The sequence below is a fragment of the Anser cygnoides genome, chromosome 16, assembly GCF_040182565.1.
Source record: "Anser cygnoides isolate HZ-2024a breed goose chromosome 16, Taihu_goose_T2T_genome, whole genome shotgun sequence".
NCBI classification, from domain to species: Eukaryota; Metazoa; Chordata; class Aves; order Anseriformes; family Anatidae; genus Anser; species Anser cygnoides.
Window position 1 is genome coordinate 3809094 of NC_089888.1, and position 103739 is coordinate 3912832.

At 43.5% G+C, this 103739-nt stretch overlaps 5 protein-coding genes and 1 long non-coding RNA gene across 19 annotated transcripts; 3 read left to right on the forward strand and 3 right to left on the reverse strand.

Annotated features, from left to right (window-relative positions):
• Window positions 1-699: 699 nt before the first annotated feature.
• On the reverse strand, window positions 700-6598 carry MTG2 (mitochondrial ribosome associated GTPase 2). Its single transcript, XM_013188917.3, has 6 exons — window positions 6379-6598; window positions 5073-5220; window positions 4344-4459; window positions 3515-3733; window positions 1903-2041; window positions 700-1512 (listed from the first exon to the last, which is right to left on the reverse strand). The coding sequence occupies exons 1-6, from the start codon at window positions 6550-6552 to the stop codon at window positions 1118-1120; spliced, it is 1191 nt and encodes a 396-aa protein (XP_013044371.2). The 5' UTR covers window positions 6553-6598; the 3' UTR covers window positions 700-1117.
• Window positions 6599-6943: 345 nt separating this feature from the next.
• Window positions 6944-23628, reverse strand: SS18L1 (SS18L1 subunit of BAF chromatin remodeling complex). Of its 4 annotated transcripts, none has more exons than XM_048074572.2 (11): window positions 23310-23623; window positions 19801-19877; window positions 18230-18314; window positions 17260-17404; window positions 14635-14832; window positions 13506-13670; window positions 12497-12598; window positions 12053-12145; window positions 10628-10747; window positions 9423-9550; window positions 6944-9217 (listed from the first exon to the last, which is right to left on the reverse strand). In XM_048074572.2, exons 1-11 carry the CDS (start codon window positions 23376-23378, stop codon window positions 9191-9193), a joined length of 1209 nt encoding a protein of 402 aa, XP_047930529.1. In that variant the 5' UTR covers window positions 23379-23623; the 3' UTR covers window positions 6944-9190. The 4 variants fall into 4 exon arrangements, with proteins under 4 accessions (XP_047930529.1, XP_047930533.1, XP_047930531.1 ...); XM_048074576.2 differs by lacking the exon at window positions 23310-23623 and adding an exon at window positions 23024-23041; XM_048074574.2 differs by lacking the exon at window positions 23310-23623 and adding an exon at window positions 22579-22995.
• A 293-nt stretch (window positions 23629-23921) lies between these two features.
• Window positions 23922-30349, forward strand: PSMA7 (proteasome 20S subunit alpha 7). Its single transcript, XM_013189006.3, has 7 exons — window positions 23922-24146; window positions 26152-26278; window positions 27246-27370; window positions 28581-28703; window positions 29109-29228; window positions 29789-29851; window positions 30118-30349. Exons 1-7 carry the CDS (start codon window positions 24051-24053, stop codon window positions 30208-30210), a joined length of 747 nt encoding a protein of 248 aa, XP_013044460.1. The 5' UTR covers window positions 23922-24050; the 3' UTR covers window positions 30211-30349.
• A 2893-nt stretch (window positions 30350-33242) lies between these two features.
• On the reverse strand, window positions 33243-44824 carry LSM14B (LSM family member 14B). 6 transcript variants are annotated; one of them, XM_048074567.2, is made up of 10 exons: window positions 44620-44824; window positions 40055-40218; window positions 39580-39715; window positions 39014-39130; window positions 37001-37171; window positions 36798-36875; window positions 35621-35782; window positions 35288-35441; window positions 34928-35107; window positions 33243-34587 (listed from the first exon to the last, which is right to left on the reverse strand). In XM_048074567.2, the coding sequence occupies exons 1-9, from the start codon at window positions 44738-44740 to the stop codon at window positions 34936-34938; spliced, it is 1275 nt and encodes a 424-aa protein (XP_047930524.1). In that variant the 5' UTR covers window positions 44741-44824; the 3' UTR covers window positions 33243-34587; window positions 34928-34935. The 6 variants fall into 6 exon arrangements, with proteins under 6 accessions (XP_047930524.1, XP_047930523.1, XP_047930526.1 ...); XM_048074566.2 differs by having other exon boundaries at window positions 36798-36878; XM_048074569.2 differs by lacking the exon at window positions 39014-39130.
• A 38-nt stretch (window positions 44825-44862) lies between these two features.
• LOC106040847 (uncharacterized) lies at window positions 44863-56028 on the forward strand. 5 transcript variants are annotated; one of them, XR_007167343.2, is made up of 5 exons: window positions 44863-44980; window positions 46676-46785; window positions 53626-53720; window positions 54167-54260; window positions 55893-56028. It is a non-coding gene; the product is annotated as an uncharacterized lncRNA (long non-coding RNA). The 5 variants fall into 5 exon arrangements; XR_007167342.2 differs by lacking the exon at window positions 44863-44980 and adding an exon at window positions 45015-45787; XR_007167338.2 differs by lacking the exon at window positions 44863-44980 and adding an exon at window positions 45017-45762.
• A 2868-nt stretch (window positions 56029-58896) lies between these two features.
• TAF4 (TATA-box binding protein associated factor 4) lies at window positions 58897-97474 on the forward strand. Of its 2 annotated transcripts, XM_066978286.1 has the most exons (16): window positions 58898-59242; window positions 61204-62292; window positions 80400-80566; window positions 80920-81039; window positions 82816-82935; window positions 83272-83394; window positions 84296-84385; window positions 85482-85724; window positions 86723-86870; window positions 87215-87329; window positions 87955-88124; window positions 88729-88859; window positions 90185-90310; window positions 90978-91034; window positions 91116-91235; window positions 95073-97474. In XM_066978286.1, the coding sequence occupies exons 1-16, from the start codon at window positions 58939-58941 to the stop codon at window positions 95238-95240; spliced, it is 3291 nt and encodes a 1096-aa protein (XP_066834387.1). In that variant the 5' UTR covers window positions 58898-58938; the 3' UTR covers window positions 95241-97474. The 2 variants fall into 2 exon arrangements, 1 of the variants encoding a protein (XP_066834387.1); XR_010825297.1 differs by lacking the exons at window positions 90978-91034; window positions 91116-91235; window positions 95073-97474 and having other exon boundaries at window positions 58897-59242; window positions 87955-88127; window positions 88731-88859.
• The last annotated feature ends 6265 nt before the right edge of the window (window positions 97475-103739 follow it).

The window sequence follows — 103739 nt, forward strand, 5'->3', positions numbered from 1 at the left end:
CTAACTCAGTCGTAATCACAGATCTGATCCCAACGGCAGGAGGATGAGTTGAGTTTTAATACTGAAACTGAACAAGACTGCTCCCTTCCAGTCATAGTCAGAGAGTTATGGGGAAAAAAAAAGACATCATCCATGAAAGCCAAGAAAGCCAGCGTTTTAAGGATGCACCATTCAGATGCATTAATAAAGCATACGAGATGAAATTAAATAAATGTGCAAAGTGACAGAAACAGAATTATCACCTTTTCTGTAGTACACATAAGAAAGAAGTTAGAGGAGCACTGCAGCTTTGTTTTCTTTAAACACAGTAATTCCCACTAGCGGTGATACAGTACTAAATATGACGGTCAAAAAAAAGAAAAGAGAGCCCACATCAAATCCTTAAAGTACTGCATTGTTCTTGTGTTTGGAATATCTAAGTCTAAGACTTCTCAGAACATTACTTAAGATTCCTCAAGGAAAGTAGAGAGCTCAGAACTGAGTCTCAGATGAGCGTCCTGTGGCTAGTTTATACAGCTATTTAGCTGCTGCCAACATTTAAAGATAGATATTTATGCTAATGAGGAAATAATGTCAATCATTAATTGCAGCTGTTTCACCACATTCATCCTCCAAGACACTAAGCACCTGTACCTCCTCCTCCGAGGGGGAAAAAAAAGGAAAAGTTTGAGACAACTTAAAGTCGTTATGGTACAGAAATAGACAGGAAGGACCACCTTATTTTTATTTTAGAATCTTTGACAAACAAAAATTGAGACTTCACATCATTCCAATTCAGAAAGACAGCCAACATACCCTGCAGACTGTGAATTTCAGTAATTTCCACCAGATATTCTTTTATTTCCACAATTAACTACCTAATGCCAAACAAAATCCCAGTTTCCAAATGAACATCCATCACGGTTAAAACTTTCAAATTTTGTTGGAAAACATTTGAGACACCTCAGAGGTGCAAAAAACGTTCCAACGAAGCACTCCAAAACACATCCACGAGCTGTGTCCAATGCATTAAAAACAAACAAAATACAATCAGGAAGAAAAAAAACTACACACAGATGTTGCCTAACCAAATGATGACTTTTTTTCCTTCCCGTAGAGTTCATAGTAGTTCTGTGTCCTACCACTTGACTGGCCTTTGCCCTCGTGATTGTTCTGTCTTCACATAAATGTCATACAGTTCTCTCAAATGCAACAACAGTTCCTCTAGGTTGTCTCCTGTCAGCGCAGACAATGCAATGACCCGGTCACCTATCTGCTCTTTAAGGAGTGGGAGATTAATCCTGGACTGAGCAAGGTCAATTTTATTCCCAACGACAACACAAGGCCTCTCCGACAATCCATTTTTATATTGTTCCAGTTCATATTTTAAGTCTTGCAGCTGAATCCACGGCCGAGGCACAGAGAGATCCACCACATACAAGAGAAAGCGGCATCGTTCGATGTGCCTTAGGAAGGCCACCCCGAGGCCCCTGTTTTGATGAGCACCCCGTATTAGGCCAGGAATGTCAGCGACTACAGTGAGAGAAATTTCACAGTGAATTGAACACATTCAACAACAACAAAGCCTTTCACTGTCCAGTGCAAGTACTTTTAGAATGACATCCCATCAATGAATCAATACCAGAGCATGCCTCCTGTTAAGTCTGGCTATCATGTTTTACAACCCCCAGATTTAGATTATTCCAGTGAAAACAGCATTCGGATTGCTAGCTTGATATTAGCGGCACGTAGAACTGAATGACAAATGGGCTTCCAGTTGTTTTCAGCTACATTAAGCTTGAGTTCTTGCTATTTCTATTGGACTTGAACAGAATTGCTAAACTTCCTCCTACAGCATTTCAAAGATAAAGCCACCTGACACAAACTGCTATCAAGGTACAGACTGTGCCCTGTGATTTTTACCTGCCACTTGTTCGTAGTCTTCATAGCGGACAATGCCAACGTGGGGGTTTAGGGTTGTGAATGGGTAGGCAGCCACTGCTGGCTTTGCGTTGGACAAGGCTCGCAACAGCGACGATTTCCCAGCATTGGGAAAGCCCACCTGGAATACAAGCATTTATTAAAGCCATGGTTCTAGGCTAATACAAAGGAAAAAAAAAAAAAAACCAAACGAAAACTAAGCTTTTGCTAGATGTGGAAAGATTCTTCTAGCAAGAATATAACATTAATTTTGCATGCTCAGTTCTGAAAAGCAACTTGGTTTCCTTTTTTATTTTTCCTAACTCCTCTTATTTATTCCCATAAATATTAAAAAGGTCAAAACACAGAAGGATCACCTTATTTTTTTGTGTGCACGCAATACTTAAGTATTTATTTTGTTCTGAGTCAAAAAGGTATAGCATAAAATCTTTTACCCTGAAAAAAAATTATGGCTTTGTCTTGCAGTTCACATTTTACCTATTTTCTAATTGTGTGATTTATTATTTTCCAAAATAATTCAAAGTTAGTTTTGACCCTAACCAATTCAGTAACGTAGCTTGCCCTGTAACTAACCAGAATGCTTACAAGTCTGCAATCTTACAGCTCTCAGTCTTGATATCCAAGAACTTGGCCTTCCAAGGAGAAGGCAAGAATTTAAGCAAACCAACCCTGCAAAGGAAGCTCCTCTGGGATATCCTACAGTTGACATACCACAAATACACACATGGCCAATAATCTGTAGATGAAAGTAGATCAAATCCTAGGTTCTCCCATCTACTGATGTCAAGCACACTGAATATTTGCCAGAGGAAATAAAGTACAGAATTTTATCAGATTTCCAAATTTGGTCCACTTCTCACGTTTTTGGCACTGGGTGTCCAGCTGGACATAGAATTAAATGTTTTGATCCACCAACACTAACTCTTACTCTAAATAAATTTGTGAAATTATGCTAGACAGTTATTTTGCCTGAACAACAGCAATAACAGTTGGCAGAACTGCGTGATTGTAACAGTTTTACCAAACAGGGTCAAAAACGTTATCATACTTAAATATAAAATCAGGTTAAGCCCTAAATTGACTTAGCACTCTTGTCTAAATGGTATTTTTGTTTCAGAGGATGCTAAACCCAGAACTAACAAAGTCAGATGTTTAATATCTGAAAAAAAGTGAAAAAAAAGAGAAATATGAGTATTAACTATAATTATAACTTTTTTTTTAAAGAAAAAAATATGAGAAAAAATCTAATTTAGAAGAGTTCTCCACAGTGTATTGTCCATCTGCAGATTCTGCAGACAAAGCCTGCCGTACATCATCAGTGAATCTGTTAATCACTGGTGAATCTTGAGCATTGCTTTTCTATATATACTGTTGATTTTAGCAGAAGTAGGATGACATTACGTAGCAAGACAGTGACAGCTCTGCAAATCACTTTGGACACCCTTCTACCAAACAACAGCAAGAAAGCATCAAGTTGCATCTCTAAACAAGCACGCCAAAAGGCTAACAAAAATGTTACCAAATGTTATTTCTTCAGTCAGTCAAATGTCATTGTACAAGGCTAAGGAAGTTGAAGAACCACTGCTACACTCACCAGTCCTGCATGAGCTGTTGTCTTGAGTTCCAAATGGAGCACCCTTTCCTGACCTGGCTCTCCTGGAGTGAATAACATCGGAGCTCGGTTTTCATTGGAAAGAAAAAAGCGATTCCCTTTCCCTCCAGCTCCTCCGTAAGCTGCAACATACTCTTCACCATGTTGCGTGAGGTCAGCCACAACTACCCCGTCCTCCTTAACTGATGTACCCACAGGGACCTTAAAATGAAGGGACGTGTCATTCAGAGTAATGCCTGCAAAGCCTGCAGCAGAGCTGCCTTCAGCAGGCCCAGCTAATTTCAGATTTGTCGAACATTATTCCTCTGCTGGGCACCTGGCAGAACCCAGCAAGAAGCGTACTGCAAGAGGTTCACTTCCTGGACCAAAACAGCGCTGTCAGAATGCAATTCATTAAAATGTCAATGGTACCATAAACCACTTGCTCTCCTTTCAAGCACAGAAGCTTAACAATAATGAGCTTACAAACATATTGTAGGTGTGCACCAAAATGGGCATACTGAAGAAAAAAAATATATGAAAGAAAGTAAGTCTGCTCCTACTTAACAAATTCTGCGTTCTGCTTTCTCTAGGCATGTTACCCCAGAAGAGAAAACAAGTCAGGACAGCATTTTAGTCAGATGTACCTTCCACAGAAGTCTAATTTTGATGAACAATTTACAGCAGTTTGATCTGCCTGTGTGTCAACCAGCCCTGTTCCTGCGGGGACAGCATACAAGGCTCCTTGTAAAAATGTACAGGAGAATTTTCTCCCATCCACCATGAAAATCAACAATGTAAATATAAAGCTAACATAGCAGCCAGAACTTACCTTAACATACACACTTGCACCATTGGCTCCGTAACAGTTTTTGCTTCCTCCTCTTCCTCCACGAACACCCTGATAGAAAGGGAGGACTGAAGAAAGTGATTTCATTTGCTGATCGGCTGTAAAGCAAAACACATGGATCTTAAAAGGTGTTGTTTTAGTAGAACAGGCCAAGTAGAACAACCTCGTTGCTGTTCTTTCCTTTCTGAATAATGCATTAATACATATCCTATTCACTGTGTCAACATAGCATATCAGGGAATACTGATATTAATTTGAGTTGTGATGAAGTTCAACTGCCTTTACTTATCTCTTTAGGTTTGTTAACGATGCATTTCATTAAGTGGCCATTCCAAAATGGACAGAACCTTTACAAAATACTCTGGAAAATGCATTTGCCGGATTAGCAGATTTTGCAGGAGGGTGATAGCAGAAGCAGCTTTATCTAGCTTAAGAGTAAAACTTGTTGGGTTACCATTACAGTCAGGCACCAGCCACTAAAACTTCTGCAAAATACCGTGTTTTTTAAAATGCTTTCTAGGAACTCTCCTAAGGCCTTTGGTGTCATTTATGTCCTTTTTACCATGGCTCAGGACAAAGCATAAAAAACAAAGGCAGCTTAGAGAGAAATTACCTTTTTTTTTTCCTTTTTCCTTTTTTTTTTTTAAACTAGGGGAGTAAGATGTTAAAAGATAAGACAACAGGAGACAAAACAGATTTGTTGACTTTTACCTTTCAAAACAACATGACCTCCATCACCCCCATTTCCGCCATCAGGACCTCCAAATATTTTTCGAGGTTCGCTATAAAAGGAATGACCTCCGTCTCCTCCTTGTCCTCCAACCACACGCACTCTCCGGTGATCCACAAAATAGCGCGTCTGCAAAGAGGATGAGGTTTGTACCTTGGAAGTGCAGTTTATCAGAGTCACCTTCCAGCAAGCTGACCGTTCTACAGAATTTAATAATATGCAGACCTGCTGTTTTCTGTCATGACAAGTTCCGCTGAACAGGTGAAAAAGATTTCTGCTGTCATTCACATGTCACTTAAATACAGCTTACTAAGTATAACACTGAAGAAAATTAGGTCTTATTTTTCAAATATTTTTAAGAACCACGTTAAAACATTGCAAGTACATGCCAGAGGTTATATTGATATAACCTAATAAAGCAGCTCAGATACCAGAAGTGCAGAATTCATGTTAGAAGAATAATAACAGGGAAAGTATTGTTTTAATACAGTTACATACTGCTAACACTGGTAGCTTAAGAGCACTACCACACTACAAACCGGAATCATCCAGTAGTTGTGTTCCTACACATGAAAATAAAATTGAAAAGAAATCTTTTTAAATGGAACTAAAATTTACAAAGAGGACATAGTGCCTGTGGGGGAGAGATGTTCTCATAGTGATTCACTGCCTTCTATATCAGGTGATGAAAGTAATGCAAACTTCAATCTTTTAACAATTAAGAAAACTATTATAAAGAAAAAGAATAATCTTATTTGAAAACTGAATAAGTAGAATTAACTTTAATGTAAGTCATAGCCAGTTACTTAGGGGGTAAAGAAGATACAGCATGGAGAGGATTCCAGGTTTTGGCCTTATTTCTGACACGAACTTCGTATCTGACTTCTGGCAAACCAACTGTTCTGCACTGCGCTTCAGCTTTCCTGTCAGCAAAGAAGGGTTTTGCTAATTAAATAGCCCAAGGAGTATACGTGGGATAAAGCAGCATTGTGATATCAAGCTAAGCAACTGCAAAAGTACAGAACTCTCGCATAACTCAAGTCACGCCATGCCCTGTGATTTCTTAAAAATCCTCTCTTAGAGAAGTGTATGGCACCACCATACGGCAAGACGGGAAACTAACGCTGCGAACTGAAAGTGACGTATCGATCACTCAGAAATAACAAATTCTATCTAAGCCTAAACAGAAGAACACGAGGGAGGAGCTCTTCGCACATCTCGTACACAAAGCGCAGCCAGCCCGGCAGCTGATGCCACCCAGGACACGCCGTTTACCTCAGGACTTACCAATTTCCTTTCCGAAATGGCTCTTTTTTGCCTCAGCCGCCTGTTCTTCCCGCACGCGACGCGAGTTGTGGAGAAGGCCGGCCTCCCCAGCAGCAGCAGCCCCAGCAGGGGAGCGGCCCGGCCGCCCAGCACGGCCCCGCTCCGGGGCAGCGCCACTGCCCCACACAGCGCCATGGCTCCGCCACGGCCGGGACGCGCAGCCGCGGCCCGCCCCTGCCCCAGCCCCGGCCGTTGGGGAAGGGCGGGAAGGCGCCGCCCGCCGCCTCCCCTCAGCCCCGCCTCGGAGGCCGCTGCCCTCACAGCGAGCCCGCGACACCGACGTAACGCCCGTGAGGGTGCCGCCGGGCGTCGCTGTCTGCCTCGGGGGTCCCCTTGAGCCTGTCAGCCCTCTCGCCTCGCCTCACGCATCGTTAATCGGGCGTTAATTAGGCACCCACCCATCGCCCTCAGCGTTGGAGTCGGGACAACCTCTGGGCGCACCGAGTGGGTGCGACCCCAAGGCATCTCCCCTTGCCCTTTGTTGTTTCCACTCAAAAAGTCTGTGTCGTAAGAAAAGCACCACCAATTTCATTTCCAGATAATTTTTAACCTAAACAATTGTCAAGCATTCTGTATTACAAAACAGAAAATGATACAGTTAATGGGAGAATTCAAAATGCTGGCATCACTTTGTTTCCACATTGACACATAAAAATGAACAACACATTAAATAAACGTTTTGTTATTAACAATTAGAAATATTAACACCAAAATCATGTATAAATTAGGAAATAAATGTACAAACTATTTCCAAAGTGCTCTTTCAAATACATTATATACACAACATTCAAGAAGTTCTTAATGTAAGACATTTCAGATTGATGTAATGTTGCTGTTTCATTTTAAGTGTTGATCGTATTCTCTCAAAAGTATTTCAGCACTTTCAAAAACCACATAAAAAGGCATATTTCCAAGCTGGCAAAGAGCAATATTGCATTCTTCTGGCTACCTGTAATATCAACATATTGTAAAGAAAACAACCTTATTTCCTTTCTGTTCCTTGATATTTGAGAGTACTTATTTGTATGAAAACACCAGCAGGAAGGATGAGAGAAATGACGACTGACCAGAAATATCTTCTGTTTTATCAGTTATTAAAAATATTAATGTTGCAAGGGCAGTGCTTGGACATTTGACAGCTGTCACATTTGATAGCAACACTGATCTTTAGCTGTCCAGTTAAAAGATTTTCCTCTACAGGAAAAAAAGTAATGAAGTGAGAGTTTTTTTTTAATTTTACTTGTGGTCTTGGTTTTTCAAAATACGAAGTACCAAAACTCAAAATCCCATAAATACACCAGTTTAGACACATGAAAGGAGAACATCCTACAACATAGGGTAAATTTACTCTATATTGTAAATTTTCAGTTAGTCTCCTATTCAAAATTGCTCATGGACTATAATCATCCTAGCCTTTTGCCACAGAGAGGTTTGGACATGTTACTTCATTCAGCAGTTATATAAGCACTTTATAAGTGCTTTATTCAACACTTTATAAGGACATATAAAAACAGAAGTGACTTCAATTGTTCATACTGGCTTTTACATACCACTAGCTCATATTTCTAAAATCTCCCTCTATAGGTATTTTCTCACTGGTTGACTCCATTAACAATTCCCCTCTCTGTATGTATATTGTTTCACAATTAAAGCTGAAATTAGTTGCTTTTCTGGGGAAAAAAATAAAAAGGATTTTTCTTTTTTCTTATGAACTATTTCTGTCACGGTACAAGAGAAAAATGAATGTGATGGTAAGCTGTAAGAACAGTCAACCATAAAATTGACAATATTTATGGTTATAATGCTTGCTGGAAAATCTGAGCAAGGGCTATGGGAGAATCAGAAATAAAGGAGGATGCCAGCCACCTGCCTGTGAAATTTGGCATGAAAATGTATATAAGCACGTTATAAAAATTGGAGTAGCATATTTAAAACCGGAATTTTGCCAGATGTTTTTCTCAGCTAAGCACAATAAGAAGCAATATTGACATCTAGTAGGCTGACACTGCAGATCTCAGAGCTCCCTTCTATTTTTCTTTCCATAATAGAAACATCTTAGTTTATACATATGCATATATAAAATGTGGCCCTAGTGATTAACGTATCTTTGAATATAGGTTTTGATCATCTTTCTGTACCGTTTACAATAAAAACATGGATTTATGAAATTACTGAATTATAAGACTTGGGTAGTTCGCTCTCGTAGGTATTGCAGACATTGCAATTAGTCTTACTTTTATCATATAGCATGAAACTGTCTTCACATAAGGAATGTAACCTCCCCATTATTCTTAAGAAGTAAAGTTAAGAGCCATGGATTTCAGCAGCTGGCAGGTAATCCGTAATGCATTTAGTTAAAAAAACGATCAATGACCTACTGTAGGATACTTCCCCGGGCTGAGATATGACTGAATGGCTTTGTATTTAGCCAGAATGCCGAACAGCCTGGCTGTCTTCCAGAACGGGGCACAACTGTGATCAAATGATCCTAAAGCTATTTAGAAACATCAAGAATGGGGGGGAAATTAAAAACTTCTGCATTGTATCAACATACAGTACTATACACAGCACCAAATATCAAACCATTAAAGCATTGTCTTGTTACCAGTAGTGCACTGCTTCATATCCAGCATGAAATGAACACTGTTCACATACAGACGCTGCTTTGTGCTAAGGGGTAACCAACATATTACAATTAATCAAAACTGTCGGTACATCCAGTTCAAAAGATGGATATACTATTGAAATGAATCTGACACAGGATCATATTCTTTTATTGCTGATAATTTCCGTATTGTCCCTATAAAAAAAAAGAGAGAAATAAAAATGTTGGAGAATAACATATCAGAGGTTTACAAACAGTGAGTTAATTTTCTGTTGGTTTACTGATGTTGAAAGACCCACCCAAGTATCATCAATATGCCTGCACCAAGTTATCAGATAGATTGATGTGAGGAGCTAGTAGATAAATCTGCTTTCTTATAGCAGAGATTTAGATGATTTACCTGCTCGTAGCCATAAGGCCTCTGTTGCTGAGCGGATGGTCCTGTCTGAGAAGCTCTGTAACTTCCATATTGCTGCCCCTGTCCCTGTTGGTAGCTGGAATACTGTGAAGATGCTCCTTGTGCAGGACCTGAGAAGACAACGAAATCTATTAATAAGGCTTGATTTGCTAGGGGGAGTTCTTATGGTTAACAAAATGTAAAATGTGATGGTAATAAAGTAAGCTTTGCAAGTATGAACTGTGAGTAGATTTTGCCTAGACTTCCCCAAGCTGGTTCTACATCCCTCTGGGAAATCCTGTATTTCTCTGGTCTTCCAAAACGTTACCCTGAATCTACGGTTTTGAGAAGCATCAATAAGCTCCCAGCCACAACTTCCCCCTGCAAAAACAGAACAGGAGCAGAGTACTGCAGCTGTCCAGAGTGTCAAACTTAAGGAACCTGAGAAACATTAGCAAATTCTGCATCTTTAGAAAGAGGAATCCAAATGTTAACATTAAAAACTGAATTTTGGGTTTAATAGAAATCCTTTGCCTTGAAGCTAGTATTCAGAATATTCCCAATATCTCCAGCCCGTTTTTGTGCTGAATAACCTGAAATGGTTACTCACTTTCAGAGACTCGGATGCATGCAGCTGTCCAGAGAACTCAAAGGCAGCCATCAGACTTAATTTGATGACGATGGGGAGCACTGCTCCTGGTGACCAGAATGGTTCCAAAGCCCTGTGCCAGCGTTAGCTGCATGTTCAAATCACTTCCACGTTTTTCTTTTCACCTCAGTTCCAAGTCTACCAAGGATTAATATGACATTGCAAGAAACCTAATTGAGGGAGTAGTGATTCTCTGGATTGTTTATGTTATTTTTTATGCCAGCTGCAGAACCATTTGATGTGTAGGAGGCCTGAGAATGCATACAGTGACCTCCTACCAGTGCTTGTCAGGAAGTCAACATGAGGCGTGTGTACTGGGTAATTTTCTCAATTTATCACAAGAGAGGACTCAGAATGCTAACAACAGTATGAAATGCAGTGCTCTACTAATGATGTTACTGCCCAGAATACCTTTTCATGCTATGCTATTTGGCTATTTATAGTATGTGGATGTCCAAGGTTAATCAATAAAATAGTTTACACCATATTTTAGATTAGGAATGGAGACATCGGGTTGAAGTATTGCAAACACTTGACTGGTCAGTGACAGTTTCCTTACCATATCCTTGCTGTTGTCCTGGGTAACTTTGTTGATTCGGGTATTGCTGCTGGGAATATGTTTGCTGTTGTGCAGCTCCCTGTTGGTATCCTGCCTGCTGCTGGCTGTACTGAGAATTTCCTAAAGAGGGAAAAAGTGGAATAGTTTGGTTACGGATGAAGCAGGTATTTCAACGTACATGCTAATCATAAAGAAAATAAAGGAGTGAGGAGCCCTGGTGTGGAACTCATAGACAAGTACTCTTTTTGGAAACAGATGTTTGCATTTTGCCAATCACGATGAGTTTATTTCTCTAGTGACTTTTAGGATATTTGAATGGGAGAGAGTTGTTTATACACATCATTAAACAAGCAACCTGTTCTACCAGGATTTGTTTTACTCCAGGAGAGTTTCAGAGAAGAAAGAGTCAGAGCTACAAAGATAAGGGTGCCAGGGTAAATAGCTGTTTTTTCAGGAAGCCCTCCCACTGTATTCTGTTCCAGATAATGATGTTTATTCATACAACCCAGAAAGACAACACATTTAGTCGTTACTGATGTTTTTAAAAACGTCTACAATGGAAATTCCATTTGCGGTATCCTGAAATAACAAAATGAATGGAGACTATATGGAGGACATTGCTTTTCCAAATTGCCACCCCGCTGTATCATAATAAAGTTAATATTTTTACAGTTAATTTACAGGTCAGATGCCTTAATAGCATCACTGAATGTACTGATGTACTGCTGTACAGAGTTTTGTAGTGGTAGAACTACAGACTCAAAATATTGGTGATTTTCAAGGATTAGTTTCATTTAGCACGTTGTTTTTCACAATTTGTAAGGTGAATTAAATAAGACCAAAAAAGTTGGTCCTGGAATAAACCAGTAGGCTTTCTCACTCCAGGTAAATTTTCATTTACAGCTGCCATTTTTTTCTAGCTCTGAACCCCATTTCTAACTGCAGCACATTAGTTTACCTTAGTAAGCATAACTCTTACTTTAATATAGGCACTTTTATTTGCATTCTATAAAATGTTCATTAAACAGTTTTATAAGAGTGGAGCACATCTAGGAAGTTTACTCGCTCACTGAAAAAAAGGTTCACTATCCATAGCAATAATTCCACCAGGCTCAGCTATGCCTGAGGATCATTTTTCTAATGAATATCAGGCTATGCACAAGTTATTAGTGATCCCACAAGGCTGCACAGCATAACTACCTCACCATACCATTACTGACATGATACTGTGGATACAGTCTGATATGGTATTGGTACAAAAATGCTATACATGGCTGAATTCTATTTTCTGGACACTAAATAGCAGCTTTGTAATGCAGACACTGCAAGTCACGTTTTATATTTTGATAAGGATGTTGTATCCTCGGTCAGTATTTTAGGGGAACAGAGCTTTGGTTTATGAAAATTACCAATGTATTTTCCTACCTCCTTCATAATAGTGCTGTGTAGAGTCATCAAATGACCTGTCATAGCTCTGCTCTGTATAGGATGACTGCTGATAGGCATAATCACCATGTCCTATAAGAAATTGCAAAGATGTATCACATACATTATTAATATAGCTTCCTATACATTGTTGACTCCATATATTATGAAGTTGCTTATGCACAAAGATGAGGCTAAGAGAAAGTCTGAATATGTGGCAAGGAAAGTCACACCCTCAGGGAAATCACTAGGATATACGAGTCCCAACTTGGCTTCATGCTCTTTCTGAAGTGTGGGTATGCAGGCTCCCATGCAGCGGGATTAAAATTTTCTAGCACTTAAACTGGAAACAAATCTTAATGTGTTTGCCACGTCCTTGGATGTGGCAGTCATGCCAGTCTATGCTTTACCAGTATTACAGTGACCAGAGCTTAGAGGAATTACCATCTGGATAATATTGCTGATTCATAGGTTCTGATGAGCCTTGTCCATGACTGTACTGTTCGCTGTAATATTCTTCCTGACCCATGTACTGCTGTGAGGAACCTGCAAGGCAAAGGCAAGAGAGAGCACACTGAGCCCGTGGACTCTTAGGGGATGTTTTTTATTATCTTATTTCTTTTTTAAGAAAACAATGTTTTCATCTGGAAAAGTAAGCAGGCTATGTACGTTCAGAGCAGCTTCAAAGATGCTTTGCTCACTGGAAAAAAGGAAATAACTTTGCATTTTCAGAAAAAAAGCTAGTTGAAACTGAAATTATGCAAGTGTCAGCAACATGTCCTAAAACCACTCACTTGGGTGTCAATACCGAAAGAAAAGGCTACAATTCATCTACTAATCTGAGTTATTAGAAAGCACAGGAATGTATGCCATGCTCAAGAACACAGTTAGAATCAAATATATTACAATTAATGTATTCATTTATTTCTTAGCAAAATTCATTTTATATTAGAATCAGTCTAGCATTTTTATTACCTCTCTGAAGTTTTTCCAGAGGTGTTAGAACATGGTGGCTATCCTCTGGAATTTTCCTTGCTTTGGCCTAATTTTTCTTATTAATTGCTGGCAAACTATATCTTGTTTGCAGAAATGTGTTCCTTGTTAACTCTGCCATTTTACGGCTGATCCAATACCATTTGAAAGAAACAAAAAGGTTTCCAATGACTTCAGTGAGCTGTATATCAAACTTTTCTTCTTTTCTTTAGAGATATATGATCTCTTCTAGACAGAATTATTTCTAAACACCTGAAATAATTAAAAAAATACACTTGAAAAGAGATTAAAGTTCTGGCTGTCACGGTACTTCCAGCATTTCAGATTTCCTGCCTTCCCAGATGGGTTCTCTATTCATAAAAGTGGCTTGGAAATCTTGGTGACTTACCTGCCCTACACAATGGGCGGAACATCATCAACCTACTGGTAATTGTATCAATAAGCTACTGGTAGGCTTTACCTTGCTGTGAAGCTCTGTAGGGGCCCATCGGTCGCTGCCCCATCATACTGTTGCCCTGGTTGCTCTGGCTCATCATGGCAATGGAGGACTGGCCCTGGTAGTGTTGGCTCCCTCCTTGCGCCGAGTTGTAATGCGACGTTGCTGCTTGCTGGTGCATCATGGAGACTACAACGTGCATGGAAAATACCATTTTATAAAAGGATACGACCGTTCTCTCCCTAATTTCTTTGGAATCAAGTTAAAACCTTCAACTAACTCACAACCTGATCATTCTGTGATTTTTCCATAGGGGGAGATGTTTTCCTACTACATGCATTTAACTCTTCTGCACTGTAGTCAGAAAAGGATGTTCTTTACGTGGTTAGTTCTTGCCATTTGTTTCAGTCACACATTTAAAAATACATCTAACCTTGATAATTATTACCTTAATTAAAAGAATGGAATCATTATTACAGTAGGATTGAAGAAAGAACTGATATTTGTTCCTCACTCCTGACTCATTCATTCATTGCTGCATTAGTTTTCTAGTCAATTCTTTCTTCTACTTTGATCTTATTACATACCTGATGATCATACAGATTAAATAAACTGACATTCCAGGATTTACTTGCTCCCTACATTTCATATTGTCTGAAAGAACAAGCATTGGACATCCCATTCAATACTCAGTAGCAATCATTTTTACAAGTCAAGAGATAACTTCTGAGTTGTCTGCTAGCCTCTCTATGCATAAAAAATGTGGTAGTAACATAAAAATGGTAAATGTGCAATACTCTCTGGCTGGCAGGCCCTTTCAGCTAGGCCAAAGGTGCTTTTCCGAGCCCTCCCACAGGTGTGAGATTTGCCGCCAGGGCCTACTGGATAGCGCCGCTGCACCTTTAGCTAACTAATCCTCTTTTCCACAACTCATTGTTAACCACGGCAAGTCAATGGAAGTTGAAGCAAGTCTGAAACTGTTCTCACTTCCTCTGGTGCCCGACACCTTAAAATTCAGAGACATCTTAAAGCTTTTCCTCTTGCATGTTTGCCCCTGTCTACAGAAAATATTTACAGAACACATTCGCGTGTGGTAAACCTCTGAGGTCACTGAAAAGTCAAGTTGGCCCAGAAGGAGGAAGAGGGAGTTTACCTGGATTAGACTGCATGTTGATGTTTGTTCGAGAGACATAATTGCCTATTGACCCCTGGCCTTGCATTGGCACATTCTGAGATGCAGGCACTGTATGGCTATAACCAGGCCCAGTTCCATGACTGCTGACAGTCATACTCAGAGAGGTTGTGGGCATAGTGTTCTGGCCTGACTGCTGCATAGACACGTGATTAGGACCTAGAAAAATTAAAGAGAGCAACAAGAAAATCTGTGCTATTATTGGCAATGTACAGTGAGCATTACAGCCCTCGCAGCCTTTCTAAAATATGATAAGGCAAAACAAAATGAAAAAATCCTCATTATTAAAATTCCCTGGTATCTACAGACAAATTAAAATTGCCTCGTGCAAAATTAGTGTGATCTTCCTCTTCCTGGCTGCCAAATCTAGGTATACAGAATTGCAGACAAGAAGAAAAACATCAGCAGCACCAGCCTACAGCCAGTTCTTCACGGGCTGCCGCAGATCTTGCAGGCAGCAGAATGAACAAATGCCAGTAATTTCAAATTCTTCAGAAAACACACGCACTCTGGTAACATCCCAGCCTCCTGAAATTTGTTCTTTCCTTCCTCCTGTCCTGCTGCCAACTCATCTTCCCCATTCACACAAATGGTGACGACGGGGGGCACAGCAGCGGCTCCTTGCACATTGCTGCATTCAGGCAGTTCCCCTATAACCAGTTAACCTCGGCCGAGGCTTAGGAAGCACTGAGGGACCCTTCCCTCCGAATGCCAAGAGGACAGACCTGCCTCTCCCCTTTCCTGAAGTTTGCCTGGAAGAACCTCAGACTTTCAGAAGATAAATCTTCCAAGTCCATAATCATCATCACTATTGTTGCAACACTCCCTGTCCGATATCCCATCAGGCTGCTCCAATTGTATCCTGATATTGTGAGTATCATCCTCCTTACCTGGCAGTAGGCTTATTTTTTAAAAAATTCTGTTGCTGTTGGATAACTAACACTGGGGAAAACTGGTCCTGGTTTTTGCTGTTAGTTGCTGTAAATACTTTTATGAACGAGTTTTGGAAAGTTGTTTTCACTGGGTATTCTTACTACATAAACTGCGATAGCATGTATTGTCTATCTAAACTCAACTGCGTATTGCTGTCTATGTAAATTAATTTAGATAGGATGGAAGACATGCAGAATCCCTAGAAGAGACAGAATTGTGTTGTAATGTTTAAATAACGATATTTCAATTCAGTTATTAAGCGTATCTCCAGCCTCTGAAAAATGTATCTAATTCTCTTAGTGCAAACCTGATTAATTGCTCTTAATAATATTTATAGACATCAAAATGAGAAAAATTGCTGTTGATTTTTATGTTTTCCTCTGATGGAGAGAAGCAAGCAGCATTTTTAACAGGAGATGAACAGATCTAGGCCTACTGAAATCAGCAGAACCAGAGATACACATACTGCTACATGTTCTACCTGTTCATTACACACTTTCATCTCCACTAGATGGAAAATTTTTACAAGTCCTAGAGCCCACGTATCCATAACTGTTTGTGCATACTTACTCCTAACTTGCAAAAAACGTTGTCCACTAACTGTTGACAAACGTTAAATAATTTCTCAGTCTATCTATACATGGAGTGATATGTCACACAGCAAAAAAACAAAATGATGTTTTGACTGATTTATTCTAATACTCATACTAGTTAATAAATCCTTCAGAAAGAAGGCTCAGATAAAGTTAATAAGCCCCTTTTACAGCTGGAACTGTTTAAAGTAGATACCTCATCCATTAGTTTAAAAGGTACCATCAGCTTGACCACAAACAGATTTTTTAAAAGTCCAAAGTAATTTCATGGTTTGCATCTGCTCTTGAGTCCCCCTGCCAAGGTCTGTGATTTTACAGTCACATATTTCTATTTATAGAAACTGTTTTTCTCTCTCTGTCACTTTGGGAAAGACCAACATAAACAAGAGCTAACTAAATAATCATTAAATACAAAATAAATAAACAGATTATTCATACTATAAAATGCACAAAGTAAAAAAAAAATCTTTCAGTGAGTTTCTTTTCAGTTGTGAGAACAAAAGAAACAAATAGATAAAGTTGTATATTTATCTTATCCATATAAAATGTCTGTGCAAACTCTTTGGCTACGTAGTTCAATCCCTGCAAGATTCTGCAGAGGACAAAGACTGACATAACACCATTTTATTTTTAAAAAGGCATTTCTCCTAGAAAGCCTTTGCAATCTAAAGGCTTGGTTGTGCAGTCAGTTACACGAGCAATCTCGTTTTACCCTGGCCAGCCCCCACCGCCTTCAAGAGAAAAATACTGCAATATATAATTTTTCTAACTAAAAACTTGGAGGCATCTTTACTTGGTGATTTTCATTACACATTTTTTTAATACAAACATTTTTTTTTTAATTTCCCCTACAGAAATACTGAGCAGCCTGGAGTCCTTGCAGAACCCAACATCATTACCGACTGTAGCCATTTTGTGATGATTTCAGCATGTGCCTGAAATCTCCATATGCCTGAAAGGTGAGTTAGGAGAGGTCTTTTACAGCTCTCTAAGTATATTCTGCATTAATGATTTTGTTGCCAAGCAACAGCAAAGCAGCACAAAGGGGACCAAGGCTCACCATTGCTAATCTGACTCTGCATGAGGGAGGAAGGAGGAAGGCCCGTCCCAATTGCATCACTGAGATTGCTCTGTGAATGGAGAGATTGGTTGGATGCACTCTGAGTCATTCCTCCTGGGCCCAAGTTTATGTTTTGCGTTGGAGGCTGCAAATAACAAGGAGGAGAAGCAAATTTTTGGTTAGGTTTTATTTAGAAAAATAATAACCCCCCAAATTAGCCTGACTATGACTAAAAGCTGCCTCAACTAAATGCGTGCTTTCCTCACTTTTTAGGCTTGCTTGAGTAAACCTTTTTTCTTTTGACTAGGGTGTGCAAATGACATTCAGCATGACACAGGGAAGCCAGCAGGCAGCACAGCGAAGATCTCAAAATTGGGCTTATAATAGAGCCTGGCTTCTGTGCCTATTCTTCTGCACTAACGTGAATTTCATTTTGTGCTGGTCTGAAAGTAACTGCTGAGGGTATATGCGTTAGCAGAGACTATACAGAAGAGCGTTGACAAATTGACCCTTGTCAAGCATAAAGCTATTTTGTGTTTTGTGTTAGGTGGGATGCTTCCAAAATCAATCACTTTAGCAAGAATAACACAACGTTTAAAAACAAACCAATGCCCAAATGCTGAATGCGATTTTTGATATAAAACAGTGGCTTTTTTTTTTCCTGCGTAAAGAATACAATAAGAATAATTAAAGAATAAGAAATCTGGAACAAATGGATTCTGTTCAGATCTGTGACGCTGCAGCATTTATAGGATATAGAACTTAGGCCACAGAGCCAGATATTAACACTAACATCCCGAAGAATGCGATTCAAATACAGTAACTTTTGTTTAGTGGTCTCTATGACCACTTCAAAACTTTTTGCTGGAAAAATACTAAAAAATGGTTTCCTGACAGTGATCAGTAACAGTATGAATGAACATTTCCCTCTGGCACTGTAAACGTTTCTGATGGTAGCACTGGTACTTACAGCAGGAAGCAAGGACTGCATATTCTGGTTAGAATCTGCTATTGTTGCCAAGTAAACGAGGTTTCTGTGCAAGATTTGTTGGTATCTACAGAATAAGGAGTAAAGCTTATTTGGAAAGGGTTAACAATACAGAAAATTACAACCTTTTTTTTCTTTTTTCTTTTCTCTTTACAAATGGCTAGTGAAGTTACATTAGCCCACTTTACATCAGTCTTAATAAATAGCAATAGTACTGACCTATTTCTGTGCTGCCATGCTTTTCAGCAGTGGGTTTGACACCCAACTTACAAATGGGTGAACCTGGGGAAAGGGGAAAGCAAAGTACGCAGATTTTTGAAAGCACTTTGAGTGAACTGTAAAGCTGGAATCTCAGGATTTCTTTGAGTACTGACACTGGGTCAGCTGCTCTAACAGTTAGCCACAGCTTCTTCCTCTCTTTAACCAGCGTCCTAGTAGTAATGAAACTCCAAAAACCAAAACCTGTTTGCCTTTCCAGCAAGATAAGAAAAAGATTTTTTTAAGAGTGCTTTAACTGGAGTGTTTACTCAAGTAAGCACCACCAGAACCATGTATGCTTCTTCACAGTTCTCGATGAACTGGAAAAGCTCGTAAGGAAGAACAGGAGAGCATCCAAAAGCAAACTACAGCTGCACCACTGAGCAAAGTGAAGAGCCAGACATGGAGGGTTCTATAACAAGGCAAGAGAAAATACTTTTTTAGCATGACTTTTCTTCTGATAAGGGGAAAATGTATGGAAAGCAGTAAAAGTGGCAAAAATAAAACCAGGATGGTGATATGAATACAAAGAGCATGGAACTTGGCAGCCTCCTCCCAAACGCGCACATACTCCCGTAGTACTGCCTTCTTTGCAGAAGCATTCAGTGCTGACCTTCACTGCTCAAAATCTTCAATGGATTAATTTCCAAGCAGGCAGTGCATGCATTATTAAAATAATTCAAACCTTGTATGTTGAATTCATCAAGAACTGAATCATAAACTCATTTAGACAATTTTTTGGAAAGTACAGCTCTTTTGGGTTTGGCCCCGTAACTTGACCTTTCATGGGGCAGATTGGCTATTCTTCCTGACTGAGACTTAACCCATAAAGTTTATAAAAGCATTTTACTTTCAAGATTAGGAATAGTAAGTAAAACAAACTGGTATGTCTATATGCATATTGTTTTAGCCATAGATAACCACTAGTGATCCTTAACATTTTATTACTTTCTGATGAATCTATGTTATACCCGATTCTACTCATATTTAATGAGTCTGCATAAAGCAAGTGGTCCTGTATCACCAGGTTTGTAATCCTCTATAATTATTTTAATAAATGATCTGTTAAAAATATTCAAAATAATAAATTCTTGAATATTTTGGAGGAAAAAAAAAACAAAAACACCAAAACCTCTGTCTCAAGAACAATCTACGTTTCTTAATACAAGTGAACCTAAATAGGAAGTAGTCCAGGTATTTTCTCAGTGGCCAGTAAGCAGAGCTGTTCACAGTACTGTTCTTGAGAAAAAGTACACCCAAACTCTCTGACATACCCCAAAACTTGTAATACTCACTGAGTACATTCTGCAGTTTTCCCCTTGCTCTGGTAATCCATAATACATTGTATTAGGTGGTGGTTTTCATCTAGCATCTGCATAAAAGAAACACGATCAAAACACGTTACTACGAGAATCAGATTGAAGTCCCGTGGTTTTGACATTCCACATTCACCCTCCTTCACCATGGATTGTGTTTTGTGCACTACTACTTCTACTTTGGGATATTACAAAGCGCTTTTCAAATCGTTCCTTTATGAAGTTATCTTCAAATGAGTTAGCTGAAATACCCAACAGAGAAGAATTAATGGACTTACCTTTTTTGCTCCTTAAATGCCAGATAGATTTTATGCTGAAGAAGGAAATCACTTTCCCTATGAAACGCATCTCCCTCATTCTGAAGTATCACCCAGCCCTTTGAAAAACTCCAGACTCTTATTTTCAAATAGGAGACATACTTTCAAACAATTTAAACCTACTTGTTTTCCTGCATAGAACTTGTGCCTGCAGACTTTTGAACTTTGACAAAACATAAAATTTGCAAGGCTGGATCCACTGAAACCACATTTAGGAAAATTGCATCCCAGTATGTCCTTTGCGGTAGTTCCGTTGAAATACAGAGAGGACTTCGAATGAAAATACAGAGTAACTATATTCCAGTTAATTTGCGTGTATCAGTGGCTGCTAACTTAGCTTCATTCAGTAAAATCTACTCACTGAATTATTTCAAAAAAATCAGGGCTGCTGGACAAAATGCCACCTGTCATTTAATTAATGAACTTACTACGCAGTAAAAAAATTAAAATATCCTTTTGCTTGTTTCAGAATTTCAAAGATAATAGTTTGCCTCTTCCCCATCGCTTTCTTGGGAATGGAGCAAGCGTTCTACAGGTGAATGAATGGAAAAATAACAACAGCATTTATGAATTTATAATCGCCTCTGTGAAAAAACTCACTACATAATGCAATTTGTGGGTTCCACTGCTATTAAGTGCTTGCAAGGTTGGGCCTTTGAACTTGGGCATCAGGACGTAAGAACTCATCAGAAAAGTATAACATCTTTAATACTAACTAAATATGAATTAATCTGTGTGGGTGTATGCTCTGATCAGAACAAGTTCCTGACCCATTTAGATGCAGAAGGCTAGATTATAGGAAAATGAGCAGGAGAGTCTTTTCTTTGCGCTTGGTCTGGCCAGTCACCCCCTTGCAGAGCTCGGCTTGTCCTGCTCCTTGCTTGGGACCTACAAGTTGGCCAGAACTTCTCTAGACGCCCCTATCCACCACTGGTTGGATGGCACCTGCAGCGACCTTGTCACCCAAGCCGGTGAGGGGCTGAGGACCAGCAGGATGGCTGGGTGGTGTCCTCAGCCCTGGCGGGGAACGTCGGAATTGTGTCAGACGAAGCCCTGCTCCTCCAGCACACATGCAGCCTGGGAGCAGCAGGTAACCTTAAGAGAAAATACTCCTGCCTGACTCAGAGCACAGCTCCTTGTTTCACTGTCTGTATTCATTGTACAGAATTTTCACTGGTGCCAATGGAAATGCTGAATGCAGAATTAGCGAAGTCTTTAACACTGTCCTTATCAACTTTCACTGGCAAAAACATTTTCACGTTCAGTGAAGGTATGTATTCCACACCAAGAGTCCAAGCAATACCACAGATACCTTTGTCAGAAAAGGGTTATTATTCTTCCACAATTAGCTGAAGAACATTTTGCTTACTGAGAAAAGGAAACAGGAATAATCCTTTTCCTAACTTCCTAGGAAAAAAGAACTGAGTTCTGATCTCTGCTGCACACAAGAAATTATAGTTCACTGCCCTAAAAATGCTATTTGGTGAATCATTTTAAAGCATCATCATCACTGCTGTGTTGACAAAAGCTCTAACTTCCTCCGCATGATTTATTTTAGGATGATAGCGTGTACTTGAATAATAAAAGCTTTAACGGACTATTAAAATTGAGTTAACAAATAAAAATAAGCAGCTTATATATTACAAATGCAAATAAGAATAACGTTGTTTCTCAACAAAATTGGTATGTTCTAAAAAAACCCACTTTAATAGGAATTTTAATGAGTTTGTAGCCCAGCATCTGTTCCCTCTCGGACTGCCCCACTTCTTGTACTTGACTGCAAAGCCCATTTGGTGACTGTGCCTGCAAGCCTCTCGCTCAGCACCACTGCTTCGCAAAAGGAAAATCACTGAAAACCGCCCGACAACACCGGTGAGCAGCCCTGAAGGAACGTGCCAACAAACCTACCTGTGACGGGAAACGGTTTTGGATGTTATTTGTAAAGAAATAACACTTTGGAGCCTCCATGAAGTTTATGGATATGAAAAGAAGGAAAGTGCTTGAAAATTGAAATGAGGACAGTTCGGCTGCCCTTTGCTTATGGATATGGTGGTGTTTTTAAGTAAAAACCATCTGTATTATGAAATTCTGCCCTAACCTCATCCAATTTGGAGTTTTAGAGAAAAGCTTAGCCACGGGGATATTTTATTATTTAAAATTAATCGGCCCACAATACTACGCGTGCTGCAAGAGCTGCGCAACGTGGGATTCGTTCCCGAACAGCGTCCTGAGGCTTCCGTCACACTTCCACCTCTTACAGCAGCTGTTCTGCCTCTACATCTGTTCTGTCACAGTCCTCCAACGACGGTTTTTCCCTCGAGGTCCCCAAGCGGCACCAGGCAATGGCCCAAACCCCCCCGCCGCCGAGTTCCCTCAGTGACGCTTCCCCGCCGGCCACAACCCGCCAGCCCCCAGCCCCCAGCCCGACCCCCGGCGGCACCTCACGGCGGGCAGCGCTCGCAGCGAGCCCGGGAGCCAAGCAGCGGTCGGAGCAGAGCGTGCCCGGGCTTTATCGGCATTTCCAGCCCCCTCGTCACGCAGTTTTGCCTCCTGCGGAGGAACGGAGGGGCCGGGCGGGTGCGCGCATCCCCTGTGACAGGGGGGAACAATACCTCCCAGCCCTCTGCTTCGGCTTCTGCACCAGACCCGCGTGGGGACCTCATTCCCTGAGGGAATCTTTAAGACCTTTGTCACCGAACCCCGATGCCCACAGCACAAATAACAGCAGGTGGAACCGCCAGCGCCCGCTGCTCCCTCTGCCTCCTCCGCGACCAAAATCCCGCAGCCAGATACAAAGGAACCCCCTCGCAAATTCCCTATTTTCACTCATTTTCCCTTTTTCCCCCCGTCTTTGGCCGGCAGACCCCCAGAACCCCGTCACGCACAGCGGATGCCCGGCAGCACCTCACGGCCGCCTGCCCCCCCTCTCCCGGCAGCGGGCGAGGCGCCTCCCGCCCCTGCCCCGCGCCCCCCCGCAGCCATCCCCGCACCTCGGCTTTGTTCCTCCTCCTCCTCCTCCTCCTCCTGCCCACCTCAGCAGCACCTCCATGAAGGAGCCTTCCCCGGGATCCTGCAGAAAACTGCCTGTACCACAAGCATGCTTATTTTTTTTTTTAATTTTATTATTTTTTTAAATTTTATTTTTGATTTTTAATTTTTTTTTTTTTTTACCTTCTGGATAGTTTGCTGGGTGACCTCCCCTTTGCCCCTCGGGCGAGCAGAAGCAAAGGCGACCGACATGGTGGGGTGCACTAAGTGCCTATCGCATGCCGGGCGGGCTGCGATAATGTTGTTATTACCCGGCGAGGGGAGCCGCAGTGCGCGGCGGGGGGAGACAAAGCCGATGGTACGCTCCGCAACGGGAAAACACCGCCGGGCTCCTCTCCCCCGGCCGCTCCGCCCCGCCCCGAGCCCACAGCCGGTACCGGAGGCTCTCGGCGAGGACGCGGCGATGGGGATTTGGGGAGGCCGCCGAAACGGGCCCGAGCGGCGGCCGCCGGCTCCCCCCCGCCAGCCGCTCCCTCATGGTGCGGCCCAGCCGCCGGGCTCCCTGCCGCAGCCGGGCGGCTGCTGCCGGCCTCCTGCTGCCGCGCTGCGTCAACTGCGTAGAGCGGCCGGCGGCTACGCCAAGTGCGGGAGAGCGGGGGAAACGGGGGCGGGCGCTGCGCCTACGCCGAGTGCGCAGCGCCAGGTTGGGGCCGCCTACGCTGAGTGCGCAGCGCCGCCCGCCTACGCCGGCTGATTACGCTGGGTGCGCAGCGCTGCATGCTTACGCTAAATGCGCAGCCGCGGCCGCGCTGCCTCCCCCCGCCGCCGAGGCTGCAGCGTACGCAGTTGGCGCAGGGGGCGCCGTTGGCGTATCCCGGAAGCGGGCGGGGGGATGAGTGTGCTGTTCTGAGGGAGGCGGCGGCCATGAGCTACGACCGGGCCATCACCGTCTTCTCCCCGGACGGGCACCTCTTCCAGGTGGAGTACGCCCAGGAGGCGGTGAAGAAGGGCTCCACGGCGGTGAGTGAGGGCCGAGAGGCGGCAGGGCGGCTCCCGAAGCCCGGCTGGCTGAGGGGAGGCCGGGCCTGGGCCTGAGGGAGAGGCCGGGAGCGTGGGGAGGGGGCGGCCGGGGAAGGGGCTTGAAAAGGGGCTCCCGGGGGCACGGAGCGGCTGGGGAAGGGGCCTGAAAAGCTATTCAGCCCCTGTCACAGGTACGGACGGCACCCGCTAGGACGGGTTGCTCAGGGCCTCGTCCGGCCTGGCCGTGAGCGCCGCCGGGTTTGGGGCACCCGCAGCCAGGGGTCGGCCTCTTCTCACAGGGAGCTGGTGCTAGGGCCAGAGGGGATGGCCTCAAGTTGCTTCAGGAGAGGCTCAGGATGGAAATTAGGAGATATTTCTTTTCAGAAAGAGCAGTCAGGCGTTGGGACGGGTTGCCCAGGGAGGTGGTGGAGTCACCGTCCCTGGGGGTGTTCAAGGAAAGGCTGGGCCTGGTGCTTAGGAACAGGGTTTAGGGGGTGACACTGGTGGTAGGGGGCTTCACAGCTCAACAGTGGCTTTGGAGCTGCCTAAAAGTGCTGCTTCTTTCTTCCAGAGTGGGCGCTGCTTTTTCTGCAAGGCGCTGCCTCAGTTCCCCACCTGTTGGAGGGGGCGCGTTGGGGTTTTTGTTTGCTGAGGCAGGGGCGCGAGGTGGGTGTCCTGGGGTGGTGGGAGTGATGCGGCAGCTGTGGATGGACCGCTCCTCGGCGTGCTGTGCTGCCTCGGGGAGGCTGAGTTAGCAGAGCAACCCTGTTCCAGCCACAGGGAGCAAGACCCTCGTACCTGTAAGATTGTGGTAGAGCTATGGGAGATAATGATCTTCGACTTTGTAATTCTGCACGTGGTCAAAATGGTAATCTTTTATCCTAGTGTAAGATGCAGATTCCCAGTGGATTGGGAAACATATCAGTAAAGGCATGTAGACACGACTTTCTGCCAGTTTCAGTCTTCCAGTCTCCCCAGACTTTTGCTCAATTAAGAGTTTTATCACCGGGGGAAAAACAAAACAAAACTGTTAATTCCCAAATAACAAAACGCCAAGAAGAAACCTTACTGCTTATGGGATGGGTGTAAATCACAGTGTGACTGGAAGGTCTCCGAGGACTGCACAGTTTCTGGGCAGCCTGTGCAGGTCTGTGCTCCCTCACCCCACAGCACAGACGTGCTTCCTGGTGTTTTGAAATAACTTGCTGCGCCCCAGTTTGTGCCCGTGGCCTCTTGTCCTGGCACTGGGCACCAATTTTTTTCCCCCCGGAAATTGGGGAATTTCCCCCGAAATTTTTTCCCCAGAAAAACCTTGTAAAAGTGGAGTTAACACCTAATGTAATCTGCCTCTGTCTTGTCTCTTGTCGGGTAGCTGGTTGAGTTTAATGTTTTAGAAACATCTGTAACATAACAGAAGGGGCACTCACAAGTAATGACTGATTCCTGTCACCCTGTGAGAAGCAGTGGAAAGAAAAGTATGAAAGGTGGACTTTTTTTTTCCCCTTCCATAATGCTGGAAAACACACACTTGAAGTATGCATTTGTACAGTAAAGAAGCAGCCTACTGACCGGCTGCTTGTACGTTTTGTTTGGTCTTAAATGGTTTTAGTTGTGACTCGAGCAGTATCAGCGGAGCAGTCACAGTGGCAGTTTTATTGTTGATCCTGCCTCTGGCTGCAGAAATACTAACGGTGGTGTTGGGGAAAACGGTCGGTGGGAGGAGAGGGAATATCTCTCTCTGGAGCTGCACAGATTTAAATTGGTGAAAGCTGGTTGTGAAACTGCACTCGGGAACCTAATGTGATTTTGGTTACATCAGTTCTTTTCCAGGTTGTAGCAGTAGGAAACAAAGTACTGACTTGAAGTTGAAACCATGCTTATAATCTGTTTTTGTGTGACTTTTCCCCCCTCTCTCCTAATACTCATTTCACTAAAGTCTGCAGCTATGAGGTTCTTCAGGCCTAGCTTAACTTTATTTTTTTTCCCCTTTTTTACTGCATTGAAGGTTGGAGTCAGAGGGAAGGATATTGTTGTTCTTGGGGTGGAAAAGAAGTCTGTGGCAAAACTTCAGGATGAAAGAACTGTGCGGAAGATCTGTGCTCTCGATGACAATGTCTGCATGGCTTTTGCAGGTATGTGAACTCTCCAGGATTTGGGGTTAGGCGCGGCAGCAGTTACGGGAGCACCTTTGGTAGGTTTATGGATTCTGAGGACGTAACGTACTTGGTTTAACTGGGTAGCTGTATTACAGGAGAGGTGAGAGCCATTCATCAGTTACAGGGACTTTTTTCCACAAACATCAAGCCGAAAAAGCTAAATCGCATAAAACAAAGAATAATCTTTCATCTTCAAGTTCAGAAGATTCCTTCTGAATGAACAGTTACGTGTTTGAAGCACAAATAGTTTAGTTCCACGATCTTCCTGGTCCAAGTGACTCAATTTCCATTGATCAGAGCTTAAACAGGAGGCATGAAAGTTGAAAAGCAACGTAATTGGAGAGAAAATTTATTTCCCATCCTCAATTAATTTAGGGTCTTTCAATCAGTATTAATAATGCTTTAAGAGGAGATTTAGCTGGCAAAAATAGCATTTTTTTAGATGTAGCATGCAGGAGTGATAGGCTTGGCCAACTTCTGCTGCCTCCGCTTCCTCAGCTAAGGATCCTCAGGCGTGCAGGTGGGGTCACAAGCTTGAGTTCTGTAGCAGAAACAAGTCACAAAACTGAGAGTGGCAGATTGCATAAGAAATAGAACCAAAGCATGTGAGAATTGAAATTGCTTTGCTAATTTGCTGTTCGATGGAGTGCTTTCAGCCTGTCAGTAGTGGTCCGATTGCCTGCCTCAAAATTGCATGTTATTTAACTCACAAACGTGAAAGCTGTAAACAAAAATGGTGCCATTTTGCTGCGTTACGTTCCTACTATTGTCTTTTAAATACTGTCCTTGCTCAGCAAACCTAAGAAATGATGATCTCTCGTTTGCTTTTTTCCACTACTGTTGACACTGTCCTCGTCAGCCTTTTAGGGCGAGCGTAGTTGTTTTGTTTGTGCGTGTGGTACGAAGCCTGTGTCTGAGCATAGCGAGTGCGCTGTCGTTTCAGGGCTCACAGCTGATGCCAGAATAGTTATAAATAGAGCTCGCGTGGAGTGTCAGAGCCACCGGCTGACCGTGGAGGATCCTGTCACCGTGGAGTACATCACACGCTACATCGCCAGCCTGAAGCAGGTATGTTGTACGGCGCGGAGACGTTTCAAATATGTCCTGGTGAACGGTGCCTGACTGCGCGAGTGAAAGGTCTCTCCTGGCCGCGTTCTGCTTAGCTGGTAAAAAGCAGTGTAACACAGCACGTGGTGGTGGTTTTCTGGGAACAGAAATGTCGTAATGGGATTGATCACTAGTGTTCTTCCAAAGATGAAATGAATTGGTACTTGTAATGGCTGCGTGAGCACATTTGCGATGTTATCAGGAACACTTTGCTAATCTGCAGCTTTAGTGCACTCAGGATGCCAGCGCTGTGTTACCGTCAAAACATCCTTGTGGCTCCTGCTGTAGTTTTCGTTCCTCTGGGACGTTGCAGGGAGTGATAAGAGGGGAGCAGAGCAGTGCAGCACTTAATATATTATGTTTTATATTTATGAATTTTAAACAAACGAGTGTCACAATATGCCCAACCCCATTCTATGATTAAAATTATTCATTTTCTAGTGTGTTAAAATAATTTTCAGCAACTAGTTGGGACTAGTAATAGTCTAATTTACACAGACATGTTAGTATAGTGATGGTGTAATTCTTGTAATAATTGCCTGCCTGCCAGAGCAAAATACTGCTTTCCAAAATGTCAGTGTTCCTTCACAGTAAACCCACACTTGTCTTTCGTTCTGGCATGCTGTCGCTGCTGCCATAATGCTGCCAGCGTGGGGCCTCCTTGCCTGGGGACAATTCTGGTGCCGGATGTGGCAACTACTTTGCAACACCAGTAAAAGGGCTTTAACACTGGTTTTCCTGCAGGCACCTATCACCACAGATGATATCGTACTTTGTAACTCATGGAATTGTTGCAAATTGTTGGTGAAAACTGGCTTTGTGTTTGTCACCCTCCTTTTTGGCTTCCTGAGCATGTTGTCAAAGCACAGTGTTGCTAGATCTGTCTGTCTCGCAGCAGCTGCCAGGAGAGATTCTTCCTGATAGCTGTAATCATGCAGAAAACCTGAACAGATGTTAGGAGAAGGGATTGAGCAGTTTCTTGCTCACTTTACTTGCTTTGCTTATGGCATTGTGTAGGATATGGAATCCTGACTTTAATAGGTAGATTAGTAAGAAAGCCTCCTAAAATACTTCTGATTCCTTTTCTGGTTGTAACATCTACAGTCTCTGCTTTTTATTCTAAAAATGTTTAGAACTACTCATGAAATAAACATCTCTTCTTTCTGGTCAGAGGTATACTCAGAGCAACGGTCGCAGACCTTTTGGTATCTCTGCTCTGATTGTGGGATTTGACTTTGATGGCACCCCCCGTCTGTACCAGACCGATCCCTCTGGCACATACCATGCTTGGAAGGTGAGTTGATTCCATCTCCTACGGAGAAATAATTAAATATTCAAGAGTTAATGCCTCCTTTAAAGAGGGACTGAAGTAGAAAGGAGATCTAACTGACCAGATGGCGCTGGCTCACAGCAGCAAAGATCCATAATGATCACATTGACTGGGAACGGCAGTCTGCAGCTCAGCTCTACTTGGGACATCTGTGCTTTTTGTTTACCAAATCCATACCTGTACCTGACTACTGTCTTTTTGAGTGATGTGGGGGAAGGAAGGTGTTCAGTCTTACAAAAAATACATGGTGACCACAAAAGGGTTTCAGACCATGTAATTGCACAACTCCCATTTCTTGCTTACTGTGTAAATTAGGTCTTTTTTCCCTAAACTTCTGTGCTACTTTTTTCTTCCCCTCACCATTTCCAGGCTAATGCCATTGGCAGAGGAGCTAAATCTGTACGTGAATTCCTGGAGAAAAACTATACTGATGAAGCCATTGAAACAGATGATCTAACTATTAAGCTCGTTATCAAGGCTCTTCTTGAGGTGAGTCAGCTTCAGAACGCTTGCGTGACTGCTCACTGTATGTTTGGATTAACTCCTTAAATGTGAGAACACCAAAATCTTCATACAGTAGTATGAAAGTATCTATGAAAACTGTACTAATCGTAGGCTATAAATATACACTGCGGGGTTAAATTCAAGGTTCAGGGTGCTTCAGGTAAGAATTCCTGCAGCTTACATGGAAGAAGTTGCTTGCAGTTGTCTAGGCAAGAAAACAGCTTTGAGTTCTCGCAACTAAAATAAATGAACTAAAGGTACTGCATGTGAGGTTTAGGGCATGTTTTGCTTTTGTGTTAAAATTTAAGATGTAGAAAACTGAAGCCCAAAGTCCGATTGTGGAATTGTGGTTTTCTTCAGCACCCCCTCAGTGCCCTGAGGCCAGAAGGAGGGCCCCTTTTCTGGGAGGTGGGTGGGGGTTGTTACACTACTACTGGGCTAGAGAGCTTAGAGCTAAAGAGTGAGGTACTTTTCCCCCTTTGAAAGGGGGTTGTTAGATTAATTAACAGGCCTGCTCCTAATACCTGCCCCTAACTGTTGTTAAGGTTGTGCAGTCCGGTGGGAAGAACATCGAGCTGGCTGTGATGAGACGAGATCAGCCGCTGAAGGTAAAAGCCATGTTTTGCTTTTCTCCCCCGTAGCCTGTTTCTCTGATAGCGTTGTTGTAGAGCCGCCCTAACTTCCAGTCCATAATCTCACATTCTGCACTGGCAAATATTTCTATTTCATATTAGTGGCCAAGGAATGTTGTTGTGTCTGCGCAATGTACCTGTCTCTATAAACAGCAGTTAACTTTCCATGTCACAGTTAGAATCACTTAAATAAAAGCCTCTGAGATGTATTAGTATCTTAAGGGTCACTTTTTTCTTTTAAGATTCTAAGCCCTGAAGAAATTGAGAAGTATGTTGCTGAAATTGAAAAAGAAAAGGAAGAAAACGAAAAGAAAAAACAGAAGAAAACATCATGATGAACAAAATTCAACTGCTTAGCTGCTTTTTAATTCAAGCAATGGGTTACTCTGTATAGACACCATGTAGGCATTCCATTATTGATACTGTGCCCCTCTTGAGACCTACAATAAACCTACTGATTTTTTTAAGCTCTTATTTAAAAAAAATCCGTCTGTTCCTTATATTAATTACCAAGGATCGATTGGCTACAAAACAGCAGTAGCCACCCATTAAAGGAGGAAGATTTTGATTGCAGTTGTTTTCTAACACCTCACTTAACGTGAGAATCATTGAACAGGGTCAGTTCTTTTTTTGTCTCAAGTGTGCACTGGCCTTAAGAGAACACACCTAGTACAGAACTGTGCTTCCCCCCAGCATTTCCACATTTAGAGGATTAGAGCCCAGACATGAAGCTTCTGAACAACTTGCGCTAGGTGCTTGACTTACACTACAACTTCAAGGCGCAGTGTTTTGAGGAAACCAGCATGAGCACTGACTTTTCTGAAAGCATGTCATAACAGAGGAGTGCATGACTTGCTACTTGCATAGACTTTGCATGATTCATCGGGTTTAGAATAAAGTGTTGGTGTTGTGATTGCCCACTAGGGGATTTGTAGACCAGTAGTTTCCTAATGCTAAAAATAACTCCTGAAATGTTACATGCAACAGTTGAACGATAAAGCTCTACTCCAGTTCATCCTTTTGTATTTACCCTCCTCCTGCCTCCACCACACTCCTTGCGCCCAGGACAGTGGTTGCTGTTTCTGGTCCAGCCTCCTCACAATTAAAGCAGCTTTCTCCGCCACTTCTCTTCCTTTCAGCAGAGGTAGATTGATCACTCTCCTCCTGTAAGCGGTAACACAGGCCTACCTCTGCACCGCTGTGTGCCAAAATCACATTGCACTTGAGACAGTATCTGCTCTGTGCAGTCTGTTCTATTCACAGACTAATAAACAGTGTGTATAACAAAAGTGTGTATAACAATACACTTAAAACAAGCAGGTAACAAAAAAATAGCCTGAAGGGGAGATGAGTGAATACCCAACTAGGGAAGTTTAGTTGGGATAGCTATCTGCATTGTAGCACCTCCAATATCCTCAGTTCTGGCCTTCCAAAAGCCCTTTCCAGCTGACTCACCTGCTTTCACCCTCCCTGCTCTGTAAGGAAGCTGATCCCAACTGGTCTTGAGCTCAGCCCTGTTGAGCAGTCTAAGGCTTTCTGCAACACAGAAAACAAAAAGGGGCAGGGGGTGGAGCTGGAGTCTTGCTTTAGCCCAGGCAAGGCTTTTCCCGGTGGCCTGGAGGGGGTCTGTGGTGCTTAGACCAGGTGGGGTTCTGGGGCTGGGCTGCTCTGAGCCAGGAGGTGGCTGTACAGAGGGGGTCTCCCATCCTTTAGGCTGGGCAGGGGGTGTCAAGACTGACCCTGGCTCCTTTTTCCTGTCTCCACATTAAAAATGGTCTTTTTTTTCTGCTGCAGCACTGTTTGTCTTTTCCTACAGCTCCGAAGTTGTGCACAATAAAAGGCTTTGCCCACTGCATCTGTACGCCTGAGGGAAGCTGTTTACTCCTAGCACTGAGGGGAAGCTGGCAGGAAGGGAGCCGGTCGCGGCTTGGTGCTTAGCACCGCTTCCCACTGCACAGAAGCCTCCCCTCGAGCTCTCACCTACAGGGCTCGCTACCTGCTGCAGCAGTGAGGTGCTGCTGTTACAAAAGTTTCCCTATTTGTATCTGCTGAGGGGTTGGAACAAGAATTAGAAGAGCCTTAGAAAGCAGCTCTCCTGTTACTGGCAAAGAGTTTTACAGGTATAAAACAAGAACTTGCACCAAAAGCATCGTGTGAGCACCCTGCGACATGGAGCTCAGCTCCCCGAGCCAGGCAGCAGGACCTGCAGCACTCCCTGCAAGGGAGGCGAGGAAGGCTCCTGTCTGACCATTCCACTCGCAGTAACTCACACGCTTTCCCTGGCGCACCACACCACAACTAAGCTGTTTACAGCTAACTCCTGCAAAGCGAAGTGTGGGCTGAGTGCGATACAGGAATCAAGGACAGGGAAGCTGCAGTGCTGTCCCCTGCTCAGGAAAGCATTAGACCACAAGCTAGAAAGACAGAGTTACCGGAGTATCGTGCTGGTTCATTTATCAGTCCTCAGACGGGAATTTTGAGAAGAATGGTTTGTTTTTCCACGCTGTCTTTCCCTCGTGTCAGGAATCTTCCCCATGAAAGCTGATAGGGCTGCAAGGCAGCCCTGTGGGCAGCTGCCTGCCTCAGACCGCACTGGAATGAACGCTCCTGGCGGACGAGGACGAGCAGGGAACAAGTCCCAGCGTTCAGCAGCCACCAGTTGTCCCCACCGTGCTCAGCTCAGAGGGGCCAAGATATGCCCACAAGACAGCAACTCCAGGAGCGTCAGCAGCACCGGTTGTGTCAGTGTATCACAGTGAGGTCAAGTGCAGAACAAAGGGAGCTACTGCCTTAAAAATGAATTATAGAGACGTTGCTGTTTTCTCATTTCACCACAGCCAGACAGGACAAGCTCTGAAGCGCTCACCGCTCAGTTGACTTTGGCAACGCGATTCCATCTTACACTGCAGCGTCCCAGTGGCTGTTTTGCCTCCAGAGAAATTAGAGGCTTGCAGTAGCTCCCAAATAAGCTATTTCAGCACACACCCTGTGTGCTGCTTTGAGCCCAGATAAAGGCACTTGTGGCTACCGAACCAGAAGCATCACCACCCACAACAAGCTCTCGTTAAGCTCCACCAGCACAGACTCAGGCTGGGTGCTGAGGACAGCCTGGGTCACAGCCCCATTCCTTTGGGCCTCAACACCATTCCTTCGGGCAACTCCTCAGCAGCCAGACCTCCCACAGGGCACAGAACACAGGATACCAGGAACAGTGGCGTTCAGCAGCTGTACCAGAGGTTTTAGGCACCCTTTCCGAACACCGCACGACCCTTCCTGTCAGTTTCCTCTGACCAATTTGAGCCCTGCTGACGGGCATCTGACAAGTTGTACGGGCTGATGATGGACAGAACAAAGTAGGAGGAAAACATTAAACATTTACATGTTTATTATAATTACAATTTACATTACTCCAAAGAGCAGCCCCACTGCTATGTTCTAATTCTTAGCAAGAAAGTCCTACAAAAATAAATCCAAGCTTTTACAGTAACCTAAGTCAATGCATAACTAAAAAATTCTAGCTATGTAAGGGGTTCAGTCATCAAGGTGCTTTTTCAACAAAATTCCCTACCAACCAAAAAAGGGACACATGCCTATAGCAATTTAACCCACTTATTCATGCAAACAAATGTAAGCCCTTCCCTCCCAGCCCCTCTCCCCACATACAGATTTTAAAAACAAAAGAAAAACAACTAAACTATTTACAGTATGGGGGTATAGAGGAAACAACTTAAACATGCCCATCTGTTAAGCTTCATTATACGGACTCCCCATTCCTAGTTTAATGAAAACATTCCATAGTGTTCCACCACAGTCTACTAGTGTACAGAGAACTGTTTGCGTTTAGTACTGGATGAGCGAGGTACGCGCCGAGGCAAGAAGCCGGAGCTCCCGCCCCCCCGGCAGCCAGCTGCTGCCACAGACCCTCCGCTCGGTGCACACCCACTCGGTGCACACAGCAGCGGTGTCCCCGCTGCCCCGTCCCGCTGAGGACGCAGCACGCTGCCCTCCCGCCCTGCCCCGCCCTGGTGAGAGGCTCGAAGCCTCTGAGGAGTGCCCAGCACCCTTAAACTCGAGGGAGAGTCACGGTTCTGCGCGAACCTGCTGTACCTCCACATCAGTACCAGGTGGCAAACAGTTGTACAGTCATTTACACTACTACATGATCAACAATCCAGTATTCCCAAGTGACAATATACATAACTCCCCAGCACCAGGAATCCACTTTTTCAGATGCCAAGTGCTACTTCACACATGCTGCCAAGAACAGTAAGACCAGCAGCACCAAAGAATTCATTTGGTTACTCAGAACAAACAAGTTAGCTGGTTTATTTCAAGTGAGCTTTGGTTCCATGTTAAAATACCATGATTATCTTCTTCAGGGTTCAGAAAAGGAGTCTGACTTTGAGCTTAGACCATAGCAGCCTTTGAGAGACCCAGAAAGAAGAACCATGTAAGTTAGTCTGCACTTAAAAAGAAAAAAAAAAGAAAAGACACCCTGAAGAAGGTACCCCTGAACACATTCCCTCTTCCAAAGAATACTCCAGCTGACAGTTGCTGGTCCAAAATAAGTCCAGAATATAAGCAGTAGTACATGAAGTTCTGTCACTTGAGCTGAGACAGTAAACAATATGAACCATTTTCCCACATTAGTGCAGCAGTTGGTTGTTTTCTTTCTATGTACAGTTTCATCCTCTCGGGAGAGAAGTTAGAACCTATGCAGGAAAAAGGCAGAATTAGGGAAGGTCCCCTGGATATCAAGCCTAAGAAAAAGCAACTAAAGTTCACATTAGTTTATCAACTAAAATGCTTGGCTGGAAAGTCTCGCTGAAACAAACAGCTCTCACTTTCTGCAACAGGTAGGTTAACCCCAGAAAAATTAAAACCACTGGTATTTCTCTTACATGGCTTATAAAGACAGATCAGACACAGTAAGGAACGATTATTGATCCATCAGAGACTGGAGAGCAAGATGAGGTTGCAAAGACAGTTCAGGTGAAGAACAAGAGACAAGCCTAGCTCAGGGACAGCATTTATTCCTGCTAAAAAACTTGCCTCTGCAGTTACACTCTGCCAGTACCAGCTCTGTGAGTGGGTTGGTTTCGCCTTGCTGCTCCAGTACCCCTTCCGCCTCGAAATCCACCACGAAAGCTGCGGCCACGAAGGAACCGGCCAGAAACTCCAAACGTCTCAGTATTGAGTTTCCTTTCTTCAGCCCATGTGGTACGCCTAGAACTGAACAAGACAACGTTCAGATTTGTGTGGCCATACTCCCTTCTGAAGACTTTGTTGATTTTCCTATTTTTTTCTTCTTGCATTTTGAGACTTTTAGAAGAGTTACACGTCACACCATGTCACATGTCTAGCTTTTCATGCAATTTTAGTTATAATTCAAGTTTTAATAGACACACTCACCTAGATTTCAGTTCTGATGAGATGTTGTCAAAGAAAGACTTGGATTTATCATAATAGCAGTTGGGTCCCAGAAGGTCCTCCTCTGCATTACCATCATTGTTTTGAGTTGCCACTCCAGGGTCCCCTTTCTCTTCCCCCGTCTCTGCTTTGTCATCTGAAGATAATAAAATGCATTACACCTCCTTGAGGCATACCGAAGAGCCATCTGTTCTCTTGCTCCCTCAAACAAGATTTGAGATGCTGCCACATGCAATCACGCGATTTCTCAGCATGAGTTTTTCTATGCAGTGTTTACTACTAGCTCAGCAATTCATATTTAATGAAGCCACAAACCTTTAAAGTTTAGTTTCTTCTTGAATTCTTTATCAAGTTCCTCTCTGTTGAATTGTGCATTTGCACTTTCAAAGTCAAAGTCACCTTCAAACTTTATTGTATTTTCCTTCACAGTAGTTGGTCTGTTTTGTCCTCTAGAACGATTTCTGGTTCTCCTGTTTCCTGAAAGCAGGAGAGTTTAAACACTTGGTAACGTGCAGGGAGGTTAAATGACTTGCTCAAGACCAGAGGAAACCAGGATTAGAACTCAGGAGTTTCTGGCTTCCAGTCCTGTGGTTAGGCCACACCTCTTTGAAAGCAACTTCTCAACTTGGCTGTAGAAAACACATTACAGCAATATTTTAACTTTCTGAAAAGCATTCCTCAATGTCAGTCTTACCACTAAGACAGAGCATGTCCAACTTTCCCTTCAGTATGAGGACAGAAAACAAAAGAAGTACTATGCCAGGTAAAGCTAAGGGAAGCGACAGGCTATCAGGTCTGCTTGCTGATTTGCAAGCATGTTACCTACAGTCTGTAAACCTGTTATGAGGGGTTGACACCCAAGACTCATCCACCCACAAAGGGGGCTTATACTTCGTAATTTCTGAGTTGTAAAGCAGCAGTTATCAGCTCCTTTTTGGAAAAAGGAATGAAACTATAATTCCCCTTCCACAGCACTGCCTTCAGTCAAATAAATTTGAAGACCCAGCGTCTCAACTTCTGTTTCCTGCCTTTTCTCATTTTGCTTGGGCAGGGATGTCTCCTTGAAGTTAACTTCACTTTCTTCTGACCTGTGCTTAAACTGCAGTCTCAAGGTAAGAACCGTATTCTACAGAACCAAGAAATCCCAGAGATCTTTCTACTTAAAGTATGAAACTTTTAAACAGGCTGCCCTTCCCAGCTAAAGAAAAATAAAATCAGGTTTCAGAAAAATCTAGTTATTGATGCTGCTGTGATGTGACAGCAATTTTTTATGATGTACCTCCGGTTTCCAGAAGACACCAGAATTTTGTTCCTGGAAGGTTCTGAACTTCTGTGGCTCCAGAATCTATTTTGTTAGGGAAGCATCTCTAGATGGCCAAAGACTTATCAAGCCTTACTTTGCCCTTAGCATTCTGTCCAATAATCCTTTGTTGAAATTAACAGTATTTGCTTTCATAAGCTAAAGCAAATCTTTGGTGTCAGATTAACCTACCTGATCTTCTCCTTTGAGGTCTTCTGTTTTCATCATTCACCTGCCCTTGGGGTTGCACAGGTGGTGCCTGAACTGTATCTACTGAACAAGAAAGCAACTTAATAAAGGAGCACAAGAACAAAACTGAAAGAGTTGAGTCTTGCTATGCACCTCTGAAGGATGCCTAAAAACGGCACTTTAAGGATCGAGTGGTACATACACACCGTTTGTCTTAGTGTTGCTCTGCGGAACCTGCCGTCCGTTGCGCTGAACCCCTGGAGTTACTTTCACCGGGGGCGGCTTTTGTGAATTCATGTTGTCAACCGGGCCCGTCTGAACAGCCTGCTCTACCATGGGGCTTTTGCGGACTGGGTGAACAGGCGGAAAGCCAGCACCTGGAAAAAATCCCAATGATTAAGTGCCTCTCAGACAGCGTGCCGATGTTACTCAAATCCTACCCACTCCTATGGAGAAGCCATTTTGTCAAGAATTATTCAAAACCTTGTGTGTTTATCACTGCATGCTATGCTTAAGTGGCATATACACTAGGTAAGGCACTGCTGCTCTAACAAGCCTTGGCTCTCAAATCCAGAGCCTTAAATCAGAAAAAAAACTACACATTTATTTCTTAAACCAAGTTAAGAGGCACACTTCAGATAAGCAAACCAGGTCAGTCTCAGAGTTTATAGAAAAATTTGATTTCTAGGTGTATCTTTGGTTATGCAGGATTGTATTTTACATGGTACTTCATATCTAAAGCAAAAAAAAAAACACCTACCACTTCGAAATCACTCAAGAAAGCTTTCCCCACTTCGCCTAAAAAAAAGTTTGCTGCAAAAGCTTAACCACCTCAACAATATCCCATTTTGTAAGCCATTTTAGAAGCCCCTTCAACTACTTGAAGTACTGTCATTGCTTATTGTTAGCTTTCAAATAAAGAAAACCTGAAACCAGACCAGGATCTCAAAGTTACCCTTTTAAATTCCTCCTTGGTCAAGGCCAAAGTGTTACCCAAGACTTCTGTTGCTCTTCCATCCAGGCTTATTTATTCACACTACAAAACATGTAAATACTTTTCATGGTTTGGTATACCTTACACCAATTATATTAGAAAGTGACAGTCTTCAGTACTCAGAAGAAATACTGCATTCTAGATTTAAGTAGAAGTTTTGGAGTACTACAGCTTTATGTAGTTATGCGTAAGAACCACTCGGAAGCGAACTTTAACTAAATACACTTTAAGAGCAAGAAAAGTGAAAAAGCTGAAGAGTACACACAAACCAAGCCACTGACACTTCTGGGTCACCCACGTCCACATGAGATATACCCAGTAGGTAACATCATGCAGGTTCCCAGTTATGTACACCTGGAAAACTTGCAAGGAAGACAGACACAGCCTAAGGATTATTCAATAGGACAAAGCTGCTGTGCAAGTTTAACATGAGAAAGTTTCAAAGCTTAGCCAGAATACTGAGAAAGTACGTACGGATAGATGGCCAAAACCAGAAAGTAAGTAGAAACAGTTTCATGCCAACACAAGCATACATGCTTAAGTTAAAAACAGATGAAACTAATTACCATGTTTAAATGCAGGCTGCACCTGGACTCTCTGCTCTGAGGATGGTCAGTCTAGTTATCCCTACTCAAACTCCTTTAAATTTGTTTAAGCATAGAAGCAAGCACCCAGAACTGTTACCTCAGCTTACCACAACTCAGAAATTGCTTACTGTTAGTCATGCTTTACTCGATGAGAGTCTTGACAAGGTACACTGCCCCATCATGCACGAAATATATCCTGAAGTTTCCTCAATTACAACAATTCTCCTGAATTTTCTACCAGGTTACTTATTTTTTAACAGCAAGGCCACCCACAATTTAAGCAGTGTGCTTGTCTTTCTAGGAAAGACCAATTCATTTCTCACCCAGTCCCTAAGCTGACGCATGCTCCTGGGCAGGATGTAGCACAACATCCCTAAGCCTCAGCCCTCTCCTGATACTTACACAGGAGGATCCACAGTCCTTTACTTTCCTTTCTCCTGTTTCCTCTAATTGATAAGTCTAGAACAGGAGGAAGTAATACTTCATGTAAGGAAAAGCAACAACAGCCAAGAACAAACTCGTTTGACTAGCATTACCCATGTAAGTACTATCATTCTAGGAGGGGGTTAACAAGAACAGATCGTTTGCAAGTGCCATGCAGTTCTTCCAAATATTTGGAGTCCTCAAACTGCTGTTACCCTTGGAAGAGAGCTGATGGGGCTCTGAAGACATGTCAGGCTCTGAAACAGGTTGTGGAGACGGAGAAGAACTAGGGCTGGAAGCAGCTGCTGATGCTGGAGGGCTTACCAATTTCTCTAAAGAGATAGAGGGAAGAAGAGAAAGCAAAAAGATATATGGATAAGATACAAGGTAGTGAAACATCTGAAGGACTTGGAAAGAGATACAAGAATCTCTAGAACAGCATTAGAGCAGCTTATTTAGTCCTCTCTGGGAACACAAGTTCTTTTCACGTGCGCTGTGTGTGTAAGGTATGTTAGACTAGAAATAAACTGGCCTCAATGTTAGGTATTCACATTACTTTCTGAAAAAAACTTTAGCTCTTTAGTCTCTCACATGTATGCATGCGTCAATGAAAGATGGGCCTCCTTGCAATAAGAGTGCTGCACAAAGTTGTTAACTTATTCACTGCTTGCTGCAGCCTGACACTCGGCAAGGAACTCAGCATTAGTTACTCTTATTTGCTTTCACGGTAGCTGCGTACAAGGACCGTACCTTTATTCGAGCAAGTAAAAACTTTACTTACCTAAACCTAATGAAGCTGCATACTGCTGGCTAAGTAAAGAGCTGGCAGCAAGCTGGCTGTAAGGTGGCATACCTCTAAACGGGCTGTAAGGCACATGTGGCTGAAAGGAGGATGTGGAGGCAGAGCCCAGTGAAGACTGTAACAAGACAAAGTACATTTCCATTTACAGTGTCCAGAAGTCAACTTGCTTTGGTAGTGATTCTTTACTTCGGTACAGCGTTATTAATGCTTAAGTAAACACTGAGAAGCGTTAGTTTGCCTGCATTCTCAGCTAGTAAACTCTCTCAGGTTTTGTCGACAGAAGTCTTTAATCCTGCTAATCTAAACATTAAAATGAAATTCAAAATGCTTCCCAAAATCTGAAGATTCCTGGAGACACTGACTGGCTTTCACTTTTACCATTTTGTATCAAAATCCAGTCTTTCATCGGCAACGTTTTACCTTAGCTGCCTACCTCTGCTTCGGGCTAACTTACTTGAACAATGGCAGGATCTTGTGGCAGGGTATGTTGAGCTTTTGGAGGTTCACAGACCGTGATGTCTTTGATGTCGCTTCCTCGGAAAATAATGTATTCATAGATTTCTTCTCTTGGAGGAGCAGGTCTGTCTGTGGGCCGGTCTTCAGTACCAAAGGACCGCACTTTAGCATTAGAAAGATTACCGTTAGTCCAGTATTATCTTTACAACACTGTACAAGTTGAAACTTAGGCAATTAGAGTGTGCTCTCGTAATACTTTGGCTCCCTTTATCCCACACATCTCTCAAATGCCAACTTTTCCAGCAGCCTGCATAAACATATTTGTTTACAACTAACTGTGAAGGTGAAGACCATAAACCAGTTGCAAAGAAGCCTACTAAAAACCCGAGGATTTCCCCACAGCGCTGTACTGCCACAGTCACCTTCCCTCCCCATCCCATATACACACAGCTTGAGACAACTGCCACTGCAGCAGGCCACAGAAGAGGCCTCTGGCAGCAGGGAAAAATCCTTAGAAGGCTTTAGAGCTCAAATTTGTACCTTTGGTTTCAGTTATTATTAATAAAAAAAATATACCTGTATAAACTTATCTGTAAAAATCTCTATCTGTATAATAAATAAGAGGTTACTGTTGAAAGTCTCTCCACTCCACGCTAATGGTTTCATATTTAGCTTTTTAAGGGATAGATCTAAGACCTTAGTACCTACTGAGGCTTTGCTGAGTTTCAGGCACCAGAACACTTGAGCAGGTACTAAGCAGAATGATGTCACACATTAGAGTGGAAAAAAGGCAGTAATTGAGTGTGTGGCTGCCAGGGAGGAGCGTAAATTAACTCAATCTATAAAACAGGAAGAGGTCAGACTCAGCCTTACTACTTTGTTAAGGAAGGAAAACAGGCAGCAGTCACTTTAGACACTGGAGTATGAAAGTCTGGAATTAGCCAGAGAATGAGCACGCACGCAGATTTTTTGCCACAACTTTCAGAAGTTTATCAAGCCTACTAGCCTAGCTGTTTTCCGTCTTCACGGAGCTTGGTCAGTTCAGATAAGCCCCAGCACATCTTCGCCTGATATACGCGCTCTGGCATTGGAAGAATTCCAGGCTGGAGTTGCATCACTTCATTCTAGCAGGTTACCACATAACTACCCAACCTCTCAGCCAGGACGCAGCAGCAGTCCTGCAGTACCTTCGCAAATTCCATCCTACCCAGACCTTCCCCAAGCACCTGCTGTATCACAGCCCGCAGTTGTGTGCCAGCCAGCCACCACTCCCACTTCCCATCTGGACAGATAAGCAGAGACAGCCCCGTCACATGGACGATAGGGCACAGCTCCCCCAGAAAGAGGGCTGCAAGAACCAGACCAGCTCAATCCCCCTGCAGAGCATCCCTGCCGTCCTGCAGCAACACTGACTTATTAACGAGTGGTGATGGTTGTAGGCAGCACTGCTTGTCAGGAGATGTCCTCAGACGGAAAGCTGTGTCCAGGCAGCTCCCCACCAAGCAGGGGTTCGTGCTGCACGCAGTCTTCAAGTCCCACTAATGTCCAACACGCACACAGAGCTCACACAGAGCAGTAAGCTCAGGTCAATGCCAAACCTGATTCCCATCTTGCTGGTGCTCCTTAGCACCTCAGCTTATACCTAACTGGTGCAAGCAGTCAGTTGCTTCCTCTGAATGCCATCTTCCATTAGTTACTAGGGTAGAAAAGCCTCCAAGTTATTTTAGATCTCCAGCTGCTGTTTGATCGTATTACAACTGTAACCTAGTCAACTAGAAGCAGATTATAAACTGAAAGCAATACTTACAGCCTTTTAGACATGAACCATACTGATATCCCTGGTCAAGATTAGATTATTACAGCATCCAGCTCTGGGCAATGGATGTTAAAGCTAGCAGGAGCTACCGCAGAATCCCACGGCTAGCTCTGAAAGCACAACGCCTTCTCTCAGCCCGTCAGTTGCCACATGGAGAAATACGGACCTGCAGAGCCTGAAGCTGTGCAGACAGCCCCTCCGTTGGCTGGGCTCAAGGTTCATAACTGAAAGGGTGGAAAACGATGTCCTTGTTGTAGACAAAACAGCAGTGATGGCACTTGAGAGGCCTCTAGGAGCTGAGCACACCCACCCCTGTATCTGAAGTGTTTAATGATTTTTGGCACAGCCCAAAGCACAGCTTCGGGTTTCTGGTAGGACTGAAGGGCTGTCTCCCATGAAGAGTTCCAGTGACTATTGTTTACAGATGAACAGGAAATCAATCCCACACTGTGCTGCAGCTAGCGCTCCACGACACAGTTTGTATTCACATGTAGGACTCAAAGCTAGACCACTGGCGGGTCAGGAAGCACACAGAACATGTGACTGGATGTCTAGAAAGAGCTCACAAGGGTGTTTCTTGCTCAAAACCTGCAGTTTCTTCAGGCTCCTGCAGAAAGTGAAGTTACTGGGGCTCACTGCCAGCAGGAGGCTCATTATCTGCTGTGTTCTGACCACTGCTTGTAATTTAAGTTTAGCATCTAACAAGATGGACAACTTTCTTGCAGCACTTAATTAAGCACAAGGAATCTTCTTATCCAGCGTTTAAGTTGTTGCACATGTTGAGATTTAACAGGAACAACGTTCAAATCAATTGAAGTGAGCTCTGCTTTGAGTAAAAGGCTGAACCAGATTCCTTCTTGAGGTTCCTTTCAATCTAGGTTGTTCTTTGTACTATTTGGGATGATAAAAATCCGGAGAATAGCACAGCATAATACATGCAGTCTGTATTTAACTTGTCTGAACCATAAACATTGGCATTTAGGGCTTAACAATAATTTATCCACTATCTAGACAACGTCAATTGCCCATCAGTAGTTGGCAGTGCTTTTAACCCTCCAGAGACCACGTGGTTTCAACCAAATCCACCCAAACAGTGTTGGCACTGCTGTCACTGACTTCAGCACCGTTGCTGTGTTCATAATTCTGACACTATTTTGATATGAAGTCTCAGAATTTAAAAAAGCCTCTGAGCTGCAATGAAAAGCAGACTTCGCACTGTAAAGTTTAAAGCAGCAAATGAAAAAAGAGCATTTTTTCCATGTATCGTAACTACTTAGAAATTCTAGTTCATCAAAAGTGAACACTGAGAGCCCAATAAATACAAGATCTGCCAGATATATTATGAAGAGCACGTGCTTTCTCACACCATAAAACATTTCACCACATATGCCTTTGAAACATACCACTTCAGCTCTGCAGTAGCAAGTGCTATGTGGAAGCCAGAGCTACGTGAGAAACCATCCCTGCTTTCTGCTGAAGAAAGGTGAAGGCCATTCTGCACATACAGAAAAGGAACCCCACCCTTTCTGAGATATCTCAATTAATTCTAGTTAATAGCTGTTTATACATTTACACAAACAGCCCTTAAAAAAAAAAAGGGCATTTATGAAAACTTACATTCTTAGCTCCAGATTAAATACCAGCACATTTCAGGTGCTTGTACTCAACACAACCCCAACACCAGTATGCTGAACCAAGACCGTGGCCTAGGCTGCCTCGGGTGGAGCTGAGAACCAGGCAAGCCAGCAGCTTGTTCCAGCAGATAGTCACGTAAGACAAAAGATGTTTGGTTTCTGGACAATCCCGGTGGGTTGTTGAAGGCAGTGATGAAAGTTTGAACTTCCCGAACAGAGAAGAACGTAACTCAGGGACACAAAAAGCTGATATGCATTAGCTGGACTAGCCGAGCCAGACCATAAAAGCAATACAGAAGTAAGACCTTGTTTGAGAGACTACACAAGATAGGACAGGCTTTTCTGAGAGGGAATACAGGAGGCTCCCAGCACAGGTGACAATCAAATCCAGATTACACCACACAGCAGGAGACAGAGATCACTATTTCTACAGAGGACCGAGAGCAAAGCCTTGAGGAGCAGCTTGCGAGGTAGGACGAACCAGCCCCACGTGTGAACACCCTACAGCACTGTGTGTTCGCTCCCAACCTCTTACCGTGAGCAGAGCCCAATTATTGATCACGAGAGGAACAAAGACACGCCAACAGCAGTGCTGCTCTCCCCGGCAGAGGCCTGCATCCCCACTCAAACCCAGCACTGCCTACCTGCCAGGCACACAGCTGGAGCCGAGAGGGGAAAACCCCAACCTTAACGCCAACACGTAATTTTTTTTTTGGTAACAACGCGAGGGGACAGAACCAGCCCCTCAGAGCGCTGCCACCCCCGGGCAGGCGGGGAACCCCCCAGGCCCCCGGAGCCCCCCTGCCGGGCGGGCCGGGCACCCAGGGCAGCGGCGGGCAGGCAGCGAGCCCCCGGGGCCGAGGCAGCTCCGGCTGCTGACTCACCGAGAGCCGCCGCGCTGCGGGCCCGGGGCTCGGCCCCCCCTCCCCCGGCTCCCCGCTCGGGCAGCCCCCGGCCGCACCTCAGCGGCGAGGCCCAGGCTCATTGTTCAGGCCCAGCCGGGCCCGAGGCGCCGGGCAGGGCCCCCCCCATCCCCTCACAGCGCCGGCCTAGGCCCTGCCCCCCTTACCTCCCCCCACACAAACACATCTCCTCACAGCCCCCCCGCCTCACCCTTGGCCAGCGCCACGGTGGAGTTCTCGGTGTCGATGGTGTAGAGGATGCCCTCATAGCGGATCTGCGCCTTGGAGATCAGGCTGATCTTGCTGCCGATGTAGGGGGTCCCCGAGCTCATGGCGCCGCCGGGCCGGGGCCGGGGCCGGGCCGCTGTGAGGGGCGGAGGCCGCGCGGGGAGGGAGGGGTGCCACCGCCGCCGCCGCCCGCCCACGCACACTGCGGAGCCGGGAGCCCCGCCGCGCCCGCCTTATATAGGGCGGAGGGAGACGCGCTGGGGGGGAGGCAGCGCGGGGGCGTGCTGCGGCCCGCGCCGCGCATGCGCCGTCGCCGCGCCGCTATTGACCAGACGGGAGACGGGGTCAGACGCGGAGGGATAGGAAGGGGGGGGGGGAGGAGGAGGAGGGAAAGGAGGGGGGGGAAGCCCGCGGCTCGCGTCACGTGATGGGCCCAGGCGAGGTTGCCACGTGCGCTGCGGGCGGGGCGGGGCGGGGAGGGGCGAGGGCTCGCGCGCTTCCCGCCCTTCCCGCGCGCTGTGAGGGGAAGGGGGAGGCGTGACGGGAGCGCGCTGTGCCGCCCGCCGCGGGGGCGTTTTGTCGCCGAGCGAGGGGTTCTGTCACCTAACGTGGGGGTGTCACACAACGTGGGGGTGTCACACAACGCGGGGGTGTCACACAACGCGGGGGTTCCCCCAAAACACGGGGGCCCTCCCAAAACACGGGGGCTCTCCCGAAACACGGCGGTTCCTCACACAACTCATGGGGTTCTCACAGAACCCCCCGGGGCTGCCATCGCCTCAGCCGACCCCCGGCTCGCCCTGACGGGAGCCCCCCCCCCCTCAGCCCGCTCCCCGCTCTGACAGGAGCCGCCGGCTGATGGCCGCCTCCCCGCCCAGCCCCTCGCCCTCCCCTCCGGCTCCGTGCGGCCGGGCAGCCCGCGGAGCGCTAACGGGGGCCTGCCCCTGAGGCGCCTTTGTTCCCGGCGCTGAGGGGGGCGAGCGGGGGGGGGGTGGGGGGGGGGACCGCGGAGCCGGGCCGCAGCTGGAGGACGGGGCCCTGCCCGCCGCCTCCCCCGGGAGCTCCGCGGCCATCTGCGGGGCAGCCGGGGACAAGCGGGAGCATCTGGCGGCCTGGGTGGCAGGAGGTGAAGCCCCCGCGCAGCGCCGGGGGTGGGTCGGGACGGGGCGGGGCAGTCGCGCTCGGGGAGCGGGTCAGAGGGCGCAAATCTCGCTAATTCGTGTGACGCGAATGAATAAGATTCAAACCCGGCGGCTGGAGACAATGCAGCGGGAGCCATTGTCTCGGCGGAAGGAGGCTTGGCCGGAGCGGCGCGCACCCATCCCCTGGTTACATCTTCCCGCAGCGGAGCCGACGGGTCTGGCCTCCCGTCACAAAGACCCGCTCGCCTCCGCGCCGTGCCTCAGAGCTGGGCTCCGGCTGCCCCGGGCTGGCCGAGCCGAGGCCTCACGGGTTTTGTGGCGCTGCTCCTCGGGGTGTTCGTACGGCCCGGGGAGCAGCCTCCCTGCCCGAAGGGGAGAGACGCCTTCCTCCTCGCTCTCCCTTATGGTCACAGTCTCCCTCTTCTTAAACCTTCATCGTTTTAGCTCGCAGACGGTTGCTAAAATATAAAATAAACGATTCCATACATACGCACTGGGCAAAGTATTTCTCTGAATGCAAAAGTCGGCCTTTAAAGTCAGCCCGTCTTTAACTCGGCCTTAGGTACAACCTATACAGAGCAAGAAAAGGTGCCTTGTTATTGTAGTAAATGGTGCTCCTTAGTGGGCAAATTACTGGCTAAAAACTTCCCTGATGAAAAAACTCTTCTACCTTCTGTATATGAGGAGTGTCTCGTTTAAGTGTGTGGAAAAGCTCGAATGGAGAAAAGGTAGGGTGAGAAGTAATTACAAAATGCTCAGTTCACTGGCAAATAATTGTTCTGAACAGGGAAAATGATACTAGTAAAGATAATGTAACCCAAGGTAGAGCAGCAGTACTTCCTCTTCTGGCTTATATTCTCAAACTTTTACCCTCTCACTTTTTTTCCCCAATAACAGTAGAGGAAGGGACCATCATGTACCAAAACAGCAATGTGGATCCTGCGGAGAGCCTAATTAAAAAGTGTGAAAAAAGAACGATACATGGAAGTGGCATAAACTATTCACAGGTAAGGAGAAATATGTAAACGTATGGAATTTTAGTTATCATCATGGCCATAAATCAACCTGTCTCTGGAAGATACTCTTACTATAATGAATTACCTCAGTATCTTTTGACAACAGTCAAAGATAACAAGTGAGCAGCAAGACGGAAGATGACACCTGACATTTTAAATGCCCTGTTAGTTTTATTTATTCTGCTAAACAATACAGTTCTTCATCCCTTAAGCACTGAAATGGTGGCCAAAAAACATGTTTCACTGCTTAAATTTATGACAAGTATGCAATCCTGGGCATCCCTCATAAAAAGAGGGAAGATTAAGCTTCATATCAAGAAGCTGATTGCAGTTCATTCTGGTACCAGAAAGAAACCTCACAGAGTGGTTGGTACCTGATGATAGCAGCAGACACAGCTTTCACAGAACAGCATTTTGGACCACCAGTGACCACTGGAGACTAGACGTAGGGTACAGTCAGAGGAAAACTATGTTGCCAGAACTAGGAAGACTCCCATGGCAGTTGGAATGCAACCACTGGCATTTGGGACGGTCACCACTGATATATCTAATGATATTTCCTAGCAGCTAAAAAAGAGATGTGTGACTAAGAGCAATGACGAAAATTTGTGGGGTTTATGACGGAGAAAGTACAGTAATGTGACTGATGGCAGCGTCCATGGCAATGTAGGTTGAACTGACATTTGGCAGAGTTAGTGACAAGAGGGCAGTTGTTGGAAAGACGTCTGTAACAAACTCCAACTGCTGGCAGAAGGGAGCCAGGCACTGGCTGCTGAAACATCTCCTCTTGTGTCTGGGGACAGCGGGATATGGTGGCAGTTAGTTGCTGGTCGTAGGAACTACTGGGATACACACAGCTGCTGAGAAAAATGGCCGCTGCAGTGGTAGCAGTGGTTGAATTAGAACCTGTAGCAACTGGAAGAAGGCTGGTGACAGGACAGGTAAATTTTCGTCAGTTTGACAGATGGAAAGACATCATTGGAATTTCGAGTACAATAATAATACCACTTTGTATAAAGTGGGAGAATTAACAATAGGAGGATTGTCGTTGCAACTGGAGGAGAGATCAGGGATGTGGAGTGCCACAAGTGCTATTCTCTGGTAGGAGAAAGATGAGTATCTGAAAGAGGTAGTGATTTATTTTATGCTGCCGTATCAATTCTAGAAGTTGGTTGGAGAGAAGAATACCAGAGGCGGCACAGGGAAGGCTGCAGTCTTAAGGGTCTGCATTCCTTCCCCAGGGAAGGAAGAGGGAAGAGGAGGGAAAAGAGGCTAGCGTAGAAAATGGAGGAAGTGAAAGTGGAACAGAGTTTTGAGTTTGGGTATGGCAAACAGAACACAATTGTATAAAGGAAGGCAGAAGCATGAGCCCTGGAGAATAAATGTTAGAAACTTGCTAGTAGTTTCAAAGAAAATGTGGTAGCTGCAGGGAAGGAGGATAAGGTCACCAAGTACAGAACACAATTCTATAGTGATATGGGGGATGTGGAGTAGAAAAGAGCTCAGAAATGAAGGAGGGACTAGAAAAAGGAGAACTGAAAAGATGCAGGAAAGATGAGATTAAGAAAAGGATCTACGTATGTAAATGTTTTTATCCTTTATAAGAAAAGCACATGAAGTAGAATAAAGAAAAAATATGTAAAGTCAACTGAAGAAGACCAGAATAAAGGGAAGAGAGAAGGAAAAAAAGTAAATGAAAAGGAAAAATAGCAGTAAGTAGAAAAAAAGAAAACTTGGCAACTTTTATTTAGATAATGGATGCATCATACAGTTAGTTTCTCAGTGTCCCGCAGTCTAAGAACAGGAGACACCATGATGTATGTAGGAAATATTGCTTCATTACATTAGTTTGTCCTACTTCTCAGTAACAGGGATATCTCTTCTGAAGAAAAAAAAAAAAGTCATAACAATAGGTGTTGTTTTCTTTTTTTTTTTGTTCCAGAAATAACTACAGATATTTTAGCGCATGTAGTACTATTCTGTCCTCTCTCCCCCTTTGTTCCTCTCTTTTTCCCGGTTTTGAGTCTGTACCTCAGACATTTCAATTTTGACATCTTTCATTCCACCCCCATACATCAAATTTAAAGTCAGTTTAACTTCTGGATTTAAATGAAATATTTTATAAAATGCCATAGTTTTAGGCTTGTGTGGGATTGTCTCTCCTAATTAGTACGTTGACTGCATAATTAGTGGGACCAGCAAAAATCTGCATTATTCCACTGCATTTCTCAGCAGTCCATATGTGTTGCGCAGTCAAGACAAAATCTATTTCCCCAATAAGGATGCTGTGGTAGAGAGCTTAAACCTCTCATCCAGACCCACAAAGTTTGTGAGGATCAAAGCAAGACCATAATTTGGGCATTTCTCTCTCTACAAACCCTAACCTCTAACCCCTAACCAAAACCCCTAACCCTGGCCACAGTGCACTGTATCTAGCCACAAAGGTTCGACTCCAGTCCTGTGCCTGAAATGTCCCCGATGTCTATTTCAACAATCTAACGGTAAGAAATATAAATATAAGAGGAGGAAGTGTTTGCGTGAGCTAGGCTGTACAGACACACAGCCTTTATAGCGTATAGTTTTAGTATCTAAGAGCAAGTTTTAGCTATAGAGATATAAAAGAAGCATTTGGAATTACCTACTAGATTTAACAGGTTCTTAATCAATACTTTTAAACAGCTTTATTATAAATACATTGTCATTAAAATAGTATGTATTTCTTTTCTTGTTCCATGTATGCACTTTCATGCTGTAGTCAGTTTATTCTTTTCCCTGCTAAATCAATCATTTTCTGCTCGGAAGGAGTGCTTTGCTATAGAGCACAATGATACTTTCTTTTGTATTTGTGAAAAGGCAACAGTAAAATTACAAAAAAAAAAAAAAAACACTGCTGAAGGATTTATTCTTTCTGTGTAATGCTTCCAGGCTGCCTCTATACTCTCATGTTTTTTAAGAGGAGCTTGATATCTTCACGTAGGTTTATGGGGTAAGTCAGCAGTGCCTTTCTCACCTGCCCAGTCTTTGCTGTTTCTACCTCACGAATGTACAGGGCCTACTTGTAGAAGTTATGTTTCATTACCTGACCCTATAGAAGTTAGAAGTCGTTGTGACGCTTTTGATGCGCCAGAGTAAGGATGGAACATTTACTTATTTTAATAAACCTGAAATATTTCTGACATGCATAACACCTTTTATTAGAATGAATGCAAACTGCTATTCCAGACTTTTTTCGCACTCACATCACTACCCCACAGTGTCTACTTTACAAGCTGTGAAACTGAGACTAAAAAAACACCCGCGGCACTAGACATAAGACCAAGAACATAACCCCAGATCCTGTCCACTCTTGTGATTCATCTCATCATCGAAGCATGCGGAGGGGGAGTGCAGCAGTTAGAGATGTGCAAACACCTTTTATATTGAGGCGTACATTTTCTGAATCAAAAATGGCAAGGTGAAGTTATCCCGGGTGACTGGATGGTGATTTATTCATGGGTTTGGGAGCTGGAGATAATTTTAAGGGATCCTTTCATGAAGCTGGGGCAATGGATAATACAGGTGATACAAAAAAAGTTGATGAAGCTGAAGTTTGCAAATCGTTCACAAAAACTGAAGGATGAAGTCTCACAAGCCAGACCTAGATTCTAAAAAAGGTGTTTAGGCATCTATCTTCCATTCAGATGAGTAAGAGGATTCAGACCTAAGTTTAGAAATAATTAGGACATAAAGAGAGATAGCTGTCTATCTAGGACGCTGGGGAGCACTGAACATAGCCTAAAATACGAAGTTCCAGTAGGAAAAAGCTCTGACTGTTTGTTTTGCTGCATAGGCTGTTTTTTTTCTTGGGTAGCGGTGTGCTGAAGTGAACTGCAAGCCTCTGTATATCCCCAGCATTGGGCTGAGAGCACACAGAGAAAAGAGCTCCTTCATTTGATGTTTTAGTTCAGGAACCTCTTTTGCATTAACTGTCGATAGTGGATTCTGTTCTTGAGGCACAGAAATGAATCTCCCTCTCCTTGTGTGTTTTGCAAACAACTGGTAGATTCTGCTTCTTTCTCTGCAGCTAGGTAATGTATCGTTTTACCTAGCCTCGGCTGTATGCTGTTCTTTTCCTGCGCAACATCTGCTGCAGCTTTCATAGCTCAAATTGTTCTTTGACTTGTTTTAAAAGGCATGTTTCAGAAACGTCTTTGAGGACGTGAGTTATTATTCATTGTTTCATCTGCTTGAGTGTTCTTCCTTTATGTTTGTTACTTGACTCCTTAAAGTAAGACTAAACAGGCTTTTGAGTTTAAAGTTTATAGGTTTTAATTGATGCTTTTAGTTAAAGATCCCAAGACTGGTAAGGCTAAATCATAGCAATAGGATTTTAGAGCAGTTTCAGAAAGTAATTTATTTTTGTATGACAATAAACCGGCATTTAATCTCCTTCATCTTTTAGAAGCTAAACTATAAATCAGACTTCACTTAAGACGGCAGCGTCACTCCGGTTGGTCAGTTCTCCTCACTGCTGTGGTATTTGTGTGTACGCTTTCCACATACACCTGGAACTTCTGACCTTTACTGTTCCAAAGCTTTTGCATAATTTGTATTTCATACCTCATTTCTCTATTGCTTGAGGTATGGCAGGGGTTCTATTAGTACAATTTTAAACCACGTATTTGTTCTGTAAAGTGATCACACCAGCACTTGTTCCAGTATGCAACTTGACATAGCTTTTAGGGTCACAAGGAAGTTAAGTTTGATGAGTTCTTGGTGGGGGCGAGGGTGTAGCAGAGATGGCTTCAGGCTGCCAAGTCCTACAATTCTGCATAGACGGCTTCATGTCAAGGAACAGCAATGAGTGAGTAAAGTTCCTGGCCCACTAAACTGTACAGAGCAGCAAAACTAGCTCCCTCTTCTGCTCTGCTGAAAATAATTAAGAGAAACAAGGTTTGCAGTTTTGGAAAAACAACTTCATTTTCTTGCAGAAGAACATACAAATTGTTGCTTCCCAAAGTAATCATTCTCTCTAACCAAGGTGTGGTGTTTGTTGCTTGCCATTTTGTCCAGTTGTTAATAATTGGTTAGCTCACACAGATGGATGGGTTTACTGTCCTAGCTAGAAACCTAAGTAACAATGACTCACTATATGTAACTCTGCAGTAATGAAAGAGTATTACAAGTAACCCCATACAGAAAAAAATGACAATAAAGAATAACTTAACATAAAAAACTTGGCCCTCCATCTGGGGTGTCACTTCCTTTGGGTTGGCATCTTGTATTCTGAGAGAAAATATCTGTCTGACTTGTTTCAAAGGTTGTACTAGTTTCTTCTCTCAACTGTGGGAACTCATCCCATATTTAATTGAGTTATTGGATTTGTTTGGAGTTTCAAAAATGAGCAAAAGCTCATTAGAGGAATAGGGGCCAGTCCTTGAACTCTGATAGTGAAGATATATTTTAGGTAGTGTAAGAAAGTAACCTATAGTCTGGAGTAATATCCCTAACTATTTTAGGACTGCTGGAGAGTTCAGAAGAAAACTCTATATAATAGCCTTTCATGCTGTGCTTTCATTAAGTTTGAGGCAGCTCAGAACAGACGATACAGCATGATTTATTTTAATCAGTTAATACAGAGAGTTCATTAGAAAGTAAGAATAAAAAAACCTTGGCAAAATCTTGCTTACATACTTTTTGCATTCCAAATCCACAAAATGTTTAGATACAATCTCATTTCGTTATAACCAAAACAAACCTCCTTTACTGCATTTCTTTCACTTTTTTTCTTCACGTGATGGTGTTTCCATACCTCTTCTGTCTCCACTGGCTTTCCAGTTCAGTGTCTTTCGTGTCTGTTTTCTTTATACTGTCACTAAAATTAGTTAGGTTGCTCTGAGGAATCCTATCGTCTCATACGGCTTGGTAACAGCATTTGGCAGACTATGGACTAGAGATGGAGTAAGGAAAATGACTTAGCCATTTCTGTCATCCGAAGACGACTGTCAGAAATGCTTGTACACGTGATTATTTTTCCAATTAAAATCTACAGGAATCTGGATCTTGACCTATGTGTTGTATGTACGCTGAAAATTTTACCACCTCTTTGGCCTGCTAGTTCCATTTGATGCTTTTTATTGTTGATCTCCAATGTGCATATTCAGGCACACGGTCCTCCTTTGAAATAACTCCTCTATTTAAAAAGAGGGGTACCGGGGGGCTATTGAATGATTTAGATAAGGGCTTAGGGACAAAGAATGCTTCTAGCTCTGTTCCTGTAACTTATGGTCTCTAGGCATTGTGATAAAACAAATGCCTATCAAATTCCATAGGACAAATGTTTTCATCTACAGCAACTGCTGTTTCACAACTGACGTGACATGAACTGTACCTGTTCTTGGCACTGACCAGAACCAAACAAGATGAAGATTTATCTTCAGTTCTTCCATTTATGATTCATTTTATTACGTATTTTTGAAGATGAGTGAATGGAGGGCAGCATGTGAAGAAAGAGATAAAACTGCTTGCCATAACTGGCCAATTGTTAAAGAAGTGTCTGGTAAAAACTATATTTGAGAAGACAAAAAGGCAGCAACCTAAGAATGCCATATCACTGTACTGACTGGAAAAAGTTGAAGCAGCCTTCAGTTCTCTAAGGAGCTCTGTTTTAAGAGTGCATGTGTGCATTTAAGAGTGCAAATTTCATTTTTACATTTGAGAGCAAATTTCATAGAGTCTGCTATATGTCATGTGTAAAGTGGCAGAAATATGTTCTATGTAAGAGAATTCATGGAGACCAGGGAATAAAGAAAACCTTAGAGAAGACAGGTTTTTGTTTTTGTTTTTCTGCAGGGTTCTAGTGATGATCCAACCTAGAAAGGTGAGGCTGTGCCCTTTGGAAATGCAAGCCAGTTTGTCCAGTTGCTAGCGCAGCAGAGGCTGGGGAGGTAAGGAAGAAGTTATACCTTTACCTGCCGTTTTTTAAAGAACATTTGGGGGCCTGTTGAATTCAGCTTATTTTCTTAGAATAGTTTGGTTCTCGAAGTTATGTAAGTCAAAAGTGACTGGCCCTTGTGAAGGAAATCTGAATTCCAGGAGCTCTCTGCTCTCCCAGTCATTTTAGGATGAGGGTTGGTGCCAGGCATGGGAACTATTCTGGTTAACCACGACCCTTAACAGAAGATAGGGCTGATGACAGAGCACGTGCTTTCCAGATGAGCTAGAGTAAGAGGAGGGGTAGCACATAGGCCTGTTAACAGCCAAAATACCTCTGGCAAAAACTACTGGCACCGGAAAGATCAGTAAACAGGACAGAAGCCGCCTTCTGACCTTAGTGGGCTACCAAGCTTGTGTCTGGAGGCAACAACTGATTTACCTACTGGTTTTCCAATAGGTAAGGGAGGTGGAAAATAGGTGGGAGGTGGAAAATTGAAGTCTAATGGAGTTGTAAAGGAGGAAGAGGACCAGTGATCTGCGCTGCTCAAAAAGTAAGTGGTGAGGACTGGTGAAGAGAATTTTAGATATTGAATGATGCTAGAAAGTCAGAGAAGAACCGGGACAGCTCTGAGCTAAGAAGGCTCAAAAGAGTCCGGAACTGAAACGTCCATTGCATTATTATACCATGGCAAGGACCTCTAAGGATAATTGTTGACAAAATATCCCTGGCAGGGTAACAGTTTGCTCACAAAGAATACCAATTGAAACTGGAACTGCCAAGGCCACCTTGCACTAAAAACAAGTATTTCAGACATATTCTAACAGGTCCAGACCGTAAAATGTACAAATTGGATTTGCAGCAATGAGACCCATCACTAGGCACAATTTCTTGACATATTCTGTCAGGGTATCACATGGAAGGAGGGACTGAAGTTTCCAAAAGTTACTTTAATTTACTTAGAGAGGAAAGCATTTTCATTTTGTCCAGTCAGTTCTAATCATTTGCTAAATTCAAAATAGAAAATTATTGAAACTAGCTGTCATGACCAGAAGGACCATTCATCTTTTAATAATATTTTTTCTTCCCTGAATCACGTCGACTTGCACAAGAATTTTTTTATAACATAAAACGTAAATCTTTATTGACATGCCTGCTTCTTGTCTCTTCTACAAACATTATTCTGGACATTTGTTAGTAATCTCCATTCAGAAGATTTGCTTTAAAAGAATCTGCTTGCTGCCGAGCACGTAGTTGGAAACTTACATCTTGTACAAGTGCTCCTTTTTCTTAGTAAAGTTCCCTAATTCTTCCCGTGTAGATGAGTCTGGATTTTGATGCTTCCTATCTTGGCACGCAGTAGCAAGCATGACAAGTTAGATTAAGAGCAGTCGGGAAGGAAAAACAGTATTCCACAACTCTTTTATACTGTAAAGCCTTGAAGGCCTTTAAACAACGACCCTTTATCCCACAGTATATTCTCTGGGCATCCTCTTTTGGGCACAGGATGTTTAGCTGCATGGACTTTGGTATAGCCATACTTAAGTAACTCCCACATGAATTGCATATAGCGTGTGCTAGGGACACACTCCTCAAACCGTCCCACAAAAACTAGAGAAGATTCACAAGGCAGTTGCGTGCTCAGCTAACTTTTTTTAAAAAATCTAGCTCATTAGTAGTCTTTCTCTAACAGATTGTTTTTATGTATTTCCCAATAACCAGGTACAGTGAAATAATTTATTTTTTAAAAGAAGGAAATCCCTGAAGTTGTCACATTTTTATTCAAGCATATGTCACTGTAGGTCTTACTATCATCTTTTGTGGAAAAAAGAAGTTTGTTTTTCTGCACCACTTCTGAAGTTCCATTGTTACGTAGATATAAACACTTCAAGTGGGTGATTTCGGTATACCTCTTCCAATTTCCAACTATTAGGGACATGAGACTTATTCAGAGATCCACCAAATGACAGCTGAAACGTGTGTCATGATTTTAAGACCAACACTTCAATGATATCTTGAGTTTCCAAGAAGGAGACAAAGTGCAGACTACAAAGAGGCACAAAAGTTGTTTTATTTATCTGCATGTGCTTGTGTGTAATAAGACTGCATTTGCCCCTCAATTCAAAGTAAAACGTTCACAACGGGAATACTTTTTGTACAGGTTACTGTCACTTTTGTATTGCAGATGCACATGAAGCCTGGTGCAGACTGACACCCCTTTGCAGAAGGATCAGCATGCAGACTGTAAAGCTGACAAACTGTGTTTCTGCATAGGTCTGCATCATCCTCAACCAGAGCTCCGCTATTTTGTCTTTCTCCTGACACCGTGTACTTCTGCAATTGTCCATTAACCTCCCGTGCTCCTGTCCTCCAAACAATTTGGAAATGCACGCAGATGCAAGCATGGAACGAGTTTCTGCAGCAGCACCTAAGTTTTGTAACAAACCCAGAGCATCATGAAACCAGGGCACGGACATCAATGGGACAAAGTATTCTGCTACAGTCATGCTAGGTGAAATGCAGGCGCTTTCATAAAACAAACACTCTGAAGTAAAGCAAGCATTTATTTGGAAAATAGGTCTTAATTCCACAGAAATTGTACAAAAGTGTCAGAATGATGAACATTAAGTATACCTCTGTGTTACCTGTTACCAACAAATTGTTCTCCATTGGCTCTGACCACTTCTTGAAATGTTCTGATTCAGGTTTGAAGTAGTTACAGAAACCAGATTTGACGAATATTAGAGCAACTTTTAGACTAAGAAGTGAGCAGTACAATACAGCAGAGCTGGAATCCTGGGCCTGAAGAATCCCATCTGAAAAGTTACTTCCAATAGCAAATGAAAGGCAGAGTGCAAAAAGATAAATTATCCATTAATAAATCTTGCACACTTACAACACACAAGTCATAACGCATTTCAGTTGCTCTTGTAATTTCATAAAGTTGTTTACCTAATATGGTAAATATGCCATATGGGCCTACTAACGAGAGTGCTAGAACAAAGACTGATGATTTCTAGGTTTTTATTTCTAGTTCTGTAATACAGCTGTAAGCTGCATTCCAGCTGCCCTAAAATGCAAGCAGTAGAAGAACATCGGCTGCTCTAACCCTTCGTGTTGACTACTGCTGCCATGGGATAATTTAATCCATCTCTCACGTCGCTCACTCTCTTCCTCCATCACTCTCACCAGCCCAGCTTTGGGCTATACACCCATTTAGGTGCTGCGAAAGAAAGATGTGCAGCCACTCTGCACCTTCAGGCTGCTGCAGCTCAAGCCTAGCTCCCCCCATAAATCATTGGAGCAGCTGATGTAGATTAATTCTTCCACTGTTTTGGGAATGCAAAGAGACTTCTATTCTAGATAGTTCTTTGGTATGTTGCTTATAGAATTTCATCACAGCTAAAACTGGCAATGTGCTTGACTGGGGCAGCAACAAACCGGTAGACGTGACTCTGCTTGAAGCAGCATTCCTGCCTTGCAAGAAGTGGGCAACTACTTTGCAGCATTACAACTGGGCAAAAAATGGAAGGTAAGAGTTGCAGAGAGGAAAGAGGTATTTTCTTTTTCTCTACGAGTTTTGAGTGATGACTGAGAAGACTGAGAAAAGGTATGAAGACAAAAAAAGCTATGAAGTACAAAATATTTGAGAACAAGAATAAAGGATTATAAAACCCTAATTTAGAACTTCTCAGAGGACCTATGCAGTCCCTTCTAGTGATGCCTCCTTGTAAAGCAATCAGAGCTGAAGGAAAGGCTGTGTCATAATTTTAACTCAGCAGCAGCAGTCTTGTGCAGGTGAGAGGGGGATGTGAGAAACCACAACAGTTATTGAAATACAGTTTATGGTAAGGGCTAAGACTTGATTTAAAGATATTTACTCACCCTATTAAGGAATAGCTATCGGTTTCTACTGTTTCCTTAATGACCTTTTGGCAAACATCTCCTGTAGACATATTCGTGTGTTTGGGGGCAGAGTAGGATATGGAACTACTTCAGGACTGCTCCCATCGCTTACTGGGCCAACTGGTGAGCGGGGCACTTTGTTCCGTGTCACAGCACTACGAGTTAAGTGATCACCACAAATTTTAACGCAGAAAGCTCTGACACCCATCTTTGGGCAACCCTAAGCAGAGAATCCTCTCATCCCTGCCCCATTTAAAGCAATCCAGTCTCAGGGAGCTCAGAGCACTTACTCTTACCAGTCTCCACCGCTGCAGCCCTACTGTCAGCCAGCAGGCCGGTGAATTCTGGGCAGGGCATTAGCAGGTGCTGAGTCGATCCCTGCGACGCAGTTCCAGCCTTTAATTCCATCCATTCCCAGCACACAAGAGCAGAAACGCTGAAACACGAGGCCCTGCTTTAGGCTCGCTACCTCTCCAAACTTACCCGTGCTTTCTCTTCCCGCTCATTTTGCTCCAACGCTTCAGCCGCCTTTGGAAAACAACACCTAGAGAAAGAGAGCGTTAGTGAGAAGCCAGGTCGTATTTTTCACCCCGACCCTGTTGACTTCCTTGATGGCGGTTGCACAACGGGGTCAAAGTGCGGCTCCCGCCGCTGGGCCACCCCCGGGCGCGGAGCTGTCCCCGCAGCGGGGCCCAGGAGGGAGACCCGGGGCCGGGCACAGCACCCACCGCCCACCCCCCCTCAGCACCCCGGCGGGCTGCTCCCCGCCCGGAGCCGCCTGTCTATCCGGCCGCCCGTCCGTCCCTTTTCCCCCCTCACCCCCCCCCCGGGGCCGGCGGCTCGGTCACACGCCGCCAGCACAGGTGCGGGGCGCCCTTCGGAGCCGGGAGCGGCGGGGGGAGCCGCAGCCATTTTGCGCCGGGGCAGACAAAGAGCCGCGGCCTCCCCCTTCCCCCCCCGCCGCCCGCCCCCTCCCACAGCGGCGGCCCGGCGGCCTCGCGCCCCCTCCCCGTCCTCCCCCCCTCCACAATCGCCCTCCCCCGTCCCCGCCGCCACCAGCGCCGCCGCCGCCCGCCTCCCAACTGAGCCTCCGCAGCCATTTGCCCCGCCTTTTATAGGCGGCCGCCGGCCAATCAGAAGAGGGCGGAATCCCTCCCCGGCCGCTGAGGTGAGGCCGGGCCCGCGCGCCTGCGCGGTGCCGGAGCGCGGAGGGGAGGGGGGAGAGGCCTGAGCGTGTGTGTGTGTGTGCGGGGGGGGAGGGGGGAGGAGTGGAAGGGGAGGGGGGGGGAGGAGGGAGCCGCTCACAGGAACCCTCCAAAAAAAAGATGGCGGCGGGCTCGGATCTGCTGGATGAGGTTTTCCTGAACACGGAGGTGGACGAGAAGGTGGTGAGCGACCTGGTGGGCTCCCTGGAGTCCCAGCTGGCGGCCTCCGGCCACCACCACCAGCACCACAAGGCGCAGGAGCCCCTGCGGGCCGCTGGGGGGCTGCTGGGGAACCATGTTGTGAGCAGCGGCAGCCCCAGCCCCAGCCCCAGCCCCGCCGGAGCAGGAGCGGGAGGCACCGCGAACGCCCAGCCGGAGAGCGGCGGCAAGATGGGGCTGAGCGCCCCGGAGCTGGCCAAAGCAGGTACCGCCGGGGCTGGGCTGGGCTGGGGGGCGCCGGGGCCCTCCCCTCCCCCGCTCCCCCCCTGCCTTCCTCCCTCTCCTCCTCCTCGCCGTGCCGGGGGGGGATGGATCCTGTGGGGGCGAGCCCCCCTCGAGGGGTGCGCGTGCCCCCTCAGGGCGGGTGTGTGTGCCCCCCCCAGGGGTGTGTGTGCCCCCTCAGGGCGTGCGTGTGCCCCCCCGGGGCGCCCCCTCCCCTTTATTTCCCCTCCTCGCCTCAGGATGTCTCACCCCTCGGCTTTAGGGGCAGCCCCCCCCCCCATGGGAGCAGCCGGTCCCCCCCCCCACCTCCTTTCCCTTTTCTGCTCCTCCTGAAGGGGTTTGGGGTGACCCCGGCGCTGGGGGAGGCTCTGCCCACCCCCCCCTCGGCGCTGCCTGCACCTCGTGGGCCGCCCCCCGTGCCCTGACCGGGGGTAGGGGCTGCTGGGGGGGGATCCCCCCTTCTCTGTAGGGCCGGCTGGGGCAGCGCTCCCTCCCTTCCCCCGGCCCTGTCCCCGGAGCGCAGGGGGGTGTTATGGTGTTATTAATCATGACACCTATTTCCTGCGCAGGAGGAAGCGAGGGGGGATCGCTGAGGGGAGGAAGTCCCTCAAAACGCGGCCCCCCCCCCCCCAATATCTGCCGGCCTGGGTATTCCTCCCCGCACCCCCCCCCTCCTCCCTCCTTGGCGGGGGCTTCAGGGGGCAGCCGACACCTCCCGTTCCTCCTCTGCCCTCAAGGGGGGGTTGTCACAACGCCGGGTCCCGGGAAGGGGGGGGGAATTCAGGCCATGGCACCCCACCTGGTCCAGTGCCCCACTTCCCGCCCCCCCGCTACCTGCGGGTGTTCTCCCTCCTCGTCTCCTGAGGATCCTAGGGGATGGGGTTGGTGCTAGGGCTGAGGGTGCGCTCCACGAGAATGGAGGGAAGAGGTTTTTCTGGGGAATAATAATCATAATAATAATAATAAAAAAAATGTCTCCCCAGAATCTCTCTGCAATTCCTCCCCTCCCCCCATTTTTTTTTTTTTGCTTCTTTTCTTGTTGCTAAAGTGTAAGAAGATATTACAGACCTTCTGTCGTGATTAATGAAGCTCTTCTAGGAGGATCTCCTCAACCCTCGTAACGTGCATCTCAACGTTTGTCTGTCACTGCTCTTTTCCCCTTTCTGTCTCCTTAGGGCCAGGATCCAGGCTGTCTGATTGTACTTGTGGTAACGCCAGGCCTCATCAGGGGGGCGTGAGGATTATTCAGGACAAGAAGCTACATCATCTTGTCCCTTCTTAAACTCAGCTTTGCTTTTTATTTATTTCGTGGCTGTCTCTGGCTGTGGGAACTTCAGATCCAGAAGAACAAATCCTGTAATAAGGGGGAGGGGTCTTCTTGCAGCCTGCGCCAGGCCTCACGGTACTTCTTACCTTGGCAGGCTGATGTTTTTGTTTCCCTTCAGTTTTTCGTATTTTGCTCGTGTTGAGCCTCTTGCTCTGACTGACTCTGTAGGAGATGAAAGGATTAGGGGATAACATGTGCTGGGCATAAGGAATATGTCTTATTAACGTGTCTTCTATTGCCATTTGCCCCTCTTGCAGTTGCAGTCATGTTGATAAATGTGGTGTCAGGCTCTAGAATGGCGAAGAGGTCTGAGATGATCTTCCTTCTTCCTTCCCTCAGATCATGTCAAAGCTTTTTTTCCCAATTTTCTCTTATTGTAGTGATGAGGGTGAGGGTGTTACGGTTCATATTGAAGCAACCAATCTTTGGTGGGAAATTGGGGGTTTCAGGATAACGTCTTTAAATCCCTCTTCAGTTTGTTCTCTATCTCATTTTCTTGGCTGCGTGCAAGTAGCCTCGGAGATGGAGAAGACCTGGTGATGAGGGAGAACGTTCTGTCTTTGCTGGAGTTCTCCTCCTGCTCATTCTCTCTGGTTAACCTTGTTGTTGTTTTGCAGGAGCAGGAGCGGTGCAAGGGGGTGTTATTAATCATAACACCAGGTCCCAGACTTCAGCTCTGGATGGAGCCACCACGACGAGCACCAGCACCACCACTGCAGCAGCAGGAGGATCTGAAGTCACTGCTGCTCCAGGGACCCTCAGTCAGGGCAAATCGGTGGTTATCAGCACCATGGCGACTGCCATGTCCACCAGGAATGGCAAGATTGGGACCACAACAGTGCAAACTCTGAATGGGAGTAACGTGGTGATGAACTCTCACCATGCAGGAAGCGCTGCTTTCTCTGGGACTCCTGTGACTGCTAACCCCGCTTCTGCACCTGCTGTTGCCCCTCTCGTTAACAATGGACCTGGATCTGTGGGAAAAGGAAATACTGTTAACGCTGTTTTGCCGTCAGCTTCCAACACTGTCATCCAGGCTTCTTTCCTTAACACTGCTGTGTCCTCCGCATCTTCCTCCTCGCCCACAGTTATCTCCTCGCAGCCGCCGCCGAGCGTTGGAAGTGGGGGGCCTACGGTGACGCTCGTGAGGCCACCGATCCACACAGCAGGACCCACAGTGGCTGCAGCTGGTGCAGCCACTCAGAACGGGAGCAATACTGTGATCAATTCAACCATCAGCGTGGGGAGTTTTCCTGCTGTTGCTACGGCCACTGTGGGATCTGGAGTTTCCCTCCAGACGTCGCTTGTGAACAGCCAGCCTGGTACCACCGTACCAGCAGCTCCCGCCACGCAGGTCATCAAATCTGAGTCTCCTAAAACTATAGTCCAGGCAGTATCCCAACAGCAGACGCTGGCTACTGCTGGCCAGCCCAGTACTACAGGGGGTAACATGATTATTGGGCAAACTATGCAAGCTGGGCTCTCCAATGTTGCTCCCAATCCTGGTGGGATACCTCCTGCAGCACCTGGCACCCCTACGGGAATGGCTAAAGGCACTGCCAACACAGTGGCACAAACTCTGCCAAGGACTCCAACAGCAACTACGAGTGGAATCAGAGCGACTTTGACTCCTACAGTTTTAGCACCTCGTTTGCCTCAGCCACCTCAGAATCCAACTAACATTCAGAATTTTCAGTTACCACCAGGTAAGTAGAAGCTCAAGGGCTTTTATTTCGGGAATGTACTTGCAGGGAGGAAGATGTCCAAATAAGATTTCTTGCTGTTTAATTGTGAATTGTGGAAAAGGCATCGTATTTAACAATGAGAATTGTTTGGTGTTGAGTAGTAGTGTAGTAGCATTCCACTACGAAGCGTATGATTTCAGGTGACCAGAAAGTCTTGTGAGAAGGAGTAATTTGGAGATAATTCTATCCGGTGTCTTCGTTACAACATTGCCTGTAGATGAAGCTGCAAACTGCCAAAGTGTGACAATGAAAAACTATCAAATGAAATGTTGCTATTTCATTTTCACAGAAGGTGTTTTAGGGTGGTTTTGTTGGTAGTTTGTATAACCTTCGCGTGCTGTTCTGTTCCCTCCCTGTCCCTGCATGCCCCCAGTACCATAGAGCACTCTTGAACAGAGAAGCGGCAGATAGAACACAAGAAAACCACCTTCTTTTGCTTTAAACACCTTCAAAGTCTGACTTAAAAACTCCCGGATTTGAAGCTTATGATCGTCTTTTTAGTCACTGGAGTTTTGATACAAAAGGCGGGCTTCCTATGTCCTTACCTCACCCTGTTGTGTCTAGGGTTGCAGCTTCTGTAGTAGCTAGTATCGTGCTCAGTGCAGAGCATCTCTGGGCACGCAATCTAGTCCTGACCTCAGTGGGTGAGTAAAAAGCAGGATGAGAAACATTTCTCTTTTCTGTCCCTTCTGGAATACCCTAGATTTGGAGGTGTAAGGTTATATATTTACTATTATTTTGAACCTGGCTTGTACTTGTATCAATGCTTCCTCTATAACTGGAAGTAGGAGTGCAAGCCTACACAGAGTTCCCTGTCTTTTTAATAGTATGTGATAATAGGTGTATTCTTACTATCGCTGTTTGCAGGGCAGTGTACAAAGAGCAACTAATTAAATTTTACTACTAGTACCTAATGAAATCAGTCGTATTTGTGTATTATCTATGTCATTAGGTCTTAGTAAAAGTGTGTCTGTTGAGACACCTAACAAACATTAAAGCAGTGCACCTGCTGTATAAGGTAGACCAGCAACCATACGGCGTTCCTGCACACGAGCTTTCTGTCAAATATGCTATTTATGGCGTGTGATGCCATGTAGCTCGATGAAGTCTATCGAGCATTCAGTACATCTGAGTTGTAACTGGCATAAATATTCCACGTTTTTTGTGTAGCGAGTTATTCCCTGTATGAGTAATTTGATTGAGACGTGGTGCTAATTTAAAAAACATCGCTAAAACTCAGACCTTGAATTCCTAGTGCTTAATTTGAAGCTTGTGGGTTAATAGTCTGGAAGAGCCTTATTTATTTATTTATTGCCACAGTGTATCGAAAGATTTTTCAGGTTTGCAATCTATTGCCATGTATACGTACATTTTCACTAATACTGCATTATAAATCTGATTATGGGACAAATACTACTGTGGAGCCCAATGGGACCTCTTTTCCAGGTAGCTGATGTTTTCAAACCACCATTGCACACTGAAATGGGTTACACATTGAAGCAGCACTGCCAGTCCTTAAGCATAATTGGACCATGAATTGCTCCTTTGGAGGTCTTGATAGATCAAAGTAAAGCAATATAGTTTCTAAACACTTGGGGTTTTTTATTAAGCACTTTTCTTGCCTGTCCTACACTTTTAAGAATATTTATAACTTCAAAAGAATAGCATGACTCCTAATATAAGCATATATTCATGACTGAACAGAAATAGGAACTTAGATTTTTGCATGATAAGACAGACTTAACGTTGGAAAGGATTTTTTTTAGTGGAACGTTTTGCGTTTAATTCTTTTGGTTTACGTTTTTATACTTTGCCAAAGAAGCCAACTTTGCAAATGTTCTGCATGAAGCAAAGAACAACTTGAGAACTGATGGGTGCTGAGCTCTTAACAACATCTCACAGGTGCACGGGCTAAGCACTTCTGAAAAATCTAACCGTATGCAACTGCTTTAATCTTTAGTAGAGTTCATCTACATTCATAGCGAAAGCAGAATAGATGAGTATGGTTTCAAAATCATATTTCGAATTACACTGTGATAGGCCAGAGTTTTAAAGGCAGTTTGGCAGTGTGAAGCTGCAACTGCAGTGCTTGTACGCTGTGCAGCTACTGTGTGCACCACATTTGCATCCACAAGTTTGTGCCTAAAAGTTAGTGGTGTGTCTGTACAGGAATTGGTAAGACTCAGTGCATGAAAGAGCTTGAGATTAAAGACGGAACACGTCACTTTTTACACTGCTATTTACAAACACCTGGAAAATTCTCGTGGAAGGTCTGACCAATAGGCAGCACATGTTTTACAGTTATTTTCATATCCTGATACACTGTTTCTGGCCCTCCAAACTACAGTTACAGTTTCTCATTTATGAAAAGCAGAATGTAAAATGTCAGTAAGTGTTACTAGCCTGGACTTTGGCTAGAGGTTTCTGACATTCTCTTAAAAAGAGCATGTGGAACATAAGTTTGATCAGCACTCTCTAAAATACGTTGCTTTTAGAATAGTGTTTTGTATCGCATCAAGGTGGTTGTATAACAAACAAATCATATAACAAATATATCAATAACATAACAAATCGGAGGTGTTTGAATTGCTAATAGGACGAAGTTGTTGTGACCTTGCAGGATTCTGGTATATGGTTTCCCAAAGAAACTGGACTGTTCAGAGCATCTGTGCATTTGTAACAGTTTCCCACTACTGACATCTATGAGGAAGAGAACTGTTGCTCAGTCTTTTCTTCAGTAGCTTCATGGTCCAGCTGGACAGATCGGGGTAGTGAAGGTCCAAAAGTAACCTTATTTATAACTTTATAGCAAAGACGTGGAAATGTTGACAGGTAACTTGCTGGGGAGCAGGGAGGGGGTAACGCAAACGTGCTTCTCTTTATGCATGCTACTTTGAAGGTGCAGCATCTTTGAAATTGGGACTGAAAATAAATTAGATCCAGTTCTTTGTTTTGGAGTACTTCAAGCAATAATACAAAATGCGTTGTGTATAATCACCTGGTAAGAGGTAGGAACATTTGTGAGTTTGTTAAAACATTGTCCGTGTTTTGCTGTTACAGACACACTTTTCTGCTGGATCTTCTAAGTAACTGAGACTATGCTGTAAGAGTAATCTTTTGCAATGTAGGGGTTCATAAAGTGATCGGAGACCATCACTGACGTGGTAGAATCATCTTGTAAAGTGACTAACTTGTGTGCTTTAAAATCCCTTTTCAAAATACTATCTCCTCCTGCAATGCTGTGATACAATTTTAAAACCAAAGTCCAGGAGCTTATGATCACCTTAGCACTATTGTCAACTTGAGGGTTCAAAGATTTGGTTTCTGTTCTTGGTGGAGGTGCTTCATGTCGCTACTTTCCCGCTTCATTTTTATGTACAAGCATCTCCTGACAACCCTTAAGGTGCCTGCTTAGAGAAAGGAGCAGGTTGGAGAGATTGCTGCAGGTATGCACTAAGAACAATATGCAGCTGGTAGGTCTCTTGGACAGTTTTCTAGCTCAGGTGAAGATGAAATCTAGAAACCTTCACTTCCCTCTGTACCTGTTTTTCTTTCTTTTACCTTCTGAGTGAATATTAGTACTCACAAAAAAATTGCCAGTTTGATCCTAAAGGTTTTTTTTCCCTGAATAAGCAAGATTGCGACACTCAATTCTGTTTGAAGATAGAAGATAGGACAGGTTGTTTTTATAGTTTATGTAATTTTTTTTTAAACTTCAGAGCTCCTGAGCAGCATTCTCATTAGCAGTAATGCAATTTTGCAGCTCTAGTAGAACAGCTATCACAGGCTTGTTTTGCTTTGTACCTAATGATAAAACTTCTTTATCGCTTTTACAAGACTCGGTTGGATCTGCCAGGAGCTGCCGATGGGGGATGAGAGCAGGCTTCTCCACCGTTTTCTTTGTGGGGGCCTTTTCTGTTGTGTGTGTGTTTGGTGACTCCAGGATGGGTCGTTCCTCAGCCCTGGAAACCAGGGGGCTGTTTGAAAAGTTGAGTGTTCCAGAACTCCGAACGGTGCTGGTGCAGTTGGCCCCGGCCGTTGGTTTCAGCTTCCTGGTGGTGCTTTCGAGGAGCGAGGAGAGCTGTCTGGACGTTGGGGCCCTGCGTCAGCAGACCTTGGAGGATGGCGTACTACTGTTCATACCTCGAAGGTTTTCTTTACAGCCTGAGAGGCTGGATATTGAACTTGATTTGAAATGGGGGGTTAACTTTTGTAGAAACTACCGTTTTTTAGCTTGTGTCAGTTGTACGGTAAGGGTTGTAATGCCTCAGGCCTTGGTTATTCTGCCTTAGGATGGGAAAAGTACCTAAGCACGTGCCTAATTTAAAATGTGTTCAGGTCCTGTCAACTTGAGCACTGATGCTTTTTGGAGCTGGCATCACTGAAAAATAATTTGTACAGGACTAATTCGGTTTTCTTCAGTAAGGAGTTGGGGTGCTAGGCTGTCAGGCAAAAGAGAGCAGATAGAAATAGGAAAAGGGCGTCAGGGTGAGGAGAATCAGACCACCTTGTCACTGTAAAACACTTGGTAAACGCGTTGTAAAACACTTTTTCAGTCTGAAGGTGGCATTTTTCGGGTTATTCTGTACTTGAAGTGTACCCCAGAAGTGCCTAAAATAATTAGAGACAATAGGAATTTAAACACATAAGGGGTCTACAAACTTCCATAGTCTTAAGAAATACAGAAAGGAACAGAAGAAATAATACAGAGTAGTGGAATGTCGTTCTTTCTATTTCTTACTATCAAGCGAGTTCAAACATATCCTGATTCGAGCTTCCCTACATCATGCACGTGCTGCCAATATTTTGCCTATTAATTGTGTTGGCATGGCTGTGTTTTGTTCAAAACATCTCTAACATAAAGTGATAACAGGAACTTCTTACAGTACGTGTAGTCTGTTTTACTTTCAAGGCATTTTACAAAACTTGATCCTTGCAACATGCCCATGTGGTTGGTAAATAAAGTAGTATGAACTCTGCTTTAAAGCTGGGGGAAAGAGCGAGTGAGAGGAGTTCTGACTTGCCCAAGGCCATGAGGGAATCGATATTGAGCCAAGATTAGAGCTTGGGAGTCCTGTACTTGGCGCGCGAAGTGGTAGCTCGCTCTCTGAAGGGTAACTGTGGATCTCGTCTGAGTGCGGGATGGATTTCATGTTCAAATCATGCATCAGCAAAAGGAACATTCTGCTTTATTTGAAATCTGTTACATCAGATCTGCCATATGTCACCAGGCTGAAAGTTCTCGCTGCGACTTCTATAATTAAGGAATCCTGCGTGCTTAGCTTTGTACCCCAAGGAACCTAAAAATGAGAGAGATGCTCGGTAGGATTTCTGTTGTTGTTACGACGAGTGTCACGAGGCAAATGAATGCTTTGTTTGTACACATCTGATAAAGGTGTCTCTCTAAATGTTGAGATTTAATGGGAAATATAATTGTGATTCTTCTAAGCCAAGCTATGAAAGACATTAGCTTTGCTTACTGTTCACTTCTGTTACGGAAAACGCTGTTGTTCCCAGCAAGAAGAGCACGTCTGGATTTATTTTATGTATCTATCTACACTTCAAGTCACCGTCTGTCTGGGGCTTGGGGTATCACTAGCGTTGTGATGTTGGTAGGTGAGTAAAAGTGAGCGCATTGTGTCTTTGGGGCATTTTGCACTCTGCTGTTGCAGGAAGCTCTATGGTGTTTGGACGCTCAGTGAGCTGAGTGAGTTTCCCATCTCTGGAGTTACTGTGAAGTGCAACATCTTGGTTAGAGGACCACAAATTTGGTGCTGCCTGGGGCTCGAGTCACTAATACAGGGCACTGCAGCAAAGTTAGCAGCTGAAAATGAAAACGTACCGGCTCTGGACACTGATGTGATAAGACACAAATTAGTAGGTAATGCAAACGCTCTTCAAACGAAACCCTTCGGTGTATGAAAATCCTTACTGTTGTTTGTCTGCTCTGTCTCGGGAAATGATATGTAAATAAAATCCTAAGAAGTGTGTGAAGGAGTTCAGGAGCACAGTTAAAATACTGGGGGTAGCCTGAGTGGGTTTTAAGAGAAGAGGTCGGCTGGTGGAAAGCCTGCTCTCTGCTCTCACCAAAACTGTGACGAATAATGAGAGTCTCTTTGGTATGAAGCAGGCATAGAAACCACGTACAGACAGGGCACGTTAAACACTTCTTGGCTGCTATATGCACTTTTTGTCAGAAATACTTGAAACGAACATTTTAACCTGAAAATAACTCATCTTGTCAGCTCTCGTCAGGGTTGTTTGGTGTGTTGAAACTTTTTATGAATGTTTACAACTCCATTTATCTGTCTGAATCCGCTCCTGGAGTTTGCTGTCACTGCTTGATGTTAACAAGAAGGCTTTTGCCAGTTGGAAGGCAGTACGCGTTGCCGAGCTAACTTTTTGGTAGGTGTGCTACCCCTTGTGAGAAAAGATTTGACGAAGCAGCTGCACGAAAACACACAACTTTGAAAATGGTGCTTCCCACAACCGAAGGCAGCGATAGGAAGGAGTTTTCGGTGGTACCTTGCAGACAGCCGCTCAGTTTGTATCACAAACAACGAAGCTGAAGGAAGGCCGAGCTCAGAGAGCTTACCAGGAGCTTTGTGAGCGCCTGGCCGCTGTCGGGATGTTCCTGCCCGTGAGTCGTGTTACCTGTGAGCATCATGGCTTTCCCTCCTGCACGTCGGGACTGAAGCCTCGGCACATCTCTGACGGGTTGCACGCTGCTGTTTTAACAAGACGGTGGCTGTGCGGGTGCTTAGGAGCTGTGTTAGTGTTGTTACAAGTTGTTAATGCCCTGAGTTGAGTTTGGTTTTAAACTAATGAAGTTCTTGACGAAACGCAAGAAGTTGTAGCTTATTTATACTGATGCAGGCTTCCTAAAAGCTCTACAACCTTTTTTGTCTGGATGATGGCTTTGCTGCATCGCCCCTCCTGCACGTTTCCTCCTGGCAGCAGAAGGGAAACGGTTCATACAGCAGGCAGCTTTTACAGTGACACAGTTGTGTCCGTACTGCACGTTGTTACTCTGAATTACTGGGGCAAAATGGTCCCGTTTCCACCTGAAACGTTGAGAGAAGTACAGAACCTGTATACAGGTGAGGCTGTAATTAAACAGCTGTAAAGATTGTGTGATCACTCATATTTCAAATTAAATGAGACCTTTTTCATCAAGACCACAGACACGAATAGGTTATCCTAGAAAAACGCTGCTGCCTCAGGAGCAAATTGTTATTATGTTTTTTCCCCTTCATGGACAGTTTTACCTCAGCTTAGTCTCATTTTTTTACCCCAGTTCTATTTTGTAGTAATTTCCTTCCAGAAATGCTGGTCTTTTTCTGGAGGCACGGGAGTCTGAAGGGACCGAGAGCCAAGTCTTTACCACAAAGCCTCCTGCCTTGGAGTAATTTTCTTCGTATGTCTTTAGTGGAATATTTAAGGTAAAATAAGTCTCCTTGAGGCCTTATTTATGCCTTTAACTAACTGGTTTTTTAATATAGATTTTTTTGGTGAGGACAAATCGTTGATTATCATCGCTATGTAACGGTATAGGTTATCAATATATAATCAAGAAAGAAGTGATAACTATAGGGAGCTGAGAGCAGGCTCTGCAGCGAGATCTATATAAGCAGGCTCAGCACCTCCTTGGCAGAGCTGTTCTTAAGGCCCTGTACAAATACAGATAGATAATCTGTCGCCCTGGAGCTCTTGTCAGGTTAGAAATAACATTTTAAAAATACGACTTTCTGTACTTGTATTACTAGTGATGAGAAAGTTACACTTGGATTATAAAGGGCTGACTCTCAGCAAAGTGCAGAAATAGGTTGTAAATCCTTTTACCCAGGGACAGTCCTTTTACTCGGTATTTGTACGGGATTTAGTGCAAGGTTTGACTGTTGCCACGCTCTTTGTGGTATTTAGAAAAGTATATTGAGAAAAATCGAGTAACTTCTTGATAGTGTAGAACTCTATAAATATATATAAGTTATTTATAAGTTGATGAATCAGAACCGTAAGTTATGAACACCACTTAGCTTTATTTTTGATGCTTTTTTCCTTCAAATGCATTCCTAAAACACTTTTTTTCCCAGTAATGCATTGCAGCCGGTACCTGGACAACTGGCAGCACAAAATCTGCATCAGTGCGTGATGTTATTTCACACGGCTAGTACGGCTGCTGTAAGATCTTGTCTTGAATCCGCCTGCCTATAAAAGTGGTCCAGCTTATTCCACCTGCTCTGAGAACCACACGCTGCCTGAGTTGCGCTGTTAAAAGCCATCCCAGTCCTTCTGCACAGAGCAAAGCACGTGCTGGGTGCTGCGCGGCCACCCAGTGCAGATCCGGCTGCGAAATATGCTGGAGATAGCAGCGAGTAAACAAAAGCTCGGCGCTGAGCTGCGGTGCCGTGCCCCCGTCCTTCTTACACGGCTCGGGGGGCAGCGAGGCTGTGGCAGGCTGTCTTCACGCCTCTCTCACTTTATTAATCAAGCAGCTCGGTGAGGGAGGGTTAGGTGTAGCCCGGCTGTCAGTGGTGCCAGCATCGGGTGCGTTTAAGCTAAGTGGCGGTGCGGCGAGTGGGACCAGTTGCGCCTGTGAGTCAGAAGCGCAGCTCCGAGGAATTGCAGCACCTGTGGCGAGAGGCAGAGGAGGTGACCCAAGCATGTTTGCTGAGGGATCGGTGGAGGAGGTGGAGGAGATCTCGAGTACGAAGGCTCAGAGTGGCCGGACTCTGCACAAGTTTGCAGGAACGCGTGAGCGGCTGCTAGTCCTTCACAAACATCCATGTGGTCACGTTTGCTTTGCGGTGGTGTTAAGAGTGGACGGGGAAAAGAGGCAAGCGGTCACGCCGCGAACTTGGAGCTCCTATTTCCTAGCATTCTTCCTTTTTTTTCCAGCGTATCGTTGGGTTTTCTTCCCTTCCCTCCCCTCCGTGGGGGAGGGGGAGAGCAGGCACTAATTATTTATAAGTGTTAGTCATACCCAGTCATTAAGCTTAGTCATTACTCAGGACTGTGCTTTTGACGGTTAGTAAAATCAAAACTAGGCTTCATTTTGCTTAAACGCGTTCCGAGCGCAAGCTTACAGGTGTGAAAATACTTTTATTTTTGTGTTCATACCCCAACCGAAACAGCAGCGCTATTTAATAAGTGTTGCTATCGGCCAAGTGACGTGCAACATCATGTCCACGGTGATCATTTGTATTTGAACTCGCAGGTATTGTGTTTGGCGTGTTCTCAAAGCAGGATACCTCCTGTGTCGGCAGTGGGAGTCGCGAAATCACAGGCTGCTTCTGCGGAGGAGGACTGGAAGTGAAAGCTTGCACTGGGGCTGCCCTGCTTGGTTGTCAGGGGAGTCGTCCAGCGCGGGGTCCCTGCAGCTCCAGGTGAAAAGGCAGCATCCGCAAAGCTTCGTGTCCCTGCCAAAATTACCAAGGTGTACCCAGAGCAGGGCATTCACGGGGTACTCAGTTGTTTCAGGGTGTTGCTTTTAGAAGGAAGGCGATGTGCATTTACTGCAGCGTTCCTCACTAGGCGTTTGTGTGCAGGCAGTGGTGAATTCAAAGCAGCGCGCCCATTTCCATTTCATCGCGTGCTTGAACAGCTCCCGTGTGTTGGTACACCTCGGTGTAGGCAATCTGTTGGCCAGAAAGGAAGACTGGCTGAGTTGTAAAATCTCCGCTTCAGAACGGCATCAAAAGAATTAGTAACCCTCTCTTCTGTGTCTTCCTTTCGCAAAAGCAAATCCGATTCTGGTATAGCCGTGTTGTTGTTTGATGCGAGTACGTTGAAATTAGCAGCGGAGCTAAGTCTGCATCGCTTCGAGATCAATAATTAAAGTAATTGGTTTAGATCCTGGTAGTGTTTTTTCTTTCTTAGTTCTTTCTGCATCAGCCGAAAGGCGGATTTGTGTGATGGTCGGGCTGCAGTTCGACAGGGCTCTCTGCTGTTCTGCCTCTATATGCTTGACTAGGAAGGAATGCTAACACGCTTTCAAGGAATATGGCTTTCCAGAAAAGTCAAAAGAGTTTCAGTCCACATCGGTGTTGAAGCATCTGTCAAATGCTTCCATATAAAAAAAGAGGTGTTTGTCAGAGCACTCGCACACCTTTCCAACTGAGCCCGTAACATTTCTCTGCATGGGATCCCTGTTGAACACGGTGGCTTTTTGGCATTCCAGCCTGACATTATCCCTTTCGCTGTATTCTTGGAATCAATACTTACAAGTTGTTCACTTCGCTTCTTGGAGAGTACAGGGAAGTTCTGTAGTTTGAAACTAACTTCTTGTGTAGTAGGAGTAAATAAAAGCTTTTCCTGTGCAATGGAGTTGCTTTTGTCTCCTAACTCTTTATAAGGAGTTATAAAATTATTATTATAAAGTTATTATAAAATAATCTTTTATTAAAAGTTTTTCATGATGTAGACTTGTGTACTTGATCTTAAAAACAAACAAAAAAAAATTCCTTGTGCTGTAGTCAGGATTCGTGGTGATTTTTGAGGTCTGTTTCATCTATCTTAGTAATAATCACAGGTCAGCTGTTCAAGAAGTAGAATTTCAGTTATGGTCCAAGTTGTGTGCGCACATGTGATGCGAGGGGAGAGCAGTGACAGGCAAAAGGACTGGAGTGCTGTAGGAAACTAGAGCGGTACCAAAACTTTTAGGCTTTGTGGCTAGGTGAAATCCGGCTTTGTTCCACCTTAAGCCCAGCAGGTGCTGAGCATTTAACAGCCAGCATTAAGGTGTGTGCAGCATCTTATGGCTGTGCACTCGGTCCAGCTGCACAAATCCTCGGCGTTCGGTGCTGTAGGGTGCCCGGCGCTCTGGTGCAGGGCGTGGGTGGACGTGGGCCGGGGTCTCGGTGTGCTGGACAGCTCTAGCACCTGCTGGCAGCCTTGTGGTCATAGGCCTGCCACTGCTGCTGGTTTGTGTTCCTGCAGGCTGTCTGGCACAGCGAGCCGTGGGTTTGTTTTCAGCCAGCTGCTTTGTGGGGTCTGAGACTTGTGCTGCGCGGGCTTAAGCACTGCGGTAACGCTTGTAGGGCCGAGACGCTTACAGATGTCACAAACCAACCAAGTTTGTTCATGAAGCTTAAGAGCTTGGATTGCTGAGCACCTCGAAGATTTGGGAAAGAAAATTCAAGTAAGGGTTTTCCCGGGTTGGTTGTGCAGCACAGCTCGCCTGAGGGTCCAGAGCACCTAAACTTTGTTCGCTCCCCACCCCGTGCCCTTACCCGCAGCGTGCCAGGAAATCCACGGCACGAGGAGGGGTCTGGGCTGCGGCTGAGAAACTGCCCCACTACGAGGTCCGGGCTCCCCTTCTGCTTCGTGGCATGCTCCCCTCTTGATGAGCCGCTGTCACAGTCTGTATGCGACAGAAAAACGGACGGAAATTTATTAATGGAAGCTCAGCTGAAGTCCTGACCTGTTTTTATAGCCCCAGCAATATGTCATGTTGAATCCAAGCGACTTTCAGTTTCCCTTTGAATCTGTGGCTAGTACTTGGCACTCTCTCGTGGGGTTGTGCAATAATTCAGGTAGGAAGGGACCTTTGAAGATCACTTGAACTAAACCTCAGCTCCAAGCACGGTGAACTTCAAAGCCAGGTCAGGTTGCCTGGGGCCCATTCCAGCACCCTCACCTTGCAGTGCCCCTGTGCTGTGCTTGTTCCACTTCGTCAGTATTTCTCCTGCTCTGAGGAGCCCCAAACTGAAGATATTCCACAGGCAACCTTGCAAGCGCCAGTTAATGAGACTCTCACTTCCCTGAGGAAGCTGGCTACATGCATGCTAATACGGTCCAGTACGTGGTTAGCTGCCTTCCCTGCAAGGACGTGCTGCTGACTCCTGTCCAGCTTGTGTCCACCAGGACCCCTGTGTTGTTTTCTTTCTGTAGAGCTTTGGTTTTCAGCCTGTGCTATAGCATGGGGTTCCTCTGTCCCAGGTTCAGGACTTGGTTGTCCATAGACTTTGTGAAGTTCGTATTGTCTTAATCCTCTAACTCGTTGAATTCTCCCTTAAAGGCAGCCCTCCCTTGTAGCATATCAGGAGCTCCCCCGGGTTGTTGTCCTGTGCAGACTTGATGAGTGTTTTCTGTCCCATCACCCAAGTCACTGACAGGGATGGTGAAAGGTTTTGGTGCCAGCATAAAGCCCTGGAGGTTGCCAGAAGTGACAGTGCATCTAACGACGGTGCACAGCTCTCAACAGGTACAAAATAACGCATCCCTGGTAAAATCCAGCCCACGGCTGTGTTGCCATTGAAAGTCTGTGCTGTTCGTCACGTTTGTAACCGATACTTCTCATGAACTGGTGTGTACATGGTCCTTCACGAGTGCTGTGTGTCTGCTGGTTTATTGCAGCAGCTCTTCTTTGACTTACATAAGTAATTCCAAACCTGTCTAAAGTTGTCCTGTGCGAGGGGAGGCCTCCTTTGCTTACTGAGATTGTCACGGAGCTGCCAGGAGCTTGCAGACTCGTAGCCTACACTAGTCAGCTTCGGTAGGGTCGTCCCTCTTTTACTGGCTTTTTATTGCTGTAGAGTGAGAACTTGTATAGGCAGGCTAGTTATCATGAGGGGAGTTAGCGTTGGTGGCAGCACCAGGCTATCCTTCCCTCCCTGTAAGAGGGGCCACTGTCATACGTGTAACTGCTGCTCAATGCTCTCCCTGAGGTTTCTACAGGCAGCGATCCTTTGCTCCAGCTGTCTATCCACTTTTCTGCCACCTTTTTTATATTGGGAAAATCTTAAAAACTTCTTCCTTTCGTAAAGGTTTTGTCATTCCAGGGTCTCTGTGCAGCTTGATCAAATCACCTAAAGAGCACTGACTCACCCCCCTGCTTCTTAGGGTGTCTGTGGTGTGTCTGTTATCAACTTGCATACCCTTACGGACACTTGCTTTCCTCTTCATTGCAACAGAATCTCTTCTGACAATATAGAAAGGATACCGATACTGTTATAAAGCTTTCTTCTGCTAATACGGCACTGCCCATTTACAATTACTGTCAGATTTTTATTCCAGGTCAGAGTTTGTAACTGAGTATGTGCCTGAGAGCTGTGGGCACTGCTTTGGCATTAAGATAACCTCTTTGGTGAAATTTCCGGGCAAATCCGGATAGGATTTGAAGATTTGTCAGGTTCCAATGGACTTCACGATCAATAACCTTCTTTTCTAGAGATATTTGTTCGAACTTTGATTTCCTGCACCTGAACTACCAATCCTCTAGTTATTCTTTGGGGCTTGGATGTCTTTTCTGAACACGGGTGCTGTGCATTGAAGGTGATGCTGTGCTGTCTAACAGTGCTCCCTGAGCCTAAGTGTGCGTGTGGTTTTTCTTTTCCTTTTCCTGGAGGTAAAGTTCAGTTCCCTTTTTGTTTTGAGAACAGAATCTCAGAGAATTTCCTCAGAAGACTGGAAAAACATATTTTCCATGTGATTTCAAGAGCATACATCCATTAACTCCTCTGTGTCTGTCTTAGCTACAAAAAAAACCCCCACCTTATTAAAAGTCTACATTCATTAATGATGGTTCCGAACGGGTCTGGATCAGACCATGGGCTGTACTGTGGGTAAAGAGCAAAATCTCTAAGTTTCAACCTATTTGTTCTTCAGTTCAGTATCAGAAATGCTGTTGATCTGATAGGATACTTCGAAGGTTTTCTATTTCACAGCTACCGAAGAGTTTCAGTCCTTCATGCGGGTGTGACGAGCGTGGGCATTCCTTCCTGTGGTCCTCGTGCTGGGTGCGTGCTGCCGTTTCAGCACGTCACCTGGTGTGTGAGTAGTCCCTGAGCAGAGCATCGCTTGCTCTGAGCCGGGCTGACACCTGGCTGCGTCTGCTGGGTGTGCTCGTCGGGGTGACGGTTTGCTGGACCCCGCAGCTCCTCAGGGCCGTAACCTGCAGATGCCTGCTGTACCTGCTGGAAGTTTGAATTCTGTCATTCCAGCTCTTGTACGTGTTGTTAATCTAGCTTTCTAGGTTTACCGGAGGAAGCGTCTCTGGTTCTCTCAAATGTAGAGGTTCCCTGCAAGAGAGAAGCTGCATGTCTCGGGAGTTACCCAGGGTGGTCTGTAACAGCTACGAGATCACTTTTGATTTTTCTGCCTTTATTATTCTGATATGGATTTTTTTTTCCTTTAGCCTTTGCTAAGGCACGACATCTTTCAAAGGAAGGGGAGGGCATTAAAAGAAAGCCTGGTTTGTGTTTTTCTGACATGCCGTATGGGCAGAGCTCTTCACATTTTATTCCACTGCATGATTTTACAACTTCCATTAATTTAAGAAAAAAAAGAACAAAACCCTTTTGAAAAAAGAAATGCCATTAGCAAATAAAATACAAATAGCAGGAGGCAAAGAAGACTCAATGTAGAGTCATGTCGCTATGCTATATAATAATGAACTTTTCTACCCAAAAGGTTTCTTGAAAATTAGCAAGATCTGGAAAGTTCTCTGCAACGAGAGTACGTGAGATGACCATTGAACTAGTTAGGAGGACAAATCCTTCTCGATGTAAGGAGAAATCTAACTCAATTTTGCTAATCCTTCATTTGGAGCCGTGATGAATTGTTTAATTCAAACTAAAATAGGAGCCTCTTTCAGGATTCTGTTAAGCCTCAAACTTCTAACAAAAATAGTAATTAATTTTAATTTTAATTAGTTTTTTAATGAGGGCCTTGGAAAGAATGCTAGAATGTTTGCATTTTTAATAGCGAATATGATTTTTGTAGTACATATTATTAGACTTTCTAGGAAAAAAACAGATATTTAATATGTGCAGGGATTTTATTGTCACTTCTTTCTAATAGAACATCTGCAATGATCTTTGTTAACTGATTGGCCTGAAATAGCAATTCAGCCTCTTGGGGAACAAAAACCTGGATTGTAAACTTGAAACAAAAGGTATTTCTCATTCTTATGTAAATGTGATGCTGCATTTAATGGAGAAGTGAAGTACCTGGGTACAGTTCTAGCTGTCGTCTAGTACCTGCTGGTCGTTTCTGGTCCGGTTCACACAACATTTGTACCCTTATGCTTTGGAGTATGAGATTTATGGTATTTCTCTGTATATCAATATTTAAAATATACGTTTTTGGAACTGAAAAGATATATATATTTCCTTCACAAGTGAAGGTGTCTCCAGCTCCCTTTTAAAAATTGCCAGCAAGGTCGGAGAGATGCGACGTGGTCAGTCAGAAATCAGTCGCCCTCATTGTATTACGGATGAATTTCTGCACGAAAGTGTCACAAACAAAGTTCATCTTGATCTAAATTCTTACACCTTTTTTGAAATTATCTCTATTCCAACAAGACACGATTTCAAGCAGGTGAAATGTGTGAAATCATCGCGCTGTGATTAAAGCTTATGCAAGGCTGGTCTGCTGCTTGTAATTGTCTCTGCGCTTACATGTAGCCGGTGAAGTGCGCACAGCAATTTATCTGTCAGCGGTAGACCCTAACTTAAAGATATATTAGAAACTGTATAAATTGAAAATAACTGCGTATCAAACAGGAGCGCAGTATAAAAGAGCTATTTAAACGAGGACAGATATGGATGTAGCTGTGCGTGAATTACTTTTTCTATTAGGATTTCAGGACTTGAGCGAAGATTCAGACTTGCCGTAGTTAGACATCTGACAGGGCAGTGCCCAGAGCCAAGGCTTCGATTATAGCTGATTGTTTTTTCTGTCGACTGCCAAAACCTGAATTTCCTTGGTATGTTTTGTAAGGTTTACGCTAATGCGCTTTTCACCTGTGTCAGCGGCTGAGCTGTGTTACCGTGTAGGCATGCTCCTACTTTGCGTGGAGCTCAGGGAGAGCATCTCGCGGTCCTGGCACGGTGCTTGCCCTGCAGCGGTGGTCACCTTTGGTTTGGTGCTTATCTCGAGTTGGTATCTGTTACGCTGGGCTTCTGGAAGGAGGAAATACACAACTCCCCTAAAGAAAACTCCCCTAAAGAACTTGGGTGGTGTGTTAGCCCTTCAGTGTTGTGGGGAACCCCAAAATCGTGGTGTTTAAGGAAAAAAGTTTCCTACGGATGTCAATATACTTGCGTGCGTTTCAGGGCTTCTTTAAGTGAAGCCGTATAATTGTGCTCGACCTTTTGATTTGCTAGAAACTAAACGGTAATCAGCCAGATTAAATATTTGACGTTGTCCTGAAAATAGCCCCTCTAGTCAGACTTACACTGTCCTCATGTCTTCAGTTATAATAATATTGGAGATTTCCACTGATGCGGTGTTCAGTTTCTTCAGCTGATTATTAAGAAAGGTGACAAAATTGGGCAACAAGAATTCATCACCTAAGATTTCATGTTTGCACATTGGGAGATTATTGCCAAGTTCTTTTTGTGCAAGGATGAGCTTGGCATGCTAGCAAGTCACTTCTTAGGCTTTAAACTACTGAATTTCTCTCTTTTTTTTTCTGTATGTGTGTTGGTAGCCCTGTTCCTGTGTTGTGAGGCTGTTGGTGAGAATGTAGTGGTGGTTCTAACGAGCAGCAGAGAGGAGCAAGCTCTGAGGTTATAAAAGTTCTTGTAAGCTGTGCTGGTATGCGTGGCTTTGCTGTTGTAATTAAAATGCATCTCTTGACATAAGTCACAGGAAAAAAGACCTTACTTTTTGTGGTGGCATGGTTTTCCAGGCATGACAGCTAAACTTCAGTCTGTTTAGTTCTGCAGTCTTGAAGATTATAAAGATTTTCCCCCTCCACCACTCCTTCAGAAAGACAACTTCAGAATATTTGCTTCTAGATACAGCTCTTGTCTGCAGCACGTAGTGCTCCCACCTTAACGCTTCTAAACAAGCTGTGATAGAAATTTACCTTTTTGATGTAAATGAGCTTTTTGATGTAAATTTTGATGTAAATTAACATCTGTGTAATACTAATATAATAATGTTTTCCTTTTGATCTCATATTTGTAAAAATCAGTATATGGATTTTGTAGCTGAATGCTAATTTTCAAACCATCCAAGCAAACTTTTTAAGGCTCTGTCTGTAGACATTTCAGCACTTCAACTAGAAAACCAAATGAAAGCTTGATTCTTTTGTGGTAGTCATGCTATGCGATTCTAGAGAAGAGATCTATCTCCACGTATTGTTGGGGAGCATGTATAGGTTTTTTATCCACTGATTAACAACTAAAAATGTCTGGTTTCTGTAGCGCCTCTTCATTTTCGTGGTGAAGTCTCCTCCTGTAGGTTGTTGCTCAAACAGGCTAACAAGTTTTGGGTGCCCAGTTTGTTTCTTTGGGTGGCTTATTCGGAGCTCACGAATTCCTGAGGCTCTCACAGACTGACTGAGACATGAGGAATGAATGAACCCTTGAAAAAGTTCATGTTGTCCCGATCCCGATGTTGTATGTGCTTCTAGAAAGAGACTGGCATCTGAAAATCTGCCTGGTCGGGTCTGGTCCCCTGGAGCTATCCGGTGGGGTTAAGTGCATCGATCGGAGTGACTGAGCAGGGAACGGCTGCCTCGTTTCCCTCTCCGTTTTATTTCCCTTTTGGGGTGTAACATGGCACAGTGCAGTCTGTTGCAGATGCACATGAGAAAAATTATGATTTTATAACCGCTTTCATTACTAAATTTGTTACAGGGAAATTAATTTAGAACTTAGACAATTGTGTTCCTGTTGCTGGTGAAACCTAGTTTGATTTTAATTTCTCAAAAAATAACAGGAGTCTTGCTTAACGGGAAGATTTTGTTTTAGTTGCTGTGCTAAATAAAACATCTTTTACTAAAAAAAACAGGAGCAATTTTTATGTGATTACTAACTTTAACCTCTACTCTCATGAGATGTTTGGTCGGGAGGGATGTGACTCGTGTGTGCTGATGCACACCATGCAGAGCATTTTGATGAATAAAGAGTCCTTCTGCAGCTAAGCTATTCTGTACAGAATATGGTAACACATCGGGGTATTTTGCTTTTATTCCAAACTACTTTTGCTGGCTGTGTAGTACTTCAACAGTGCATTCATTCCGCTAACATATCCAACTTGGATAAACTGAAAAAATGTGTTCTTTCACATTGGAAAAGGACAGTATGTTTCTTGACTAATTTCTTTTTTACCAGGCATGGTCCTTGTGCGTAGTGAGAACGGGCAGTTGCTGATGATCCCTCAACAAGCCTTGGCGCAGATGCAAGCACAGGCACATGCCCAGTCTCAGCCTCAGAATACTATGACTCCTCGTCCTGCTACCCCTACCAGTGCTCCTCCAGTACAGATATCGACAGTGCAGGTTTGTTCAGTGATTTGCAGCATTTAAAAAAAAAAAAAAAAAAAAGGTTTTAGCTGAAAAGAATACACCAGAAAGCAACATGTGTTGTTAGTGATGTGAAGAAGTCATTGATGAAATGGGTAATATACAGACTTCCCCATGTGGAATAGGCATTGAGTTTTGTTCTGAATCTGTTACAGTTTGGCTGGCCTTCATCAAAAATATTCTTACTTGTATGCATGGCATTAAGTTTAAAACTTCTTTATATCAATAAAACCATTCAAGACCAAATATGGTTAATAAGGGATCGGTAGATTATATTTCAATTTAGGAACTACCATGTGTTTTTTTTTCTTTTTCTTCTCTCTCCCTAGGCTCCGGGAACGTCTATTATTGCACGACAGGTGACACCAACTACTATTATCAAGCAAGTGTCTCAGGCTCAAACAACAGTGCAACCCACCACAACGCTACAGCGTCCTCCTGTTGTGCAAGTAAGTCTGCAGAAATGGAAGGTGTGCCTGAGGTACCTCACTTGTTAAGATAAGGTGAAAGCCCTGAAACTGCCAGAAATACAGGAGTTATAATTGGAAGCTTAGTGCATGGAAGAAATATCGTATGGATTATCCTTTCTAAAACATTTGCAGATCCTAATTTACTTCAGATTTTGGATGAGGATATAAAAAAAAAAATATATATGATTTTTAATGGTTTTTTTTTTTCATATTATACCTATCTGCATATATATGTATGTAAAGGTGTCCTGCTCTAAGTTTTTATAATTGCAGAACTGGGCAAAATAAAGTAACTTTTATGCCTTCTCCCTCAAAAAAGTGACACTATTTTCCTTTAGATTTGGAGCTTTGGCAGTAATCCTATGATGGATCTGAAGTCCTCCAAATCCCGCAACAAAATTTACAATTACAAACAAAACAACAAACAAAAACTTGCCCTGGTAGCCTTCTCTTCCACAAGCCTTCTCGCTCTTCTGAATTTGTGCTTTGGTTTGTGTACTTGTGGAGATTCTAATAGCACTAGGACAAATCATGATGTCTTAGCATGGCGAGGTCTCTTCTAATTGATCAGCCTGTATTAATGAAAGGCTTCCATGTTGATTTTTTTTATTTGAGGGGGAGGAAGGGGAATACCAAGTTTAAGACGCAGTACAGAAGTGTGAAATTCTCCCTTTGACTTCCAGGCAACAATACGATGTGATTGCTGTTGCCTAATGATATAATTGTGCTTTCTTCATCCTTGGAGTAGAGAGGATTCAAGAGTTTTCATTTAATACATGCAGGTTTTGCTGTGCACCCTGTTAACCTTTTTCCCTCTCAGATCCTTTGCCTATGCCAGTGGTCTTTCCAAGTCTAAGAGTTAATGTATCCGAGTCTCACTCATCTACACTGCTGTTGTACTGGAGGAAAAAATCATTCCATCTGCATGTTTTTTTTCCTGTAACGGGCATATCGTGGTCTTCATTTATCCTTATTACAAAAGGATGTGACATGTTAAAACCTTATCTCCTTTTCCGTCTCCCAAATACCAATGAAAGTTACCTTTGGCACCACTGGAGCCTTTTTCTTTATGTATATTTGTATTAAAGAGCAAGTTTACAAATAAATTGTTAAAGTTCTGTGAGCTAGCTTTAGCTTGATAAGAATTATTGTTTCTCTGATTGGGTTGTCATTAGTAATTAGAATGTGTTGGAAGGCTGAGTGGGACTGCACGTCTGAAAAGTTCTTGTTTACAGTGTTGTTTCTTTAAAGGTGGTATTCCTACCTTGAATTACCACCTTGTCTATGAAAGTAGAAAAATGTTTTGTCCTGTTGTTCATCAAAAAGACCTAGACAATACCAAAGCTTTTGTGCTCATTGTGCTTTTTAAAAAAGTCTCCTTTTGAAAGTGGCATTTAAGGAAACAGGCAAAAATAGTTATTGCATTGACAGAAACGTAGTGCTTTTTTTAATCTTGTTGTGAAACAACAGAGTACAAGGGTATGTTTGTGGTATTATTTTGCGATTTTATTGAGTAACCAAAAATCCTGCAATTGTTAATCAACTTTTGCCATTTCAGTTTTGAATGTGTAGTGTTTTGTGCCATCTGGTGGCTCTTTCTTTCCACTGCAACAGATAGTAGATGAGCAACTTCTTTTTTATAGGAGCTGTGAAAGAAGATGCCCACTGCCCTATGGCTTGGTTAATTTGATGGTTTGATAGGAAACAATCAGGTACATTCCAAGTATAATAATCTTATGTTTGTATTTTCTGCAGCCTCAGATTGTTCTGGGTGGTACTGCACAAACAACTACATTGGGGACAGCAACAGCTGTACAAACTGGAACTCCTCAGAGAACAGTGCAAGGAACGACAGCAACCTCCACTGCTGCCACAGTAAGATACTGAGTGCATTAAAAAACCCTTTTATTACAACCATGTATGTATATCTATACACATATACACACACAGGCACTGATCTGGGTGGAGAGTAGTAAAGATGTAAGAGTTCTGTTACCTGATGGTCTTGGGAAAACAGTAAACTTTTGGCAGGACCATATAACTTACAAAGTGTGAACACTTTTTTTAATTCAGGGAACTGAATTAATAAATATTATTCAGTGATGAACTAGAGAAGGACTTTATTTCTCAGAATTCAGGTCAGAGTATTTATTACAAAGAATTTATTATCCCTTCTGTTTCCCTTCTACTCCCCCTGCCCACCTCCATCAGGAAACTATGGAAAATGTGAAGAAATGCAAAAACTTTCTATCCACGTTAATAAAACTGGCATCATCTGGAAAACAGTCTTCAGAGACTGCGGCTAACGTGAAAGAATTGGTACAGAACCTGCTGGTAAGGAAAGTTCATATGACTGAGTGTTTATGATGAGGAGGAAGTTTCTAAAATGTGAGATAAACCAAACACTGCTTTTTCTGAATTAAAATATATGCATATATTTTCCTTTAAAGCTTGTAAATCAGATGTTGCTGCTCATATTCATGCATGAAAACTTAACCATGACATCTGTTAACTTATTGTAATGGACCTATGCGAGTTAAATTTAAGTGCAAATTATATAAATGATGACTCTTTTTAAATTCTATGGTTTTTATTGATAAAGCAATGAATAAAAATATGAATTATGAAATATCAGGAAAGACAGTGTAGCTAGTAGAATAGCTTAGTGTAGGAAACCACAAACTTTTACAAAATAATAGTAAATAATATTACCTGAAGCTAATGTTAAAGCTTGACGTACTTAATATTTATAGAATGAATAGTAATACTGCTTAGCCTGGTTGTGAGCAGCCTTTAATTTAAGGCAGAGCTGTGTATTCTGGATGTTATCATGAGATAACCAGAGGTGGTCACAAGACCAAAAGTCAAAACATCCTCTCCTAAGAGGAATATAAAACTAGTTTTGTGAGTGATATGCCACCTTAGTATATGATGGGCACACCTTTAATTATTTGAAATGGAGGAGCTATGGTACTTTGGAAAAGAGAACACCAGAGATGGGGCTGCCAGGCTGTTCAGAGCAGTTGATAGCTCTTGATAATTCTCTGTGGCTGACGTCTTAAAACTGCATTCAAAAATCATTGCTATGATAAAACTTGATAACTAAAATTAGTGGGGGATGATAAAACTGCTTATTTTCTGTAGATTGCTAAGACTTATTTTTTTTTGCTTGGAGTTGAATAAATGTAAAAGGTAATTTTTGCAAGTTCATTTATTTTGCTTTTCTGTTCTGAAGGATGGAAAAATTGAAGCAGAAGACTTCACCAGTAGGCTCTACAGAGAACTTAATTCTTCACCTCAACCTTACCTTGTGCCTTTCCTGAAGGTAACTTGTGTTCACAAGTCCTCACGTATAACTGTGCTTATCTGCCTGCAGCACTGAGCACAAGCTCATCTTTTACCAGTACAGATGGAATTCTGAGATGATGTAGATGGAAATTTTAAATGGTGCCTGGTTAGACTTCTGCTCCCTTAAAACAATATTTCTGTCTCTTGGTTCCAAAGGTTTGTTAGCATGATTCATTGGCACAACCAATAATATTTCTACTAGTGTCAAATCATAGCTACTTTAAGAAATCTGAAAAGTGTGGGTCGTCTTTCTATTACTTGCAAGCTTTTTCTTTCCATAGCACCAAGCCTATGAATTGATTTATTATCATCTCTTTAGTCTCTTAAAAAAAAAAAAAAAAAGTAGGGATTGAATGATACAGAAAACTGTACCTTCTGGACAAACTCATGCTCCTATGCCTCTGCTATATACTATATATTCATATGGATAAATAGGAAATTTGTCATCTCTCAATAATAAACACCATTTGTCCTAAATTGTATAGTAATTCGACACATCTCAAAATAATGTTTATTCTGAAACATTTAACATCTGAAAAATCAGAGAAGGCACATCAGCACTTCATGGTAAGAGTATAACTCTGCTTGACTAATGTATGATTAAGGGATATAGCTGTAGGTGTGTTTTGATGCTTCTGGATTCTTAAATACTTGTTCATACGTGAGTTGTTCACAAGGACAAAAATTGTTACTGTAAGTAACTAATGTAAGAATTCAGTAAAACTCTGCAGTCTTCTAAGCCATCGCATCTCATAGGTTGGTACATGCAGTCAAGTGAGGCAGCATGAGCTTAGACTGTTAAATATGTACCAAGGGTTCCAGATGGGCTCGGTAACTTAGATGCCTGATGCCCAAGTTTCCACAACTAAAGGTCCTGTTGCTCTGTCTAGCTTTAAACGTGAAGTGGCATGGTATTTCTGTGTGCTGCTGTCACATTTTCTCTTCTGATGTAGATGTCCATGCAGACCAGTGCAGCACACTGACGTTAAACGCATTGCTTTTTATGATTAATGTTTTCTTCTGTGATCTAGCATTAAGATACTCAAGCAAATTCTTTCCCTTCCTCTTTTCAGAGGAGTTTACCTGCCTTGAGACAGTTAACACCGGACTCTGCAGCTTTCATTCAGCAAAGTCAACAGCAGCAGCCAACAACGCAAGCAACAACTGCACTTACGGCAGTGATGCTAAGCCCGTCGGTTCAGCGCACAGCAGGGAAGGCGACTGCAACTGTAACGAGTACTCTCCAACAACCTGTAATCAGCCTAACTCAGCCTACACAAGTTGGTGTTAGTAAACAAGGGCAGTCTACACCACTGGTACGTAAGTTGAAGCGCGTCAGCTGTTACTGCACAGTTGTTTTTTCAGAATGCAGTGAGTTTGCTTCACAAATTGGTTGTTTACCTCAGTCGGATCTTTAACCTTTTTAGAGAAGAGAGCTACTAAGAAGAAAAAAGGTATAATTTAAAATCCATTCACGATTAAAGTACTATATTTCCTGTTTTACCAAGAAATATTGACAGATTTTCTCAATCACTGCATCCCGTGAGAGCAGTGTTACGGAGCATTTTTCACTTCCCATTTCATAAGTCTAACAACAAATTACCCCAAAAGAGGAAAGAAAAGAAGTTTCTTAGGCCTGCATGTAAACCTTAATGAAAACCATATAAGACTATTATAATGTGCACCGCCTTTTTTCCTGTTCTCATAACAAAGCAGTGTCTGCACACAAGCTATTTCTAGGATATGTATTAATACATGTTATTAAATGGCTAGGGTTTCTTGCTACTTAGTACATGAATGTTGCCTGTAGAACATTTGCCATTCATCTGAGCTTCTCTGTCCAGAAATTTTTATATAAGATGAAAAGATTGCTTTTGTCAGTTCATAAATACTTTTTACTTAACTTGAAAGAAAATCAGGGATCTTATCAGTTTTATGGTCTTTATAGCCTAGGCATTATAGCAAGGGGTTAGGGACCTAGGGAAGAAATAGAAATTGAACGCTATATATATTTCTATATCTAATATAGAAACCACAGGTAGAACTTTTACCAGGATTGTTGTGATTATAGTTTTTTTTTTTTAATAGCAGTAAGGCTTTTTTTGTATCACAGAAAGTAGATTAGTTTTCCACTGAGTAATAAATTGTCTAAAGAAACTCAAATACCTTAAAATGTGCTGATTCTAGATCAATGAACAGATGTGTTAAGATGATAACAATTTACAAGTTTATTGTTAGGCTTTTTTCTTCCCACCAGATTCTTAGCCTTAGTTGTTTCAGATTGTTCACAGTTCTTCTTTCTACTTATCTGCAGGTTATCCAACAGTCTCAAAAAGCAGGGACATTGATAAGGCCTCCACAGGTAACGCTGACACAGACACCGATGGTAGCGTTGCGGCAACCACATAGTCGTATTATGCTTACTACTCCTCAACAAATTCAACTGAATCAACTTCAGACAGGTAGGAGGTCAAGATATTTAGTATATATTGTATTGATAGCACTAACTGAAGTCTGTTTTGTTACCGTCAGTTCTTAAGTGCCCTGTAGCTGTATGTTGCCTGTTGTAGTACAGATAAAATTTTTAGTGCATATTGCCATAGTGGCTGGGGTTGCACATATGTTAGGGCAGCATTTACAGTCAACTAAAATGTCTGGGAGCTGGAAGTGCATGGGAGGGTCCTGCTCTAGATGGGTGAAATTCTGGTAGAGTCTTTGTGCCAGGCCCTTGCCATTACTACCCATGACTGGCATGTAAATCTGAACTCTGAAATTTGATGTACAAATGTTGTCTGTCTTCTTGCAGTACCTGTGGTAAAACCAACAGTATTACCTGGAAACAAGGCTATTGCCACTGTTTCAACACAAGTAGCTGCTGCTCAGAAGAATAAACTGAAAGAACCTGGGGGAGGTTCTTTTAGGTGAGGAACCATATGCTTATTTGTACTTGTACTGCCTGGGCAACCTGCTGAGCTCAGTGGGATCCTTTCTGTGTATTCCAGTGGTGCTGAATCAGGCTAGGTAAACTCGCAAGAACTAGAAGTGAATTTTCTGTAGCAGGTTTGCTACTTAAAAACTTGTACAAACAGCTGTGGGTATACTTGTGCCAGACTGGTTTTAGCATTTAGCTGGCACTAAGGATAGATATCAAACCTCACAAACAAATCTTGTCTGGACAAGCAAATAGAATTCATTCCTCTGCTCCTGCCAACTCTGCTCAGGTCGTTCGGATGTACAGCCTGTTTTACAGTGATGAGTGCAGTTTATTATTGTTTGGTGGTAGTGATGTCTAGCCTTTTGTTTCTCAAGATGCTAAAATGTTGCATAAGAAAAGACCTTAAGAAAAACAGTTAGGAAGTGCAAAATGGCAAGAATACTTTGGAATCAAATGATTTATTTTAATGTATAATAAAAGCAAATAAAATGTAAAAGTTAAATAAAATATTCAGATTTGTTGTGGAATTTACCTGCAGTTGAGGTTTTGTAGCAGAATGTGTAGATACAAGAACTAAATGTTATGGTTGTAACGAGTTTTTGTTTCTTAAGGGATGACGATGACATTAATGATGTTGCATCAATGGCTGGAGTCAACCTGTCAGAGGAAAGCGCTCGAATATTGGCAACAAACTCTGAGCTAGTGGGCACGTTAACAAGGTCCTGTAAAGATGAAACCTTCCTCTTCTCAGCACCTTTACAAAGAAGGATATTAGAAATAGGTAAGTTAATGTTTCTAGAGCTTTAAGAAACAAATTTCACTAGTGTTGGGTGTACTTGAAGACATTTTCCATAGAAATTGATTTGAATAGTTTTAAAGTAGCTAGAGTAGTTACCTTTTGTATATTTGGATGCTTGTGTGGGCAGTCATTCAGCTTATGAAAGTAGAAGAACAGTGTAAGCAATAACAAAGCTGTAGAAATATTTTCTAAAATGATGGCAACTTAACATCAAAATTAGTGGACCCTGTTAAAATTCTGACTGCATAAAATGATAGAGCAACTAAAATAATTAAATTTGTTTTTAAAAAAAGAAATCCAGAAACAACTTTATTGTATTTATGCACAAGTTTAAAAATTATAGTATAACTAAAAATGTTCTTAGGTTACTTGTTTTACTGTGGCATGCAGCATTTGTTCATAGTCGTAAATTTTGTTAAGCTAATGTAAACTTTTATATGTATACTGTTTCCTGTCTAATGCTTGTTCTCAGAAATACACATGATGGCCTTATTTTTTAAAGTGTTTAAATTTCCATGATTGAGATTGACCAGATGTTTAGCTGCACGTTATAATTTTTTTTTACAACTTTCTGTCCTGATCATAGGTAAAAAACACGGAATAACAGAAATCCATCCTGATGTAGTTAGCTACGTATCACATGCTACACAACAAAGACTACAAAACCTCGTGGAAAAATTATCGGAGACTGCTCAACAAAAGAACATTTCTTATAAGGTAACTGTATTTAACTGCACAGATAAAATTGCGCAGTTTCCATGGGCTCTTAGGGTTGGCTGTGATACATGTGTTTAGATGTTCTTCATTCTGTGAAGTTAGTTTGTTTATTGTCTCTGACTGATTTACCTTACACTAAGATTATTAATATACATAGATGATTAGAATACTTCAGCTTGCCTTTGCAAAAATTTTTTCAAACCAATGTTTAGGAGCTGTCCCCACCCCTTTATTATGTCAGATGTTTAAAGTCTGAGTGATTGTACAATGAGAGAGGCAGATAAAAGATGTGGTTTAGTATTATTCACCACACCCAAGCATTATGTGCCATCTGGTAAAGGTCAGTCAGCATCAAGTCTCCCAGTGTAAGGCTGAATGGTGTGATGGATGAGTATTTTTCATTTCCTTTCTACAAGTGTACAGCATCTTTGCAAACAAGCTTTTTGATCTCCTACTGAAAATACATATAGGTGCTCATCTCCAGAAGCCTGTTTTGTGCTCAGTGATGATCTATTTGTAGAGTCCTTGTGTTCTTTTATTTCTGTAATTCAATCTATATAGGCCCAGCAGGTACTGGGAGAAAGTGAATCATTGAACATGCAGTTAATATTCCCTTTCAAGGAAATATTCTTTGGCTATGCTGACCTTCAAAAAGGTATACCCTAAGTCACAGAAGTACAACTCTACAACTGCTCAAGCATGAAGAGGATGCAGCAAAATTTAGCATTGAGGCTTACACCACATTATATCCTTCCTTCCCCCAATGTGAGCATATAGGAGAGAAAAATATATCATGTTTTCTTTTCCTTTTTGGTGGTAACCCGTGTTAAACAAGGCACTTTGTATGGGATGAAGCGACTGAATGTAAAATGAGCTGTTTCACCTGCTCTCCGTGCATGTGGCCACGTTGTATTAGAATGAACAGACTGCACCTGTTGTTAATGCTGCTGGGATCAATGTGGGACTAGGGAGCACTGCTCTGAATTCTCAAGAGACTTCTATCTGACAGATGTGTGTTCTTAATAGATGCAAATGCCTAAGCATTAAAAAATAACAAAAAACAGTTCTCTCTGAAATATGTTTGGGAAGTTAAAGCCGTGATGATATTAGCATAGAAGTCAAAATCTGATGAATTCGTGGAATAGAACAAAATGCTTTTAAGAGCTCTAGCTGGTTTGACGGGTGTAAATATACACTTGCTATTTGTTTGAAAAGGACAAAGTGAACACTTAGCTTTAAATGTATATGTTCTTCTACAGTACAGTACAAGGTAACAGCTTTGTTTTTAAGATATGTAATGAGAAACATATTTGCTATGTTTTCAGGATGATGAAAGATATGAACAAGCAAGTGACGTTCGGGCACAGCTCAAGTTCTTTGAACAACTTGATCAAATAGAAAAGCAGCGTAAAGATGAACAAGAAAGGGAAATTTTAATGCGTGCAGCAAAGGCAAGTGCTTGGATTTCACACACATTTTCAGTGTCATTTTTGACGTCAAAAGTGCAGAGTTTCTTTGCATTTTAAAGGACGTGATGAAGGGAAAGACTCTAATCTTCAGAGACAGAACTTGATGAATGTGTTCTTTAGATACAGCTGTGTTCTGCTTTCCTTGGTAAAGCACGTGAGACAGCTGCTCTACCATTCTCGTTGCATTTTCTTAGATTTACTAGATCTTAAAAACTAGTCCTTGCCTTCTTCACTGAGCAAAAAGGTTTATTTTATATCTTGGTGGTATGCATAAATGAAATGGTATAGAAAAGCTACAAGTATTTTGGAGAATAGAAATAGAATTCAGAAAGATTTTGACAGGATGAAGAAATATAATAGATAGGAATCAGTTGATGCAAGTACTAGACTTTGTGGTTGTACTCAGTGACCTGAATATAGGATGAGTATGACTATCTATGCAGGAGCACTCTAGAGACAATTCACAAAATAAGCCAGGATTTCTGATAGGTTTATGTTGTGTTATTGTGTTACTAATCCACTTCCCACAGAAATTTAAGAAAAGCTTTCATACACTGTGTAAAACTTATCATGTTTATCTGCTTTTGTAAACAAATTACTTTTTTTCTTTTTCTTCCCTGGCTCTTCCATGTTCATCGTTTATCAACAGTCTCGATCTAGACAAGAAGATCCAGAACAGCTTAGGTTGAAACAGAAGGCCAAGGAGGTAAGTGTTCACTTCAACATAAACTTTTCTTTGCAAAATTAGAAGAAAAAAGATTAACCGTACTTGTTTTGACAAATGCAGATGCAGCAACAGGAGCTAGCACAGATGAGACAGAGGGATGCCAACTTGACTGCATTAGCTGCAATTGGTCCCAGAAAGAAAAGGAAAGTGGATTCACCAGGATCTGGATCAGGGACAGAGGTACAGTGCAATTGCAGTCCTTGGTTTTGCTGTGTCACTCTGTAAAAGTCTTTTTCTTCAGAGCTTTCTTTGCTAGTCTGTAGAAGTTTTTGAGTAGCAGAAGTGTATTTTGAAATGTGCTAAGATTTGCTTGCTCCAAGGCCAGAATCAATTTTTAGCATCAGTGTAATGGCACAGGGGACAAAATTTGAGTAGTCATTATTTCCTGATTCACGAAACTTGAGGAATGTTAGAAAGCCATCGCTGTTCTCTCAAGTCTGTGCTTCTTTGGACCTGGTTTTAAAACAGATTGTCATAGCTGTATCCAAACTAACCAACTAAGAGAGCAGACTAATGCCTTTAATGAGGTGGGTGCAGTGGTAGAATTGAGTCACTGCTGAATTTTACATCTGGACCTTCGGGTTATAGGAACTTGCCTAACTTCTTCAGCCTTTGATTGGCCTGTAGTTTTAGGATCTCTACAGCAGATCAGTTTGACCGTTTCTATTTGATGAGCATGTTCATATATATCCCTTGTATGTTCTACCATTTAAACTAGCATTTTAAAAATTAAAAATGCCTCTACTGACAAAGCTATTAGTATGCTCAGTATTTGTTTAGTTTAATGTTCATTTAAATTCAGGTAGATTGATAGACTATCTGCTATATTTGTAAACAAGTTAATGAACATGAAATAGTGTAAAATTATTTTCTGCATGGAACATATTGAATGAAGAATCTCTAATGCTTGGAAAGAACAAAGTCTTCTGAAACTTGTGATTAACAGGTCCAAAAGCGCTCTTCATAATTTGAGACTTTTTCGATGCAGAGTTTTGTATCTGATAGCAAGAGACAGGATACTAATAGTTTAATAATTCTGCTTATTTACTCCATGATCATCCCACATTTTTGCTGCTAAAGCAACTCATTCTATAGAAAAGTCTCATTTCAGAATAGTTCACCTTGCTTTATACTGAGCTACTAGAAGCCAGAATTTGTGTGCTTGATATAAAATTCACAAAACAATCTGAATACTAATACATTTTATTTTTATATTTAAAAAATCAAGCATCTTGAGCATCCTCATAAACAATTTTGTGTTTTGAATGTTACTGAAATGCCTGATATTATTAATAGTATATCAGGCCTGCTTATTGATAGACTTGTTTTTATATAAGTTAACTAATTATTGTATTAAAGTTTTATAAACATAATTTAAAATTAGAATTTAGAAATTAGAAATTGCAGAATGCAGCACTCGGAAAGATCAGTATGTTTATAAATGATGTGGTCTCTGAGGAATATCCTGAAATATTTCACGGAGCGTTGATGTTGGCATTGCCTGCTTATGCGCGCTCAACTGTGCAACATTAATAGTCTGTTAATGTCACTTAGGTTATGGAAAGTATTTTGCATCTACTGTGAACACTTGTTTGTATTTCATCTAAATCTGACTAATTTAGTTATCCTAGATTAATCACTTACTGGTTAACCAATTAACTACAGGTTCCCAGGAAATCTAATCTTTTTGTCTGTTTAATTAAGAACCAGCTGCTTTTGATCTGATAGACTCACAGCTGTGCTTTTGCTGCTGTGTCACTTAACGTTTTTAAATTGAGCTCCACTTGTCACCATTTGTATGCAGTTTGTAGTTAAGGCATGTTAGAAGATGTGTGGAAAAAAATCTACTTAGACACAGATTTGTAAATGCAAGCTTCTGTTGTCTAGGGATGCGGAATCTTAATTACTTGTAAAATCGCCTCTAATAATTGTACTGTTTCAAAATTCAACAAAACAGGTTGGTCTCAGTTTTAGAATTTTAGGTCCAACTGATTTTATTGAATGTTGTAAGAAAGCTCATAACTTATTCTGTGCCTAAAGGAGTAGCATAGTTCTCTCTTTAAAATGACTCCTGATATTTTACTTTATAGACTATAACATTTTGAATAAAAATCAGGATTGAGCTAAGGCATATTTAAACAAACAGCTAACCATTCCATCTACAGCCCTTTTGTTATTAACCTGTATATATTTGACAAAATTTATTTAGCGTCCAATATTGTCCTACATCTTCTAATGTCCATTGAAGTAGATGGGAATTAGGCACCTAAATTGTGCAAGTGCTTTAAAGTGACCTTTTGAGATGTGTCCTTTGTTGTTAGTGGTGTGTTGATGTAAGAAGGGCGGCAGCAAACCCAGTATGCTACCACCTCAGAGATGACAATTTCCAGTGCAAGTTTAGATTGGTTTCTTAGTAACATACACTGAGCAGAAATACATTACTTTAACATGTGGAGGACTGTGCTAGCGTGTGTCTCAGCAGCTTATTCACATTGCTCTCACGCTACTCTAAGTATTTTGGCTTTTCTCCACTCTGCAGTGTTCTTATTTAGAACACTTTTAAAATGCTCTAAACTGCAGGCAGATGAATCTTTATCCACTAGTGGAGTATTTGGGCCTTCTGGTGTCACCTAGTTCTGAAGTTTCATTTAAAAAAGAAAATAATATTAGATTATTCTAGTAAATGAAATAGGAGTGGAAAAAAAGTATCCAGAAGTAAGTGATAGAAATATAATCTGTTCCCAGTCGCTCAGAATATCTTCATTATCTCTATGAACACACAAGAGCAAGGTATCAGCAACAAGCAACTACCGAAAATATTTCCGATTTTTAAAAGTTGAGCTGCAAGTTGGCTTTTTGGTCTCGTTGTGCCATCTACTGGCAACTGTGCCTCACTGCTGCTGCTTCCACCCTGCCGGCGAGGCAGAGCCAGGGAGGCTGGTTGAGAACTTCCTTGGGGGCTGCTCTTCTGATGCTTGCTGCTCTTTAGCTGTCGCCAGCCCCAAGCCAGGCTGCACCCCGGTGCTACCAAGGAGATGTCTCTGCTGCATGTGCTAGAGAACCCTGGCTGTGAGAAAACCCCAGGCTTTCTGGAAAGAGATGCTTTGTTATGGGATAGTGTTCCTGCCTAATCTGATGGCTTTAAAGCACTACAGGATTTCCTTGCTGGTGTAAACAAAAGCATAGAAGACATAAAAGAGTTGTATTTATCACATGTATCCTACCAGAGCTGTGACTGCTGCAAGCGAGAATGCATGGGGAGCTCGCCCCAGCAGAGCTGCTCTGCAAACTCAGCTACCAGCCAGTCTGTATCTAAACAGTGGGGGCATCTCTAAAGAAATCTTACGTTTCTCCTCCTGTTTTTTCAAAGTAACAAATAACACTCTGCTTGTTTCTCTTGCCACCCTGTGTGGCACGCTACCAGTGTGTAGCGAGGGGTAAGTGTTGCTGAATGATAGAGAGGAATTCAGAGATCATTAGGGAATGTTTGCCGGTGTCCAGAATAGCTGCTGCTTAATATAATGCTGAGCCTGGTTACAGCTGTTGTCAACAACAGGCAGAGATCGTGGCACTCTACTGGGAAGATCAGGGGAGATAGAGGATATTCCTTGCGACCTCGCAGTCAGGCTGGTAGGAGCGATTCCTAGCTCAGCAAGAACTCCAGGGCTGCCCCTGGGATCCGTCTGCTAACCTGGTGAAGAATACTGAGAGTAGTCGCTCGTGGGTTTCTGCTTGTTGGGACTGTTGGTCACTAGAGCCTACCAGCAGATAAGAACAGCACTTTGCTTGTGTGTTTTCAAAACAAATCTATATTAAACATCACCGATAGCTTCTAATTATTCAACTATTGTTTATAAAATAGTAATTAAAATGAAGTCTGTAATCTGGTAGCATACACTGTTTGCTAGCCTCCAGGACATAGTCAGTCAGTTTTTACCTCACATGTTTTCTCTGAACAGTTTTGGAGTACCTGTGGGCATTACCAAGTCCTGATTTCTCTGCTCTTCTCGTTCACAGGGATCTGGTTCAAATGCAGCAGTCCCAGGCAGCTCTGGAGTTGGAACAACCAGACAGTTTACGCGACAAAGGATAACGCGGGTGAACCTCAGGGACCTCATATTTTGTTTAGAAAATGAGCGAGAGACAAGCCATTCACTATTGCTATATAAAGCATTCCTTAAGTAAAATGGAAAAGATCAAGGTATTTTTGACGGAGAGCCGCCTGAGGACATTTTTTATATATTTGCAAATTACGCCTTTTTGTAACAAGCAAATGGGATATTGTTTAAAAAACAACCACCTCTTTACATGGAACAGTTTTATATTCCTGTTTATAAATAAACTCTTCAGTATAAGAGAAATACATTTCTGTAACAGTGAGGATACTTACAAGGCCTGTGGATACTATAAAAGGACAATTAAATTTTAACTCATCTCTTGATTGAGTGGCCTTCTTGCCAAACAAGCCATATATAAAGACTGATGGAATCGTTTAGCAAATAACTAGCTACCCTTTGTCAGCCCTGTAGCAGTTTTGACATTAATTGTGCATTTTAGTTCAGTTTTATTCAACTAAATCAATTATATAGGCATATGTCTACAGCAGATGACCTCATTTCATTTAGCTTTTTTTTTACAGTCAGTTAGCAAAGCAAACTGATTTTTTAAGAATATTTATCTTTCCCCAAAATGTTCAAAATCTAGAGGGATATACAGTTAATTTTAAACATAACCTCAATTTTAATCACATTATTGCTTATTAGAGGCCCTGAAATCCCATAAAGGAGGGTTACTTCTGAATGTTTTAGCAGCATCTGTAAAAATGCATATTATTTGCTATAGTTTGTAAAGCTGTAAAGTTAAAAAAGGAAAAAAAGGAAAAAAAGAGAAACCTTTTCAGCATAAATATATTTTACTTGCACTGTGTTTTTTAGCTAAAGTGAAAGCTTAGATTAAATAAAATCAAAGTTGAGAGGAATCATCAAAAGACTGTTTCTCAGTGTGAATCAAGTGTTGAAAAATGGTTGGTGTATTTTGTCAGTAATTGTACATAATTTTTGGCACATAACATAAAAATGGCTATGTAAACTATAATTATTTTGCTAAAAGACTGTATGCAAGCTGTGGGCCTACTTTAAAGATGTCCAGAGCAAAGTCCCTTCTTTGTACCTATTTTTTTATTACAAATATACTAATTGGTTCTTTATATTTTCAGAGGTTATTGTATTAAATTGTCTATTGATAGTACTTTTATGACTGTAAATACTTTGGCTTTCTTTGTGTGAACTCTCATGGTAGAATTTAACTCTCTTGCGTGTAAACTGAATGCTGATCAGTATTTTTATCAACACCTGACAACTGTTACACCCCTTTTATTTTGTCTTTTAGGAATCCTGTCTTTCCATTTTTTTTTCATGTAAATTTTGCACAGTTACTTGTTCATATGTAAATATTTTACTTTCAAAAATGAAGTTTTTAATTGCTATTGTTTTATATAGGATTGAAAGAAAATTAACTCCTTTATTAAAAACAAATTTATCTGTATTTGCTAATGTATTTTTCTCTCTAAATCTTTTCTCTTCTTGGATTTATTTTTCTTGGTACAGTAAAATATTAGTCTACCTGAGGGGATGTTGTTTCCTAAAGATGCACTTTGGTTTTTTATATTGTTTTGTTTGTCAGTGTTTTGGAGGTATGAAACTTTATGAATCTTAAAACTTCATTATTGTCTTAGGGATCTTGGACAAAGATCAATGGATAGTGGTTTTGTTTTGTTTGCTTTTTAAGCAGGGAAACTTTTTGAAGAGATCTTAAAAGTGTTTTGTTTTGGTCCAGTAAAGATTTAATAAAATACCCTCTCGCTGAGGGCAAGCCTACTCCCTCAAACACAGTTAACCACAATGGGTTTCAGAAGAAGGTGTGATAGAAAACAAAGAATTTGGAACACAATTATGAATATCATAATAAGGGACACATTTTTGATTACTAATATGAAAGTCAGAGGTGTATTTCTGGTGCTCTGTACTGAATGTTTAGCTTTATTTTTTTATTTTCCCCCTCTACATGGGCAGTTAAAAAAATAAAATCACAATTTTGAGGGCCCAATCCTGCTATTAGATGAATAGAAAAATCATATTATTTTGATAATTATTTCTTGTACATGGACAAACCTATCCACAGGCTACAGCAGCAAGCACACTGCTAGTGAACTGGCACTCAGCCCGGCACTGACGTGGTCCACGTGAGACTGGTTGTCTCGCTGAAAAAATGGATTAGCTCCAACAGTGGTGTGTTCACCTGACATCATGCGCAACACTTACTTGAAGATTTTAATTGTTTGTAAACTCCAAACTGTCTTTGAAATTATGTAATGTTATTAAGTGGAAAGAAACTACTTTGACTTTTGGCCAAAACATTGTCATAGCCTTCCTTTAATTGTAAAAAACAATTGTGATTGCTAATCACCACCGACCATCCAGCAAGCGAGCACGCTAACTGCAAGGCTGCGGCAGGTAAGTTGAGAAGAAACTGGCCTTCCAATGTTGCTTCCAATAACCAGAGGAGGCTAAGACATGTCTGAAAAATTGAAGTTATTACATGGTATGCTATACTGTGTGTTCCTTGTGCAGTAGAGGTAGTAGCACTTGGTTTTAAATAATATCTTCTTAAGTGCACAATCAGCTCTTCGCTCTGCACAATTTTTTCCTGGCTTGTAAAAGTCATTCTTTTAGAGAGAGAAGCTGGTAGGGCCCATCTCCCTCCTCCAGTTCAAATTGATGTCATTTTTGGCTGAAATACTGGCTCTCAACTATCGTTGGTGCTGGATTGCTTGCTGCCTCATGTGGCTGTTGGCATACATCTGAGATGTTCTTGTGGCAGCTCAGCTATTGATCTTACTTTTTAATTATAAAGATGGTGACTCCCTTTTGAAGCATCTCAGGAGCTTTATGCTCCAGAGCAAACCCACAACCGAGGAGGAGTGACATTTCCAGGAACCGTGTACGTAGAGCAGCACTTACCTAGTGCGTTAGTGACCTGTAAAGAGAGAAGCCGTGCTCTTTTCCTGGCCCCAGAGCTTGCACAGCTCCACCAAAGTGCAAAGGTTCATTTGCCACCAGGCTTGAGCTTCAGGCTGTCCCTTTCCTTCATCCTCTCAGCACCTGCCCTGGGTTGTGTGCTGCAACTTCTGGCACCCCTAGAGCTGGAGGTACGTGCCGGGAAGACTTCTGCAATGCAGAGGCTCTAGCTCTGCAATCCCCCAGTTATTTGTTAGACTTTCAGCCCCACGTCAGCAACGTGTTGCTTCTCTCCCTTGCTTCTAAGTTTGCCAGCACTTCTGCAAGTGACCTAGAGGTGGGCTCTGCACCTTGTTTTGCATTAGCCTTGATATCTCTGTTTTAACACCTTTGATTAGACAGCATGTAGCTGTAACATTCCTGAACTATTGCTATCATTCTTTTTCTAGCCAGTGGAACAATTAGGATATAATAAGGCACTCTGGATTCAGGTTTTCATATCTCAGAGCTGTATAATTAACCTGCTTTCAAGGCACCTACTGAAATACGTAATGAAAGATGTGTGCCTGAACACTGCAAATGCCATCAATTTCACAACAGTTAAGATTTCATTGGAGATTTTTATTTGATCCAAGAAATTTCCCTATATTTCTCTGATTGTCTAAATTAAAATAATGGTGTGAGAGTAGTCTAATGCAGTGAGCATTGTGACCATTTTCTTATGTTTGCAGTTATTTGTCCATCTCTAGAGAAGAGTTAACTTTTGGGGTAAGTCAGAAACCTGGTAGGTTACACAACTGTGGTTACAATTTCAGCAGCAGTTTTCCTCTGCTCTATGTACGTGTACCAGTGTGTCTAGATAAGCGTGCAAACCCTTACACTTGTGTGTTTGAGTTGGGAAGGGTCTCTGTAGAGATTTCCAGTGTTTATGCAAGCATATTTACATATCAGGGCCTCAGGCAAGTACAGGCCAACCTACTGTATTAGGATGTGGTAGAAAGTGCGAAGAGGGAATTTAGGTACTACAGGTTGATCCTAATCATTAGATTTTTGAAAATGTCAGGTAGACAGCAAGCTGCATAAGACTTCTCAGTATTTTGGGAGATTTTATTTAACAAGTGACATTTCCCTGTCTGCAAAAGTTTCCAGGCTGATTTATTTGGGGGATATTCATTCCCTGAAGGGCTAGGTAGGGAGGGCAGCATGCTACTCCTGCTCTGCCTTGCTAATCTGTCTTTAATTTGCCCAACAAGGGCTACACGTCCTCCCAGTCAGAAAATCCCGCGGGCTGCAGATTGGGGTAAATTGTGAAGTAGAATTTGAAGACTTTACTTCAAATTGTATTTTAACAGCACAGACCTCTCCTCCAGCAAGCCGCTGTGGCCAACACCTGCTCTGCTCTCAGCTCCCCCTTCTCCCGTTGCCCTCCGGGGCAAGCCAGCGCTCTTTTATTGTGTGTTACTGAGACTACCCGATAACATACCAAGCTGTGTGAAAGGGAGTATGTTCTTTAAAATTTGCTTTTAGGAGTTCAGTCGCAGTCCTCGTGTTTCTGTGGCTGCTGAAAGTTGCCTCGTGCTGACGTGGGAGTGCAGGTGGGAGCTCTGAGCGTGCTGGGGAGGCTTCACGCTTCGCAGCCGCTGCCTGATTTTACTTTTGTTCTGCTACTTCAGAAATAGCTTTCCTCACGAAACACAGTCTGTTTTCCCTTTGTTTTCCCGCACAGCATATTTACTGTTATTTTTTTGTAAGGAGCTGGGTTGCACCCAGTTTGGTTTCCTCCCGGGAGTTTCCCAGCTCTGAAGTCAATAGCCTACTTGTACAAACAACGCGAGCAGCGTTCGGTCTGTGATATGTGCGGCGGTTCTCTAAAAGTACTGCATAAATACATAACAAATCTCACTTTTACAGCGTCTCTGCGCTGTGAAAGTACTGTATGGTTTTACTTGAGCACTTATGTACTTTTCAACGCAATAACAAAATTAAGTTGCCAAAAAAAAAACTTGCGAATGCTTTCTAGTTGCTTTCTAGTTTACTGTGATGCATTTGGTGCTCTAATTTCAAGCAAGCACATTGGAGCATTGCCCAATTATTGCAGATTGGTCTCCTGGGAAATTAGATATATTGTTCTTCACGGCCCAATGCAGTGATGTTTAGATACAGGCTCTTTAAGAGGAAATGAAGATGCTGACGGTGTCACCATTTAGTGCCCAGGCTCCTTTACTCCACTGTGACTAGGGAAAACTCTGGGTAAGTTATGGGTTGAAGGATCTTCACATAGATGTAGACTTGGTGGGATTAATCATTCACACTGGAGAAATAAGTGTTAAGTGCCTAAAACATTAGATTTCTTTGCTCTTTTCATACCTATGCACAGCAGCATTAACTCTAGGTGTGTGATTTGACTTTTTTTTTTTCTTTATATAGTAGCTTTTCCCCTTTGGAAGGGTAGGAGTATGTTTGGTGTGTGCATTCTTAATCTTAATGCCCCTATTTCAGGACCCTTGCTCAGAGCACAGCCCTAGAAGAGCTGTGTGAGTGCTGGTGGAAGCGAGCCCCATCCCCACCCCAGATGGTGGTTGGGGAGGAGGGAACTGGGGCCTTGCCCCCATAAGCAGCTTGTCAGTCAGCTGGGGCAGTGATGAGTGACAGGCCTGGGGCTGCACCTGCTGTCTGGTTTTATGGCCTGGTTGGTTTAAATGGGAGAGAAGCTCCTCCTGGGCATGGTCTCTGCAAATAAATGGTATTAAAACAATAGCTAAACTGGGCACCCGGAACCTACACGCTGCGAAAGGCAGGGCCGTGCGAGCATCCGCTGTCTCCTTGGCAACTGAAGCAAGCAGGAGAGTGCAGGGGAAAGTGCGTGAGCGTGATCGAGTGAGTGTGAGCGTGATCGAGTGAGTGTGAGCGTGATCGAGTGAGTGTGAGTGGGGCTAGAGCCCTGCCTGGCCAGGCTCACGTATGGCCCAGGGCTCTCCTTCCCAGCACCGCCTCGCTGAGCTGCGCACTGAAGGCTTGCGGGTTTCTAACAGACCCAGGCTGATTTTTTTGTGAGCTTCGGAAGTTGCTTTGCTGACACAGAGGAATGTCAGGGTGTGCTGTGTGACCGTGCTCCCCACTGCCCCAGCCACCCCACCGCAGTCCTGCTCCCAGGGACCTGCCCTACCCCAACCCTGACCCTGTACACACAGGCACTGGGGGACCTTTAATAAGCCCCGTAAGCAAAGAGAGCTCAGGACTTCATTGTACCCTTCCCTCTAATGCAGGGAGGATAAACTTTTTTTCAGTTTTGATTAAAAAAAATAATTAAAAATGCAAATATGTAAAGTCTGCTCTGCAGGGAAGCTCGGTCCTCCCGCTGCGGGGCCAGGTGTGTGAGGCAGCCGGGCTGCTGCGCCCGCAGCCCTGCCTAAAGCTGATTTTGCAGAATGAGGGAGTGTAAGTTGTCGCTCAAAGCTGCTTAGAGGTGTAAGAGAGGATGGTTTTTGACTGTGCAGCAAGGAGCTTCGCAGGTGTTTCATCCTTGTGCATGAAAGATGTGCAGTGGGATGCTTGCTCTGGGACTGGGGGTGCAACAGCTGCTTTGAGAAAAGCTACTGTTTTTCCGTACCCAGCAAACACTTCTGTTGTAAAGCATTCCGTGCCTGGGTTTGGAAAGGCAGGGGTGAAAGTGGGAGAAAATGAGAAAAAAGCAATCAAAGGGTCAGAGAAGTAGCTCAGTGCCCAGTGGGAGCCTAATGGCAGCGACCAGGGCTCAGTGTGGAGTTGGGGCAGGGACTAAAGAGTTCAGGAGTGGGCTTCTGGAGCCCTGTGGCTGATGGAGAAGAAAATGCTGATTTCTGGAAAAATACTAATTTAAAAAAAAAAAAGGGAGTGGGGGGCACGAAGGCAGCTGGTGCTGCAGCAAGTAAGGGATGGGGTGGTTGTGGTGTGTGGTCCATGGTGGGATCATCGCCTGTCCCAGCCCTGCTGTGCCAGGGGTTGGGGCTGCATCCCCTTTGACACCACACACGGGGGCACAGAGGATTTTCACACTGCAGCCCCCGCCCCAAATCCCCGTGGGTCTGGGGGCTGCGTGATGCTCCATGTCCTGTGCCTTCGCCATCCGACGGGATTAAGGCCGCATCCCCTTCCTGCCTCGTCACCACCGGCTGCAATCACGCTGGGGGAACGCACGGAAACCCCTGGGCTGGGAAATGCTCTGTAATTGCCGTTATCTCATTAACAAGGCGCCGTTATCCCTTCCCAAGCCCCTGTGGGGAGGGAGGGCCGGGGAGAGCCGCGCTCAGGCGAGCTGATGGCGGCGGGCGGCAGGTGGAGCTGCGAGCCCGGCCACGCCGAGAGCCCGGCCCTGCCCGGCTCGGATCGGCCTTGACTGGCTCAGATCGGCTCTGCCCGGCCTTGCCCGGCTCTGTCTGGCTCGGCTCGGCCTTGCCCGGCCCTGTCCTGCCCGCCTTGGCCTTGCCTGGCCCGGCTTGGCCTTGCCAGGCCCGGCCCTCCTCACCCCTACTCCCGAGGGCGGCCCTGCAGCATGCACCGGCCGCAGCGGGAGGGGAGCGTCTCTGCTCAACACAAACTCTAAATTATTCATTTGCTGAGCGCTAAATAATAGCAACCGGGAAGGGGAGAAAGGGTGGGTGTAATTTAGTCGACGGGGTAAGAAAAAAAAACACAGAGAACTGCAATTAAAAAAATTATAATAAATAATGAGGACATCCCTGTGTGCTTCAGCTGGCTTTGATCAGAACGACTGCCCCAGACTATTTATTTATGTATTTAAGGCTTTTTTGGAGGGCACAGTCACCGAGTGTAGCAGATGTCTGTGAGCTTACAAGTGCAAGCGCTCTTACAAGCCGGGGGAATTAGTCAAGGTGCAGAAGAAAGCGTGCTGCGAGATTAGAACCGTTTACAAAACGGGACACAGCTGTTCAAAGGGAACTTCTGGTGATGGCAAGATGCAAGAAAATCAGTGTCAAAAAGCAGAGTACACACTGAATCAACATTTTAACCACAGTCTTTTAATTTCCCTTCTTCTTTCAAGTGCTATGATTTCTACAAGTTACAAATCTGTAAGGCTTGATGCAAGATCCTTTTGAAGAGGGTTGAGGTAAGCCGAAACCAGGAGTTGGGGCTGCTGGAGGTAGAAAATGCCAAATATCTCACGAATGGGATTCGTAAGCACTGCTGGGTGTTGGGAGCGGCTGGATTGGCGTCACCACTGGGTTGGCATCACCGTGGCTTTGCGCCTTGGCAGGACACCCATGCACAGAGCCACGGGAGGCCACACGCACTGCTCTGCAGGTCTCCTGCTTGTCCCTGTTTCAGCTGGGCTCCCTTTGGCCCTAAATCCCAGTTAATCTACACTGAGCTGATACACGGGGGATTTTCTCCCACTTCGCCCATTGCTGTGGGATGCTGCGTTGAGGAGAGGTGGGCATGGAGCCACTCTGCCATCACCGATGTGGTCCCTGGCGAGGGCGAGATGGCGGTGGGGTGTGCCCCCTTCGGTCCCATCCATCCACACCGCTCACAGCAAGCGAAGGGGCAAGCTGGCCCTGCCGCCTCTCTCCATGGATGCCCACCCCGTCATTGCTGCAGGAGCTGGGGCCGCTGCAGATCTCCCAAGCACACCCTCACGGCCCCCCACAGCTCCAGGGCTGGCTCAGCC

What these genes read in the sequence shown, in the direction of transcription:
- PSMA7 (XM_013189006.3), top strand. Translation starts at nt 24,051, where the DNA reads ATGAGCTACGACCGGGCCATCACCGTCTTCTCCCCGGACGGGCACCTC. An exon ending in TGAAGAAGGGCTCCACGGCG is followed by an intron (nt 24,147 to 26,151) that starts GTGAGTGAGGGC and finishes ACTGCATTGAAG; the next exon opens with GTTGGAGTCAGAGGGAAGGA. An exon ending in TTATCAAGGCTCTTCTTGAG is followed by an intron (nt 29,229 to 29,788) that starts GTGAGTCAGCTT and finishes ACTGTTGTTAAG; the next exon opens with GTTGTGCAGTCCGGTGGGAA.
- LSM14B (XM_048074566.2), bottom strand. Translation starts at nt 44,740, where the DNA reads ATGAGCTCGGGGACCCCCTACATCGGCAGCAAGATCAGCCTGATCTCC. An exon ending in AAGATCCTGCCATTGTTCAA is followed by an intron (nt 39,716 to 40,054) that starts GTAAGTTAGCCC and finishes GTCTTGTTACAG; the next exon opens with TCTTCACTGGGCTCTGCCTC. An exon ending in GAGCAACACTAAGACAAACG is followed by an intron (nt 36,879 to 37,000) that starts GTGTGTATGTAC and finishes TTTCTTGTTCAG; the next exon opens with TAGATACAGTTCAGGCACCA.
- SS18L1 (XM_048074572.2), bottom strand. Translation starts at nt 23,378, where the DNA reads ATGTCGGTCGCCTTTGCTTCTGCTCGCCCGAGGGGCAAAGGGGAGGTC. An exon ending in CCCAGCAAACTATCCAGAAG is followed by an intron (nt 19,878 to 23,309) that starts GTAAAAAAAAAA and finishes TCTTTTATGCAG; the next exon opens with ATGCTAGATGAAAACCACCA. An exon ending in ACAGCACTATTATGAAGGAG is followed by an intron (nt 10,748 to 12,052) that starts GTAGGAAAATAC and finishes TTCCCTCTTTAG; the next exon opens with GAAATTCTCAGTACAGCCAG.
- TAF4 (XM_066978286.1), top strand. Translation starts at nt 58,939, where the DNA reads ATGGCGGCGGGCTCGGATCTGCTGGATGAGGTTTTCCTGAACACGGAG. An exon ending in TTTTAATGCGTGCAGCAAAG is followed by an intron (nt 90,311 to 90,977) that starts GCAAGTGCTTGG and finishes GTTTATCAACAG; the next exon opens with TCTCGATCTAGACAAGAAGA. An exon ending in GATCTGGATCAGGGACAGAG is followed by an intron (nt 91,236 to 95,072) that starts GTACAGTGCAAT and finishes TCTCGTTCACAG; the next exon opens with GGATCTGGTTCAAATGCAGC.
- MTG2 (XM_013188917.3), bottom strand. Translation starts at nt 6,552, where the DNA reads ATGGCGCTGTGTGGGGCAGTGGCGCTGCCCCGGAGCGGGGCCGTGCTG. An exon ending in AGGTCATGTTGTTTTGAAAG is followed by an intron (nt 4,460 to 5,072) that starts GTAAAAGTCAAC and finishes TTTGCTTTACAG; the next exon opens with CCGATCAGCAAATGAAATCA. An exon ending in AGACTACGAACAAGTGGCAG is followed by an intron (nt 1,513 to 1,902) that starts GTAAAAATCACA and finishes CTCTCACTGTAG; the next exon opens with TCGCTGACATTCCTGGCCTA.